The 117,065-nt window shown below is 37.7% G+C and overlaps 10 protein-coding genes and 1 long non-coding RNA gene across 21 annotated transcripts; 9 read left to right on the forward strand and 2 right to left on the reverse strand.

Moving 5' to 3' along the window:
* Positions 1-1,246: 1,246 nt before the first annotated feature.
* Positions 1,247-3,965, forward strand: LOC122299171 (receptor-like serine/threonine-protein kinase SD1-6). Of its 3 annotated transcripts, none has more exons than XM_043109196.1 (7): positions 1,247-1,496; positions 1,663-1,806; positions 1,925-2,105; positions 2,311-2,521; positions 2,878-3,115; positions 3,265-3,352; positions 3,462-3,965. In XM_043109196.1, exons 3-7 carry the CDS (start codon positions 2,040-2,042, stop codon positions 3,768-3,770), a joined length of 912 nt encoding a protein of 303 aa, XP_042965130.1. In that variant the 5' UTR covers positions 1,247-1,496; positions 1,663-1,806; positions 1,925-2,039; the 3' UTR covers positions 3,771-3,965. The 3 variants fall into 3 exon arrangements, with proteins under 3 accessions (XP_042965130.1, XP_042965128.1, XP_042965129.1); XM_043109194.1 differs by having other exon boundaries at positions 1,252-1,496; positions 3,202-3,352; XM_043109195.1 differs by lacking the exon at positions 1,247-1,496 and adding an exon at positions 1,568-1,585 and having other exon boundaries at positions 3,202-3,352.
* A 36,937-nt stretch (positions 3,966-40,902) lies between these two features.
* LOC122299170 (cysteine-rich receptor-like protein kinase 4) lies at positions 40,903-62,576 on the forward strand. 4 transcript variants are annotated; one of them, XM_043109192.1, is made up of 8 exons: positions 40,903-41,870; positions 58,855-59,229; positions 59,941-60,057; positions 60,170-60,351; positions 61,240-61,450; positions 61,611-61,848; positions 61,926-62,076; positions 62,171-62,576. In XM_043109192.1, the coding sequence occupies exons 1-8, from the start codon at positions 41,150-41,152 to the stop codon at positions 62,450-62,452; spliced, it is 2,277 nt and encodes a 758-aa protein (XP_042965126.1). In that variant the 5' UTR covers positions 40,903-41,149; the 3' UTR covers positions 62,453-62,576. The 4 variants fall into 4 exon arrangements, with proteins under 4 accessions (XP_042965126.1, XP_042965127.1, XP_042965125.1 ...); XM_043109193.1 differs by lacking the exons at positions 58,855-59,229; positions 59,941-60,057; positions 60,170-60,351; ... (2 more) ...; positions 61,926-62,076; positions 62,171-62,576 and adding exons at positions 44,397-44,540; positions 44,656-44,837; positions 44,965-45,163; ... (2 more) ...; positions 50,986-51,073; positions 51,183-51,696 and having other exon boundaries at positions 40,920-42,245; XM_043109191.1 differs by lacking the exons at positions 58,855-59,229; positions 59,941-60,057; positions 60,170-60,351; ... (2 more) ...; positions 61,926-62,076; positions 62,171-62,576 and adding exons at positions 44,400-44,540; positions 44,656-44,837; positions 44,965-45,163; ... (2 more) ...; positions 50,923-51,073; positions 51,183-51,696 and having other exon boundaries at positions 40,923-42,245.
* Positions 62,577-68,935: 6,359 nt separating this feature from the next.
* LOC122299776 (class V chitinase CHIT5b-like) lies at positions 68,936-70,721 on the forward strand. The gene is made up of 2 exons (XM_043110211.1): positions 68,936-70,274; positions 70,455-70,721. Exons 1-2 carry the CDS (start codon positions 69,167-69,169, stop codon positions 70,481-70,483), a joined length of 1,137 nt encoding a protein of 378 aa, XP_042966145.1. The 5' UTR covers positions 68,936-69,166; the 3' UTR covers positions 70,484-70,721.
* Positions 70,722-71,869: 1,148 nt separating this feature from the next.
* On the forward strand, positions 71,870-73,685 carry LOC122298361 (beta-amyrin 6-beta-monooxygenase-like). Its single transcript, XM_043108082.1, has 3 exons — positions 71,870-72,839; positions 72,992-73,179; positions 73,304-73,685. The coding sequence occupies exons 1-3, from the start codon at positions 71,882-71,884 to the stop codon at positions 73,607-73,609; spliced, it is 1,452 nt and encodes a 483-aa protein (XP_042964016.1). The 5' UTR covers positions 71,870-71,881; the 3' UTR covers positions 73,610-73,685.
* Positions 73,686-74,443: 758 nt separating this feature from the next.
* Positions 74,444-77,956, forward strand: LOC122298465 (beta-amyrin 6-beta-monooxygenase-like). Of its 3 annotated transcripts, XM_043108215.1 has the most exons (4): positions 75,414-75,553; positions 76,013-76,076; positions 77,257-77,444; positions 77,550-77,956. In XM_043108215.1, the coding sequence occupies exons 2-4, from the start codon at positions 76,061-76,063 to the stop codon at positions 77,850-77,852; spliced, it is 507 nt and encodes a 168-aa protein (XP_042964149.1). In that variant the 5' UTR covers positions 75,414-75,553; positions 76,013-76,060; the 3' UTR covers positions 77,853-77,956. The 3 variants fall into 3 exon arrangements, with proteins under 3 accessions (XP_042964148.1, XP_042964147.1, XP_042964149.1); XM_043108214.1 differs by lacking the exons at positions 77,257-77,444; positions 77,550-77,956 and adding an exon at positions 76,177-76,813 and having other exon boundaries at positions 74,444-75,553; XM_043108213.1 differs by lacking the exon at positions 76,013-76,076 and having other exon boundaries at positions 74,446-75,553.
* Positions 77,957-83,717: 5,761 nt separating this feature from the next.
* Positions 83,718-84,398, forward strand: LOC122298590 (60S ribosomal protein L39-3). Its single transcript, XM_043108411.1, has 3 exons — positions 83,718-83,844; positions 83,928-84,031; positions 84,171-84,398. Exons 1-3 carry the CDS (start codon positions 83,842-83,844, stop codon positions 84,217-84,219), a joined length of 156 nt encoding a protein of 51 aa, XP_042964345.1. The 5' UTR covers positions 83,718-83,841; the 3' UTR covers positions 84,220-84,398.
* Positions 84,399-87,353: 2,955 nt separating this feature from the next.
* LOC122299875 (ATPase 8, plasma membrane-type-like) lies at positions 87,354-92,473 on the forward strand. The gene is made up of 14 exons (XM_043110351.1): positions 87,354-87,752; positions 88,140-88,358; positions 88,452-88,589; positions 88,706-89,020; positions 89,108-89,434; positions 89,539-89,658; positions 89,743-89,865; positions 89,988-90,092; positions 90,189-90,498; positions 90,589-91,103; positions 91,203-91,376; positions 91,476-91,658; positions 91,789-91,964; positions 92,081-92,473. The coding sequence occupies exons 1-14, from the start codon at positions 87,699-87,701 to the stop codon at positions 92,175-92,177; spliced, it is 2,856 nt and encodes a 951-aa protein (XP_042966285.1). The 5' UTR covers positions 87,354-87,698; the 3' UTR covers positions 92,178-92,473.
* A 384-nt stretch (positions 92,474-92,857) lies between these two features.
* Positions 92,858-102,252, forward strand: LOC122299876 (phosphatidylinositol N-acetylglucosaminyltransferase subunit A). Of its 4 annotated transcripts, XM_043110353.1 has the most exons (11): positions 95,659-95,946; positions 96,064-96,136; positions 96,295-96,359; positions 98,098-98,233; positions 98,324-98,896; positions 99,451-99,605; positions 101,161-101,251; positions 101,386-101,502; positions 101,597-101,700; positions 101,820-101,910; positions 102,002-102,252. In XM_043110353.1, the coding sequence occupies exons 4-11, from the start codon at positions 98,114-98,116 to the stop codon at positions 102,107-102,109; spliced, it is 1,359 nt and encodes a 452-aa protein (XP_042966287.1). In that variant the 5' UTR covers positions 95,659-95,946; positions 96,064-96,136; positions 96,295-96,359; positions 98,098-98,113; the 3' UTR covers positions 102,110-102,252. The 4 variants fall into 4 exon arrangements, with proteins under 4 accessions (XP_042966288.1, XP_042966287.1, XP_042966286.1 ...); XM_043110352.1 differs by lacking the exon at positions 96,295-96,359 and having other exon boundaries at positions 95,660-95,946; XM_043110354.1 differs by lacking the exons at positions 95,659-95,946; positions 96,064-96,136; positions 96,295-96,359 and adding an exon at positions 92,858-92,984.
* A 714-nt stretch (positions 102,253-102,966) lies between these two features.
* On the reverse strand, positions 102,967-106,633 carry LOC122299874 (leucine-rich repeat receptor-like protein kinase TDR). Its single transcript, XM_043110350.1, has 2 exons — positions 103,937-106,633; positions 102,967-103,510 (listed from the first exon to the last, which is right to left on the reverse strand). The coding sequence occupies exons 1-2, from the start codon at positions 106,494-106,496 to the stop codon at positions 103,173-103,175; spliced, it is 2,898 nt and encodes a 965-aa protein (XP_042966284.1). The 5' UTR covers positions 106,497-106,633; the 3' UTR covers positions 102,967-103,172.
* Positions 106,634-106,719: 86 nt separating this feature from the next.
* LOC122299878 lies at positions 106,720-109,112 on the forward strand. Its single transcript, XR_006239790.1, has 2 exons — positions 106,720-108,600; positions 108,692-109,112. It is a non-coding gene; the product is annotated as an uncharacterized LOC122299878 (long non-coding RNA).
* A 929-nt stretch (positions 109,113-110,041) lies between these two features.
* On the reverse strand, positions 110,042-112,434 carry LOC122299029 (protein FAR-RED IMPAIRED RESPONSE 1-like). Its single transcript, XM_043108864.1, has 3 exons — positions 112,378-112,434; positions 110,354-112,269; positions 110,042-110,222 (listed from the first exon to the last, which is right to left on the reverse strand). Exons 1-3 carry the CDS (start codon positions 112,432-112,434, stop codon positions 110,042-110,044), a joined length of 2,154 nt encoding a protein of 717 aa, XP_042964798.1.
* Positions 112,435-117,065: the final 4,631 nt, after the last annotated feature.

The following is a 117,065-nucleotide window of genomic DNA, read 5'->3' on the forward strand; positions in this document are numbered from 1 at the left end:
TTTAAATACTTAAAATTAAGTTCTTAGAGCTTGAAAGAAATGCTCTGGCAAGGAGTGGAGGTCAATTTCTTTGACATTCGTTATTCAAAGACCCAGAATAATTTTAAGTTGATGATTTTGATTAGTCTATTTTCTTAATTTATACTCTGAAAAATTATGAATGAGAAAACAAAAAATAATTTTCAGATTATGAATGAGAAAACAAAAAATAATTCTTTTTGATATGAGGTTTTGAAGAAAATGAATTCATAGTCAAAAGATGAATAGCCAAAAGTATATCAGTTCAAAAATAATTCTTGGGGCTTGTGGCACAGTCTTTCTCTATGGGCGTATTTTGGGAGGATGATTTCAGTTTGAGTTATGGTTGCTCGTTTTAACGACTGACAGCTTTTGGGCAAAGATTGGATAGTTTTCGGCAAGTAGAGATGGGATTATTGAGCATTTCTGACAGCTTTTTGATTTTGAGAAAGTAAAAGACAGAAAAAAAAAAAAAAAAGTCACGTGGGCTGTGGGTCAGATAAAAATGATTTGAAATCTGTGTCAAAGGACAAACCGCCGTCAATGCACAAAACAGTAAACAAATTTATGACTTTTATTACCAAGTAATTAATTATATGAAAGAAAATAACTTTTCCCGATCTTCCTCCGAAGATGATGGGTATTTTCTTGACTTTTAAGGGAATAAAAGTAGTACTAAAACCAACGCGTCAACATAAAAATAATAATAATTGTTTATTTTATTATTCTTTTTTAATTGAGTAACAGCTAGGTATATACGTATGACACTTTTTAAATTTCTGGGGCTACAAAAAATTCGGTACGGAATAGTATAAATTAATATTTTTAATTTTTTAGTTATTTTTTAAACCCTTTTAAATATTTTTAAAAATAAAAAATAAAACAATTATTAAAAATACACTTCTATAATTATTAAATAAAACAAAATTATTAAATGAATGACGAGCGCCAACTGCATGCGAGTCATGCGACGACTGCATTGAATTGATATTGACTTCTAAATTAATGGGCAAGATAGAAATTAGGTCATAGAGATCCAAAAAATCTGTGCACAGGACAGACCTTTTGGTTCATGCATGCACCTGCCCTGCTGGGCCCTGGCTATCAATGTCTTGCCGTAGAGTCTCATGCATTGACCGTATGTTGTACGTACCAGTGATGTGGGAGGTTACCGCCGTGGAAAATCAGTGCACTTTCGGTTCATATCACATCAAGTGGATGGAAATTGCCAACACCAAATCAATTATTCCTGCTATGATATCTTCCTTTGTCTGCAATAGACGAATGCATATTTTCACGTTGTTTATGTGTCTGCTTCCATCTTCAGCACACCTAGCTAGCTAATCTCTGCATCTGAGTTCCAAACGACCCTTCCTCAATGCTTTCTAAAACTGTTATCGCCCTCTTCTGTGTTTTCCTATCTCTAGCATTATGCCCTTCGGAAGCACGGACTTGGGTAAAAGGAGGTTACTGGTTTGGTATGTAACTGGTGACATTAATTAAACCATTTATGTTTACCCTGGTTTAATTCCTTTTGCTGATACATCATCAACGACTTCTATAATTGGTAAATGATAAGGTTCAAATTGGTTAATTTTACGATATGCTTCTGCACCTCTGATTTTGAAATGATTTGACCATCAGCTGAGGAGGGTGACCATGAAAATCAGAACCATAAGGGGAGATTGTTAGTGATTGTTTTGGTTTCGAGTGGTGCTACGATTGTTCTCCTCCTAGGCTCGGTGTGGGTGATGTGTTATTTGAGGAAGAGAAAGGTCAAGTTGACAGGTAATTTCTTTTGTCCTAGTTTTAACTCGGACTTCAGATAATACTCTGCTTATTTCCATATGTATTGTAAATTGATATCTTTATACATTTTTTCTCTTATTGTTCTCTTCGGTCACAGGGACGGTACTCAAGGCAAGAAAAGAAAAAGAAGCCAAAGTAAATGGTATAGCAACTGCTGGAAACTTAAACACCAATGTTCCGGATCTTGAGTCTATAGCTATGCTGATATTGAGATGGCTACGAATAAATTTTCATTTGAAAATAAGCTAGGAGAGGGTGGATATGGTCCTGTTTACAAGGTAAAAATTTTTAGTGCTTCGTAACCTATAATTAGACAATGCCAATTTATCAGATGCCAAGCTGCTGCATATATTAATGAGAGCAAGAAAGTTTTTTTTTTTTAATTATTTTTTTTTCTGCCTATGAAGAAATAAGAAAAGAAAAAGTCTTTTTGGTATATGCTGCATGTCATACCCTAAGCATGGATGGGTGTGTATGTTGCAGGGTGTACTAGTAAACAAACAGGAAATAGCAGTGAAAAAACTTTCAAAAGCTTCAACACAGGGGTTTGAGGAGTTCAAGAATGAGGTCACACTAACAGCAAAACTACAACATGTTAATCTTGTGCGAGTTTTGGGATTTTGCATCGAAAGGGATGAACAAATGCTGATCTACGAGTACATGCCAAACAAAAGCTTGGATTTCTACCTCTTTGGTAAGAAACCTATCTGTTCATAATTAGCTAGCGTAATGTAATTTATGTTGCAATTTTTTTCAAATTTTTAGTGTTGAAAGTAGAAACTAATATTCATGCCCCACATGTGCCCCAGTTCAGCGTATATGAAACTGGTGGCAGGCAGTATAAAGAAAAATTTAGTATTGTTGGTGGCTGGTGCCATCCAGAGTTAAGCTTAAATATAAATCAAGGGGAACTTTGCTTTAGCTTAAGCTTTAGAGGGGGTTGACACATATTGTTCTGGTTCTGAAAATACTTGTGAACTCGTTAGCATTTTGCTCCTTTGTTCAAGTCATTACTCTGGAAACGGGTATTTCATTACCGAATTGACGCAGACAGTGCCAGACGATTTCTTTTGGATTGGAAAAAGCGTGTTCATATAATCGAAGGGATTACTCAAGGACTTCTATATCTCCAAGAATACTCAAGATTGACAATAATTCATCGAGACCTGAAAGCTAGCAACATTTTACTTGACAATGAAATGAAGCCTAAGATCTCAGATTTTGGTATGGCAAAGATTTTCAGTAAAGATGAACATGAAGCAAACACCGGCCGGATTGTGGGAACATAGTGAGTATTCTTCCTATTAAAGTTGAATAATTTAAGCATTCTTTTTCATCCTGAGACTAATTTTTGTATACAATTTACCAATGCAGTGGTTATGTTCCGCCGGAATATGTTAAAAAAGGTTTATACTCTACTAAATCCGATGTTTACAGCTTTGGAGTTCTAATCCTACAAATCATAAGTGGCAAGAAGAATGCCTGCTTTTATGGTCTAAATGAAGATTTGAACCTCCTTGAATATGTAAGTTGGTTCTATACTCTCTTCCATAATATATAAGTACGAACAAAAATCAAATTTAGATTATCATGGTCAGTAACATTAATATATGGGGAATTTTCTGTAATTTCAGGCATATGACTCGTGGAAGTCAGGAAAAGGCAAGGAGTTTATGGATCCATCCCTAGATGATACGGTTTCATCATGTAAACTAATCAGATGTCTTCAAATAGGTCTTTTATGCGTTCAGGAAAATGCAGCTGATAGGCCATCCATTTTGGAGGTTTCTTCAATGCTAAAAAGTGAGAGTGCTGCTCTTACAATCCCCAAAATTCCTGCTTTTTCTACAAAAAGAAACGGAGATGAGCGAACTAAATCTCAACTCCAGCTAGAAAATTGTTCCATCAATGATACAACACTCTCCCAAATGGAAGCCCGGTAACCAAGCAAGGAGCCATCTCTCTTCTGAAATATAGTTTCATAATTGGAGAGAAATTTCTGCATATTCTTAAGAGTGAGATATATACATAAAAGTATATGTATGTACTTCTTTCATTGTACCAATTTTGTAAATCACTGCAGAACATACATTTTAGATTCTTATCATAATGTAGTCTTGACCTTTAGATTCTTATCATAACATGGTCCAAATTTGATGAACAAACTTTAGTTGCTTACTCTTGACCTTTTTTTAAAAAAAAAAAAAAAATTTAGGAAGATGACAGTACCCAAATTTTATTAGTTGTCATTACTTATGGTGGAGGAAAACCGTGGTAACAAACAGGATAGTTGGGATTTACAAATATAAGAAAAAAACAATCTCATGCATCAACATAGGCTTTATACCCAAATTTTCTGTCCTCTCTCTTTCAAATTTATATCCTCCATTCCTCACTTCTATCCTAAGATAATGGACTTCAACATAGGCTTTATACTAGCGTTCATTTTACCCCCAACAGCCCCAATAATACCCAAAGAATGAAAATTATAATCGTAGTCAACGTGAAAGATAACAAAATTTTGATATTTACTGGATAAATAGATGAAGAGCAAGACATAAGCAGAAGTAGCAGCAAATTATATACCTGCTCGACTCACTCCTCTAGACTTAATAGCCTCCCCAGTGATTTGCTTTTTGCAAGCTTTCCAGAAACATGGGTCTCCAATTGGTAACCTTCTTCTTTCCTTGGTTCGTGTGACAGTTTATGATTCATCTCCATTGGAGTGTTGACTGGTTTGCATCCAAGCAAACCAGCATCTTCAAGAACTTCTAAGCTATATTTCCTTTAACACAAGTGAATCCCTGAAGTTGATCTTGCAATTTCCTAACCTAATAAATACTTTAGATTTCCAAGGTCCTTTATCTTGAATTGAGAATGGAGATGTACTTTCATACTATCAACAACAAGTATGTTAGAACTTCCAATAATTATATCATCAACATAGACTAACAAGGCTACAAAACCTAACTTGTCATCCTTTGTAAACAATGAGTAATCTACTTTGGACTGTTGGAAACCCTTTGAAAGCAAGAAAGAAGAGAATTTTGAGAACTATTGCCGAGAGGCTTGTTTAAGCCCATAAAGGGACTTGTGTAATTTACAAACTAGTGTCTTATCTTTAGGGTGTGGTGACTCCCCTTAAAATTGATACCCTGGAGGCAAGTCCATATAGATTTTTTCATCCAAATCTCAATAGAGAAAGGAATTGTGCACATCCCATTGATACAAGTGCCACTTGTGAATAGCTACCAATAGTCTAACTGTTGTGAGTTTTGCCACTGGACTAAAGGTTTCTTGATGGTCAAACCCTTCTCTTTGTGTGTAACTCTTGGCAACTAATCTGGCTTTATATCTTTCTAAGGTCCCATTAGATTTTAGTTTACCTTATACACATATTTGCACCCAACAGTTAATTTTCCAAAAGGGAGAGTAGTGAGAGTCCAGGTTCCATTGTTTTCCAAAGCTGCTAATTCTGATCTCATTGCCTCTTGCCAATGTGGAACTTCACAGCCTCTTGGTAACTTCTTGGTTCATGTAGAAGGGATAAGGAAAGAGCAAAGGACCAGTAAGTGGGTGATAATCTTGTGTAGTTTAAATGTTGATGGAGAGAATTAGTAGTTGAGGTAAGATGAGTTGGCAAAGAATCAGAAGTGGTGGTAAGTTGACAGTGATAATCTTGTAGTTAGGTAGGTTGCTTTCTAACTCAACCTAACCTTCTAGGAGGTGTGATGTGAATTGAGTCATTAGGGGAAGGTGATGAAGGGGGGGGGGTTTGAGATGATGGTATATGGGACTGAACATTTGAGGATTCCTCAAGCAATGAGGATTGGTTGTCAAGGGAATTGGGTGATGGTGGTTCTGTATGTGTGTCTGAGTGTAGGACAGGTTGAGGATAAAAGAGAGAGGAGTCTGATAGTGGTGAAGCTAAGACCAAACCAGGTGAAAGAATGGTATGGATGGTGTTGGAACTAAGATCTTGAAAAGGAAAATTGGATTCATAAAAAATGACATCTCTGGAAATGAAGCAGGAATGATTTTCCAAATCATAGAGCTTGTACCCCTTGACACCAGCTAGGTAGTCAAGAAAGATGCATCTCTTGGCTCTAGGACTCAGTTTGGATGTGTTATGCTTGAGGGTAGATGCAAAACAAAGGCATTTGAATACCCTTAAATGTATGTAAGATGGTATTGCTGAGAAGAGGACTTCAAAAGGGGACCTATTGTTCAGTATGGGAGTGGTATTGTGTTAATGAGATGGATGGCTGTTATGATAGCATCCCCCCAAAAATGAAGAGGCAGAGAAGCTTGAAAAATGAGGGTCCTAGCAACACATAAGAGGTGTTGATGTTTTTTTTCAACCACCCCATTCTATTTGGGGGGTGTAAACATGTCTTTTGGTACAAAATTCCATTGGAATTATAGAAAGTGGGCATGTCGAATTCTAGTCCATTATTAGATCTGACTTGTTTTATTTTTATGCTGAATTGGGTGCTAATAATGTGAACAAAGTTCTATAAAAGAGTCATTGTCTCATATTTTAATTTCATCAAATAAACCCAAGTGCCCCGAGAGTGATCATTAATTATAGTCAAGAAATAATGATGACCCTGGATTGATGCTTATGAATAAGGTCCCCAAATATCACAATGAATCAGTTCAAAAGGAGATGAAGTGCAAGAGGTACTTAGATTGAATGATTTCCTTTTCTGTTTAGCCAAATGGCAAATATTACATTGCATATCTTTGTCACTTTTTATATTGGGAACCATTAACAGTGTTGTAGCTAGATGGATTGGAAGTGAAGAAATAAAGGCCATTGTGAACTCTAGCAAGTCCAATCGTCGTCCATGGAGATAGGGCTTGTATGAATCTTTACTTTTATTAAGAACTTGTATCAATCTTTAGATTTTTAACTGAGAAATAGTGGCCTCCTGTGGGTGTCGAAGTCTTTTGTGCCAAATGCTAAAAGTAACATCTTTATGCCTAATTGAGAAGTGTGCTTCATGGGCTATCGGTAACATGTACAAATTACCCCGTTTTCTCTCTCACATCATGACCTACCTTGTCTTCCTGTCAAGAATATTGAAACTAGTATGATCAAATTCACAATTTACTGGGTGAGTAGAGAGTTGGCCAATAGATAATGAAATGCGTTCTAACTCAGGAACAAGGAGAACATTATCTAAATGTATTTTGGAGGAACCAAGTTGTATCGACATATCACCCGGGTGGCTAATAGGCAAAGTATCTCCATTACCAATAAGAAAATGACACTCACAAGTATATGGATGCAAGTTACTGAGGATACCTACATAAGATGTCACATGAGCACTAACATCTAAATCTGTTGTCCATTCTGCATCAAAAACACCATTTTCTATAGTCATGGCAACAATAAACATCAGAAAGATACAATGTTTAAGTAGATAAAATTAGTTACAAATTTTGAGCCCTATGAATGAAAATGATGAAATCTTCTTCTTTTTCTAATATATCACAAATTCATTATTAGTTCAAAATGGCCTATTCTAGAGGTAGTATTATTTCATCAAAATAATGAAATATAAGCGAGTTGATAGCGTGGTCACCAAATTTGAGAGAATTTTATTTTGCTAATTTGTCACTAAAATATTGAATGAAATTGTATTTTTTAATTGGTAGAAGAAAGAAATGAAGCTCACCAAAGTGTAAAAATTGTGTCAATTACACCTTTGAAAGAAACAATGATAGATGAAAGTTTAGGTGTCCTAAACAGAAGACCTAGTTTGGAGTGAAAGGTGAGCTTTTTATCTGTACAAGTTTCGAATCAGATGATCTTATAAATGTTTATACATATTTTTTGAGGTTAAACTCGAGTGTAAATCTTCAAGTTTGAACTTTTTTATCATTTGTATAAGTTTCAAATCAAATCCTATATACATTATACTTATTTTTGGTGGTTACACTCGAGTGCAAATGTTCATATTTTAATTTATTTCAAACTATCATTTATGTTTATTCTATTTTTCTTTCCAATAAAATGTTATTCCTCATGTCCTCATAATACTTTTATTAAAAATATTTTACGCTCATGAGGCATGTACCGAAACCAAAGGAAATATAATTTTTAAAAAATTTTTACAACTTGTGGAGTAGACGTTTGACGCATGATTATAGAAAGTTTTTACAACTTGGGGGCAATGTAGCATCGTCCATTTTAATATGGCTATTTTGCAATGTTTTAGAATTTAAAAGGGTAAATTTGTCTTTAACTTTAGAGGGAAAAGAGATTGCAATTTTTTACTAGTTTAGAATATGGGTCGTTGTAAAACATGATAAAATTTGAGTGGTGATTGATATATAATTAAGTGGTGGGTTTGTTCAATTTTTTTTCTAGAAAAATGCTAAACTCACAACGATTGGGTTTCGAGAGAGTCTACCGACACTTTTCTTTTTTCACTTAATAATTAATTAAGTGTTTTTTTAAATATTTAAGGATATAAAAAAATGTATAAACAAAAGGCATTTAGCCTTCTTAGGAGAATGTATAGGGCTACACCCACGACTCTTTTCCCTAAGGAAAATGCTTCTTTTTCCAATAGTTTTTACCGCTGGTTTCTACCGTTGTGACTTTTTTTATTTATTTTTATTATTTTGTTTACTTAATTATTAAGTAAGTACTTTTTTAATAATGTTGTGAATTTTTTTATTTTTTTAAAAATATTTAAATGTATTAAAAAAACATATGTAAAAAGAAACTAAAATAAAAAAATCTCAAAAGCACAAGCGGGAGCTTCCAGCGGTGGCAGTAGCACCACCCTTTCCCAAACTATATATTATTATTATTCAACAAGTACTATTTGTTATTAACTTATAGGTAGTACTAAACAATATATAAAAGTTCATTAACTGTTCTTTAAGGTCAGTTTCATCTGGAAACATTGAGCAAAACATGTGTTTTAATATTTTAATTTCATATCCCACTTTTGCTTATTTTTCCAAACCAATTTGTGTAGCCTTTAGAAATGGTATTAAAACAAAAAATAAAAATAAAAATAAAAACAATTGATGATGGCCGTTTCAGCCAACTCCAACTAAAACTATTATTAAGGAAATTAAAGTCGTACATTAATATTTAACAGTTTAAATTAAACAAAAGGGCGCTCATCTGCCATGCTCATCCGCTATGCCACTGATAACCAGCTTTTTACACTGGTTTAGGCCTTCTTTGTTTTCGTGAGAGATAAAAGAAGGAAGCAAGACTATTTATTTTCCAAGTGCATGCCATTTCTGTTTTCGGTTAGGGTCCGCCATTATCATGATCAGTCTGAGCTGCGCTCATCTATTCTCAAGTCGACATCTTCTCCATGATCTATCTACATCATCATCTTCCAACTGCCCGCATTCAATCGGCTAGAAATTGCTCTAATGGGTAGATGACTTAGTTTTTATGGCATTAATTATTTAGCCAAAGTCTCCTCATCCTTTTATTCAAGTCTTTTTCCAGTACTCTACTTTTTCTTTGATTCATTTAATTCAACCACATGGTATAAACTACTCCACATAGTTGAATTATTCAACTAAAAATAAAAATAAAAATAGAAGCAATCACAATAATAACCACGCATGGCCAATTTGAAAGTTCTCCAGATTCAAATTGTTAGGATCACTACAACAAAAATCATTTTTTGGGACGAAATTGCTTTGGGACGAATTGGAAATCGTCCCAAAAAGTGAGATTTTGGAACGAAATTTGAATTTCGTTCCAAAATAACGACGGAATGCCAGACCGTTCGAACGCGTTCGAACGCTATTCTTAGGGACGAAATTTTTTGTCCCAAATAAGTTAACCGTTCGACCGTTAATGATTAACCATTCGAACGTTCAATTGTTACCGTTTAAACGTAATATTGGCGCGATAGGCAAAATTATTTTGGAGGGAAATTGACAAACCGTTCGAACGGTAAATTATAAACGTTCGAATGATACATATTCACCGTTCAAACGTTATTTGAAGCGTTCGAACGTGGTACCGTTCGAACGGTAAGTTAATACCGTTCGAACGTATTAACTGAAAATTAATACCCTTCCCTAATTAATCCAAATTCATGATAATAAATGTTATTTAAATGTAATATTCGGTATTAATTATATTAAATATAATAATTAATTCAATTATAATATATTTTAACTGTTAAATATATTAAATGCAATATATTTAATGCGCTTATATATTATTAAACACTATATATTATATTTATAATTTTTTATATATATAGTATATATTATATTATATTTAATTAAAATATATTATACTATTGAATATTATATAGTATATAGTATATAGTATAAGTTATATTATATAGTATAATTAATATAATATAGACTACTATATACATGAAACTATGTTCATGTATTTATATAACATATATATTATATGTGATATTAACTAATATATATATATATAATAGTATATGTATTACATGACTTGTTTAATATATTTTTCATATTATATTGCAGTTATAGGCTAATTAGATGACACTCTCTATTCTAGCACTATAAATGACACTATATATACTCAATTTTAGTTTTTGTATCATTATAATACACTCTAATTGCTAGTAGTATAGATGACACTATATATAATAGTAGATATCCTATTATTAAATAATATTATAATAATAATATAATATAATAAACACTATATATATATGCATGTGATACATATAACCCTATGCTATGATACCATATATATGTTATATATAATAGGTTAATATATGTACTTGACTATAATACTAGATGTAATATGATATTTTATACTATATATGTTACTAAACTATATAATATATGTTTGATTATATATTATATAGTTATATTACTCTATCTCTAAACTATAGTATATTTACAAGTTATTATATTTAAAGGTATAGTGTAAAAAAAATACAATAAGCAACATTTTAATTTGACGTTTGAACGGTTTAAAATAACCGTTCAAACGTATAAGAAAACGTTCGAACGGTAATTTTCACGTTCGAACGGTAATTTTCACGTTCGAACGTGAAAATTAGAGGGGGAAAATTTTCCCGCTAATCTATTTGACGTTCGAACGTTCATTAAATAACCGTTCGAACGTCAATGTTCTACATTTACACGACAGAACCTCACAATCTCGCACTCGTTCCAGTCGACTTCCAATCTCTCTCACGCTCATTTTCTTCCAACCAACGCCATTATTCTTCAATCCAGCCCTCAAATATTACTAACTTCTATCAATCTCTTATATTTTCGGATTAAGAGGTTGTTTTTACCGTTTGGTGAAGAGTATTTAAGTTTTGGGCATTGGGTACGGGTGGATTTTCCGGTTTATCTCTCCAAATCAGGTATTCTCCTTAAATATATTCTCATTTTAGATTTTATATAAGTGTTTTCGTTTGCTATAATGAGTTCGTCATATAGTTTGCTGTCTTTTGATGTAATTTGGACTGTAAATGTTGAGGTTTTCGGAGGTTGAAGACGACTGTAATCTGGAATTAATCCGTTCGAACGGTACTCGTTTGCCGTTCGAACGTATGTCCTTAGATCGAACGGTGACTAGCACCGTTTGAACGTTATGTTGGTCAGTATTAAAATAATTAATACTTTAAATGCAGGAATTGAAATAAAAATTAATTATTTATAATCTACATTTAATAATACTTAAATACTTAAAAGATTAAAGTAATCAAATGAGAATGAATTCAATTACAAATCATCTAAAATTTAATAATACTTAAATATTTAATAGTTGAATTATTCAACTATAGGTTAATACAAATAGTTTTGTTTTAATAACACAAAAATACTTAATCTTTGAATTAATAAAATGAATTTTAAATAAAATACAAATAATCTAGATTTAATAATACTTAAATACTTAAAAGTTAAAAGTGATCAAATGAATTTGAATTAAAATATAAATTCCGAATTATAATTAATAAAATGAATGTTAATTACAATACAAATAGTTATAATTATTAACTAGAATGTTAATTACAATACAAATAGTTATAATTATTAACTAAAATGTTAATTAAAATACAAATAGTTATAATTAATAAAATATTTTGAAAGATATAAAACAACTATCTAATTATTTAATAATATAAATACTTAATTAACATATCTTGCATTGTTTGTTTGATACATGTTCTATTGAAGAATTGGTTGCAAAACAACAAGAGTTAGAGGCTCAATTGGCGAGACAAGGAGACATGGAAATGCGCCTCAAAAAACATGAAGAAGAACAAGCAGAGTTCAGGAGAGATATGCAATTCCAAATGCAACAGTACAGGCCTCCAACCAACTGATGGTTTTTTACGTCTAGCTTATGACATTATCTAATTATGTATGAACAATGCTAATATCATGGTTATTTATTTCTTCGCACTTATTATAAAACTTTTGTGAGTAATTAAACAGTTCCTAATTTATGTTTTTCAAATATTATGGATGTCTATTTAATTTTTTTTTATAATTATTGATTTTAATAAAAATAATATCCGTTCGAACGACCGTGTCACGTTCGAACATTAATGGGTAGGGCGTTCAAACGATAATGTACCGTTCAAACATTAATGACCAAACCGTTCGAACGATACCAGATGCTCAAAAAAACATTCAAACGCAGGTCATTACCATAGCGTTCGAACGTTGATCAGCACCGTTCGAACGTTGATCAGCACCGTTCGATCTGTTCCTTTAACGTTCGAACGTAATTCTATTGATCGTTTGAACGTATCTTGATAACCGTTCAAAAGATACATTAACGTTCGAACGGTAACTGAGAAGCATTCGAACGCCATTCTGGAACGAATTTTAACCGTGACAAAAAAAGTCATCGTTCGAACGGTATCGAACGGTCAATTTCAAAATCGTTCCAAAAGATATATTTTGGGACGAAATTGTAATTTTCGTCCCAATATATCTTCTGGGACAGTGATGTTGGGACGACCTTGGGACGAAATTTTTTCGTCCCAAAAAATCTTTCGGGACGAAATCTATATATTTTGGGACGAAAATTTTCGTCCCAAAAAATATTTTTTGTTGTAGTGGATGTTGTGGTACGGGGCATACAATTACAACTAAAGTAGAAATGAGAAAGAATAAAAGAAATAATAAGGAACTCCAATTGTAGAAGAATTTTACTTATAGCAAAAGGATTACAAGAATTTCTCTCTTGAATAAGGAGAGCACAATTGACAATACCCTCTCTTATAAAAGGAGAAAACTCACTCTTTCTTATAAAAGGAGAGACAATATATAGGAGAAACCTCACTATTTTTCTCTCTAAAACTCTCTCTCTTTCTCTAAATTTTTCTTTCAAAATGGGATAGGTTTTCAAAAGCAAAAACATGTATTTATAGGAGTTAAAGGAGGTGGAAGATGGCGGAAGTAACTGGAAGATGGCGGAAGCAACTGGAAGATGGCGGAAACAAATGTGAACGCAAGCTTGATGTAGGTTGTCAACTAGCCACCATTTTTTACCCATAAAGGTGGCGGTGGAAGATAGCGGAAGCAAGTGGAAGATGGCGGAAGCAACTGGAAGATGGCGGAAGCAAATGTGAATGCAAGCTCAACTAGCCACCATTTTTGACCCATAAAAGTCCATAAAAGTGGCTTTACCGCTACATATCTCCCACTTAAAGTCACTTTTGTAATCCTTCTATCTTTTCTACACTTTCCATCTCCATGCCGCTTACATATCTGCTAGGCCTAAGGAGGATCGACACCAGATAAACTTGTCATTATTAATTGGCTTTGTTAATATATCTGCTAGGTTGTCTTTTGTATGGATTTTTTGTATATCCACACTTCCTTCTTCCACCTTCTCACGAACGAAGTGATACTGAACTCGTATGTGCTTTGTCCTTGAATGAAATGCTGGATTCTTTGCCAAATGCAAAGCGCTCTGACTATCACAAAATAAATCAACCTTCTCTTGTACGTGTCCGAGCTCTTCCAGTAGCATTTGCAACCATATTGCCTCTTTGCTAGCTTGTGTAGCTGCGACATATTCTGCCTCCGTTGTAGAAGTAGCCACGATAGACTGCAATTTTGAAACCCAGCTTACAGCTCCTCCAGCAAGAGTAAACACATAACCTGAGGTGGACTTGCTCTTGTCAAGATCACCTGCATAATCTGAATCAACATAGCCTCTGACAGTAAAGTCTGATCCTTCATAACATAATGCGACATTTGAGGTACCCTTGACATATCTCAGGATCCTCTTTACAGCACTCCAATGCTCTTTACCAGAATTCGCCATGTATCGACTAACCACTCCCACTGATTGTGCAATGTCTGGTCTTGTACAAACCATAGCGAACATTAAGCTACCCACTGCTGATGCATACAGTACTCGAGACATTTCCATCCTCTCTGCTTCATTGCTAGGACTCATACTTGAGGATAACTTGAAATTAATAGGAAGAGGGGTAGAAATTGGCTTACAATCTTGCATGTTGAAGCGTCGCAAGATTTTCTTCAAATAATTTTTTTGAGAAAGCCATATCTTCCTATTATTTCTGTCTTGGTAAATTTGCATCCCTAGAATCTTGTTTGCTGGTCCCAAGTCCTTCATTTCAAACTCCCTAGCCAACTGTGCCTTTAAGTCTGTAATACGATCTTTGTTGGGGCCTGCTACCAACATGTCGTCAACATATAACAACAGAATAATGAAATTACCATCACCAAATCTCTTGTATTAAACACAAGGATCTGAACTATGTCTGTTGTATCCAAGGCTCATGATAAAGGAATCAAATCTCTTATACCAACATCTCGGGGCCTGTTTGAGACCGTATAGAGATTTGTTCAACCTGCAAACCAAGTTCTCTTTTTCTTTTTCTTCAAAACCTTTTGGTTGGAGCATGTAAATTTCTTCTTCAATTTCTCCATGAAGAAATGCAGTTTTCACGTCCAGTTGTTCTAAGTACAAGTCAAATGTAGCACACATCGCAAGGACTGCTCGAACTGTTGAGAGTCGAACAACAGGAGAGAATATTTCGTTGAAGTCTATGCCTTCTTTCTGAGCGAATCCTTTCACCACCAATCTAGCACGATACCGCTCCACTTGATCATTGCCATTTCATTTGATCTTGTAAACCCATTTGTTTCCGATGGCCTTCCTTCCTTGTGGTAGTGGTACAAGATCCCATGTTTTGTTTTTATGGAGAGCTTCAATTTCTTCTTGCATTGCAACCATCCACAGAGAAGCTTCTTGACTATTTGTAGCCTCATGAAAATTTGACGGTTCTCCATCTTCTGTTAGTAGACAGTATGCGACATTTCCCTCCATGATGTACTCTGAGTGCCAAGCTGGTTCTCTTCTCTCCCGAGTTGATCGTCGAACTTGTGGAATTGCACACTCAGCTTGTTCTTGTTCTTCGTGCTCTGATATTGCTTCAGAAGAATCTGGAACTTCTAATTCTTGTCTTTCTTCAACTTGAATTGTAGTAGTCTCTGGTTTCTCTTTTGAAACGCTATCATTTTCTTTTTCTTGTACCTTATCTTCTACAAATACAACATCCTTGCTGATTAGCACCTTGCGGGCAGTGGGATTCCACAGGCGATACCCCTTGACTCCATCAGCATACCCTAAGAAAATACATTTTCTAGATTTTGGATCTAGCTTTGATGTTTCTTAGGTGTAGTACATAACATAAACAGGACTTCCAAATGTATGTAAGTGAGAATAATCAGCTGGCTTATCAGTCCACATCTCCATCGGCATTTTCAGATCAATTGCGGTTGATGGTGACCGATTGATCACATAACAGGCAGTCTTGACTGCTTCTGCCCAAAATGACTTGGCCATTCCCGCAGTTCTCAACATCGCTCTTGTTCGTTCTAACAAGGTTCTGTTCATCCGCTCTGCTACTCTATTTTGTTGTGGAGTGTATGCCACCGTGAGCTGCCTTTTGATACCTTCTTGTTGACAGAAGCTATCAAATTCAATGCCAGTATATTCTCCTCCATTGTCTGTCCTTAAACACTTGATCTTCTTTTCAGATTCAAGCTCAACCCGCGCTTTGAATATTTTGAAAACTGGAAATACATCTGCTTTATTTTTTATTGGATACACCCAACATCTCCTGGAGTAATCGTCAATAAATGACACAAAGTATTTTGCTCCTCCTAGGGACAAAACTGGTGCTTGCCAAACATCAGAATGGATTAGTTCTAAGATAGCTTTACTTCTAGCAGAGGAACTACTGAATTTCAATCTGTGCTGCTTACTAGTAACACAATGCTCACAAAAGGGTAATGAAACCTTTTTGAGCCCTGGAAGAAGCTTTTGTTTAGCAAGAATCTTCAAACCTCGTTCCGACATGTGGCCAAGCTTACGGTGCCACATCATTGTTAATTCTTCTGCCGAACTTGCCAACGCAGTGGATGCTTCTCCTTCTTGTTGTGTTTCTCCTTTAAGCATGTACAAATTTGCAGCTATATTTTCCGCTTTCATCATTACAAGCGCGCCTTTAACTATTTTCATGATCCCATCTTGAATATGGGTTTTACACCCACTATTATCTAATTGTCCTAAAGACAATAGATTTTTCTTCAGGCCTTTCACATGTCGTACCTCCTGAATGGTGCGAACTGTACCGTCACACATCTTCAATTTGATGGTACCAATACCAGCAATCTCCAAGGCATGATCGTCTCCCATGAACACAGATCCTCCTGAGATAGGTTCATATTGATGGAACCATTCTCTCCGGGGAGTCATATGCCATGTTGCTCCTGAGTCAATAAGCCAGACATCAGCGAATCTTCTTCTACCTTCAGTAACTGTTGTTGCCTCACTGTATAAAATTTCACCATCATCTGAGGTGCTTGCTACACAAGCCTGAGCTTTTGACAACTCAGGGCCTTTTCCTTTGGCTTCTTCGTTCTTCTTGAGATGCCAACACTCCCTTTTGTAGTGCCCTTTCTTGCCACAGTGATGACAGTTGACATTCTTCTTACTTCTGGATTTTGATCTACTCTCATTTTGACTCCCACTGGGGCCACGTTCCATTGATCTCCCTCTCGTCATTACCAAAGCTTCGGCTTGTTGTGAACCTCCTGGTCTATCTTCTTTGCTTTTGCGCCGACTTTCTTCTTCAAGAACCACAGCTGCAATATCATCGAAGACTAGAACTTCAATGTTGTTGGTTAAGTTGATGATGAGTTGATCATACGAATCAGGTAGACTTTGAAGTAGAATTTCAGCACGTTCACTCGTCTCTATGTTATGCCTCATTGCTGTGAGCTGTGAAAATAAAGTGTTGAGGGTGTTGATGTGGTCTGTCACCATAGTTGACTCCATCATCCGAAGGGTGTAGAGTTTTCTTCTCAAGAAAATTTTGTTGTATAGTGATTTGGCCTCGTACAATTTTGTCAGAGTATCCCATATCTCTTTTGCTGTCTTTTTCTCCGCCACACTTGACAATACTCCATCAGCTAGTGCTAGGTGCAGATTAGCAATAGCATTGCCATCCATCTCGTTCCACTTGCCGTCGTCAGTGATCTCATCGGGCCTATCTCCAATTGCCGTCAAGCAATTATCTTTCCTCAAAATTGCTTTTATTCTCATTTTCCACAATGAGAAATTACTCCCATTGAACTTCTCTATTTCGTACTTCGTCGCCATTATTGAAGATGCCTCCTTTCCACTAACTGGATCTAACTGTAGCACGAAAACTGGCTATAAACCTGATGCTCTGATACCACTGTTAGGAGGTTGTGGTACGGAGCATACAATTACAACTGAAGTAGAAATGAGAAAGAATAAAAGAAATAATAAGGAACTCCAGTTGTAGAAGAATTTCACTTATAGCAAAAGGATTACAAGAATTTCTCTCTTGAATAAGGAGAGCACAATTGACAATACCCTCTCTTATAAAAGGAGAAAACTCACTCTTTCTTATAAAATGAGAGACAATATATAGGAGAAACCTCACTATTTTTCTCTCTAAAACTCTCTCTCTTTCTCTAAATTTTTCTTTCAAAATGGGATAGGTTTTCAAAAGCAAAAACATGTATTTATAGGAGTTAAAGGAGGTGGAAGATGGCGGAAGTAACTGGAAGATGGCGGAAACAAATGTGAACGCAAGCTTGATGTAGGTTGTCAACTAGCCACCATTTTTTACCCATAAAGGTGGCGGTGGAAGATAGCGGAAGCAAGTGGAAGATGGCGGAAGCAACTGGAAGATGGCGGAAGCAAATGTGAATGCAAGCTCAACTAGCCACCATTTTTGACCCATAAAAGTCCATAAAAGTGGCTTTACCGCTACACAAATTTTCAACCAATCACAATCCATGATTACAAACTGAATATAATATATACTAAAAGCAATAAATAGACACACATATAACACAAGATTTTAGAAACAAAGTGAAAAGATTTTAGAAGAACTCTTCAAAAAAAAAAAAAAACAACCATTTATGCTTAGTCATCATACACTCGACTCACTACAACCAATTTGGAGACCTAAACAGCCTTTGCGTAACTTAAATATGGCTTGGCTTGTAACTTTATCTGTGTGCTATATTCTTCTTCTTCTTCTTTATTTTTATTTATTTTTTATATAGGATAAAGTTAGTGGAGCAAATATTACAAGTAGGTATAACAGTATTAAAAAGTAGGGAGGGGTCTTTTCGACTAGTAATGTAGAAAGGAGGGGGTGTAAATGAACCAGTCTGTATGATTGCTCTCTCAATCCTCACTAGGCTAAACTTGAACCGAGCTCGACTCGTGAAATCAGATACCTGCGCGATTAGTAAATGATACATACTTGATTAAACTCGACTCAACTTGATTAAGGCTCGTTAAGACTCGCTCATTCATGCTCGACTCGGCTTGGCTCAACTCAATTAGAGCTCATTCATAAATCATTGAATATTTATAATTTATTTCTATATATTAGTATTATACACACACACACACACACACACATATATATATATATGCTTCTACACATATTAAATTTAATAACATAAGCACGGTTACCTTTATAATTAAATATGTAGTATATAACCTATGGCACCCCCAACTCCCACGTATGGAAATGCAGGAATCGTAATATCGAGATGATGACAACACGGGTCACACACTCCAAATGACGAGTGCTAAGTGTGTGCACATGCAAAAAGTGTACAATGAAAATCACAGCGGATAAGTAAAAGAAGTCAACTATGTACCAGCATTTTAAATACATGACTATGAAAATAAAAGCATTTCAGAAAATTATACAGTTATCCATGAAAATAAAATAAAAAATTCAAATACATTGACAAAAGGGAAACAAATCCCAAGGTCCAAAAACCGACCACATGTCACTCCTTCGACAGAGCCGATCCCTCAGGCCCAACTTCCTCATCTGCATCAAAATCTATAATTCCATAAAACCGAACTGTAGGGTTCAAATACCACGTAAGATTGTGAATCCCAGTAAGTAATCAACCAAACAACTCACAAGATAAAAACACATTAATGCAACTAACATATATGCGTGCACATGCTGAAACATGCATGAGACCAGAAACCATCATTTTCTCCAAAAATGACCATTATTCCAACGCAAGCCAAAAATCCCATTGGGCTCCAAAACATGCCATTAAATACCATCCGTAATTTTTTTGAAAAATGGCCCCACCATAAGAAAATGGTTCTCGTATCCATTAAATCACAGACCGCCTTTTTCCAGAAAATGGCCCAACATATCAATCACTGTAGGCGGAAATCGCAGGCGGGACTACCACCATTCCTATCGCCTACACTGTAGGTAGGAATCACAGGCGAGATTACCACCATCCCTGCTTACCACCATCCTTACAGCTTGCATTGTAGGCGAGAATCGCAAGCGAGACTACCACCATCCCTACCATATGCATCATAAGCGAAAATTGCAGGCGAGACTCTACCACTGTCCCTATTTACTACCATCCTTACAGTTTTTTTCCTCTCTTTCATTCCCTTCAATGCATTCATTACAACATACCCAAAATCCTTCCTTAACATGAAAATCTAGTTTTTAAACACGACACATGAAAAATGCATGCAAACAATATGTTTGATGTCATGACACAATGCAAGACACATAAAAATACCCAACCATAGCACAACTCCACAAACTCCTTGGACCCAAAGCCCGGCACAACCAAATAGATTGCAGCAAATATGTTAGTATAAAAATACATTTAAATCTCAATAAACTCTTTGGAAAATTTCATACAATGGCGAAGGAAAATCTAGAAGATCAAAGGTGATGCAAAAAGTGGCGGAACAACAGTGAAGCAGTGTTTTACAAAAGTTTGGTCGTGGGTCAAAAATAGAGAAATTCAAAGGGGAGCTACGGGAGGCTTGGGTTGGACATGAAGGAGCTTATGGAGGTCAGTGGAGTTGATGATGGTGGTTGGTGGCTGTGGATGGAGGTGCACGGAGGAGATCAGCCAACTAAAGTGGAGAATGGTCGTGGGAGAGTGACGGACGGTGAGGTCATGGTGGGGCGCGAGGTTGGCTAGGGGTGGTCACTTGTGGAAGGGGAATTTGTTGGTGGTGGTGCGGTGGCCAAGCGACGGCGGCAGAAGGGAAGAAAAACCGTGGGTCTTGGTGGGTTTCGTGGGAGCAAACGGCTGCAAGTTAGGGGCTGAGTTAGGTGGTGGTGGTGGCATCGTTGGACTGCACACGATGGTGCAGAAAAAAAATAACCCAATCAGGCTACACACGACCAGCAGGGAGAGAGAGAGTGCGGGGAAGGGAGGCTGGGGTGGGGGAGGTGATGGGCTGGGTGGTGACAGCCGGTGGTGGTGCATGGCAAGGCTAGGTTGGTTGAAGGGGTGCACGGCTTGAGAGAAAGAGAGGGTGTCACATGCGAGGGAAACAGGGGAGGAGAAATAAAAAGAAAAGAAGAAAAAAGAGGAAAGGGATAAAGAGAAAGGGAAAAAGAAAAAGGTAGGGAAAGAAATAAAGTCCAGACTTTTCAACTCGGGATCTCAAAACTGATCCAACAAAAAGAATTTCAAAACGGCAATTTAAATAAAATAAAATAATTTAGAATAAAGATTAATTTAAATAATGAACAATATTTAATATCAAGAAAACACATTAAATTAAATTTCACAGTTAGAACTTGTAAAATAATACCGCATAAATCATCTAAAATTTAAAACGAGAAAGCCCATAATCTTAATTAATTAAATAATTACTTAATTAAAACACATGTAAATACAGGATATCACATAACCCAATTACTTATGCCTGGGAATATAAATGAGCTGAGCTCGAGCAAGCATGGGATGTGTGAGCTCGGCTCGTTCAAAAGATGAGCGAGCTTAGGCTCGGCTTGTTTTTAAGCCTGGCCTATGCGAAGGCTAGGGCTCAACTTGAGCTCGGTTCTATTAATGAGTTGAGCTCGTTAATAGAATTTTTTTTTTCAAAATAAATAATAAAAAATTAAACTAAATGCATTAGTAAAATAACAAATTAAAGAAAAGTTTACATTATGAAGCCTTCAAGAGTACTATGCCTATGGTACATTAAATGACATTGGCATCCTTATGAAACAAGAGAATCAAAAAATACTTTACAACAAAAAATTATGAAGCTTAGTATCTTAAACTTCAAAACAAAAAATGTGGAGTAAACTTGGTAAAGTCTTTAGTCTTCATAAATGGAACCAGAAATCTTGACACCAACTTGTTGCCCTGCATACACTAATACACTAAAAAATTTTAACTTATTTTTAATCCCTTACTCAAGTACTGTTAACTTAGTAATACTGTCAATGGATGTTTGGTAGGAATGCAAAACTTAATTTACCTCAACAATCAATGTCGTATCTCTTACATAGTTACACAGTACAATTATACAAGCAATCTGAGAAATAAATATGTGAATCAAGGATTCAGATAAACATAGCAACTTAGCATGACAAAAGAAGATAAACCAGCAGGAAGTAGTAGGCAATAGGCATACACTAATACCACATGCAATTACCAAACAAGTTACCAAAATAGCCAGACAACAAAATCAGCCAAATAACAACAGTTACTAAAACAAAATCAGCATGACACAAAAAGATGAACTAGCAGGTAGTAGTAGGCAATATGCATACACAAATACCACATGCAGTTACGAAACAAGTTACCAAAACAGCTAGACAACAAAATTAACTAAACAACTACATTTACCAAAACAAAATCAGCATGACACAAGAAGATAAACTAGTAGGCAATAGGCATACACTAATACCACATGTAGTTACCAAATAAGTTACCAAAACAGCCAGACAACAAAATCAGTCATACGACAGTAGTTGCCAAAACAAAATTAGCATGACACAAGAAGATAAACCAACAGGCAGTAGTAGTCAATAGGCATACACTAATACCACATGCAATTACCAAACAAGTTACCTAAACAGTCAGACAACAAAATCAGCCAAACAACTGCAGTTACCAAAACAAAATCAGCATGTTACAAGTTCACAACAATTTACCAAATTTCAACAAAATCACAATGATAGGAAGTTAGCAAACTTCTACAAAATCTAAAATCACCATGATAGAAATCGGCAAGTTCCCAAACTTGAACAAAATCACCATGACAGCCTGCATACACTGATACACTAAAAAACATTAATATCACTTTTAATTCCTTACATCATTACTTAAGTACTTTTAACTTAGTAACATTGTCAATGGATGTTTGGTAGCAATGCAAAATTTAATTTGCCTTTTAAAAAATTTAAGAAATCTAGATGGTGAGGAGTTAGAACTTAGAAATTACCTAAACTATCATAACTCATATCATCCCAAACAAAATCAGATAGAACAACCAAATTGTCCAAATTTTAATTATTTTAGAATATAATATATGTAACATTTAATATTTACTATATAATAAATAATTATGATATATTATAATATATTAAATAACTAGAGTAGGGTATTTACATGTTTTGAAATAAAACATGTTTGAACAGTTATTTATAAAGTTCGAATGATATTAATTTCATTCCTTTCGTTCGAACGGTGTAACTTACTGTTTGAATGGTATTACACATATAAGTTTTTGAACATGTTCATTTCTACGAATGCTGCCGCACTTACAAACAAACATCTACTATTTTCACCATCGAATGTCGCCATTTAAAGCTGACGTCGTCGCTGTGAACGAACCCACATCTAAGCCTCTTCCTCTAAGTATCGGTACGCTCTTTTCCAAATCAATTTACCGTTTATATTTAGGTTTTTGTTGGATTATTTGTTTGGAATAGGATAGAATGATTTATCTATCAATAGTCATCATAGATTTGTTTAAATCCATTGAAGGAAGGTTTATTTATGATTTTAAGTTTTACTTTGCTTAAAAATGGATTCCATGGGTTTTCATTATTGAGTTGACTCAGTGTCGTCATTGGTGCTGGGCGTTTGAATGGTACATGCCAAACAGGTTTGATTATCGTTTGAACATTGTTTTAGGCGTTCGAACGGAAATAGCCAAATAGGTTGGATAACCATTCGAACACTGTTTTAGTGTTTGAACGGTACAAGCCAAACAGGTTTGATAGCCGTTCGAACACTTTTTCAGCTGTTTGAATGTTGTTTGAATGGTATAATTAAAATTAGTAATATCAGTGAATGTTTATTTTTATCCCATATTGTAGTTCTATCAATCTTCACGAGAATGCACATTATATTATAATTAAATTAATATAGAAATTTATCACATTTTGTTAAATATTAAATTACTGTTACTATTAATACAATTAATATTAAATAATATGATATTATTTTTGTAAAATTTTGTTGTTCACAATGTCTTACTTTATTAAATTGCTATTCATAAATAATTTAGTGAATAGTTATTTATTATATTTTTATTGTTAATGTTACATATATAATTTTTAATTGTAAATTTAAGGTTGATTATAATGTCTTCTTCTAGGCCGGGACGTAAGCGACGCCATCCATGTGAGACAAGCATTACTCCAGGTAGGGAGAGGACTATTTCACTAGAACAACAAGTGAAGATTTTTGACTTCCAGAGTCTTGTCTGGGAGGATCATTCAATACCATTAGTCTTTAGCGATTGTGGTTGCAGACCTATCCTAGATGAGCGGGAAGAAGCATGGGAGATCGTGTCCTATATTGACATTGTTGTTGAGTTCTATAGACAGCTCGGTGATGCCAGCCCAGATGACAGAGGGGCGTACAGGATCTCTATCTTAGGAGTTCCAGTTGTATTTTTACCAGATGGACTTGCTGAACATCTCAGTATTCCTAGGCTACCAGATGCATATCTGAACGTGGTGCCTGGAGAGTCTGATTCTTCAGTTGAGGCAGAGACAACTGAAAGACAAGGCATTAGTTTATATAGATGAGCTCGATGCCCCCACTGATTATAAGATGAGGGATTTGGTTGTTAGCCCAGATGCTCCTCTGTACGATGGGATGAAGAGCATCAAGCAGGCATATATATATATATATATTCTTTCTTCAAGATCTTGAATTTGATTATCGCCAACAATATTGACCCTCGGCAGTACAAGACAAAGATTGGCATTGATCGGATGAAATTTATGATATGAGTCACTTGTGGCATTCCTATCGACCTAGTGGGGTATATATTGGATTGGATTCGATTAGAGTCCCAGTACATTTCAATGGATATACTGCCATTCGGGATACTGATCACTCGATTTCTGCTATAAGGTGGGCGTTCCCTCTAGAGCAGCTTTGACTCGGCACTAATGCCTCCCTTGGGGTAGGCTTTTGTTCATGTGCTTGTTCGACAACCAAAACCATCCTCGAAGAGGGGTGGGAAGTCCTCCATGTCTCCCAAAGCTGTGTCCTCTTCTTCTTCTTCTTCTTCGCCACATAAGGTGGGCGGGTGGTTGCCCTTTAGCAGGTCTGGCCAACTTTTCGATGGCCGAGGTTTCTCAGCCTGAAGGACCTTTTCCAGTTCTTTCAAAGGTTCCTTCCCTATTGGGCAGTGCAAGGGGATCAAGAACCTTTTCCAGGGGGAGGAGTTGCTCTCTTTGAGGTTTTATGGGGTCCTTTTTGACCCTCATACCCTAGTGTCCCAGATAGTGGTCCCATCTCTTGAAATAGACATCGAGATGGTTCCCTTGCAGTGACATAGGAGAGTCCTATTGGGGGCGAGGACTCTCTTGACTGGTTCCATCCCAGAATCTCCCATTGCCTATTCCCCCGAAGTTGAGGTTGTCTCGACCAATGCCATTTCTAAAGGGGGTGGAGGTGACGAAGTTGTGTGTGGGAGGGAAATTGCGAGAGCAGTGTCATGGGCTACCAGAATTTTAGTTGATGCATCCGAAGCTGAGGCCACGATGGTTCCAATTGAGGTCAATAAAGCTTCGTTGTTGTCACCAATGTTGGGGCTATATTGCCCTTCACTTGCACCATCCCAACCTTTGTTTCGGCAGAAGTTAGGGCTAAGCTCCCAACTGTTTGGCTGACGCTAAGGCCTCATTGTCCATTATTGACACCATCCCAGCCTTAATGTTGACAGGAGCTAGTGACGAAGGGGTGATGGAAGGGATGAGGGAGACCGAGGTAGCTCTCCTCGGACCTAATATTAGCACACTGATGGCTGGTGAGACTCTGGTCGTTCCAACTGACACAAGGGCCGGAGAGGATCTTGAGCTTGCCACGACAGATGAAGGTAAAGGTTGAGGAGGTTTGATTACGTCTAAAGAATAATAAGGTAGTTGTAGCACCGCTTTAAAGTGTCGATTCCACAGAAAGACAAATTAAAAAAAAATAGCAAAAGGAGCAAAGAAACTGAAGAAAAGTATTAAATGATTAATAGAGAATAAAGATTAATTTTAAATGTAAATTAATGTGAAGCAAAGTGACTAATGGAAAAAGTACTCAAATTTGATGAACTATAAAGCGTGGGAATGCCTTGCACAAATCTGGTATTTTAATTACTCTTAATTCATTGAATAACACAATTGAGAACTCAATTTTCAAAATTCTGAATCAGAAGGTATAGATTTATAAACCAAAATTAAAATAAATGTAACCCTTTGAAAAATCATTCACCACTTTTAAAATATGTAAATTATTATCACTATTGAGAAAATCCAACGACGACAATATACTCAGGAAGCGATATTATAGCAAATAATTAAATCAATATAGATAAATAATTTATCAAAACATAATCAAAGAACTAATCCATTCAATAGAAAAAGTATGACTGAATCCATAAACAGAATAAATTCTATTATTATTCAGAGAAAAAAAACATCAACAATGAATTGAGAATGATAAAACAAAAGAATTTTAGTAATTGAAAATCAAATACATAAATTAAAAATACCATCTAATGTGCAAGTTCATCCCTAGCCTTACTTGAGAATTTAGTTACCCATAAATATAATGGACAACAAAAATCTCAAGAGAAAAATAAAGTGAACGGCAACCATGGAAATTAAGTTCATCTCTTCATTCTTCAGTCCGTCCTCTCACCACGGCACTGCTGGTTCTTTCCCTAGTTTCCTGCTAATGATACACTTATAAAGGGTATGAAAGAAACCCTAATATATTCATGATTCCCGTATAAAAAAAAAAAAAAAAAAAAAAAAAAAAAAAAAAAAAATTGCCTAAATTTTAGGATTCATCTTGGCAGCCACGTATGTGCTTCATGAGTTTAAATTTAAAAATTGTTATTAGAGACAAATTTATGTCCCTTTAAGATAGCTTTCCAAATCATCAAGAATTGCATCAATCTGATATATAAGTGGAAAGTTATGATTAAAATACTCAAATATGTCTAGGCTGTCTCCTAACGAATTTATGACTTAGACTTCTTGCAGTTTCCTTTTGTGATTTTTTTCCTTTTTTTTTTTTTTATCCAAATTGCTATCAAACCCCATAAAGGTTCTCATTTGAATTTGACTAGACTTTGACTTGCTCTTTCATAAACTCTGAAATTAACAATAAAAATCTGTTTAGGAGTATCTCAAAATAAATAGAAACTCAATTAAAAAATACACATTAATTTATATTATTTCTATTCACATTTTAGCATTTTAATCCAATAAAAGGGTATTTAGAGTACACTTTCGCACACTCATCAAGGTTTATCCTCGGTGGAGTTCGTAGGGGGCGTTGACGTACTAGGTTGCGATGGAACTTTGGTCGAGACTCCCTCTAGGGGAAGGAATCACACTACCTCGAAGTCGGCAGCAAATAGGGCATGCTCTAAATCTATCCAAGAGATGGCCGAGAAGCTCTTGGAGTTCTTTTCCAATGTTGACTATTAACTTGTCGTATTCCTCTTTAAGTCTTCCTGGCATATTTTCTTTTGGCATTAGCTTGAAAACCTTCATGGCAAGGGGTGGAGTAGTTGGCCTTCTTCCTTGTGGGTGATCGGGAGGGGCTGAAAGGTGAGAACCGGGCACTATGATCCTAGGCTCGATTGACCTTGCACCACGTCGAGAGAGAGAGAGAGAGAGAGAGAGAGAGAGAGAGAGAGAGAGAGAGAGAGAGAGAGAGAGAGAGAGAGAGAGAGAGAGAGAGAGCCCTTTTCAAGGTGTAACTCAGTCGTCGGGGAAGACAGAAGAGGATACTTCATGTAACACCCCCATCTCATAGGGGTCAAAGAGTTACTTCCTGTAACTTAAAACTCACATCTCATTAAAATATTTACAGACTCCAAAATTTAAAGTCATCAAAATACAACAAAATCTCTTAATAAAATTCACCAATCTTCAGAAATCTTCTATGAGTAATCCACAATGTTTAAATAATCATCTCACTCCTGCTCCATAATCCTAATCCTTAGCTGAACTATTCCAAAATTATCTGAAAAATATTGCGGAGATAAGGGATAAGTTATCAACAACTCAATAAGCAAAGAACATATTCTAGTGTGTAAACATGAGCATTTATAGAGTTCAGAATGCAAAACAAAATATTTTTACTTTCAGAATGTAGAATCAGAACATGTTATCAAAACTATCAGAGCGAAAGTTTTAGAAAATATTCTTATTCAAAGTTCCTTTGGCATAGCATAATTGACCACCATCATACCAGAACCTCATATCATATCATAGGCCATGTTTAACCCTCGTAGTAGGGTTGTGCAAATCCCAGTAGCTTGCCGAGCAAAAATAGAATGTGAATCTTCCCCTTATTATTTTTGGAGTCCCGAGTATACATACAAGAAAGACCACCAAAAAACTATTTTGTTTTCAAAGTAGGTGCACCAAAAATAGAACGATTGGTGCCAACCCAAATAGAAGCCACTATTAGCACCCGTGATAGGTCAAACAGATCACCATCCACAAATCATATCTCGTTGAGGATGCCAAATTTGCAGATAATGGTTTTCCACAAGAAACGGGTGATATTGCTCACCGTGATTGTTGCTAACACTTCAGCCTCTAAGCATTTGGTGAAATAGTCCATTGCCACCACCATGAATTTTACTCCCCCTTTGCTCAGGGGGAGGGGGCCTACCAAGTCAACCCCCATTGTGCGAACGACCATGGTGAGGTGATTGACGTCAGCTCCTCGGGCGGGCAATGGGGTGTCAAGGAGTATTCTTGACACTTTCTATACTTTCAAACATATTCCTCTGCATCCTAGAGGGAACAAGGCTAGTAGTACCCCGCCCTCATTACTTTGCCCACCAACACCTTTCCTCCGGAGTGCTCACCATAGATCCCCTCATATACCTTTGCCAACACGTACTGGGCTTCTTCGAATGAGATGCACTTTAAAAGAGGTGTGGAGTAACCTCTCTTGTACAAAACCCCATCAAGTAAGGTATAGCGTGCTGCTTTGTTCCAAATTTTTCTAGCTTCCCACCTATTTTCAAGTAGCTCATTGGCGTCCATGTACTTGATTATGTCCAACGCCCACTCTGAGGATCCCTACTTTACTTCCATGACTTTAATTCCTACAGCGAGCACTTCAACAGTCTTGATCACCGTTTGTTCTAGTAAAGGAGAGTTTTCTTCTCCAGATGCCGCTCATGCCAACTTGTCTGCTATTTGGTTATCGGCCCTTGGTACTTGTTGGATCTGAAAATATTTGAAGTGGGCACACTCACCCTCTATCACTATTAAGTATTTCTTCAGTTTTTCACTCTTTATAGTAAACTTCCCCCGCACCTGGTTGACAACCACTTAGGAGTCGGCCCACACCTCTATCTCTTCAGTGCCCAATGATCTGGCGATTACAAACATAGAGAACAGTGCTTCGTACTCAAATTTGTTGTTGGTGCTTTTAAATGCCAACTTAATGGCGTAATTGTGCTCTTCACCTGTGTTCTTAATAGGGGTGAAAACCGACCTCATCGGCACGGTTTTTGGGTAAAATTGATGCCGACCTACGAGGTGAAATATGCTGGAGCAACTAATCTTAACAGGTCGATGGGGAGGAGGAAAACCGTCCGTAACAACTTCGGCAGTTCACGGTCGGTTCTTGGTTCCCCTAGCGGCACTGGTTCTTTGAGAGAGTAGAGAGAGAGAGAGTAGAGAGAGAGAGAGAGAGAGAGAGAGAAATGAACGTGAATCGGGGAAGAATAAGATAAGGAAGAAGAAGATACACACATCTAAATGACACTGTTTGGTTTTAAATCCAACGGCGTCATTCTACTTATTTTTTTTTCTTTTCTCATAGATAAAACGACGCTGTTTGGTTTAATACAAATGACGTCATTTAGATGTGTTTTAAACACAATTGAAGGCATTAAACAACTCCGTTCTACTTAAATTTAAGTGGAACGACGTTGTTTTATATAGGTATAAATTTTTAAAAAAATAAGTATATGTGGTCGGCCGGCCGGTTTAGCAGTTTGAGCCAGCCTCAAACCGCGATCGAACCAACGTCTGTCGGTTTTGTTAAATTTCTACCACCGGTTACGGATTTCGGCGGTCGGTCTGTGTCAGTCACAACCAGCTTGTCGGTTTCTTGTACACCTCTAGTTCTTAATAATATGCACCCCTACTCCCCCTCCACCCTGGCAGGCAAGCCATCAATGTAGACCTACCAGGACTTCATGAGAGGTGCATGTTCAACTTCTTCTGGGAGGCCGGTGAATTCTGGCACAAAATCTATCAACACTTGTCTTTTGATAGAATTTATGGGTTCATATTCAATGTCAAAGTCGCTCAGCTCCACTACCTAGCTTATCAGGCGTCCTAAGGCATTAGGTTGTTGTAAGATTTTCCTCAGTGAGGTTTCGGTCAAGACCTACACTAGGTGAGCTTGAAAATATGGGTGGAGTCATCAAGCAATCACTACTAAGGTGAAGGGTAGCTAGTCCATACGTGGATATCTGGCTTCTTCTCCTCGATAGGAATGGTTGGTGTAATACATAGGCACTTGGATTCTTTCCTCTTCCCTCAGTAAGGCCAAGGAAACTGCATGTGGGGAGACCGACAAGTATAGGGTCAAGGTCTCCATGCACCTAGGTTGGCTGGGTAGTAGAGGGCTGGTAAGGTACTTCTTGAGAGCCTTGAACATTTGGTCACATTCACCATCCCATGATTGTGTCTTCCATAGTACTTTGAAAAATGATAGGCACTTGTTAATGGATTGAGATACGAATCTGTTAGGCACCAAGCCGGTGAGTTTCTACACTTCGTTGATGTTTCGAGGTAGGGCTATGTTGATTATAGCCTCCTCTTTCTCCAGGTTGGCCTCTATTCCCCATTCCAAAACCATGAAGCCTAGGAACTTCCAAAAGCCCACTCCAAAGGTACATCTTGCTGAGTTGAGCTTCACATGGTATTGTCACAACATTGCAAGGGTTTCATGAACATCAATGAGGTGTTGCTCAGGGGCTCCACTCTTGACTAGCAAATCATCCATGTAGACCTCTATATTTCTCCCTATTTGATTTTTAAACATACGATTGACCAGCCACTGATAGGTGGCCTCTACGTTCTTCAATCCAAACGGCATGGCTGAGTAGCAATACAACCCCTATCAATGATGAACGATGCCTTTTCATCATCGTTAGGGTTCATGCGGATTTAGTTGTATCCAGAGTAGGTGTCAATAGAGCTCAACATGTGATGGCCCGTAGTGGAGTTGACAATCAGATTGATGCAAGATAACTGGAAGTTATCCTTTGGACATGCTTAATCCGGGAAGCTATCCTTTGGACAAACAGGTTGACATGCCTTGTTCAAATCGGTGAAGTGGACACACATTCCCCATTTGTCATTTGAGTTTTTCACCAACACAACGTTGGATAGCTAGTCAGGGTAATGTGCTTCCGGTATAAAACCTGCTGCGAGTAATCAGTCAACCTCTACAGCAATGGCAGCTTTCTTCTCACCACTAAAAACCTGACGTTTCTGTCTAACCCCCTTGGCTTCCAGGTCTACACTCAGGTGACGTTGCATAATTTTTGGGTCGATTCTGGGCATATCCTTATGATTCTAGGCGAAGACATCCTCGTATTTTGAGAGGAGTTGTTGTATGGCGTGCCTATTTATGGGTGCGATTCCATTGCCAATTTTGGCTATTGCTTTAGGACGGCTTTGGTCTAGGGGAATTAACTCTAGCAGCTCATTCAACTCTACCTTCCTGAGGGTTTGTTCATCTTGAACTTCTCCATCCATTGTGGTGTGTTCAGGCAGGGGCGTGAGAATGTGGTCACCCTTTGAGTGTTGAACTACATGCACCCTGCCATCTTTTGGATTCAATTCCTGCACGAAACACTCTTTTGCTAGGACTTGCTGATCTCAAATCTCACCTACTCCCTGGGGGGTTCGGAACTTCATCTTTAAGTGACAAGTCGATGTCATTGCCCTCAAGCTACTGAGGGTAGGCCCGCCAAGTATAGTGTTGTACGACCAGTGAGCTTTTACCACTAAGAAGTCAGCCATGGTTGAGGTTGTATAAGAGGCCTTGCCCACTAGGACAGATAGGGTAATGATGCCTATTGGCTAGACCAAATCCCCCGAGAAACCCTTTAATGGCATGGGCGCTGGCCGAAAATGGGTGGAATCAATCCCCATCTGGTGAAAGCTTTCCAGAAAATGATATCAGCGAAGCTGCCATTGTCGACGATGATCCTTTTGGTGGTGAAGTTGGTGACCAGCATAGTTACCGGCAGAGTGTCATTGTAGGGGTAGAGAACCCCTTCTCCTCATCCTCTCTGAAGGAGATGACGGGAGCTAGCTCACCTTTCTTATGCTTAGTGGGACGGTATTCAACTAAATACACTTGTTGGTATCGTACCTGCTTGACGTGTGCTTTTCAGCCCGATGAGGTTGCGCCCCCACTAGTGAAACCTCTTATGATGGTTCTGATTTCGTCCAACGGGGTGCCTCATTGGGGCAGCATTTGGGGGCAACCGTGAGGTGGTCTTCATTGGGCTATCCTTTGTCTCAGACTTTTCTTCCCTCCTTGGCCTGTTGGGCCTTTCCACACTTCTCTCCTGCGACCTCCTTCTCTACCCTTAGTCTAGACTCTGGCTAAAAGGGTACTGGGGTCTCGATCGCTCAATCTCCTCTCTCTCCCCCTTCAAGGAAATGCAATCTTTCGTGTTGTAGGTGGTAGATTGGTGCTAGGTGCAATAATGGTGAATGTTGCTCCTGTAGCCTACTTCTCGGGCGGCAGGACGATCTTCTTTTTGGATAGCAAGTGCTGCCTGATCAAATCGAAACCCCAGGCCTCTTATAGGGGCTTATTCCCTCCTATTGTTGTGTAGTTTCTTCTTCATCTTCTCCCGAGCCTTGCTCTTGCCCAACGCCTTCCCGTTTCTATCTGCTTGCACCAGTTCTTTCTTCCTAGGCTTGATCAAGACCCAGAGTGTGTCCTTGGCGTTGATGAAGTTGTCGGCATGATCCATAAGCTTTCGCAGCATGGTGGGAGTTCTCCTTGCTAATTCTTCCATGAATTGGTACCGAGACCATACTCCCCCTAATAATGCTACCAAAGTTATTTTCTCATACTGGTTATCTGTTGTCATGCGTTCTTTGTTGAACCTAGACTGGTACACTTTTAGGCCCTTATATTCCCCCTGTTTGATGGTTAGGAGATACGCCATGGGGCATCTCCTCCTTTGGCTTGCCATAAACTGTGTGAGGAACAGGCACGCTAGCTCCCCAAAGTTATCTATGGATCCAGCATTAGAGACCTGAACCATACTCTTGCTGGTCACCTCAAAGTTAGCAGGAAGGCCCTGCAGGTTACCTCCCCTAGGAAACCATGTAGATTCAAGTGGGCTTTGACAATCTCCAGGCATTCAAGGGGGTCCATGAGAGGGACTCGAAACTTGGGTGGTAGTAGCACGACCATCACCTCCTTGCTATAGGGTAGGCCACTGTTGGTGAGCAAATTGTCTACTAACGATGATGTACCCATCCTATTCGCCATTTCTTCATAATTTCCTTTGAGGTTATGCAACTCACTCTGCATATTCCTTCTTTCTACATTCGCATCACCTCCTCCTCTTGCATTTCTGGATTTTGCATGTTCGTTGGTACTTGGTTCCACCTCATTTTCTGGTCCATTGATGTCTACTTTGTGTGTCTCATTCTCTTTTTAGAGGGTCACTACTTCGATAGTTAGCTTTCTCACCAGTTGCTCCATTGCAGCAAGCCTTGCCTCCATGTTCGTCGACATCGCTTCTTCTTATCCCCAAGTTGTTGAGAATAGGTTACTGCAAGCATATGAAGGACAAGTAAAGTCTATAAGGATCCCACAGATGGTGTTACTGTTAATGTCGTGTTTTGTACACCTTTGGGCCAGGTTCCTATAACTCAGGTCTGCATCTTTATACCCGCACACTCGAGAAAACAGAGAAAATGGGTGGGGGGACTTGGTGGCGACCAGGGAGCCTCCGATGCTTAAGTCAGTATATCTGCTAAGTGCTTTGTGCTAGACTGCGAGAGCCTAGAGAGAGTTCTTCGTACCTGGTTCAGCTTTTATACGAGATTTTTGGGGGGGACATCCCGTACCTTATTATATGGGGTATATGTCACTTCAGCTATTATTTGGTCAGAATCATTTAATACGGCATGGCTCCTGGGGTGGTGCCATTAATGCGGCATGGAGTCTGGGAAGTGGTGCCATTGATATGACGTGGCTCCCTGCATAGACTTTAGCCTACGGGTGATCATCGTTCAATCTCTCCATACTTTCTATCAAGAGATTGAGGATCCTCCGCATCTCTCGCCCACCTGTCTGTACAGGTTCTCGAATGCTAGGTGTCATTGGGAGATGTTAGAGAGGTGAGTCCTATTTGTCCATACCGTTCATCTTTTCCACGTGGGGATTGCTTCATGGGTTGGTTTTGCTTATGGGCCGAGTACTCCATAGGGACCCATGAATTCGTTAGAGGAGGGTTGTTTGGCTGGGTTGGGCCCCTCGAGCGCCCTCATGGGCTTGTCACATGGGCTCAAAGGAGGGAACATCCCCTTAAAATCAGAGTCAGAGAAGCATAAAGAGCAAGAAGGAGTAGGAGCAGAAAGTCATGTACAAGGATAATTCTAGTACAGTAACAGATGCAGTATCTCATGAGTCTAAGTTTGTGAGCCTAGATGAGCTTCTTGAGATCATAGTGTAGGAGAGGTGTGTGTGGTAGGGAGAGTGGGTCTAGTGCACCCATTCCTATTGTTTTGCAACTAGATCTAAAGCCATCGACCCTTACAATTGCTGTTCGCAGGTCTTCCAAGACTATTAGACCACCGTAATGGTTCTCATCAACCCTGAGTTACATTTTGCTGACTGATGGTTATGAGCCACAAAGGTATGAGGAAACCTTGCAATATCAAAATTCGAGCAAGTAAGGGTTAGCCATGAAGGATGAGATGGATTCTCTGTTAGAGAATCAAACATGAGAGTTGACTAAACTTCCAGCAAAGAAGAATTCTTTGCACAAAAAGTGGGTATACCAATTGAAGACGAAGCACGAAAATAGCAAGAGGTATAAGACTAGACTTGTTATGAAAGTTTTCAACAGAAGAAAGGCATTGACTACTCTTAGGTTTTCTCTCTAGCTGTGAAAATCACAACTATCAGGTTAGTACTAGGAATGGTGGCTAAAGAAGCTTTACATCTTGAGTAGCCAGATGTGAAAACTACATTTTTCCACATCAATTTAGAAGTAGACATCTACATGTATCAGTCTGAGAGGTTCGTAGTACAAGGGAAGGAGTGTGTAGTCAACAAACTAAAGAAGAGCTTGTATGGCCTAAAACAGGCTCCTAGGTAGTGGTACAGGAAATTTGACAACTTCGTGTGTAGTTCAGGGTAGACCAAATGTCAAGAAAACTATTATTGCTACGTTACGTACTTTGACAAGTCTTATATCACTTTATTGCTATGTGTAGATGATATGCACATTGTAGGGTCTAGCATTGAGGAGCTCAACACTCGCTCTTCAGTTTGCTTGAGCGAGGCTCAGATAGAAAATTTGCTCGATGCTTACTTGACACTCGCTAGAGTGAATAATCTGATAATTGACATTGTTTAGGGTTCCGCTGCATACATATAAATATGATGTTTTGTTTCTTTTACGGCCATGAGAAAGATATAAAAATAGAGAGAATAGAACAACCGAGAGAGAGAGAGAGAGAGAGAGAGAGAGAGAGAGAGTGTGTGTGTGTGTGTGTGTGTGCGCGCGCGCGCGAGAAAATGGCATTACATTGCTCCAAAGTGTATTCCCACTTTATCATAATAAAATCCTCGGCAACTCCGTGGATCTAGGCATATTGCCAAACCACATAAATTCTATTTTGTGATTGATTTATGTTTTACTTTATTTTTTCTTATGGTTTTCACAACGTCTTTGTTTGTGTAATTTCCTAATGCCAGGCTTGGTCGGATTCTTCAAAAAATTCAATCAAGTACATATCATTAACATGGGAAGTCTATTTGCTTTCTCATGACATCCCAATTGGCAAATTTGTATCTTCAAAAAAAGAAAAAAGTGACGAGCAAAGAGGATTTGAAAGTCCTAGAGATGGAACTTTGTGTACACAATAAGTTTGAATGCAATGATCTAGTTTGGTTTGACATTGACTATGAGAGAATGGATTATGAGACCCTTTGTGAATAGAGAAATCAAGGGATTGTCTTTTACAAATATTAAAATAAACAATTCAATGTAAAACTTTTTGTCAACTTGCAAAGTCTAGCATTTTGTCTAAGCAGCATCATAAGCTTTACTTCATGATTGATTGAAAATGTCTCCTTTAAAATGGTAAAATCATAAATTATGATATTCATAGATACATTATCCCTTTGCAGTATTACATAGTGGGAGAAGTTGTTGATTTAATATCCATAAGTGAAATATATTTGCTGAAGAAGGAAATAACATGCTGGAGATGCAAACTATATATGAATTAATATTATGCTCCCATGACCAAAAAAGTCAACAAAAGAAACCAGAACTATAGGATCAACACTATCAATGAGACCTTGAAATGTCTGTAAATCTGAACACCAATATTTTTTTTTTTTAAGCAAGCAAATATATCATTCAGCTAAGGAAAATGAGATACATGAGGAGGGGGTAGCATAGTTTTTGGTACCGTACCGTACCGGCCGGTACATTCCACACCGGTCACTAGGCCGGTATAAGTATGGTACCTATTTCGTACCGGCCTTATCGGCCTGTATTTCGGCATGTACCAGCTTGTGTACCGGCCGGTATTTTGGCCATTATCTTTTTTTTTTTTTCATTTTTTTAAGCTATAATCTTATTTTTTGACCCTTAATTCATACCAGACTATTTATAATTTATATATACATATGTATTCATGTATAATTTATTTATATATAGACTATTATTTTGAAATATAATTTATATATATATATATATATAATTTATTTATATATCGACTATCCCGAAACGGTACTAGTACCGAAATATTTCATTCCAGTGCCTTGATCGGTACGACATCCAGTACGGTATTTAAAACATTGGAGGTAGAGTTCCCCAACAAAGACTCCATTACAACAACCACAGTGATTGAGCTGTAATATTGTGATTATTTTACACTTAAATTCGAGTCAATCACACTTTTCTTACTAGTAATTGAATGGATTTGGCGTAAATAAATAAATTCTAACTCAATTGATAACAACCTAATTTTATGGTCTTAATCTCTAATTTATTACATGAAATTGAGGAAGTTAATCGTTGTGCACATGTGCAGGTGAGCTGTGCAGAAATTTCCACACGGAAGACACACGTTTGACAGATTCATATGACTGAAAATGCAGCATAACAAAGGAACTCACGCCATTGCAAATTTAAAAGCATAGTAGGCTTGAAAAAATTCCAAAGCACTACACACGTACAAGCCTCCATGCTTATCTTCAAATTACATGTAACCAATCACATGGAAAAGCAACTTGGACTCACACGGAAAAGTGTTATCTTCAGTTGCACATGCTTTGACTTTTCATCACTAGCATATTATATGCTCTTCAACCTGATAAGCTGATCCCAGCGTCATGGAATGAAACTGGAATGAAGCTAGAATGAAGCTGGACCCCACGGAAAAGCACTTCTACAAGCTGATCCCGCCCATGTAACCAATCTCATGGAAAAGCAAATTAGAGTAAAGTGGACGCATGAGCTGTCTTCAAGTGTACAACCATCACCACATCTTGCAAAGAGCTCTAGATGGGAGTGGACCCCATGGAAAAAGCCACTTTGGACTTACTCTTCAAGCTGATGCTTTCAATCACACGGAAAAGTTGCAACTCACATGGCACGAAGGCTACAAGCAAGTTGGGATGCACTTGCCATTTGACCCACTTGACTCTTCTCCTAAAAGCATAACCATGGAATGGTCCAGGTGGACCCCACGACTGCATCACCACATGAAGACTTCCACTTTGATTCAATGGATTTAACTCCACCCTCACGGAAATTCTGCGCCAAAAGCAAGCACATGAGGCTTATCTTCAATCTCCTAAAGGCATAACACACAAATCACGGAAGACTACAGAGTTAAGGTACTGTTTGGCCACACAAAATTTTCATCTCAAACATAAAATTCTCATCTCATCATTACAACTTTCCCAAATCTCCATATAAAATATAATAAACAATTTAACTTTTTTCCTACTTTTTCAAATCCTAAAATAATAATAATATTAAAATATAATATTTTAATATTTAATCTTAAAACTCAAAATTCTCATATGAGAATTCTCAGTGGCCAAGCAGAACCTAATCATAAAATCACGGAAATCACCTTGAAGACCATGGCCTCCTGCGTCAAAAGCAAACTCATTTCACGTCCAGCCGCATCCTTTGCACCAGATGGATACCAGTTCACGCGAGACGTTGCTACAGCGGAGCTTCTTTCCCTTCTTGGACATACAGCTACTGCCAATAGGAAAGGCAACTCTTTTGTTACCTCAAAGATGGGAGAAAACACAAGAGAGGGGGAGAAAAAACACTTGGTTTTTGTTGGAGAATTTTGGAGACTCCGAAACCCATTTTCCTTTCCATGCTTTCAGTTTTTACATTTCCCTTACTTTGTGTTTGATTCAAGCTTTTATTTACATTTCATCTACATTAATTTGTTCTCATTTAGTTTATTTTCAGTTCAGCCAACACTTCCAGTAACTATTACGTTGAATTCATTTTCGTTCGTATGCAATTTTTTTTTGTAATTTCCATTCATCTTCACGCCACTCTTGCTTGGTTCATGTTGGTTGCTTGGGACTATTTGTACCTACGTTAGATTATCTTCATTTGAGTTGATTATTTTAAGTAGTGTAATTTTTTCTGGTTTAGATTGAACTCTATTGGATGGAAAATAGTGGCTTTTTGGTTGGCATACATGGTGTTTGATAAAATGTCCCTTAGAACGTAAACTTCGTGAACTTCCTTTTATTGCTTGGAAACATTGGATTAGATGACGTTGATGAATGTGATTTAACTTCTTAAGCGAGGATAATCATAATTTAATCAATGCACATTCACGAATCCATTTAATGTATGGAAGCGATTAAAGTAGCGTCATGGTGCATTAGAGCAAAAATTATTACATGCTAGCTAAATATTTCCTACTCTCCACTCGTATTTACACTTTAGTTTACTCATTTTTTTTTTTGCATATTTTTAGCACTCATTCACCATCTCATGCAAAAAGGAAATGAGGGCATTTTTTATAATGTCCACAAAAATATCAATTCTCATTGTGAATATCATCGTTGATAACTTTAGTTAATAATTTTATTTTAATTTTGATAGTGAGTGAATTTGCATTTTAAACTAATCGTTTCTTGAGGAAATGACTTAGGGACTTCTCTATTACTACTTGACAACTTTTATACTTGGGAGTAATTCGAAAACAATTTTTAAATTAAGTCACACGGCAAAAAATTGAAAAAGAAGAAGTTCGTTTTAGGATCAAATACTTGGTCCCCACTCATACCTTGCAAAGAGGGCGCCATCTTAAATTATAGTTTTCTGCAATTCGCACAACTATGCAAATTGTGTAGCCACCGCTGGAGACAGTGGAAGCTGAATGTGCACTACGATTTGTTTTCTTGAGATATTTTTTTAAGAGATCCGTATTCACTTTCACAAGATCATTGATTAGGAAAAGTGAAAACGGATCTTGTGAAAACATAGTTTAAAGAGTGGCATCAAATTGACTGGATTGAGGCGGCCCAAGTTTTTTCACGCGCATATGTGGTGGTGCTTGGAGACCACGCACCAGTGATTGTGAGATGGGGTGGTACATATATGAAAGATTTTGAGGTGGAGAATCTACTAGTGTGACATGTGTAGCCGATAGACACATTATGGCGTGGTAGCGCCTGATGGCCATGAGCGGAACAAGCCAGGCATGAGCGTCATGCGCTAAGATTTTTGCCGTAGTTCCGCTTCGTCCCGGTAGATTAGCAGCTGGGGAGTTGCATGGTGGGGCGCGTGTCAATAGTTAGTCACCGGAGTGTGATGGATCTGACCAAAACCAAACAGGTAGAAATGAGAGATAAAAAACATTAGCATGAAAATATATACATAGGTTAGTATTAGAAAATGAACAAAGAGGAGGAGGGTGGAGCCTTCTCTCTAGTGGAAACATTTAAAAAGAATGAATAGATTTTCTAGAGTGAATGAGAGAATGAGGAGCTTCTCTTTCTAAAAGACAAACGAATGAACTAGCCTTTCAAAGTCTAAAATGCGCTATCTAAACACAATACTTATTCTTCCTAATAATATTTTTAATGAGTGGTGCTAGTATGCTACCCAGCTTTGATATCTCGGCGTGCCTACTTATACAAATTCTACATTTTATTTTTCTTCTATTTTATTTTTCATATTTTTTAAACATCTTGAACTATTTTTAAAAATTAAAAGAATATACCAATATACTAAAAGTCAATTCCTTAATTATTAAGGAAAAAAAATAAAAAAAAATTAAATATAGAAGCCGTCAAAATAAGAAATCACTCACAAAACATACTGACATTTTCTTATTTCCAATATACCAGCCAACTTGATCATAGCTTCCTCTTAAACTTTCTTTTTCTTTTACAGGACAAATGTGCTGAGTACGTCATATTTTTCTTTGCAATAAAGCTAGAATGCCGCTATGATGTACCGCTCCATTTGATCAATTATTTTAAAAAAATTATTTAATAATTAAGAAAATAATTTTACTTATATAGATGCATTTTTTTATTTTTAAAAAATATTTAAATATATAAAAAAATGTGAAAAAAAAAAAGAAAACCAACTAGCGGGGTGACCGGTGATGTCCAATGACATCATCTTATCATGAAGGACTTTGCCATCTTATAAATAGATATATTTAATAAATATATATATATATATATTTTTAATAATTAAAAAAAATACTATTAATGAATTTATATTTTTATTTAATTTTTTTAGTGATTAATAATATTTAAAAAATAATTAATAAAATAGAAAATTCATTTATACTAATATTAATATTTAATAAATATATTTAATAATCACCTTAATATTGTCCTTGTCGTATATATCAATATCACATATAAAAACGATGGCACAAGCTTGTACCGACACGAGCGAAAATTCTGAATTTTTTTTTTTTTTAAGATTCCGTAAGGAATATCATTTTCATACGAAAATTCAAGTCAAAAGTCAGTGTAGAGTATTGGTGAAGGCGTTGCTAAAAACTGAACAGTTCTGTATTTTGGAGCATAAAAACTGAACAGTGCTATTAATCCCCTTCTTTGCTATGTGCAGTACTTTTCTTCTGCAGAATTCTGCTGGAACATCTCTTCCTTCAAGTGCTGGATTTCCCTGCACATGCCTTTGTGTTATATGTGTTGACAACATTCTTCTATGTCGTCCAAACTGGTTACCCTCTTCCTCCTCATCCTCCTATATCTCGCTCTCAAATGCCACTGTTCAACCCCACAATCATGGGTCAAAGCCGGCTACTATTATATGGGTATCGGAAATGTCATTTCCGATATAAATTCTAAGCTTTTCACGCACCTTATATGCGCTTTCACTTACATTAACTCCTCCACCTACCACCTCTCCATCAACTCCTCCACCGAACAACAATTCTCTACCTTCGCCCACACTGTAAAAACCAAGAACCCGTCTGTTACAACGCTTCTGTCGATATGGGTTGGCAGATGGCATGTGTTAAACTTCTTCTCAATGATAAACCAGTCCTCTTATAGAAATTCTTTCGTTCAGTCTTCCATAGAAACAGCTAGGCTTTATGGGTTTCAAGGTTTAGACCTTCGTGGGCTTGTGCCAACAGGAAGTAGCTCGGATATGGCCAACTTCGGTACCCTTTTGGACGAGTGGCGAGTTGCTGTAAAATCTGAGGCAAAAAATTCAAGCAATCCAGAGTTACTCCTGGTCATGGGCGGTAATCGTGTGCCAGCTTTGAGTTCAGTGATTTACCCAATTGATTCCATGAGGAGGAACTTGGATTGGGTACATGTAAAAGCGTACGATTACCATTTGCCTGGAAGGGACAGAGTAACATACTTTCATGCAGCTTTATATGGTCCTTCGAACATGGCTAATACGGATAATGGCATAAATGAGTGGAAGAGAAGAGGTTTTTTGCCGAGCAAGTTGGTCTTGGGGTTGCCTTACCATGGCTATGCTTGGACACTATTGAGCCCCCAAAAGAATCCGGTGGGTGCAGTCTCTACGGGTCCGGCTATCAGAGGGGACGGTTCCGTGGGCTATAAATACTTCAAATGGTTCATTAGAAACTATGCTCATGAAGCAGTTTGCGGGTATAATGCTACCTCAGTGGTGAATTACTGCACGTTTGGGTTAACTTGGATTAATTACGACGATGTGGAGGCTATTAGAGCTAAAGTTTTTTATGCAAAGCAGAAGGGTCTGCTTGGTTACAACGTGTTTCAAGTCCCCAATGACGACAACTGGGTGCTTTCTAGAGCAGCAGGTTGGTTTCGTACTATTTCTCAAGAAAATCTATTTATAAGTCTTATTTTTTTCATATCCAACATAACACTGATGCGGTGAATTCAACGTGATCTGTTTCTTTTATTCCTTTGGATTGATGAACTAAAACGAACATCATCACAATTGGTCAATATTTTTAGCAAAACAGAATCCATGTACTGGTTTCGTTTCTTGTTTAAACCCACCAATGAGCCATCAACCAAGGTGTCACAAATTGTTTTTTTCTCAAATTTTTATTGCAATGGCACATCATTTTCTTTACTTTTATGACCGAGTAATAATCGGAAAGAAAATAATTTTCCTGACTTTATGGGAATAAAAGTAAAACCAACCTGTAAACATATATGAAAATAATATAATGGTTTATTTGGTTACTCTCTTTTAGATAGAGTAACAGGTAGGACACTTTTGCAAAATTCAGGAATTTAGAATGAATGTGCAAAAAGTTGTGGAAATTTCAAAAGTGGATTGGTCGGATATGAATGACTAGCGCCGACTGTATTGAATTGATCTTGACTTGTGAATAAATAGGCAAGATAGACATGTAGCTGCCCCGGTAGCTGTCAATGGCTTGTAGTAGTCTGGTCCATGCACCATGAACGAAAGGGTGGGACTACAATGCGCATACACCACTTCCATTCTGGTCTACTCTATAAACTTCAAATAACGTGTCATACGTCAATTACTTTAGCATAACCATCACCATTAATAAATATCTTAACAGGCATTGACCATATATATGTTGTATGTAACAGCGATTACTGCCGTCAAATGCAGTCATTGTCTGCACTTCGGTTCACATGAGGTGGATGGAAATTACTAACACCTAATCATTCCTGCTTATGATCTATTCCTTTGTCTGCACAGATGCATGCATACTTTCATGTTGCTTATGCGTCTGCTAATTCCATCTTCAGTACACCTTGCTAGCTAATCACTTCCTCAATGCCTTCTAAAACTGTTATCGCCCTCTTCTGTATTTTCCTATTTCTAGCATTTCACCCTTCGGAACGAAAGACTTTGGTAAAAGCCGGTTACTGGTTTTCTGGCACAAATTTCCTGCTTTCTGACATAAACTCCACACTGTTTACCCACCTTTGTTGTGCTTACACGGACACTGTCAAAGATAGAAACCCATCAATCACCATCCTTCTTTCTATTGGAGGTGGAAAGGGAAGATGAGATCTTTTCACTGATGGTAAAAAGTTCTGTGCGTAGAAAGTCCTTCGTGGATTCCTCTATTAAAATAGCAAGACTCTGGGTTTCAGGGCCTAGACCTGAACTGGGTTTCTCCGAGCACAAGCTCTGATGTCACCAACATGGGCAACCTCTTTGAAGAGTGGCGAGTAGCTGCAGAGTCCGAGGCTAAAAATTCTAGCCAACAACAACTGCTCTTGACTGCTGCAGTTCATTACTCGCCAGACTTAGGATTAGTTTTTTTCCCAGTGGATTCAATGAAGAGTAACTTGAATTGGTTAAATATTATGTCTTATGACTACCATCCACCTAAGCGGGATAACGTCAAGGCTGCTCATGCGGCTTTGTATGATCCAGCCAGCCAGGTCAATACACATTATGGTATCCGCACCTGGATCTCTAGGGGCTTATCCGCAGGCAAGTTGGTTTTGGGATTGCCTTTCTATGGCTATGCGTGGAATCTTGTAGATTCCCAGGACAACGCCATAGGTGCACCAGCCACAGATCCAACCATCACAACCGAAGGAGATATGACCTTTAAGGCAATCAAAGATCATATTGGATATATGGGGCTGCTGTAATGTACAATTCCACTTATGTGGAAAATTGTCGGAGCTAAGGTTTCTTACGCCAAGGAAATGAGGTTGCTTGGTTACCATGTCTGGCAAGTACCCAACCATGATGACAATTGGGTGCTTTCTCTAGCTACAGGTAGGAATTAGAATATAGTAGTGTCTCTTCAGAATGTATTCATTCCTGATACATAATTTGTAGATATCATTCTAGTTAACTATGTAACTGGTGACATTAATTAAACCATTTATGTTTACCCTGGTTTAGTTCCTTTTGCTAATACATCATCAACTGCTTTTACAATTGGTTAATTTTACGATATGCTTTTGCATCTCTGATTGTGAAATGATTTGACCATCAGCAGAGGAGCTTGATGATGAAAATCAGAACCAAAAGGGGAGATTGTTAGTGACTGTTTTGGTTTCGAGTAGTGCTACGATTGTTCTCCTCCTAGGCTCAGTGTGGGTGATGTGTTATTTGAGGAAGAGAAAGGTCAAATCTACAGGTAATTTCTTTTGTCCTAGTTATAACTCGGACTTCAGATAATACTCTGCTTAATTCCACATATATTGTAAATTGATACATAACATTTTTTCTCTTATTGTCCTCATTGCTTACAGGGACTGTACTGAAGCCAAGGAAAGGACAAAAAGCCAAACTACATGGTATAGCAACTGCTGGAAACTTAAACACCAATGTTCCGGATCTTCAAGTCTACAGTTATGCTGATATCGAGATGGCTACGAATAAATTTTCATTTGAAAATAAGCTAGGAGAGGGTGGATATGGTCCTGTTTACAAGGTAAACTTTTTTAGTGCTTCGTAATCTATAACTAGATAATGCCTAGTTATAAGATACCGGGCTGCTGCATATATGCTGCACATTCTACCTTTATAACACTAACCATGGATGGGTGTCTATGTTGCAGGGTGTACTAGCAAACAAACAGGAAATAGCAGTGAAAAAACTTTCAAAAGCTTCAACACAGGGGTTTGAGGAGTTCAAGAATGAGGTTACACTAACAGCAAAACTGCAACATGTTAATCTTGTGAGAGTTTTGGGATTTTGCATCGAAAGGGATGAACAAATGCTGATCTACGAGTACATGCCAAACAAAAGCTTGGACTTCTACTGTCAATGTATAACAGTAGTCTACATTATATTTGTAATATTGTATATAGGTAGGCTAGAGGCAGGCTGCACATGGTGCTCCTGAATATCAGGCGTAATCTAAGGAGTCATAGTTAGGTGATCTTCCCGCTCAAAATTACAGTACACAAGCCATGTAAATATGTTCTATATAAGTGGGAATAAATCCTCTGAAGAGGATCATCGAATTCATTTAACATGGTATCAGAGCTTTCTTGAAATTTTTTGTTTCGGTCTATCTCTATTGTTGTGGTCCTACAGAAATTTTTTTTTTACAGAAATTCTCACCGAGCTACCGCTGAAGCTCTTCAGAAATCCAGCTCTTCAGAAAGTTTCGGTCTCTTTTTTTTTCCTTCTCCTCCCGGTTCTCTGTACAAGACCCAACCTATTCTCTCTCTTGCGCGCGCTCTCTGTTCTTCCATAGATTCCAGTTACAGCACCATCAGCTCAACAGGTCTTCCGGCAGTTTTTTTTTCTTCCAACAAGTTTTTTCTTCCATCCGTGTATTTTTTCCTCTCCTCTCGGTTTCGTCGGCGTTGGGTCTCATTATTTTTCGGTCTCAGTCAGTGCTCTGCACCCAAGGTAGCTGTCGGCACAGCTTTCGGTTGGTTTGATTTCGGTACCTCACTTTTATCTTTCACGTGATATTTTTTTATTTCACTTTCGGTACCTCACTTTCACTTTCACGGTACCTCACTTGTATCTCTCACTTTCACGTGATAAAGTAGCCAATTTCACTTTTATCTCTCACTTTCACTTTCCTTTTATTTTATCTCTCACTTTCACTTTCCTTTTATTTTATCTCTACTTTCACTTTCACGTGGCTTGCTTTCCCATGGTTTGACTTCGGCTCTTTTATTTTCACGTGGCTCGGCGTAAGGTTCTTTTATTATTTCTCAGCTCTTTTATTTAGCTCTCGGTACAGTCTAATATTTTTTTTATTCTGTTATTTTTTTTCTCTCTCGAGTTCAATTTTTTTTCTCTCTCGGATTCAATTTTTTTCTATGGATTCTGCACCTGTTTGTACCAAGTTTACGGGCAACAATTATTCTACGTGGGCATTTCAGTTTGAACTTTTTCTTAAGGGAAAAGATCTTTAGGATCATATTGATGAAACTGATTGTGCACTTAATCCTGATAAATCTAAGGATTGGGCTATGCTTGATGCTCGGATTATGTCTTGGCTTCTTAGTTCTGTTGAGCCACATATTGTCACTCACTTACGACCTCATCGCACCGCTCAACTCATGTGGACTTACTTAAAAAAAAGTATATCATCAAGATAATGGTGCTCGTCGTTTTCAGTTAGAGCATACGATTGCCTTGTTTTCTCATGACAGTCGTTCCATTCAAGACTATTATTCGGCCTTTCTGACTCTTTGGAACGAATATTCTGATTTGATTACTGCGGATGTTCCTGTTACCTCTCTTTCCACCATTCAAACTCTTCATGAAACTCGTCGTCGTGATCAGTTTCTTATGAAACTCCGCCCTGAGTATGAATCTGTTCGCTCTTCTCTCCTGAATCGCTCTCCTGTTCCTTCTCTTGATGTTTGTTTTGGTGAGTTACTTCGTGAAAAACAAAGACTTAGTACTCAAGCTTCTCTGGAACACTCTCATGGTAGTTCAGGGTTCACTCCTGTGGCTTATGCTGCTCAACGAAGAGGACCGCCTGTACATTCTAGCACTGATGTGTTTCTTGCTCCTCAACTTTCCACAAATCTTATTTCTGTTGGTCAATTAGTTGATAACAATTGTGCTGTTCATTTTTCTGGTGATGGTTGTGTTGTGCAGGACCAGGTAACGGGGGAGCCGATCGCGAAGGGACCTAAAGTGGGGCGTTTATTTCCACTATTTTTACCTGTTCCAGTACTTTCTTCACTTTCGTCTATAAAGTCTTTTACTTGTCATAATGTTCCCGATCTGAGTATGATGTGGCACCGTCGTTTAGGTCATCCCAATGCTCAGATCTTATCTCATGTATTGCACTCACATTTTCGTGATAATGAAGAACGTTCTTCTTTATCTCTTCAGTGTGATTCTTGTAAACTTGGTAAAAGCAAAACTCTTCCATTTCCTTTGCATGCTAGTAGGGCTTCTCACTGCTTTGATCTTATCCATAGTGATGTTTGGGGACCTTCCCCGGTTAGTTCACATGAAAAATTTAAATATTATGTAACTTTCATTGATGATTATAGCAAATTTACTTGGGTTTATTTTCTTCGCTCTAAATCTGAGGTTTTTCGTACTTTCACCGAGTTTTTCACGTACATTAACAATCAATTCTCTGCAACTATTAAGACATTACGCACAGATTCTGGTGGTGAATATTTGTCTACTGAGTTTCAGGCATTCTTGGCTTCTAGAGGTATTATTCATCAACGTTCATGTCCTGCTACTCCCCAACAAAATGGAGTAGCCGAACGCAAAAATCGTCATCTTCTTGATGTGGTACGTACTCTCTTGTTAGAATCCTCTGTTCCATCAAAGTTCTGGGTCGAGGCTCTGAAAACTGCCACTCACTTGATTAATCGTTTACCCTCCCAAGTTTTACACATGGAGTCTCCCTATTTCCGCTTGTTTGCTAAACAACCTAATTATGATAATTTTCGTATCTTTGGTTGTGTCTGCTTTGTCCATTTACCTCCTCATGAGCGACATAAATTATCTGCTCAATCTGTTAGATGTGCTTTCTTGGGATATAATGTGTGTCAAAAGGGATTTGTTTGCTATGATCCTACTTTACATCGTACACGAATTTCTCGGAATGTTATTTTCTTTGAAAATCAACATTTCTTTCCTGTGTCCTCTATATCTTCTTCTTCTACTGTGGTCCTTCCTTCTTTTGAACAGCAATTCTCAGATCCTCATCCAGTCACCTCTCGTTTTAAACCGGGTGTTGTATATACAAGACGCTCCCGCCCACAGTCTCTTCCGGCGGCTCAACCGATATCTGATTCTACCATGCTCCAGGACCAGTCAATTGCAACATCTTCAGAGCACTTGGTACGTCGCTCTTCTCGAATATCAATACCTCCGGATAGGTATGGGTGGTTTGCTTCTGCTCTTACTGCTACATTATCCAACTTTGATATTCCCACATGTTACTCACATGCTGTCAAGCATGATTGTTGGCGACAAGCTATGCAGGAAGAAATTGCCGCTTTAGAGGCCAATCACACCTGGGACATTGAGTCATGTCCTCCCACCATTGTTCCTCTGGGTTGCAAATGGGTTTATTCAGTCAAAGTTCAATCTGATGGAAGTTTGGAACGTTACAAAGCTCGGCTTGTTGCACTTGGAAATAATCAAGAATATGGTGTCAATTATGAAGAGACCTTTGCTCCGGTGGCTAAGATGACTACTGTTCGTATGATTCTAGCTCTTGCTGCTTCCAGTGATTGGCCACTACATCAAATGGATGTTAAAAATGCTTTCCTTCATGGGGACCTTAAGGAGTGTATTTATATGAAGCCACCCCCGGGATTGTTCGCCTCTCCGACTTCACAAGTGTGTAAGCTTCGTCGCTCCCTTTATGGTCTCAAACAGGCACCGAGGGCCTGGTTTGATAAATTCCGCACAACTTTATTACAATTTTCATTCAAGCAGAGCAAGTATGATACTTCATTGTTTCTTCGGAAATCAGACATGGGTCTTGTTGTTCTTTTGGTTTATGTTGATGATATTGTGATCACTGGTTCCGATTCTGTCTTACTTGGTCAGCTCAAGACTCATCTCTTAGAGTCTTTTCATATGAAAGATCTTGGATCTCTCACATATTTTCTTGGTCTTGAGGTGCATCGTAACTCTTCTGGTATTTCACTCAATCAACATAAGTATGCTAGTGACTTGGTGGCTACAGCTGGTCTACAGGAGGCTACTTCTGTTGATACTCCTATGGAATTAAATGTCAAGCTTCGCAAAGAGGAGGGTGACTTACTTGCTGATCCCAGTTTATATCGAAAATTGGTTGGTAGCCTTGTTTATCTCACTATTACTAGACCAGACATTTCATTTGCTGTACAGCAAGTCAGTCAGTTTCTTCAGACTCCTCGTCATCTTCATTTGGCTGCTGTCCGAAGGATCATACGCTATGTTCAGGGCACTTCTGCCCGTGGTTTATTCTTCCCGGCCAGCAACTCTACTCGTCTTGCTGCTTATAGCGATGCTGATTGGGCTGGTTGTGCGGATACACGTCGCTCCATCACTGGTTGGTGTGTGTTCTTAGGTAATGCATTGATCTCTTGGAAGAGTAAGAAGCAAGACAGAGTGTCTAAATCATCTACAGAATCTGAATACCGAGCAATGTCTTTAGCTTGTTCTGAAATTATTTGGCTTCGGGGTATGCTTGCTGAACTCGATTTTTCTGAGACCGATCCCACACCTCTACATGCCGATAATACGAGTGCTATTCAGATAACGGCCAATCCTGTCTATCATGAGCGCACAAAGCATATTGAAGTCGATTGTCATTCTATCCGTGAAGCATTTGAAGCTCGTGTTATCACTCTTCCACATATTTCCACTGAACTACAAATTGCAGATATCTTCACCAAGGCTCTCACTCGTCATCGACATTGCTTCCTCAGCAGCAAATTGATGCTTATTGATCTACGGGCATCAATTTGAGGGGGGCTGTCAATGTATAACAGTAGTCTACATTATATTTGTAATATTGTATATAGGTAGGCTAGAGGCAGGCTGCACATGGTGCTCCTGAATATCAGGCGTAATCTAAGGAGTCATAGTTAGGTGATCTTCCCGCTCAAAATTACAGTACACAAGCCATGTAAATATGTTCTATATAAGTGGGAATAAATCCTCTGAAGAGGATCATCGAATTCATTTAACATCTACCTCTTTGGTAAGAACCCTTTCTGTTCATAATTAACATAATGTAATTTGTTTTGCAATGTTTCTTAATTTTTTAGTGTTGAAAGTAGAAACAAATATTCATGCCCCACATGTGCCCCAGTTCAGCATTTATGAAAGTGGTGGCAGTTGCAGTATGAGCAAAGAAAAATTTTGTATTCTTGGTGGCTGGTGCCATCTAGAGTTAAGGTGCAGTTTGGATAGTAAAATGAGATGAGATGGTTTTAGATGAAAGTTGAATAAAATATTATTAGAATATTATTTTTTTAATATTATTATTGTTTTAGAATTTGAAAAAGTTGAATTGTTTATTATATTTTGTGGAAATTTGAAAAATTTGTAATGATGAGATGAAATGAGATGAAACACTTTCGCTATCCAAACGGATATAAATCAAGGTGAGCTTAACTTTAGCTTAAGCTTTAGAGGGGGTTGACATATATTGTTCTGGTTCTGAAAATACTTGTGAACTCATTAGCATTTTGCTCCTTTGTTTAAGTCATTGCTCTGAAACTGGTATTTTGTTAACGAATTGATGCAGACAGTGCCAGGCGATTTCTTTTGGATTGGAAAATGAGTGTTCATATAATCGAAGGGATTACTCAAGGACTTCTATATCTCCAAGAATACTCGAGATTTATAATAATTCATCGAGACCTGAAAGCTAGCAACATATTACTTGACAATGAAATGAAGCCTAAGATCTCAGATTTTGGTATGGCAAAGATTTTCAGTAAAGATGAACATGAAGCAAACACTGGCCGAATTGTGGGAACATAGTGAGTATTCTTCCTATTAAAGTTGAATAAAATTTAAGCATTCTTTTCATCCGAGACTAATTATTGTATACAATTTACCAATGCAGTGGTTATGTTTCGCCAGAATATGTTAAAAAAGGTTTATACTCTACTAAATCCGATGTTTACAGCTTTGGAGTTCTAATCCTACAAATCATAAGTGGCAAGAAGAATGCCTGCTTTTATGGTCCAAATGAAAATTTGAACCTCCTCGAATATGTAAGTTGGTTCAACACACTCGTCCATAATATATAAGTACGAACAAAAATCAAATTTAGATTATCATGGTGAGTAATATTAATGTATGGGGAATTTTCTGTAATTTCAGGCATATGACTTGTGGAAGTCAGGAAAAGGCAAGGAGTTTATGGATCCATCTCTAGACGATACAGTTTCATCATGTAAACTAATCAGATGTCTTCAAATAGGTCTTTTATGCGTTCAGGAAAATGCAACTGATAGGCCATCCATTTTGGAGGTTTCTTCAATGCTAAAAAGTGAGAGTGCTACTCTTACAATCCCCAAAATTCCTGCTTTTTCTATAAAAAGAAACGGAGATGAGGGAACTAAATCTCAAATCCAGCTAGAAAATTGTTCCATCAATGATACAACACTCTCTCAAATGGTGGGCCGGTAACTAAGTAGGAGCCCTTTCTCTTCTGAAATATAATTTCGTAATTGGAGAGAAATTTCTGCATATTCTTAAGAGAGACATATATACATAAAAGTATATGTATGTACTTTCATTGTACCAATTTTATAAATCATTGCAGTAGATTCTTATCATAATGTACTGCTTGAAGTTTTCATTGGAATAACATGGTCCAAGTTTCACGAACTAACTTTATTTGCTTCCTTGAGACCTAACAAAAATAAACACTCTATTTCTTGGTTAGATGTCATATGCCGGCATCAACCATAGATGCACTGAGGCTAATTTGTTTGTTTGAATTGTCTGAACAGACAAAAGATGGATAGCAATCATTTTGCCGTGTGCCATATCTTAATTTAGAGGGAAAAATGCAGTTAATTATTTCGCAATTATTGGGTGACACATCATGTAAATAAGACGATAATACTTAAAAAAGATGAAAATAGCATTAGTATATTTACAGCTCTTAAGCACTTTGGTGGGGGAGGAAAAAACAAAAGTTTTGGTCGGGACAAGCATAAACTTACAGCAGTGTGTGGAGAATGCCAGGGAGCATTTACAAGAAGTGTACGCCTTTACAGGAGCAAAGCTCACCTTGATTTTGTAACAGAAGATCAGAACACATCTTAAAATTCAATCCAGTCATGAGAGAGAGGAGCAAAGGTCATCAAAAACTAATCCTTCAAAATCACATGTAAAACGATTGCACTATTTGGTGCTATCATGAAACCAGATGCAAAGAATCAGACCAAAAACTGCATGCTTATTTTCTTTTTAATAACCAAAATGCATGACCACTGAGTAATACTTTACCCATCTTTGATTTTGTTCAGAAAATAATAATTTTATTCATGAAAAAGTAATTCAAAGACGTCTTTGTTTGTGCAATTTCCTGATGCCAAACTTGGTTGGATTCTTCCAAGAAAATTCAACCACCAAGTGCGCATATGTATATCATCAACATGGGAAATCTATATTGCTCTCTCATGACATCCCAATTGGCAAATTTGTATCTTCGAAAAAAGAAGTGACAAGCCACCTGTTAAGAGGAGCTTACCTGGGAAAGTCCCAAAGATGGAAATTTGTGTACAACCTTTTACACATGTTATATGGGGAAATTTAATCACTTTTTTTAAAAGAAAATACACGAAACTTGTACAAGCATATTTTAAAGCTATAAATATCATTTCTCATCATTGAAAGAATAAGTACTTATGTTCAAATTTACAGACATTCAGAGTCTCATGACAGAGTTTAACCTATAATTCTGCTAAGAGGAGCTTATCTGGGAAAGTCCCAAAGATGGACAGTGTAGAAAGAATAAGTACTGGTAGTCTGGTATTTAAATTTACAGACATTTCAAAGTCTCATCGACAGTTTCCACCCTTCGCATACTTCCTTCAAAAGAAATGAGTAAATTGTAAAAATTATTTATATAACAATAAACTCTACATTCTTTAAAAAAAAATATACAAAATTTACATAATTACTCTGATTAGAAAAATAATGGTGGGTAATGATAGACTTTTGATTATTTTACCACTCCTTTATTACTCTACAGTTTATTTAAAATTTTTATTTTTTTATTATTTTCTTTTAAATATCTTTTTATTATCCTTAATTATTAAGAAAAAAATAATAAATATATATATAATTTTATTGATATTTACTTTCTTAACTATTAAGTAGAATTAAAAAATTAAAAAAATAATGAAACGAGTGGTAGGAGAGTAGATTCTTTCTGGATTTGCTAGAGAAATCATCTTCATACGAAAATATAAGCGAAAAGTCGTTGTAGCCTCAAGGGTACTGGTGGAGGTGCTGCCAAAAACTGAACAGTTCTGTATTTTGAAGCATAAAAATGTGCCATTCTCATCATTTGTTAATGCCCTGCTTTGCTGTATGCAGTACTTTTCTTCTGCAGATTCTGCTGGAACATCTCTTTCTTTGAGTGCTGGATTTCCTTAGCTTACATGTGTTGGCAGCATTCTTCTATGTCGTCCAAACTGTCCGCCCACTGCCTCCTCATCCTCCTCTATCTCCCTCTCAAATGCCACTGTACAACCCCACAATCATGGGTCAGAGCCGGCTACTATTATTCGGGTAGCGAAACCGTTATTTCCGATATAAATTCTAAGCTTTTCACGCACCTTATATGCGCTTTCGCTTACGTTAACTCCTCCACCTACCACCTCTCCATCAACTCCTCCACCGAACAACAGTTCTCTACCTTCAACCACACTATAAAAAGCAAGAACCCGTCCGTTACAACGATTTTGTCGATATGGGTCGGCAGAGAGCAAATGTTAATCTTCTTCTCTATGATAAACCAGTCCTTATTGACGACACAATCACCAGCACCAAATCCTCACCATATTTTCAGCAAGTGTTCTTTATTTGTAAATATCAATTATTTCCATACTTAGTCTAATTTCCTTACATTTGGTTATTTCCATACTTAGTCTAGTATTTCCAAACTTAGCTATGCTTCTTGTAATTATTTAAGCCATCCGTGTATCATTGTAATAAGCAAGCTTTCTGAATAAAAGTGATTCTATTTTTCAATTCTTGACATGGTATCAGAGCCAAACCACGATCCCTAACCGAGTCCTACATGGCCTCCTCTTCCTCTTCCCCCTACCTCCTTCATCCTTCCGATTCACCTAGTTTAATCCTTGTTTCTGGCCTTCTTACAGGTGACAACTTCCCAAAATGGCAAAAAGCCATGACCCGTGCACTCAATGCCAAAAACAAACTCAGTTTTGTTGATGGCTCCCTCCCCACCCCTGATCCTAGTTCTCCCGAATACAACCAATGGAATCAAACCAAAGACATGGTTCTTACCTGGCTTTTGAACTCCATCAGTCCATCTCTAGCCAACTCACTCGAATTTCACACAAACCCACGTGATGTTTGGGTTGATCTTCAATCTCGTTTCAGCCACGGCAATAATGCCCGTCTCTATCATCTCAAACGTGCCCTTTCCTCCCTGCACCAAAATACCAACTCCATTCATGAATACTACAACAATATCAAACAACTATGGGATGAATTAAGCCATCTTCAAAACACCACTGACCTCAAGGATATGCAAAAACAAGCTGATGATGAGCGTGTTTTTCAATTCCTCCTTGGCCTAAACGATTCCTTTGCCCAACTCAGAACCCAAATCCTTGCTATGGACCCCCTTCCTTCAATCACCAGAGTTTTTTCTATTTTATTTCAGGAAGAGCAGCAGCGCCTCCTTCAACTCCAACCACTACCGGCGGATTCCATGGCCTTCGCCGCCAACTCCAGCCACTCACGGAGCCACCTCCGTTGCACCGAGTGTGGAAAACAGGGCCACACCCGTGACCGCTGCTGGAGGGTCATCGGCTACCCACCAGGCCGTGACCCACGTAACAAGCCACGTTCCTCCATTCTCGGCAAACCACCATCTGGTTTCACTCCGGCTGCCAATCAAGCCTCCTGCTCCACCGATTCTCCTCCCCTCCTCGGATTGACGCCGGATCTCTACCAGCAACTGTTGGATCTGCTCAAACCGAAACCCACCCCTTCAAACTTTGTTGGTAATGTTGCTTCTTCCCCTTCTTCCTTCGATCGACGCCGGGATTGGATTGTGGACAGTGGGGCCAGCGCCCACATGTGCCACGACCGGCACCTGTTTTCCTCTTTGGAAAACCCCCCCCCCCCTTCCCTTTCGGTGAAGCTGCCGAATGGCCATACCCTTTCTATTAAGGGTATCGGCACTTGCCATTTATCTCCCTCCCTTACCCTTTTAAATGTCTATTATATCCCTGATTTTCATTTTAATCTCTTATCTGTCCCTCAGCTCACCTCTCACATGAATTGTACTGTTTCTTTCTCTTCTAAAAATTTTTTCTTTCAGGACCCACAGTCGACGAGGCTGATTGGAGCGGGTGATTTTTGCAATGGGCTTTATGTGTACCGGCCCAACAATATTCTGGCTTCTTCCGTGCAATCCACTATGAATAAAGACTTATGGCACCGACGCCTAGGTCATCCTTCTCGCCTTATTATTCCCCAATTATTTAATAATTTTCATGTTGTTTCGGATTGTGATGTTTGCGCACGTTCCAAGCACACTCGTTTGCCTTTTTCTTCTACTGATAATAAAAGTACTTTTGCTTTTAATATAATATTTTGTGACATTTGGGGTGGCTACCACACTTCTTCTATTTGTGGCTCTCATTATTTTCTCACTATTGTCGACGATTTTTCACGCACTACTTGGCTCTATCTTATGCGTTTTAAATCTGAGACATATGCCAATCTCATGCATTTCTTTGCTCTTGTCCAAAATCAATTTAATACCACGGTTAAAAAAATTCGCACCGATAATGGACAAGAATTTCTTTCGCACAAATTTCAAACCTACCTTCATACTCACGGCATTATTCATGAGCGTACCTGTGTTGAAACCCCTCAACAAAATGGTGTTGCGGAGCGCAAACACAGGCACCTCTTAAATATTGCTCGTAGCCTTCGCTTCCAAGCACACTTACCCCTCAAATTTTGGGGCGAGTGTGTGCTCACTGCAGCATATCTTATTAATCGTACACCCAGTCGCATTCTTCAAAATAAATCCCCTTTTGAACTTCTTCTCCACACCATTCCCAATTATAATCACCTTCGTGTGTTCGGTTGTCTATGTTATGCCCAAACTCTTCGTGCTCATCGAGATAAATTCTCTCCTCGTGCCTCTAAATGCATTTTTTTGGGCTACCCCAGTAACCACAAAGCTTACAAACTCTACAATCTAGACACACATACCATTTTTTATTCCCGCGATGTCACTTTCCATGAAGACATCTTTCCTTTCCAAGATCTCCCTGATCTTTCTCTCTCACCTTCTTCCATTCTTCCCTTACCTGTTCCCGAACCTCCCTTATTGACCCCATCTCTTCCCCCTCCCACCGATCTCACAACCCCTTCCCCTTCTACCACCATCATGGACTCTTCCTCTCTTCCTCCTCCTTCTCGTCCTCGTCGCACTACCACTCGCCCTGCTTACCTCCAGGATTATGTTTGTCCGACTCTACATACAGAGCCCACGGCATCATCACTCGCTGCGTCAACCTCAGGTACTGCTCACCCTTTATCTGCTTTTCTTTCTTATTCTCATTTTTCACCCTCTCATCTTACATATTTACATGCTCTCACCACTTCTATTGAACCTTCTTGTTATTCTACTGCCATTCGTCATTCCCATTGGCGCGACGCCATGACCAATGAGCTACGTGCCCTTGAAGCAAATTCTACCTGGTCCCTTGAACCTCTCCCTCCTGGTAAAAAACCCATAGGCTGCAAATGGGTTTTTAAAACCAAGCTCAAAGCCGATGGCTCTGTTGAAAGATATAAAGCTCGCCTCGTTGCCAAAGGCTACACTCAAGTTGAAGGGCTCGATTATCATGAGACTTTTGCCCCTGTTGCAAAAATGACTACTGTCCGGTGCTTGTTAGCTGTTGCTGCCACTCAGCAATGGCTCATTCACCAACTTGATGTCAACAATGCCTTTCTTCATGGTGATCTTGATGAAGAAGTATACATGACACCACCTCCCGGATATTGTCCTAAGGGGGAGACCCGTGTTTGCCGTCTACGCAAATCCCTCTACGGTCTCAAACAGGCATCCCGCAACTGGTTTTTTAAACTAACCACTGTGCTTCTTGATGCAGGTTTTATTCAATCTCAAGCAGATCACTCCTTATTTACCTTAGTCACCACCATGAGTATCACCATTGTACTTATCTATGTTGATGATATTCTGGTTGCTGGCAATGATCTCTCCAAAATAGAAGACTTCAAACATGTTCTCTCCACCAATTTCAAAACCAAGGATCTCGGCCCACTCAAATATTTTCTTGGTCTCGAAGTTGCTCGTTCATCAAAAGGCATCTTCCTTAATCAACGAAAATATGCTCTTGATATTTTGACAGACAGTGGCCAACTCGGTGCCCGGAACGCTCCCTTTCCCATGGAACAAAACTTGAAACTCAACAATCAAGATGGCACCCTTCTTCCTGATCCAAGCTCCTATCAACGACTTGTGGGCCGCCTCATCTATCTCACTATCACTCGTCCTGATATTGTCTTCGCCGTAAACATCCTCAGTCAGTTTATGCATGCTCCCCGCCTTCCTCACATGCAAGCCGCCATCCGTGTTCTCCGCTACATCAAAGGCAGCCCAGGTCAAGGCATTTTCTTTCCATCCTCCAATACCTTACATGTTACTGCCTACACTGATTCTGATTGGGCCAGCTGCCCCACTACCCGCCGCTCCACCACTGGTTTCTTCATTCAGCTTGGCACGAGTCCTATTTCCTGGCGTACCAAAAAACAAACGACTGTCGCCCGCTCTTCCACTGAAGCTGAATATCGAGCTATGGCCGTCACCACATGCGAGCTGACATGGTTGAAACAACTCCTCACTGACTTTGGTATCTCTCATCCTGAACCTTTCAGCTTGCATTGTGATAATCAATCTGCTCTGCATATTGCCCATAATCCCGTGTTTCATGAACGCACCAAACATATTGAGATTGATTGCCACATTATTCGAGAAAAGATCCGGTCTGGTCTACTCACTGCAGTCCATACGTCCTCACATGAGCAAATTGCAGATATCTTCACCAAAGCCTTAGGCCGCGAACTCTTCCATCATTTTCTCTGCAAGTTGGGCATTACGGACCTTCATGCGCCAACTTGAGGGGGAGTATTGACGACACAATCACCAGCACCAAATCCTCACCATATTTTCAGCAAGTGTTCTTTATTTGTAAATATCAATTATTTCCATACTTAGTCTAATTTCCTTACATTTGGTTATTTCCATACTTAGTCTAGTATTTCCAAACTTAGCTATGCTTCTTGTAATTATTTAAGCCATCCGTGTATCATTGTAATAAGCAAGCTTTCTGAATAAAAGTGATTCTATTTTTCAATTCTTGACAGTCCTCTTATAGAAATTCTTTCGTTCAGTCTTCCATAGAAACAGCTAGGCTTTATGGGTTTCAAGGTTTAGACCTTTGTGGGGTTTTGCCAACCGGAAGTAGCTCGGACATGGCCAACTTCGGTACCCTTTTGGACGAGTGGCGAGTTGCTGTAAATTCTGAAGCAAAAAATTCAAGCAATCCAGAGTTACTCCTGGTCATGGTCGGTAATCGTGTGCCAGCTTTGGGTTCAGTGATTTACCCAATTGATTCCATGAGGAGGAACTTAGATTGGGTACATGTAACAGCGTACGATTACTATTTGCCTGTAAGGGACAGAGTCACATACTTTCATGCAGCTTTGTTTGGCCCTTCTAATACGGATAATGGCATAAATGAGTGGAAGAGAAGAGGTTTTTTGCCAAGCAAGTTGGTCTTGGGGTTGCCTTTCCACGGCTATGCGTGGACACTTTTGAGCCCGCAAAAGAATCCAATAGGTGCAGCCTCTGGGGGTCCGGCTGTCACCATGGACGGTTCCATGGGCTACAAGTTCTTCAAATCGTTCATTAGAAGCTTTGGTCATGAAGCAGCTTCCGTGTACAATGCTACTTCAGTGGTGAATTACTGCACGGTTGGGTTAACTTGGATTAATTACGACGATGTGGAGGCTATTAGAGCTAAAGTTTCTTATGCAAAGCAAAAGGGTCTGCTTGGTTACAACGTGTTTCAAGTCGGCAATGACGACAATTGGGTGCTTTCTAGAGCAGCAGGTTGGTTACATTTACATATTTACATAGCACTTCTTAGATTCCATGTGGTATGTTTCTTTTATTCCTTTGTATTGAGGAACAAAAACGAATATCGTTACAATTGTTCTTTAGTTTTAGCAGAAGAGATCCATGGTCTGGATTCATTTCTTGTTTAAACCCACCAACGAGCCATCAACAAGGTGTCACAATGATTTTTTTTTCTTCAATTTTTTATTGCAATGGCGCATCATTTTCTTTACCTCATCTAACACTTCTTTCTTCTCCTTAATCGGTTACCATGTATCTGTATTTGAGAGTGGTTAATGAAGTAAAACGATTAAAGCAGACTTTGATTTCGTGGATGTAGGCTAATTGCTCCAACCACTTAAACCTCCTATCTCCTTAATTTTTCTGTTCTCTTGCTCTATTGTTTTACAACACATTGAGCTTGTACTTGCCACATTAGGAGATTGATGCATAAGAACTGAAGTGAAGCCAGTGAAAATGCTGATTCCTCTGTCTTGCCTCCAAACTTAAATTTTGGTTTTAAGCCATAACAAGATTTCTGCTATCTTGGGGGCAGAGGAGCCTGTTTCTGGATTTGGTCAACACTATGTACTCTTAGTTCGTCATTATCTGCTTGTGGTCATTTTCACATATTATGCATGCTTAAAGGAAAGAAACCTAAAGAATCTTGTTGGACATTCTAATATCATCCAACTACCTCTGCAGCTCAAGTGGAAGATGAAGATCAACAGAATAAGAGAACGTCATTGTTGATAATTATCTCTGCTGCTTTTGCCGCTGTGATATTAATGAGCACTATTGCGTGTTACTTTCAGGGGAGAGGTAATTTTTCCTACTCTGAGATCACCATTAACCATGAATGGAACAACATCCACATAGTTATGAGGTGGAATTACTAAACATTTTTGGCCCGTCTTTTTGTTTTTGGTTACAGGTTCTATAGATAGTGTGAAAAGATTCTTGCATAAAGTCAAAAATAATATATCATCTGCTGAAGATTTTAATAGCAACGCATCTAATCTGCAAGTATTCAGCTATAGTTCCATTAGAGCAGCTACAAATGACTTTTCAAGTGAGAATAAGCTTGGAGAAGGTGGATATGGACCTGTTTACAAGGTAACATTTGGCAATACATCAATTGTGTAACGCTTTATATGGATGGAAATTTTTGAAACACAGCGTCAATTGTTATATAATGGAAAACAAAATCTCATCTCAGAGTAACATCAAGCCAAAGACACAGCAACCTTTTAGCTGTAAACCATAGTTCTTTCTTTTTTTTTTTTTTTTTTTTAAGAAGAGGACGGTACCTATAGTTCATTTCAACCTTTTAGAACGATTCTTAGCCTATACCCTTGCCTTCTGCCACTGATTCCTCAATTCTTCTTAATCAGTTTCTCTCTTTTTTTCATCAATTTTCTATCATGATTTATTCAGGTTCCCATTTCCTTTTCTTTAGAAGGCAGGAAAGAATGTGTCTAATTTACCTCTCTTCCACTCTGTTTTCTTAATTCTAAATGGAGTTTTGCTGCAACAATTTTAACGGTGAAAATCAGTAACGCTGATACAGTTGTCCCATGACATTATTTTTCATTCTGTTCATTACCTGGATTGATCTGTTGCTGGGAACAACCATGCATTACTAAACAACCTTTGAAAATCTCTCAACCGTGTAATGTTGATTAGTTTAAGGCCACATACCAGAGAGGCCATTTGTCTGTACAGGACGATGGGATTTTATGAGCTCTTCTTTTAACTATATTTCTCTCTTGATAAACAGGGCTGACATCTGCACAATGAAAATGGAATAGACAGTTGCACATGTTTCTGTTTGTGCGCACTATATTTTAATTGATAGTGATATGGATACTGTTATAAGGGTTAATGAGTACCTTTATATATATATATATACATGTATAGGGGCCAATAATAATCAGCACTATGAGTGGCTCTTTATACTATCTTTGGTGGGTGGTACTAATGAGGAATGTGTGGTTTTCTTAGGGTAACTTACAGAAGGGACGAGAGATAGCAGCAAAGAGACTTTCAAGAACTTCAAACCAAGTCCTTGAAGAGTTCAAAAATGAGGTCATGCTTACCGCAAGACTTCAGCATGTAAATCTAGTTAGAGTTTTGGGATATTGCACTGAGAGGGACGAAAAGATTTTGATTTATGAATACATGCCAAACCAAAGCTTGGATCTATACCTCTTCGGTCAGCAATTTGCTATGCTTCCTATCACAGTTTATGTATACATGCTGAAAAACAAATTTTTGTACTCAAAAGCTTAAATGGGTCTAACCAGGAAGTGTTGTAATTTTCTTGCCCCTGCTCTTTTCAAAAACTAATCAAGTATTAATTTAACTTGTTGCAGATCCAACTAGAAGGTTGCTTTTAGATTGGAGAAAACGTGTTCACATCATTGAAGGTATTGCTCAGGGGCTTCTATACCTCCAGGAATACTCAAATTTTACTATAATCCACCGAGATCTAAAGGCTAGTAACATATTACTGGACAATGACATGAACCCTAAGATATCAGATTTTGGGATGGCTAGAATTTTCAAGAAGGATGAACATGAAGCAAGAACAGGTCGGATCGTTGGAACATAGTAAGTAGCATGCCTTTCCTTGAAATTTGACCTGTTTTTAGTAGTATTCATCCTTTTCACTGTTTCATGCTCTACAGTGGCTGCATACCTCCCGAATATGTGAGAAAAGGTATATACTCAACGAAATACGATGTGTATAGTTTTGGAGTTCTACTTTTGCAAATCATAAGTGGCAAGAGGAATACATGTTATTACGGGACACATGGAAATTTGAACCTCTTAGAATATGTAAGTTACTCGGTGATTGTCCCATGATTTTTTGTGATATCTGCAATTATCATTTAAAGTCCTTTTGACCTGCAAGGATGAGCACTTGTTGCAGGCATATCAGCTGTGGAAAGAGGGAGAAGCGTTCGAGTTTGTTGATCCATCACTGGATGATACATCTTCTTCTTGCAAACTCCTAAAATGCATGCAAGTGGCTCTTTTATGCGTCCAGGAAAAGCCTGTTGATAGACCTACCATGTTAGAGGTTTCTTCAATGCTCAAGAATGACGCTGGAACCATCGGTAGTCCTAAAAAGCCTGCCTTTTCAATTCAAAGAGATGAAAATAGGAAGGAAATTGTCTTTTGCAGGAGAACTTGTGTTCAGTCAATGAAGTGACAATTTCCCATATAGTACCCCGATGAAAATCATTGTATTGTTTTGATTTTGGGACTTTTTGTTTGCTGAAATTAAAAAATCTGGTAATATTAGAGTCGTCTCTGTACGCGTACAAAACAACAAAGGCACCGCTCTTTTGGAAAAAAAAATGTTTCAGACAATATCGTATCATAAGCTTGAATACTTTTTAAATAGGAATTGGGCTAACAATCATGGTTAACTAGCTTATCAGTATCCACTCTAACTATCACTACATCAAGTTTTTCTTTAGCATTCCATTTCCAAATTTGAGTCATGGATTGATAGAGTTAGTTTGTGGTTTCAGCGAAGGCCAGATCTCTTCTTGAACTCGTGGTTGGAGGGGAGTGTAGTGGTTGAATCTAATTCTCGGGAAGTTGTGAATTGGTTATAAGGAACTGGTTGTGTTCATTGGGAAGTAGTTGATGTATGAGACGATATTCTTGCACTCTACTACAAGTGCCGCCCGCTTTGTTAAAAAGGAAGAAGAAAGAAATGATATTCTTGTAAAGATTTCAGAGTTAAATGTCCAGTTCTGTCATGTTTATAGGGAAGTGAATCAAATTGTAGACTGTTTATTTTGACATGTTGTATAGAGGTATTTGTTCATGAGAGTAAATTATATGAAAGATTTCCTTTTGTTTTTTCTTTTTTAATTTAGAGGTAGACTGATCTATATACGGGCAAGTGAGGGCTAAGCTCACATTAATAACTTGAGCTATGGTGTCGTATTAAACCAGTTACGTGCCTAACATGTCTCTGAATGTGCCAAGAAAAAGAGGGGCTTGCGCAGAGCAATCTTGGCCCTTGTTTTCTTATACGTTGAGTTGTGCTATAGGATGTTAATGTGAGTTTCAATTGAGAGCATGAAAATCTCATCAAGTCACCAACCCTTTTTGGTTTCTTTCGTGGTATTTGGAATAAAGGGTTGTATATGCTGTACTGCTAATGGAAATCGTGCTTATTTTCTTCCATTGCTGAGCCAGCAGCTTTATCTTTTAGTGTAGATGGCTTACCTTAGTTTTAGACAAGGAACAAGTTCCATCATTCCTAGTCCATGTCTTACTCTCTTTTTTTTTTTCTTTCCAGCTACAGGAGAAATTGGAATTTAGATTATAAAACCTAAATCCATAGAATGTATACAAATTGATCAGGCATAGACTGGGAAGTTTCCCCTGCCAATTTGTTATTGGCAGGTGTTCCTCATGTTATGAGGTCATATCATTTCCCTATCTATATCACCCATTTGTCTCTTGGTATCTTCTTAGACGGGCTAAAAATTAATCCATGACAAAAAAAAAAAACTCTCTTTCTCTCTCTATTATTCAAGAGGCAATTGGCTATTAAAGTATTGAGTCAAGCAGATACTGCCATAGGAATGAAGCCAAAAGCCTACAGCTGAGAAAACTGTTTCATCAATTTGTCACCAAACCGATCCTAGATTACCCCCAACATTTATATTCATTTACGATTAGCCCCCAACAACAAATGCAAGTTATGGCAAGCATCTTTTGGCCGTCGGTAATTAGGAAGATGACAAGTGATCTGTAACACCCGGGTTCAGTATCAAGTTGTTTAAAAAAAAAAAAAATTAATTTTTATGTGCGAAAAATTCATTTGAGTTTTTAAATATATTTTTAATATAGGTTATAAGCCTAAAATCTCTCTTTTGGTGAATTACTTTTTTTTTTTTTTTTGGTTTGATATTTAGATTAAAAATCTTTTTATAGGCCGAGACAATTTTTTTGAACAAATTGAATTTTTTTTAGATTAAGTCGATATCCAAAATTTAAGAAAGAGCCATTTTATAAATTTTCTATATTATCCAAACCATGGGTCCAAATGTTTTTGAAATGGGTCCTACCCAATCACCCAAAAGCCCAAGCCCGTGAGTGTTAGACTTCAATCAGTATTACCAAATGTTTTTTTTTTAGCGGTTTGCCTTAGGCAGTTATTTTGGTATGTCAAGTTATGAGATATTCGGGTCTTTGTGAATTTGTTATTCTATTTTATTGAAGGTTATATCAGTACTTATGTGGAGGAACATGAATATTTTGGTTGAAAAAATGAATTAATTTGTTATGAGTTTTTTCAAATTTTATAGTTGTGAGATTAGAGTTGATATTTAGTAATAAAAATTAACTCTCCAGAGCTCTGGACCAGGGTGTTACGTGATATCAATTAGGTGATCTTGGGGTTTGATGGCTAATTGCAACATAATTCTTCACCTTATGATAAATATGCAGAGTCAAATCAATTAATATTATATTAAAAAACCGAAAAAGAAAATGCTAGGCATTTTAATTCGTTTGTTGACTTGGATGAAGTTCTTTACAATCATAAAACAGAAAGGAAAATGGACAGGGACCTGAGGTGGCAGTAAGATGAGGGAGGAGATAATCAAAAATATCAAAGCCTCCTGGGACCGGCAGCTAACCGTGTCATCCATCATAACTTGGATTTCTTTCTTACGTACGTATCAAAATTTTCGTTCAGGATTTTGGATGATATTATGTGGTAATCCGAAGTTCATAGTAGGAATAGCAATTTGATGACTGGCCATTTTCAATAACCTTAAATGAGAGTTCTTTCATACCAGAAGTATTAGAACTCTGCACCTGACAAAGAGCTTCGAAGTAACTCAAGTATCCACGCCACTATTTTCACCCAAGTTGAAGAATTCCCTCTTGTTATGCTTAAATAAGTTGGAGGTTGACCCTTTTATAGCTTAAGTTTGGTTTGGAGGCACTAAATTTCAGAAATTGAGTAAGACCTTGCTTGGCGACACCTGTTTGGTAAAAGTATTATAAATGCATCTTCTAATTTTCTCATTGCAGTGCTTAAAAAGTTAATATGTGTGTGCGCGCGCAAACATTTTTTTTTTTTTAATTTCTGAACTGTAATGACAGCTCAAGACGAAGAAAATGGTCATGGAAGCAAGCAAAAGTTATTGTTAATAATTCTCCTTCCAATTGCTTTGATCGTTATCCTTGTAGTCTTCATGATGTGCTGTGTAAAAGGCAGAGTATTGAAGTCAAAAGGTTAGTGCCATCAACAATCGAGTTTGCCATTAATATCAATGGAAAGGAGAGATACCCTTTTATTAGAATGACATAAAGAGTTCAACAATTTCTTTCCTCTTTTTCTTTTTTTTTTTTTTTTTTTGCCGTCTTTGGTTATAGGCATAATTCTTTTTGACAAACGAGGTCTATCTGGACCCATAACAAATCCATCAGCTGCTGAAAATCTTGATAGCTTTTCTACAAGTGTTCAGCTTTTCTACCATCACAGCCATTACAAATAAATTTTCAAGCGCAAACAAGCTTGGTGAGGGTGGTTTTGGCCCTGTCTACAAGGTAACGCGTCACTTCCATGCTTATTCTTTTATCTGAAGGATTAGGAATATTGGCAAAAAATTGATTTTGGGTTTAGATAGTAAAATGTATCTTGTAAGCTGATGATGCAATGGCTAGTACTTATAAGTCTAGCTTTGCAGACAAGCTAACCATTAGTTCAATGTTGCTGGGGTGAGTTACCAAGTGGGCAAGAAATAGCAGTGAAGAGACTTTCAAAAACTTCCACTCAAGGACATGAAGAGTTCACAAATGAGGTTACTCTTACCGCCAGACTACATGTAAATCTAGTTAGACTTCTAGGATTTTGCGTAGAGAATGAAGAAAAGATGCTGATCTACAAGTACATGCCAAACAAAAGCTTGGATTTCTACCTCTTAGGTATGCCATATTGAAATTTTATGCCAGTATTAGTGTCACTCTTGAAAACCTAAAGAATTGAGAAATTTAAATTTATAGGATCATGAAAAGCCATGATTTTTTGCTTGAGTGGTACTCTCCTTTTTTGTGTTTGGCTAGACTTATTATGGGTAACGACTAATTGCTGACATTTTTAATTTCCTGCAGATCCCATCAAAAGGCATATCTTAGATTGAAGAAAACGTGTTCACATCATTGAAGGGGTTACTGAAGGGCTTCTATATCTGCAAGAATACTCAAATTTTACGATAATTCACAGAGATATCAAAGGTAGCAACATTTCACTAGACAAGGATATGCATCCAAAGATATCGGATTTTGGAACATAGTAAGTCCTCAACTCGTGTATGGTTCTTGCAAATGTTTATCTTGTTAAATTCTCCGAATCTATGTTGACATATGCAATGCGCGCAGTGGCTATGTTCCTGTAGAATATGTTAGGAAAGGTGTATACTCCATGAAGTATGATGTCTATATATAGCTCTGGAGTTCTGCTTCTGCAAATCATAAGTGGCAAGAGGAATTCATGTTATTATGGACCAAACGAATCATTGAGTCTTCTAGACTATGTCAGTAACTTCATTAAGCTTATTTCATATGATTTCAAGATTTTGCTTTTGATATATATATAAAGATGAGGAACATGCATGGGATTATTGAAGGCGTATGAGTTGTGGAAAGAAGATAAGGGCATGTATTTTATTGATCTATCACTTGATGAATCCTCTTCATCTTTCAAACTCATGAGATGTTTGCAAGTAGCACTCTTATGTGTCCAAGAAAATCCAATTGATAGACCAACAATGTTGGAAGTTTATTCAATGCTTAAAAATGAAGTTGTTCCTACTCATACACCTAAAAAGCCAGCTTTTTCAATAAAAGCAGATGAAATTGTGGGGAGCAGTTCTCAATCACAGCAAGGAAGTTATTAGGCTAGCAGTTCGCAAATTTTCCAAGTAATACCAAGATGAACAGACCGGCTTTTGTTGGAGATCATGATTTACCCTTTTTGTTTGTAAATTTCAAAAAATTTGGCAAGTTTTCCCTTTTTCAAATTCTTATCAAGTATACATCAGTACTCCCAGCAATGTTGTGTACGCTGAGATGGTAGCTGTGCGCGCAAGAGGCAGGCATTGCTAGGCAAGTCATTTGCAAGGCAAGTGTCATGATGTTATCACGGTATTCCTCCGTATAAGTGAGGGCTTATTAATAAAATTGAGACGGGACTGTTATGTGGATGGCTACCGGATCTTCTTAAAAAAAAAAATTCAATGTTGTAGACTTGTTTTGTACTCCAAGAAAAGATGATCTCCAACAACCTACAATTAAAAAGATAAGTGGAACTTGTGGTACGCAAAGATATCTCCGATGTCTAAGTCAATGAGTATTGAGTTCACGGAATACTTAGACATTTGATATGTCTCTCTCAACCACAACGAGCCCCACTTTTCTTTTTTATTACAAGTTGTCAGAGACCATTTGTAGGAATACGAAACACATCCACAACATTCAGCATATATAAATAGTACTAGTACTGCAACCAATATCTGGTTGTTGCATGCATGCTAATGCATGTGTTAATTTCTATATCTATTCTCTCTAACACACTATTTATAGAGGAAATTCCTTTAATTCTCACATGCAACATATAAGAAAATTTTATGAAATTAAAAATATTTATCTGTTTAACATTTCATGTTAATCTTAAACTCATCTTTGAAAAAAAAAAAATAAAAGAGGATGGGAACAAACAGACTAGAACTTGCTTTTATTGAATCTTTCAAAGGCATTTCATATATATATATATATATATATATATATTATATACAACCTTGAATTATGGAGTCGATGGAAATAATCATATATAAACAATCATTGACTTCTTTTTTATTTTTTTAAATACGACTTACTGCCTAATCACAATTAGACTTTTATATGAAATCTGACCGGTATGATCAGCCAATGGGGAACTCAGTCAATTAAGGTTGTCCATTTTATATACATAGCATGTGTACTGCTCAAAATATGGCTTTGCATTTATATATAGAAGCTTCCACTTGGGGTTTTCTGGCCTCCATTGTTAGTGCATGATGCCAGCAGCTTCCACTTGTCCATCTCATGTTGATCTTCATCCAAGCAAGCATATTTTCTCAGAAAGCATACATTAATTCAGGACAACCAAAAACTTCCACCCACTAAAAGTTTGCCATCTTTTCATGTATACCTACATGATTAGTGTTACTATTTTAGAATTATGCTACGTATAATTATTTTTGTATATTTTTTATATATTCCACTAATATAATTGATTAAAACAGTTATTTTATATTAAAAAAAATTGACACAGTCAATTACATTAATAGAATACGTAAAAGTAACTGCACATATAATCTTTTCTCATTTTATATGTTTCTCCGACTTGATCTATCTGTTCTTTATAACAATTTCCATATTAAATCACGCATGAATATTAGACAAAATTAAATGTCAAAATTACTAAAGAAATTGAGTAAGAATATAATTATAAAGATTTATTATTATATATACATAATTGGCCAAACCAACAAGGCCAATATTAGTTTAATTATTACCTGCAAATTATATATATATATATATATATATATATATATATATATATATATATCTCTTTTATATCCTCGAAATCAGGTCAAAGATTGGTTTCTAGACAAATTATCATCCTATCTGATGAACTCCAAGAACAATTCAAAACATGATGATCACTACTAGAATCTCTCTACCTTTCGTGCGTACTACACATAAATACTGTTCTTTAATTTCTGGTAGGACCTTCCATAAACGCATCCATCCAAACTTCTGAAAACTGAATGTTTTCTATATAATATTCTACCGCCGGCCTCCTCTTTATAACGGATCCACAACTTAAATCAGATCCTTCAAAATTATGGCAAGCCTCTACTTTGTGAACTTCCTTCCTATTCTATTCTCCTTGCTCATGATCGCTGCCGGAGGTGCCACGGCCTTGTCGATGCCGGTGGTCAAAGCAGGTTACTATCCTTCATGGGTTTTGGATAGTTTGCCACCTTCAGCCATAAACACATCATTGCTTACCCATGTCTTTTATGCTTTTCTTGTGCCTAACAATGTCACCTTTGAAATTGACATCTCGGATTCAACGGCCACGATCCTCTTAAACATCACCACCACACTCCATCACAAGAATCCCAGCGTGAAGGCTCTTTACTCCATTGGTGGAGGAGGTCTCGATCCAGATCCTTTTGCTACCATTGCCTCCAATGCCTCCTCTCGTGAAACTTTCATCCATGCAACTATAGAGGTTGCACGTAAATATGGGTTTGATGGGATTGACCTTGACTGGGAATTCCCTCAATGCACACAAGAAATGAATGATTTTGGCCAATTACTAAAAGAGTGGAGGCATGCAATCCGAAAGGAGGCTGAGATCACAAACAGGCTTCCTCTATTGCTGACCGCCGCCGTGTACTATTCAGCAGACTTAACAGATGGCAGCAGCCGCTCTTACCCGGCGGCGGCGATTAAGGATAACTTGGATTGGGTCAATGTGATGTGTTACGATTATCATGGATCATGGAACACTTCAGCCACGGGAGCCCATGCGGCATTGTTTGATCCACAAACTAATCTGAGTTCAGTTTATGGGTTAAAGTCATGGATTCGGGCTGGGGTACCGGGAAATAAACTGGTTATGGGCTTGGCGCTTTATGGTAAAACATGGAAGCTCAAAGACCCAAACTCACATGGAGTCGGAGCACCAGCCATTAGCGTGGGTCCGGGAGATATGGGTGTGCTGACTTTCTCACAAGTGATGCATTTCAATAACAGGACCAAAGCCACCGTGGCATATGACGTGGACACAGTTTCGGTCTATTCTTATACGGGGACAACGTGGGTAGGGTATGATGATGCCCTAACGACAACAGGGAAGATTTTGTTTGCTGAGGCACTTGGGCTTCGAGGGTATTTCTTTTGGGCTCTCAGCTATGACAAGGAATGGACAATAACCGCACAAGGTACGTATCTTCTTCTTTTTTCATATCGTATAGTGCCAATTTTTTTTTCATTTTCATAAGCAAATTGGTATTCCATGAACCATTCAATGAGTCATCATGTACGTACGTAAAATAATATTCATGATCATTAAAGGGTATTTAACATTTCTTTTCTTTTCTTTTGAACTTCTTGGCATGTAGCTTCAAGGTCATGGATCCTTGACGAATGATATTGGAGCTTTGTTATTTGGCATGTTGTCTATTGGAGATCATCATCATCATCAAGTCCTCACGGAGAAAAACTAGATAAAAAACATTGGTGCAGGCATGCATATTGCCATGGATGACCTTCAATCGATCTGCTTGTTATTAAAGTAGAACCTGCATTAATTTCCAGTACTGGTTTTCGATTTGTTTAGTAGTTTTGTACTAGCAATTAAATTAAAGTCAACCTAATCCAAATTCCAATGCATGATCTTATATATTAATATGTTGTGTGCCTGCTGATCGAATTGTTCTAATTAAAATGAGATCAGTTATTAATTAATTAGCGCGCATGCAGCTAGCTAGCTAGCTTTCAACAAACGTCTCTCCGTTCGAAAGATTCTTTCATGGCTTCTCCCTCAATAAACAGCGCCCAACAATCTGTCAATAAAATCACTACAATCAATTAATGCACGAGGATTTCAAGGTTGTCATGTTAAAGTAGTACTACTACATGATGATGATCACAGTCGAGCATCCAACTTGAAACATATTATATGCTGCATGCATTGTTATCTGATGATCTTATGATCTGTCACATTGTTCTAACATCACTTTCAATTAAACGATCGATATGTTCGGTGTATGAGCCTAGCTTGTAATAATTAACTTCTAGTTATCAAATTTCCGTCGTACTAATTAGTTTAAACAAGTTCATTTTTGTTCCAATGCGGCGACTAAAGGATCCTTAATTCACGGAAAATCTATTTTTTTCACCAAAAATGGCGGAAAAAGGGAAGAAAAACCAATATATATATATATATATATATTAAACAAAGATGATTAATATCTATATATATATACACACCACTATTTCTATATATATTCCAATATTTTTTTTTCCACAATTCTAGTAGCTAGTTCTAATAATAGAGTTAATTATTATTGATACATGTTCATGATCTTTTGCTTAAATTAATAAATAAAAAAAATGAAACTATACGATCACTATCAGTTATAAATTTGAGGATGTCAAGATTAGTTTAATCGTTGTTAAAATATAAAATAAATAATAAAATCTATATTTTCTTATCAGTTTAAACTTTTGAGATAAATAATAATTTCATAGTCATATGTTAGCCAAAGATTATTTTAATTAAATTCAATATCATACTGATCATCTACCACATATAATGGTTAATTTGTTAGGAGGGATCGATGAACGTCGGCAGATATGGATGAAAGTAGAAAACTTCTTATGAAATGGAAAGATTCTTTTATTTTTACTGGCATGCAAAGCCCGACCGGCTAGATCGATCATTCTCTTCTATGCCTATATATATCCACCAAGTCTGCTTTGCTTGTAGTCACCCAATACCACTGTTAACTTCATTGTTTTTTTGGTGTTAAAAACTAAGAGAGATATGGATATCTTGGTCTCGTATCTACTTCAGATTGTTGTCTTGTGCATCTCTCTTCTTCTCATCTTCATGAGAATCTACCGAAACAAACCCACCTCCCCCAGGCTTCCACCGGGCAGAAAAGGATGGCCTTTCGTGGGTGAAACTTTGGAATTCGGCAGGGCCTGCGTAAGTGGTGATCCAGAGAAGTTCATAACTGATAGAATGAGCAAATACTCCCCAGATGTCTTCCAATCCTCCTTGTTTGGAGAAAACTTTGCTGTATTCTGCGGTGCTTCTGGGAACAAGTTCTTGTTTTCAACTGCAAACGAGAGTGTCAACACATGGTGGCCCCGCTCGCTGCTTGAAAGTCTGAATTTTCCTTTCGACGTGGAAGGGTTTAAGGACGAGCTCGACGAATTGCGAGCAATGCTCCCTGAATTTCTGAAACCGGCCGCTCTGCAACGCTACGTACCTGTAATGGATTCCATGGCAAAAGAACACATGGAGATAGATTGGTCTCCTTCTAAAGAAGTGAAGGCTCTCCCACTGGCAAGGAAGTACACCTTTGCAATTGCATGTAGGCTGTTAATAAACGTAACAGATACAGAGCGTGTAAACAGATTTACTAATCTCTTGAATCTCGTTGGAGCTGGCCTCATATCAGCTCCGATCAAACTTCCATTTACAGCTTTTAATCGTGCAGTTAAAGCTGGCAAACTCTTCCATGAGGAGCTCTTCGCCATCATTAGACAGAGAAAGGTGGAGTTCTTAGAGAAGAAAGGGCAAGAAAATGTACTAGACGTGTTGACTCGCATGCTCCTTATTATAGAAGAGAATGGCAGAGAAATTAGTGAGAAAGCGGTTGCAGCTAGCATTACTGGTTTATTCATTGGCAGCTACGATACAACAAGTTCGACAATTACATCAACTTTGAGGTATCTTGCAGAGTCACCCCATGCCTACAACGAGGTTCTAAAAGGTAACATGATTCTTTGACATGTTAAATGGATATTAATGCAAGCCAAAGGCTATCGTTTTTTTATGCAGCTCTTCAAACACAAGAAACTAAACATATATATGTACGGGTACTTTAATCTGATATGAAACTGGCTCGTTTGTTGTAATTAACAGAACAAATGGAGATAGCAAAGTCCAAAGGTCCAGGCGAGTTGCTGAATTGGGATGACATTCAGAAGATGAGGTATTCTTGGAATGTGGCATGTGAAGCAATGAGGCTAGCACCACCTGGTCAAGGAGCTTTCAGAGAGGTCACATCTGAACTCACTTATGCGGGTTCGACAGTTCCAAAAGGATGGAAGGTATGTATAACAATTATGCCTATATATATATATATACAACCTGTATGTCAACCTGCGAAGGCATGGATGCAAAAATTTGGATCAGAATGCCTATATATATACATCTCAATCTGCTTTATTGTAGGCTTACTGGACAGTAGCTTCAACACACAAAAACCCCAAGTATTTTCCTGATCCAGAAAAGTTCGATCCATCAAGATTTGAAGGGCATGGGCCTACACCATATACTTTTGTACCATTTGGAGGAGGACCTCGAATGTGCCCTGGGAAGGAATATGCACGATTAGAGATACTCACTTTCATTTATAATATGGTGACCAAATTCAAATGGGAGAAACTAAATCCCAACGAAAAGATTATATTCAGTCCAGCACCTACCCCAGTTAATGGTCTTCCGCTTCGCCTTAATCCTCTTAAGAACAGTACTTAGTATAAAAAAAATGGGTCAACAAATTAAGCTTCTTGTAACAGTTGTTGTCACAGCCAATAAGACTTTGCACGTTCAGAGATATCAATCTATCACGATCTGTAGCTAGCACAACTTTGGTGCTTTTTTTTTAGTGAAAGCTAGATATAGTTTTAAGTTGAATAAGTACGACTCGTAATAAAATAGTAGATTTTTTTGTGGGTTCCAAGTCATGTACGCCACATTTTTTTTTTCAAAAGAAAATTTCTGAATTGAGGTCTTAATCGCGATTAATTGTAAACGAAGTTATAATTAAAATACTGACAAGTGCATAATATTACCCTAATCGGATGAATGTTTATCGGTTATTGTCATAGTTGTGCTTACCTACCTTACCGCGAAGTAGTCCAACGCTCTGAATTTCAATATACGACGGCAAAGACTATAACTTAATTAAAAGCCACGACTTTCGGAAACCTATCATGTGGGAGTGATACCATCACAAGTTTCTTCAACATATCAAGCAAAGACTTTTAAATTATCAGTTTATTATAAGCCATGACTTTCGGAAACACATGCACCATGTGGCCGGATGGATACCACCACAGTCTAGATCTCTTGATCAACATATTACGCAAAGACTATCAAGTTCGTAGCAAGCAATCACGTATTATAAGCTATGATATGAATTAGGTTGATATCCATATCATAACTTAATTAAAAGCCATGATTTTTGGAAACCCATCATGTGGGATGGATATGATCTATCTATTCATAATTAATGGTGGAACATTAATGATCAACAGTTGGCCTTGATTTCAGAAACGACTTTTCTTTTTGTATATAAAATGCATCACGTTTTGGCAAACGATGCAGTTTCTTGGTGGTGATGAGTCCAACACGATCTCTTCTATGCCTACTTACATATAACAAATCTGTTGGCAGGTACGCAGTAGACCGAAGGCCAGTAGTATTACTGTTATAATTTCTAGCTTGTAGAAGGAGAAAGAGACATGGATCTCTTCTTTTCGTATCTACTACAGCTTGCAATCCTCTGCATCTCTCTCCTTTACATCTTCTTCACCATTTACATAAAAAAATACACATCTCCAAAACTCCCTCCCGGCAGGAGAGGATGGCCCATCATTGGCGAAACTTTGGAATTCGGAAAGGCCTGCAAAAACGGTGACGTAGAGAAGTTCATAACTCAAAGAATGACCAAATACTCACCAGAACTGTTCCGAACCTCCTTGTTTCAAGAAAACTTTGCTGTGTTCTGCGGTGCTTCTGGGAACAAGTTCTTGTTTTCAACTGCGAACAAGTATGTCACCCCATGGTGGCCACGCTTCATCGTCGAAGCTCTGAATTTTCCTACTGAAATGGAATGTTTTAAAGATGAGCTCACCAAATTACGAGCAATGGTGCTTGAATTTCTTAAACCAGAGGCTCTACAGCGCTACGTACCTATAATGGATTCCATGGCCAAAGAACATTTGGAGATAGGTTGGTCTCCATATAAACAAGTGAAGGTTCTCCCACTGACAAAGGAGTACACCATTGCTGTTGCTTGTCGGGTGTTCATTGATATAGAAGATCCGGAGCGTTTAAACAGATTTGCCAATCTCTTTCATCAGATTACAACGGGCCTTTTATCCCTTCCTATTAAACTTCCAGGTACGGCTTTTAGTCGTGCAATTAGACAAGGCAAGCTCCTCCTTGAGGAGATCCTTGGCATCATTAGAGAGAGAAAGATGGAATTGTTAGAGACGAAAGGGCCAGCAAAAGAAGACATGTTGACTCGATTGCTCCTAATAATAGATGAGAATGGGCAAGGAATGAACGAGAAGTCGATCGCTTGTCAGATTGCAGGTATGCTCATCGGCAGCTACGATACAACAAGTTCAACAATTACATCCGTACTGAGATATCTTGTAGAGTTTCCGCATGTCTACAACGAGGTCTTAAAAGGTAACATTAATCTTGACATGATCTCGATCTGATGCATATTGCGAGCCCAAGTAGTCATTCCTATTTTTATGAAGCTAGCCCTTCAAACATAACAAATTAAAAATCTATACTACTTGCAATACACCGATGAACCCACCAGATCCCAGGAACAAATTAATAAGAAAATCAACAAGCTGGAGATCATACTCCGTGTACGGAGAGATAAAACTATTTGACTTTAAGCTCAATATCCCACGAAGGGTTTTCTCTCACAAGAATTCTAAAAATTTGCTGCAGTCCTTAAAAAAATCATGGATTACCATAATGCTTATATAGGTCAGGTTAAAATCGATTAATTAAGATTTAGAAATAACTCGATGCTAGTTGTTGGGCCTTTTTGTGTGAAGTCTGATTTTGTTTTGTGGTGGCCTAAATGATGACCTGACCCGATAAAGATATTGTTGATGCCGTGTTTTGTAGCCTGGACAACTCAACAATTCCTACCTTTGACCTGCAAGACCCAAGGAGATGAGCGCTCGGGGTGGTAAGAAACACATCCGATACTTAAGTCAAAATTATCTCTTTATTTTAGAATGGAAGGAGAAAGTGTTTAGAAAGCTCTACCTGCATGTTTATATATCCAGTCATGGTGGTCCCCACCCCTGCCAGCAAATCTTGCAATGGATATGGGACACTGTATGTACTGGTGGCAGGTTTCCCCATGTCATGTTAGTCGTCACCATGCTGTATTATGTGTGGGCCTACAGTCTGTCCCTTGCGATAGGAAAGGGGTAAGAGGCGTGTGCACTATCTCGACCGCAGAGAAGAACGAACGTCTGGCTCTGTCGTTGTGTATTAGTTTCCTAGATCATTTAATGTGGCGTGCTTATTGTCCAGTGGTGTAGGCAATGGTCTAAGCAAGTGACGTGACCAATCACCATATATAACGAACCTTCTCGGGCTCAGCCCAGTTCTCTTTCCTTCATTGGTTTTGTATTGGACTATCTACTGGCTGGTTTGGGCCCTGAAGGGAACCAAACTCCACGCGGCCCAAGTGGGAAAGTAAATCCCTTTTCTCATATCTATTACAATTTTATGGTGGTTTCTAAATAAGGCTTGGGCCATTTAGCAGGGAGGCTTGGGCTAATAGAGTTTTTTGACCCTTGATCCAACTCGACTCGCTTATTAGGATTTTCTAGTATATTGTACAATATTAAATGGCCACTGCGTTGTTTCTTTGATTGCCATCTAAAATAAAATCCTCTACTCGTTTCATAGACATAGATATATTGTTCAACCACTTATAAAACCTTGTGCATGTGGTGTGTTAATTATTCCACTCTTATTTTTCTTTTCTTCTCTTATCATTCCTAACACTAGTTCACATGACAAAGTCTCACGCATGCCAAGTAAAAGTATTGCACAACTTTTTGCTTGAACAGATGCCGCATGTAGAAGTGTGGTGCAAACTTTCTAGATGAGGTTCACTTGATGAGCCAATGTTCAACAAATATCGAACGAACTTTTAGAATGAATCTTGATCGAGTGTGAGTGGTTTGGAACTTTAGTGAAATTACTATTACATGACTTTTTGTTGGAAGTTTGAATCAGACTCAACCCAAATCAATTAAAACTCAATTGGACTCAGTTTTATTATTAGAAAATGCTAGCACATGATTAAGTTTTGTACTAACGCATATAAAAGTGGTTTGTTTGTATAACAGAGCAAGTGGAGATAGCAAAGTCCAAAGGTCCAGATGAGTTGTTGAGTTGGAATGACATTCAAAAGATGAAGTATACTTGGAATGTGGCATGTGAAGCAATGAGGTTATCACCACCTAGTCAAGGAGCTTTCAGAGAAGTCACGACTGAACTCATCTACTTAGGAGTTACAATTCCAAAAGGATGGAAGGTATATATGTAAGACTCTCTTTGCATATAAAAGCCAATCGGGGACATGATATAATTGTGATGCATGTTGATTTATGTTTATCTCAACTTATTGTTCTTATACTAGGCCTACTGGACAGTAGCTTCAACACACAAAAATCCCAAATATTTTCCAGATCCAGAAAAGTTTGATCCTTCAAGATTTGAAGGAAGTGGACCTGCACCATACACTTTTGTACCATTTGGAGGAGGACCTCGAATGTGTCCTGGGAAGGAATATGCACGATTAGAGATACTCACTTTCATTCATAATGTGGTAACTAAATTCAAATGGGAGAAAGTAAATCCCAACGAAAAGATTTTATTCAATCTAGCACCAACTCCACAGAATGGTTTCCCGATTCACCTTGAACCTCTCAAGAAGAATTAATATAAAAAAATTGTTGACTCATTCATCATGTATTTTTGAAAACTCATAAGCTACTTATATTTGTTTCTGTTAAGAGTATACCTTAAGCGAGAATTTATGATCTATTGATATCCTAGCTACTTAATAATTAGGTATTTATCGTTTTATAAATTCTATATCATGAATTTGGAAAATATATGCAAAGAAGTATTGTGTATTAAAGTGGAGGAGTCATTTATATTTATATCTGTCTTAAATATTCTTCCATAAATCAAAGTATTTTGGAGAGAATCTAGCTGTATTATTTTCTACTTTCACATATAATATTCTATTCAATTAAATATAATGAGGCAAAAAAAAAAAAAAAAAAAAACCCAATGCTTGTTTTGGAGAGGTTACCTAGAGGCGATGCGAGATCGGCATGGTCATCTTCTGGAAGCCCATGTGGTGGTGCCGAATCATGAGGTTGCAATGTTGGCAAGGGCAAACACACGAGTTCAGAAGGGAAAGAGATGAAAATGTTAGGGCACGCAGGCGATGCGTGAGAATGAGGGACGGGCTGGGTTGATGTTTGGATTATCACGGGCTGAAGTGGAGTTTGGGCTTTTGAGGTCCAAACAAAGATAAGCATTTTGGGTTTGGGTATAGCCAATAAAGAGACAAGGAGTGGATTTGGACTGTATTTTGTGGGTGTTGTAAGGCCTTGTAAGAGAATAACAGAGAGATCCAAACCTTTTAAGTTTTAAATAATTTGGTTTTTGGCCAAATAGGATCTCAAATGGCAATTTATTATTTAGGAGAGGAGTTGGTTGCTGATTGATGAGATACGTGGCAATCGAAAGGCATGGGGCCAATAGGAGAGAGGTAAGGAAGCATCAGAAAGTAATGTAAGACCAATTTCAATAAGATGATGATGACGACATTTTGAAACACCATTTTGTTGTGGTGTATGAGGGGTAATTGTGTAGTAACTAATGCCATGAAGAGCCAAAAAGGGTTTGAGAGTGATGAATTCACCACCATTGTCAGAGTAAAATGTTTTGATTTTGGCTTGAAAATAGGTTTCAACAAATTTTTTGAATTGGGAAAAAATAGTTGACACACCTGATTTTGTAGCCATGGGGTAAAACCACATGTATTTCGTGTAGTGATCCACAAAAATGAGATAATAGCGTGAACCATTGAGACCAGTAGAATGTGCAGGCCCCCAAATAATTTCAAGGGGACCATTACTTGGAATACTAATGATACTAAACGGTTGTTTATGAGCTTTATTGATAGAACAAGAGCTACATAGCATGGACAATTTATTCGTGGTGGTAGGAAGAGAAAAAGTGGTAAAAAGATTTTGAACAACTTTGTAGGAGGGATGTCCAAGATGCTTGTGTCACCCGTCAAGTGATGTTCATTCATGCACATTCGCAACCATTTTGGAATGATTTCCCACTAGTGATTCCGAAAAGATGTAGACGCCGTTCTCACATAAACTTCTTTGTAGGATTGCACCTGTGGTCGGTTCCTTCACAAGAAAATATGAGGGGAGAAATTCAACATAGACATTCTTTTGAGTGGTAAAATGATGAATTGAAATCAAGTTTTTTTTAAGAGTAGGAACACAAAGTGTATTATACAAAATAAATGTTCATTTGTGTGAGTGTATAGCTAAAGAACCAACATGTGAAACAGCCAAACTTGAACCATCACCCAGAACCACTTCATCAATGCCATCATATTTAGAATGAATAGACAGATTTTGAAGATCACCAGTGATAGGATGTGAGGCAGTGGAATCTAGAAGCCATTTTTGCTCTTTTGTTGTTGAAGTGGTTGCACTGTTTGCTGTGATTTGATTGGGTTGCAGCTGAGGACAATTTTTGACCGTATGACCCAACTCATCACAGAACTGACATTTGGGCTTGTATGGCCGTTGGTTATTATCGGGCCGACTAGACCCATTTGAGTGGCGTCCATCTCGGTTTTCATTTCGGGCTTGACCTTGCCCAAATTGAGATTATGGCCCAGAATGCTTGTTGAAGTTCCTTTGTTGGCCTCTCGAAGAACCAGACTTTCTGGTTGTGTAGTTTGCAGCAGCGACCAACTGCTGAGTTGCAGTTTCAAGACGGCACAAGTAGTTCTCATGGCCAACGAGTAGGTCGTGAAGCTCCTCAAAAGCAAGGGACCTTTCCCTTGCTCTAATCGGCGCGAAAATCTCGTGAAACTCATAACCTAAACCATTTAAAACTTAAAGGGTTAGGTCATCATCAGAGATGGGGTGGTCTATAATGGCAATCTCATCTGCCAAAGCTTTCATAGCATGCAAATAATCGGAGATGGACCGATTTCCATGCTGGATTAAGGTGAGTTCCTCTTTTAATTGCATGGCTCTTGTGCGTGATTGGCTAGCATACAAAGTGTTCAATTTTTTCCATGCCTCATGAGACGTTTTTGCATTGGCAATGAGTGGAGTGATGGTTGAGGAGGTGGAGGCAAGGATTGCACTAAGTATGAGTTTATCTTGCCTAACCCAATGGGTTTTGTGTAAGGCAGATATGGACGGGTTACTCAAAGAGGGGCATTGGGAGATGTCAGTGACATAGTCGAACAAATCATAGCCTATGAGTAAGGCTTCAAATTGAGCACACCATTGAGGAAAAGTAAAAGGAGTCAATTTATCATTGATCTAAGCAATGATATTGAGAGCAATAAGGGTGTTTTCGATGGATGAAATTGGGTGATTATTTACGTGAATTTGGGGCTATTCTGAAGAGGAAGACATTGGAGAGTTGAGAAGGATAGGCCCGTTGGAGACTGGCTCTACTGATACCATATAAGAGAATACATTACACAATTTGAATGAAAATACTCCACCTTGATTTTCATTGACTAATCAGTATGTGTATTTATACACGATCACTACATAACTATTTTAGGAAATAATTACAAAAGCTACAAGGCAAAAATCTTGGCTAGTAACTATACTATTAACATACTAGAGAAATATTCACAAGGCTTAATTTGGGGCTAGAATCATGAACTGTTGTCTTGAGCTTGATTGTGGCAATCTTCCTTAATATGGCTTTCGATTTATATTTATCTCGATCTATGGTTCTTATAGGCCTATTAGATGATATTTTTAACACACAAAAATCTTAAATATTTTCCAAATTCAAAAAAATTTGATCCTTCAAGATTTAAAGAGAATGGGCCTGCGCCATATACTTTTGTACCATTTGGAGGAGGACCTCGTGAAGCGTGCCCCGAGAAAGAATATGCACGATTAGAGATACTCACTCTCATTTATATAATGTGGTGATGAAATTTAAAAGGGAGAAAGTAAATCCGAATGAAAAGATTATATACAATCCAACACCTACTCTGGTGGATGGCCCTTTTGGTTCGCATAGAAACTTTTGGAGAGGTTTGGGGGTAGAGAAGAGAGTTTAAAATATTATTTTTAGTATTATAATTATTTTGAGATTTGAAAAGGTTGTATTGGAATTTGAAAAAATTGAATTATTTATTATATTTTATGTGAAAATTTAAAAAAATTATAAAGATAAAATAAAAATTTTAAATTTGAGATGAGAAATCTCATTTACCAAAGACAAATGTATGGTTACTGATCCATGTTTAACAAATTATATATATATAAGCTGCTTATAATAACAGCTGCATGATGTGATAGCGAATAATTAAGATACACCTTCAGCAATAATTAATTGAATGATATATTGATGATCTGCATGTAGCCCTTGGACTTTCAGTTCTTTTCGTGCATGTTTTGTATATTAATTTGAGGTATCCTACTGGTACGGACAGAGACAAGAGTAAAAGAGCCACCGTAAGTATTATTTCGAAAACAAAAATTATATGTAATCACTTTTACGTATTTTTTATACATTTTATTGATATAATTAATTTTATTATTTTTTTAATATAAAATAACTGTTCTGACTAATTACATTAATAAAATATATAAAGAGTATATAAAAAATGACTGTATATAACAAAATTTAACATGCATGCACTTGGATTTAATCCAACAAGAAAACACGATAAACTATAGTACTTAACTGCCCAAATGAACAAAGCCAAACCAATTTCTGATCCAAACTCTCATATATATTTCATTAACCATCAGATCGATTGTTAAGATTGGAGTGTATAATATAATACTTACAACTGTTAGATAATCTAAATAATTTACTTATTCCAATCAATTACCAATTTTCATATTGATTTCTTTAATTTGTATAACGTCTTTACATGCCATTCAATTGACATTCATATAGTGGTAGGCCCCACGTACGTCAATCACTACAAGATAAGTGAGTATATGCGACAAATTATTTACGAAAAAAATAATTATTTGTAATAAAAATAGACTCATTTTAATACAAGATAATTATTATTTTTGTAGCAAAGTTAATAACCAATAACAAATAAATATTTTTATTGAAAAAATTTATATTTATCATCCCTTACAATACCATACACCAATATATATAGAATTTGTCATTTTTGTCATTTTATTTAAATACATCATATGCATATTGATCTATAAATATATAGCTAGCAATCAACCCACAAATTCCACAGCTTATTAGTCATTTACTTTTTTTTTTCTAATCATTATTTATTATTTACTTGATCATTCATTGAAACGTCAAAACAACTATAATTAATTAGATCCTATGATATGATATTAAATTATTAGAAACCATTTATCATATACCAATTGTTGGAGAATCATTTCATGTCAAATTAAAAGAAAATAAGAGAATGATAATAGAAAGAGTGTTACTACTCGACCATTTTAAATGTATTGCTCAAAGTCACTACAAGAAAAATTATCTTTTGCGATTAATTTATAGCAACGAAAAGACTATTAACAACTAATTTAGTTATTAATAGTCTTTTCGTTGCTATAAATTAGTTGTAAAATGTCATTTTTTTTGTAGTGAGTTACAACTAACATATTTGTTTCTTTTTTAAAATAAATGCACCGTCCAAAGTTATTATTAGTGTATTTGTTTTTCCTTTTTTAAATATTAAAAAATACATAAATGCATTAGCGGTAACTTTAAGCAACACATTTGGAAGGGGGCAACGTGGTATTTTCTTAATAAAAATAGTAATAAATAATTTTTTGTTTTAGTGTGATACACATGTATATAGAGCGTAGATTTCCCGTATCTAAAATGTGTATATCTCCACTTTTTGGGTGTCTCTTGGGACTTTTTATGGGCCCATTACTTAATAGAGCAATTAGGAGTGTAAAAATAAATTGAAAAACTAAAAAATTGGCCTGGACTGAAATGGACCGATTGGTTCGGTTTGAAATCGGTTTCTTCATTTTAAAAACTGGTCAAAATCGATTCAGAATCAATTTTACGTCTTCCAACACTGAACTAAACCGGTTCACATATTATATATATATATATATATTTATTAATTTTTAATATTATATATAATATACTTTATATATAATTATGTAAGAAATAATATATTATAATTTATAATGTAACCTTAAACATGAATATTTATTTGATCATATATTTTAAATATAAAATATATTTTATTACCTAATAAATTTTTAATATATTTTCTTAATAAATAAATTAATAATATTAATATATTTAATATATTAAAACTAAAAAATAGAACCGAATCGATAATAATAAATTTATCAATTTAAAAAAGTAACATATGGATAATCAATTATAAAAAATATAAAATTAATACATACTAATTCAGACTTAAATTTTATCCAAAACGATATGGGATCGAATTGGATTGATTACATCTCTAAGCAAAATACTTATCTTGGGCCTACATTTCAAACAAAAGACAGTCAAAAGCCCACTATTTATAATCCAAGAAAAAAAGAAAGTCCTTAGAAAGAGAGCACGTTGCTATAAATAAAAGTGCGGGGTTAGGGCTTTCTCCAGTCCCGCTAGGGTTTCCGTCTTCAGCTTTTTCGTTTAGGCCCCGACCTCCCGCAGCGAAAATGGTGAATAAGTTCTTCGTCCAGATATCTCCCTCAACCTCTATATCTCTTATCTTTCTCGCTAATATATTTTGGTTTCTCTGTAGCCGTCGCACAAGACCTTCATGATCAAGAAGAAGCTGGCCAAGAAGATGAGGCAGAACCGACCCATTCCCCACTGGATCCGTATGCGGACCGACAACACAATCAGGTTCCGTATATCTTACCATTTTCTTTAGTTCCCTTGTTTTTTTTTTTTTTTTTTTTTTTTTTGTTGTAATTTTGAATTATGGGTAGGTAAAACTTCAATTTTTGCCTGATACGGTGTCTGCATTTTTGGTTCTGTTCAGGTACAACGCAAAGCGCAGGCACTGGCGCCGCACCAAGCTCGGGTTCTAAGGTGGATGAGCCTGGCCTATTTTAAGCATTTTAGTTTACTTAGATAGACTTCAAAAAGAACATTTTTGGATTTATCTGTTGTATAACTCCGGATGAAATTTTGATTGAGATCGGTTGTTTGATTCGGTATCTCAAGCACTGGGCAAGACTTAAATTTGATTCAATCCGATATTTTATCATGGCTCTCTTGTTTTTCCACTTTTTTTAGTGGGTTTCCGCTATTTAGTCTCAATCGTGTGAATTTCCATTTGATTATTTTGCTGATTGTGCTAATGATTTCTTTTTTGGGTTCTCTTGAGGTGGGTTGCCAAAATAAGCTTAAATTTTGGCAACCCAATTGGTGTTTAAGCATCTCTGCTTTTTATAAAAACTAAACTTATATTTAGATAGTTCTTACATCTGAAGGACAATAGGTGTTTCTGACAGGCGTATGGTTGCAAGTCTTTATGGATCTGTTCCTAGCTCTGTTGCATTTCATAGAAAAGCTAGTGCGTGTTCAGTAGTTTCTCGATACGAAGTATGGAGGAAATATAAAAGCTGATGCTGTCTGCAATTTTCAGCCTTCCCATTGCTTAGCACATAATCAGAAATGTTTGATTGGCCTCTAAATGCTTGGTTGGAGTCCTAGTAGTTTTCGGATAATTTACTTTGGAAATTCATGTAGTTAATCTTGGAGTGATCCAGGAGAGATGAAAAGAAAGGTCATGATTGATCTTTGTGACATACAGAGAGTGATTTATGGGGTGTTGATATAGTATTAAGGCGGGCCTAATCCATTGGTTATACTGCTTTGCAAGGATGAGTCAATTCTTCCTTTCCCAAGAAAAAAAAGAATGGCAGGCATGATTCATAATTTAGATTGGAAGAGAAATGATTCCTGGGATGGATGTAATAGTTATTTAGAAATTGAAGTTCTTCCAATCTCTTTTTATTTATTACCATTCATTAGTTTTGGTCTTTACGTGTTAAAAATTTTGCAAGCGGTTAATTTTAGTTAATTGGTTTTATGTTTTATCCTTCTATTTACGAGTTGTTTAACGCATGGATGCAGCCCCTTACCCATGTCGCAGCGAGAGGGGGCATGTGTCTCAACTAATTTTGGGGTGCACGTCTTCCAGGGTTTTTGAGTCAGGACGTACTTGAATGCATAACACAAAACGTTCTAAACATTATAGGCATACAACCTCAATGAAGACTAAACCAAAAGATGTTCTCTATTTATAATCAAACGTCACGCCTTGAAAAGGAGACAGAAAATAATGATCGAACATTAAGAGTGTCTCTCTCTCCGTAGTTGGCGTCCCCAATCGATACTTTCATTCTGATCCTTATTCGTATGGAGACGACAGCTTGACTCCATTGAGTTTCTAGTAACCTTAATAGGTCAAACTGTTTCAAGTTGGCTTCTTTTGATTTTCCTCTACTTAGAAAGAAAGAAAGGGTTAGGATAGGACGGATGTGGCTCGTTACTTTTTAATATATATTCACTAGGACATTTATTATGAATTTTCTGAACAGTATTTTAGAAATATAACCAAGTAAATGATGGATTATGATCTATCTTTGATCATACTCGTGTCATTAATACCAAATTATACAAGTTTGTGTATATGTATCTTTTTCAGAGTAGTTACTCTCTTTTATTTATCCTGGAGAAACACCGTATTAAAAAGAAAATGTCTGCGGGTTATAAAAATTCTCCGCCTAAATATTAACATCTACACGTACAAAACAAAAACATATTGTATTAATTAATAACGGACATTATAAGCTAACTACAACATTAATAGCTCACCAGTATACAACTGTGACTGACATGGTCTAGTTCATGATGCAAACCTCTACAAAGTACCGTCTGAGAGATAGCACAACTCTGTCCAAGGCAAAGTTAACAAACCCCACTTTCTGTCTAAGACGGAGTAGAGGATACACTCTATGGACAAACGTCCAAGTGACTGTGTTTTTTTTTTTTTTTTTCCTAAAACAAAAGACATAATAGAAATTAAAGATACATGGAAAAAAATGAATTATATCTTAGAAAAACATAGATCTACATTTTCAACCTTAGAGAAAAATTACAAACAAAGTGACTGTGATGGCGCGTAACCCTGGGAGTATGGTAATCAATCAAGTTTGAAGTAACCGGTGACCCTGGAACCAAAAAAGAGACACGTGGCAGCAAAGGAGCACCCTTAGTGATGGCGTGTGGATTTCACACCCCCACTTTAGACCGTGTGTGTGGCTCAAGTGCAATGTCATTGGGTGAAATGCTTTGCCCGTTTAAAGAATTGGTGTTTTGGGAAACCTATGGTAGGGCACATGGTGGTCGCCAAATGCCGTACTTAGCCCTGAAAAAACAACTAAAAAAAGAAAAAGGAAAGAAGAAAACTAGAGAGGAGAGGGAGGAGGGAGGTTTTGATTTTGTAGTGGTTTCTAGAGAGAATGAGGAGTCTCTCTCTCTCTAAAACTAGGGCCAGCGAGGAAGTTCTATGCATTGCGAAAACAAAGGCAACCCAAGGCATCTAATTTAGAGTCTCTCTCTAGAACTAGGGCCAGCGAGGAAGTTCTATGCATTGCGAAAACAAACGCAACCCAAGGCATCTAATTTAAACAAGTGTTGAGACAACTGTGATACAGAGACAAGTGAGTCAATATATGTATGTATAACAACTGGAGTTTAAACCAAAAATGACCGTGGAGATTGGTGAGCCACGAAAGGTCACACCAACAAAGCTGTTCCGAGGATTAATCCCAAGTGATACGCCTGATACGTAACATACAGGTCAACTTCATCGTTTAAATTTCAATCTCAATTTAGGGAACTAATTTAAAACTTTTTTTATTTTCTTATTCAAATGCATGCATAGTTTTTCCTTTTTACCAATATCATTTACATACTGTTCCTTTATGATTTTTCTATTATTTTTTTAATAATTTTTTTTATTATTATTTAATCTTATGTCTATTTAAACTCCTTTAATTCTTGTTTAATATAAAATTCTTCATTGGGATGTACGCAAAATCTAAATATAGGGAATGTACGTGTAGAGAATATGTTTGGGAGTTTTCAGGTATTTTATCTAAATATAGGGAAGAGAATGGGAATGATCGAGCTGGTAACTGCTGAGAGTGGTCTAACCCTTTATATATATATGCAACTTCCTTCCCTCGCTTTTACCTCTTCAACGTTCATTATAAGGCAAATGCTCCCATTGAACCTTAGTTGTTACTCGTCTCTCTTGCAACAAGTCTTTCTCATTCACCCTGTTTCTGTCAGATCTCTTGCTTTTCTCCTTTCTCTATCTTTCTCTCCCTCCCAACTCTTTGTTTGGTTGGAGCACGAGGAGGCTATGTCTCTCTAGAGAAAGTAGAGAGCAGGGATACTTCCTTGAAAAGAAAATAAGAAAGGAGGGATCACCATCGAGATCTTTCTTGAACAACCAATAGTGATCTTCTTGGTTCTTTAGCTAGCTTTCACAATGGCCTCCGGAAACATCTCCTTGGAAGATGTGAAGAACGAGAACGTTGATCTTGTAAGCAAAATAATCTTTTCTTCTCTCATTACTATTGGTCTTTTCCTTTGAATATGGTCGATCTCTTTTTGGTTGGATATTGTTTCATGTATGAATAATGAAAAACTCTGTCGCTTAAATGTGTCAAATGAATGGTTTTTGTTTTTAATGTTTTATCAGCCACCGACAGTTTTCATACATTCGAACGTGTAAATTTTTTGTTGCTCATCAATGGTTCTATTAGCTTTTTTTTTTTTTTTTCCCTCTCTACTTTTACGTTCTTTTTTATTTTTATGAAAAGACTTTTGGACGAGATGAACTTGGAAAATTTGGGAGAATATGTTAATGTTTTTTAAGTTAATGATATTAATAAGTTGTTAATTTCATGGATTTTGTGTGTGTGTGTAGGAGCGAATCCCGGTTGAAGAAGTTTTCGAGCAGCTAAAATGTACAAGAGAGGGTTTGACAACAGAAGAAGGCCAGAAGAGGGTCCAAATCTTTGGCCCAAACAAGCTTGAAGAGAAAAAAGAGAGTAAGCTTCTCAAGTTCTTAGGCTTCATGTGGAACCCCCTATCATGGGTCATGGAGTCTGCTGCTATCATGGCCATAGCTTTGGCCAATGGAGGGGTAATACTCACGAATCTCTCTCTCTCTCTCTCTCTCTCTCTCTCTCTCTCTCTCTCTCTCTCATAATCATGGACAATACTTTGAACAATTCAGGGAAAGCCACCGGATTGGCAAGACTTTGTTGGTATTGTTGTGTTGCTTATTATCAACTCAACTATCAGCTTCATTGAAGAAAACAATGCAGGAAATGCCGCAGCTGCTCTTATGGCAGGCCTTGCTCCCAAAACCAAGGTACATATACATGTTCATCCATAGATATACATCCCCACTACTTGCTGCTTCATTTAATGTTAAGATGATATGGAAACGATTCTTTTGTGTTTATTTACAAACTACTCAATTTATAGGTGTTGAGAGATGGAATGTGGACTGAGCAAGATGCAGCAATGCTAGTACCAGGAGATCTTATTAGCATCAAGTTGGGAGATATCGTCCCAGCTGATGCCCGTCTCTTGGAGGGTGATCCGCTCAAAATAGACCAGTCTTCTCTAACTGGTGAATCCCTACCGGTAACCAAGAACCCAGGAGATGAGGTTTTCTCAGGTTCTACCTGCAAACAAGGTGAGATTGAGGCTATTGTTATTGCCACCGGCGTCCATACCTTCTTTGGCAAGGCCGCCCACCTTGTGGACAGCACCAACCAAGTTGGTCACTTCCAAAAGGTATACTAGCTAATAGTAATGCACAAATAATTTTTGAAATATTTTTCTTTTTTAGTTGATATTTTGGGTGTTTGTTTATTTGATCAGGTGTTGACAGCCATTGGTAATTTCTGTATTTGCTCCATTGCGGTCGGCATGGTGATTGAGATTGTAGTGATATACTTGATCCAACACAGGCCATACAGAGAGGGTATTGACAACCTGTTGGTGCTACTCATTGGAGGGATTCCAATTGCCATGCCAACAGTCTTGTCCGTGACCATGGCTATTGGGTCTCATCGCCTGTCACAACAAGGTGCCATCACTAAGAGGATGACGGCCATTGAGGAGATGGCAGGGATGGATGTCCTCTGCAGTGACAAGACAGGGACTCTCACTCTCAACAAGCTCACTGTTGACAAGAGCCTGATTGAGGTTAGTGACTTGAAAAGGCCGAAAAGTATCATTTACCAATTGAAGGAATAGTATTCGACATGCTTTAATCGTATTGCTTAACATTGGTATGTTTCTAACCACAGGTGTTTCCAAAAGACGTAGATAAGGATACTTTAGTCTTACTTGCAGCTAGGGCTTCCAGGGTTGAAAACCAAGATGCCATTGATGCTTCGATTGTTGGGATGTTGGGCGACCCTAAGGAGGTACAAGATTCTATCCTCATTTTGGCGGATGTATTTGATGCTGATTTAATTCCTATTCGTTTATATCTACCATGGGCTTTGCAGGCAAGAGCAGGAATCACTGAGGTGCATTTCTTGCCTTTCAATCCTGTGGACAAGCGCACTGCAATCACCTATATTGACCATAATGGAAAGTGGCACCGATGCAGCAAAGGTGCTCCTGAGCAAGTAAGAGAACCCCACCTTGAACCATTATAGCATTTCAATTCAAATATTCAATAAAACTCCGGTAGATTATCTATTTCTTCCAAGTTAAAGTATGATTTTTTACTACTCTACTTGTGTACCAGATTATTGAGCTTTGTGAGCTAAAAGCAGATGTGAAGAAGGAGGCACATGACGTCATTGACAATTTTGCTAATCGAGGTCTTCGTTCTTTGGGAGTTGCTCGACAGGTAGATTAATTAGAAGTATCCAACTTTTTGGATTTTGACTTGCATGAGTAAAATATCTTAGCTGAATTGAATTGGGCTATGCCCTCTCCATTTCAGACTATTCCGGAGAAGACCAAGGAGAGCGCTGGAGGTCCTTGGGAGTTCTTGGGTCTCTTGCCCCTCTTTGACCCTCCAAGGCATGATAGTGCAGAGACTATCCGCCGGGCTCTTGAGCTTGGTGTCAACGTTAAGATGATCACTGGTGACCAGCTTGCGATCGGAAAAGAGACTGGCCGAAGGCTTGGCATGGGCACCAACATGTATCCATCTTCCTCTCTTCTTGGCCAAAGCAAGGATGAGTCGATTGCCTCTATTCCTATTGATGAGCTCATTGAAAAGGCTGATGGGTTTGCCGGTGTCTTCCCTGGTAATAAAATCATTCTTTAACCTTTCTAGAGAATAATAGAGATATTTTATTGCATCCTACTATTAACCAATTCAAATTTGGGGCATACAGAGCACAAGTATGAGATTGTTAAGAAGCTTCAGGAAAGGAAGCACATTTGTGGGATGACTGGAGATGGTGTCAATGATGCCCCAGCACTCAAGAAGGCAGACATTGGTATTGCAGTGGCTGATGCTACTGATGCAGCCAGGAGTGCATCAGACATTGTCTTGACAGAGCCAGGTTTGAGTGTGATCGTGAGTGCTGTATTGACAAGCAGGGCCATCTTCCAAAGGATGAAGAACTACACAATCTATGCTGTTTCTATCACAATACGTATCGTATTGGGATTCATGCTTGTTGCTCTCATTTGGGAATTTGACTTCTCTCCTTTTATGGTTCTCATCATTGCAATCTTGAACGATGGAACTATCATGACCATATCTAAGGACAGGGTAAAGCCATCTCCTGTGCCTGACTCATGGAAGCTCAAGGAAATCTTTGCCACTGGAATTATTCTCGGGACCTACATGGCCATCATGACTGTGGTGTTTTTTCATCTAGCACATGACACTGACTTCTTCCCAGTAAGTGGATCACACTAAATTCTTTGGAGAGTGAAAAATTACTTTTATATCAATATGATTGTATATGGAAAATGGATGCTAAGAATTTAACCATTGTAGAAAACTTTTGGTGTGAGGCATATTGCTGATAGCATGGAAGAGCTTAACTCAGCCATCTACCTTCAAGTGAGCATTATTAGTCAAGCACTCATTTTTGTAACTCGATCAAGGAGCTGGTCCTTTGTTGAACGCCCTGGCTTCTTACTTGTTGCTGCCTTCATTGCAGCACAGTTGGTTAGTACTTTTATTTGTTACCGTGTGGAATCTACTCTTATCATTTTCTTGTGCATGATTACTCTATCTTGTCCTAATTTTCCCACCTGTTCAAATTAGGTGGCCACTGCCATCGCTGTGTATGCACATTGGGGCTTTGCTAGGATCCATGGCATTGGATGGGGATGGGCAGGAGCGATCTGGATCTACAGCATCATTACATATATCCCGCTTGATATCCTCAAGTTCATCATCCGTTATGGATTGGCCGGAAAGGCATGGAATAACATGCTCCAAAACAAGGTTCTTAACTACTCAACTCTATACTACTACGAAAGTCTACATATTCTGCCAATGAATAGTATTTAGTTTAGTTGTTTTTCATGATCTAGAAAATAATTGCAATTTCTTTGTTTATGTATATGATGGAAAGACTGCTTTCACAACCAAAAAGGATTATGGAAAGGGTGAGAGGGAGGCACAATGGGCAACTGCTCAACGTACACTTCATGGACTCCAACCTCCTGAACAACTTTTCAATGACAAGAGCAGCTACAGGGAATTGTCCGAGATTGCTGAGCAGGCCAAGAGACGAGCTGAAGTTTCCAGGTAATTTGCAAAACCAGCACCACTTTTAAGTCTTCCCTGAATACATACGTGAACTTGTACTTAAGAAGTCGAAACCCCCATGCCTAAACTACAAGAAACACTGTCTTAATCTACAGGCTCAGGGAGCTACACACTCTTAAGGGGCACGTTGATTCCGTTGTGAAGCTGAAAGGCCTAGACATTGAAACGATCCAACAACACTACACGGTTTAAAAACACATTGTTAAAGATTGAACAAGCCCGACTTGTTGAGGAAGTCGTGTGTGTGAGCTATAAAGGAAGATGGAGACCGATGGTGAAAGAAGCTGTTTGTGATCATCTTCTTTCTTTTTCTTTTTTCCATTCCATTTCCTATGAAAAGAAGCTATTTATGATCTTCTTTCATTTTTTTTTTTATTGATCTATTTGCCATTTCTCATCAAAGGATTTTTAGGCTCTAGGCTTACAAAATATAACAATCCAGCTTTGTAGTCAATATGAAAATATAGAAAGATTGTGGTTTTTTTTTTTTTTTTAATCTTTTTCATTTTCTTTTGGTGTTATTATACCCCCTTTATGTTGGAGAAAAATGTATTGTCCTCTGCATCTTGTGGGTATATCATCCACAAAACAAACCGTTTCCTGAAATAAGCAACAGAATATGTTGCTCCCCATAATAACCATCAATTATCTATCTATATCATGTATGATGGAATCCTAAATGGTCTATTTGAAGGCTTCAATCATGACGAGGACTCTCACAGAGTACAAATAAACCGGCTGGCCGCCCCGCCCCTTTTTTCGACCCGAACCGAAATATCTACCGGTTTATAGGCAGAATCGGAAACGGGTTATATCGTAACCGTTTCCATTTTATCGGGTAATACCCGTAACCCGTTTTCCACCCAAAATGTGCAGTGCAGCTCGCGTTGCTCGGTTCGACATTTCCATAGTTGTGAATCTGTGATTCCCTCCATCGGCGTTGCTCTGAGTCAGAAGGTCTCCCTCAAATCTACACCTGATTTTCGGAATAATCTGTAGGTATTACTCTCTTTCTCTCTCTCTCTCTCTCGTTTTGTTATTGTGATTTTCGTACGTGTATTTTCGCTTTGTTAGGATGCTTTTCTTTGAGTTATGTTTACTGCACTAGGCTATCTTGGGTCAAGATGGGATCTGGTTTTCATGGGAAGGCAGCTAACTCATTGGGTTTCATGGGTTCTGGGTTTCATGCGTTACTGACTGACTTCTATCGGGAAAGTCCTGCATTAGGAAACACTAGAATTTCCTGCATTATGGGTTTCATGGGAAAGTCCTGCATTATGACTTCAATCCGGGTTTCATGCGTTATTTCCTTTCCATCCTTTTAATCTCCTGCATATTAGTTTTCTTTTTAAATCGAAGTTACTCATTGGTGACTGCTTTTTGTTGATTGATTATTACGTCTTCGTGTTTTCTGTTATGACCCAAAATAAACTGTGTTTCATTTCTCATCATTTCCTTTCTATATGTAACTCTGTTTTCCTATTTGACCTTTCCTATTTTCCTTTTGACGTTTTGTAACCCTTAGTTATTTGCTTTTCAATATATGTTGGTTGCTGTTACGTTGTGTTGAGTTACATGGGATGGAAGGCACTTCGTATTATTCAATGCCTCAGTGTGTTTCTTCCCTTGAAGAACGCTATCAGTGAGCTCGACTGCGGTGGATATTGAAAACTGATGTAAAGAGTTGGGTGGCTGTTATACTGGTGACATTAAGTTATTAAATTGACATTACCTTGTTTCTCTGAATTTTATGCTCATCTATATGTGTTCTTTATCATTTGAAAAATACTAGAGTGTGTTAAGAAATATTGAAAGTGTACAATTATATCTTCAATCTGTGTCAAGTGCAGTGGCTCAAATCTTGACAAAACCTACTGCTACTCGTATCCAAAGGGCGTGAAAACCTTTGGATTTAGAATGGTTCTGTGAAGTTTAAGGGAACTGATATTTCAGCATTTTCTTTTAAAAATGTTTTCATACTGCTTTTACATGATGGGAACTCTAGATTTCGGACTAGAGTTTTAAATGATGTGCTATTTTTTCATTTCTAACTAGTTCAGTTTGGTTCATGAATGCTTGGGTGATTTCTATGTTGCTGGGTTGCTTTGACTAATTATGAGTTGCTGGGTTGCTTTGATTTCTGATTTGGGATTGTTTTTAATTATGAGTTGCAATAATTTGGTTGAAGACAAAAACACTAGAAAGTCCTATAAATACCAGCCTGGCATGACCTTTGAGACAATATATGAAAAATACTTTAGCTTTTCATTAATGAGTGTGAAAGAGAATCCAAACAGAAGTTAGAGGCATGACTCTTGGTAATTATCAAAAACAGTAGAAGAACATCTTAAAAAAGTCCTGCATTATGACTTCAATCTGGGTTCATGATCACTAGCCTGTAGATAATAATACCAACTGTATGAACAAATTGTAATAACCTGCTTCTAAATAACTCTATCAACTCTGAGAAGAAAAAAAATAGGCTTCCTTTCATTTTCACCCTTTTGAATGTTTTCATAGGCAGATTCATTTTGGTAGTCATATCTTATTTTTCTGGTCAAAATAATCAAATAAAGAAAGGCTTCAGGTTCAAGATTTAGCTTGGATTGTGTCCATGAATTACAATAATAGATTATATATGGTCGTTCAAATGATTATCTAGAACAATGCCAATTTGAACTTTCTGGGCAAAAGATTATAAAAGATTATATATCTAGGTTTGTCCTACTATTTATATATATATTTATATTTGATTGCAGTCAAAAGGTGCTCAAATTTGAATAAAAAAAAAAAAAAAGGGGTCGGAACTAATTCCGAATTTTCTCTTGGATCAGTATCGGGTATCGGCTAATCGGTATGCTCTTGTTATCGGGTCGGGTCGGCACACTTGTTATCGGGCCGGCAAACAGGCCTACTCACAGTAGTTCTTTCTGAGTCCCATCACTTATTTACTTGGAAGCTGTCTATGAGAGAATTGCAAAATGTTTCTGCCAACTCTTTTAGTGCTGCCAACTCTTTTAAAACTTTATAAAAGAGGCCAGCCAAGGTTAATTCATGTCAGATGAATTGCAGAAATGTACAAAAAAGGCATACAGATCTAAAAAAAGAAAAGGGAAAATTGGGATTGTTCTTGTTCATTCTATTCTATGAATGAAGTTCACAAGGATATCGAAATGGGGATGGTCAGTTGGAGGCAAAAATGCTCTGAAAAGGAGGCATTGGCAAAATGCAAATGTGGTGAAGGGAATGCAAAGGGTGGTGAAGGCATCGGAGAGGGAAAAAGATACAGGGAATGAAGTTCATGTCATTCTTGGGATATATATTATATACAAAAAAATATTAGATAAATTTGTAAGTATGGACTCGGTGTTCTCATCCTATCACAAGAAGCCATGGCATTAAAATCACTTTTATAAAATATTAAACCCGACCCAAACTCAAGAAGATGGGCCTCGTCCATTATCAGTATTAAAACGTAAAAAAAGGATCTGGAATGCGTAGTTAGTCGAAATATAATAAATAATTTAATTTAATTTTTTTAAATCTGGATTCGATTTTTTTAAATTTTAAAATAATAATAATAATAATATTAAAAACTTTCTTCTTGTCCGATTGTCGCCAGATGACACCCACCCAATATATAATAAGAATTAACAAAATAGCCTAATGCACGGCCCGATCAATAACTCGAAGCTCGTCTTGCCTTTATTACCTCTCCCGTACCACTTGCGCCTTAACGCTGAAGTCTTCTAAGTTCTACCTGTAGTACTTCATCTCCGTTGCACGTGACACCTCCGCCATCACTCTCGCGTTCTCTCTGCCACTCTCTCCCCTTCGAATTCTCTCTCTCTCTCTCTCTCTCTCTCTCTCTCTCTCTCTCTGTTGATCTCCCCGTTCCGGTATTAGTTTCCTGGGTGACGAATGAAGGCTGCTGAAGCCAGCACGCCGCGCCGCCACCAAGGTAATGCCTTAGCCTCTCTCTCTCTCTCTCTCTCTCTCTCTCTCTCTCTCTCTCTCTCTCCCCGTGTGGTCCCTGACCATCTTGAACTCGGTTTTAACCTCTTTTTCAATGCCACAGGGAAACTCGAACGTCCCTAGACTCGACCTCGCTCCTGAATTCGACGGATCCACTGCAACGAGTTTTGGTTAAGGTACCCTCGAGCGTTAATCTTGTTATCGCACTGTAATTTCCATGAATTGTACGTTTGGTGCCGACTGGAATTTGGGTTGTCTCTGTTTGTATGCTGGAAATTGCAGATTGAATGATTTCATGGTTGCTTGGTGTTCGGAGAGTCCCCTGTTTGTGCAGTTGTGAGTGGATGAGGGGATGGACGTAAAATGTGGGTTCGCATTCTGATATATCGGGACTTGGGAGTAAGATTGCAAATGTTACTTTACGTTGTGATGAATTTTAAGCGAATTCAAGGAATCTGGGCTACTCTATTGGTGGAGTAGCGAGGTTTGGGCATTGTGCCCGGGTCATTATAAACCCGAGGCACCATGTTGGACTATTTTGGTTGATGGGCTGTTTATGGGCTCATATTGAGCTATAGTCGGACTTTAGAATGGCGTTTTGTTGGTGTGAGTTACTAATATATTAACTTATCCCAAAAAAAAAAAAAAAAAAGAGTTACTAATATATTAGTGGTATTTTATGGATTAGGTCATGACACTGCTACTATTCGAGCTCAAAAATGAGTTACTAATATATTAGTGGTATTTTGTCGGTATGAGTTACTAAAAGTCAAGTAAGCAATGCTCCTATGCTAGATTTTTCCGAAAATTGATTGAGGTTGATTTTGTGAAAAACCTGCATATTTCGTTATGAAAACAGTCTCAGTTATTTTATGTGCTAGTCTCTGTATTTGAACTTGGAAATCTGACATTTTATCATGCTGGTGTAAACATGAGCAATTTTTGTACCATGTTCCTCTACTGCATAAAATGTAAATAATGAAATCTGAAGTTTTTTTCTGTTTATATAATATTTATATGCTTAGTACTATATTATGATATGAAATTGCATCTAAAAATTCTTAGGCATACGAATTTGTTCTACCATGGTTACGGGCATTGCCACGGGTGATAATAGTGACCTTTGATTTCTGACCTTGCCATGGGTGTAAAATGGTGGCCTTTGATGTTTGAGCTCGCTAAGGGTGTAAAATGGTGGCCTCTGTTCTGCATGCAATCACTTTGGTGATAAAGTGATTTATGTTCTTCTTCACTATCAACAGAATGCAAAACCCTACCGCGGGGGTAAACGTAGCCTCTGTTTTGAGTGCAATTACTTTGGTGACAAAGTGATTAATGTTCTGCTTGGCTATCTACGGAATGCACAACCCTGACATGGGGGTAAACATGGCCTCTGTTCTAAGTGCAATCACTTTGGTAACACGGTGATTTATGTTCTTCTTAGTTATCCGCAGAATGCACAACCCTATCACAAGGGTAAACATGGCCTCTATATTTGTTTTTAATGTTGTTCCAGTACGCTTGTGCCTAAGGTCTTTTGTATACGTTATTATTGTAATGAAATGCTTCTAAAAATACCACTGCCATATTTTTTAGAACTATTTGTTTTTGCATTCTGTAATTGGCTCATGCTTACACATTAGTATAGGTTTGTTGCTTATTGAGTTGGTGGAAGTATTGCTTTATCTCCACCATTTTTAGATGATTGATGGTTGTGACAATTGGAATAGATGGCACGTGACAAGGTTATAAGAGAAAGATGAGATAAGTGCCAAGTGGCAAAAGTGGATTTGTATGACTGAAAAGAAAGTTTGCCAATGTTTAGTTTATTTTACTTGGAAGAGTTTTTAGACATTTGATATTGGAGGACTTTTTGTATTTAAGTTTTTATTATTGTGGATTTCGGGTTTAAGGGTTCACCCCCAGGTACTGGGTGTGACACTACGTGCCCAAATTCCAAAAGTACCCAATACTTATTCCTTATCTAGAGCCTTGGGATAATAAATGCTCATACTAATTTTGTTAGACATATCTTGGATATGATATAACTTCGTGTATTGTCTACTGGTAGTATACCTCCTCATTTTATGCTTGAACCGAATGCCATATCACAAATAAAAGGTTATCATTATTGCAGGCAAATCGAATCCTAAATGGGGGAACCAAAAAGGCACAGAATACTCATGGTCTCTGATTTTTTCTATCCCAACTTTGGTGGTGTGGAGAATCACATATACTATCTATCACAATGCCTACTGAAGCTTGGCCACAAGGTCAGGGAGTGTCATTTTATTTGTTGGCTCTACTCCTTCCTAGTCCCTTGGCTATTGATGACAAAGACTTTCTTTTACCCTGTTGTGCAGGTGGTAGTTATGACTCACGCCTATGGAAATCGTTCTGGGGTGAGATATATGACTGGTGGCCTGAAAGTATACTATGTACCATGGAAACCATTTCTTATGCAGAATACATTACCGACCTTCTATGGGACACTTCCAATTATAAGGACTATCCTTATTCGAGAAAAAATATCGCTAGTTCATGGACATCAAGCCTTTTCAACACTTTGTCATGAAGCTTTGATGCATTCTCGCACCATGGGCTGCAGGGTTGTATTTACTGATCATTCACTCTATGGTTTTGGTGATGTTGGAAGTATCCACATGAACAAGGTATTGCAGTTTACTTTAGCAGATGTAAGTCAGGCCATTTGTGTTTCTCATACAAGCAAAGAAAACACTGTGCTACGATCAGGTCTACCACCAGAAAAGGTCTTTGTTATATCTAATGCTGTTGACACTGCTATGTTCAAGCCTGCCCTGGAGCGGCCTAGTGATAACGAAATTGTTATAGTTGTGATTAGCAGATTGGTTTATCGGAAGGGTGCTGATTTGCTTGTTGAAGTCATTCCAGAAGTTTGCCGTTTATATCCTAATGTGAGTTACCTGGCGTTTGTCATTGGAATTCAAATTAGATTTGTTGGTTGTTATACTTGGTTTCATTTTATTCCTTGATATCAGAATTGCATGAACTATGCACTGATTCCACGCCCACTGTAAGTATTGGGTTCTTGCTTCTCTATTAGCAATTTCTAAAGTCAAAAAGAGATTGTAGAGTCAGTATCACTTGATTGGGTGAAATATGACTGCTCAAATTCTTCACTCATGCCCCTGAGCTGGATATTTCCATGCACCATAGCTCTGTAAATTAGCAATGCTGTGTAGGAAAAATGCCTAACAACTTTTTGATAGCAAGTTTCAAAGGCCATACCTTGGATTCATTAAATCAACATATATATAATGTCCCCAATCTATAACTAGTTTGTATACATTATTTTATCCTCACTGATCTCATTGAGAGATATATATATTAAGGGTCCACCCTATATTGGGTTGGGGGTGTTCATTTTACAAGATTAGGGATTTTATTCAATTGTTGGGTTATTTGAAAAGGAGATTGCCCTTTGTTGAAATTTGAATTCTATATTAAGGTCCGTTTCATTGTTGGAGGAGATGGACCCAAAAGGGTGCGGTTAGAACAGATGAGAGAGAAGCATTCTCTTCAAGATCGAGTTGAAATGCTGGGTGCTGTACCCCATGCTCGAGTACGGTCTGTCTTAATTTCTGGCCATATATTCTTAAACAGGTAGTTATTCTTAGAAGTTCTTCCCATATTAATTTATTTTTACATTAAGAAGTATACTCTATTTTGATATCTACTCGTTCTATAGTTGGATACAATGATTGCAAATTTTTTAAATTAATTTTTCTAATAAAACTTAACAATTGTAGAAAGTGAGAATTAAGAGCATCTCTGACCCTGCACAAATATGAGTATGATAACATTGTTACTGAATTTGTAACAGGTAAATCTGTTGCATGCTATTTTTAATTTGTTGCCCAGGTTTCCCTTCGAAGTTCCCCGTATACTTTTCAGAATGTTAAAATGGTGATCTCTTTCAAATGAACAATGTATGGGGATGATAATCTGTTTTAGGCTCAAACTCCTTGATCATAAGTACATTTCAATCTTATGTTTTTAGTATTTCTTAGCCAACCATTCATCAATGAGACCATGCCATGTTGCATTTGGAATTGTGGACACTTGTGCTGGAGTAGAAAAAGGTAGCATAAAATCTGCTGTTGCAATTAGTCAGAAAAAGCAAGTTTTTATTATACATAGCAGTTAAAGATAGATGAGCCATCCATCTTCCCATGTCAAAGGAAAAAAATAGTGCATGAGCCAACACTCCCATTTAGAGGTATGTGATGCTGATCCTTATAGCAAGGTGATTTTTTTTGGGTCGTGGTGGCTGCTTCATACCTGATGGAATCCTAAATGGCCTTTTTTGGTTGCCTCAGTCATGATGAAGACTCTCAGAGTTGTTCTTTCAGAGTCCCATCATTTATTTACTTGGAAGCTGTCTAGAGAGAATTTCCAAATGTCTGCCAACTCTTTTAGTGCCAGCTCTTTAAAAGTTTGTAAAAGAGGCCATAAAAGGTTAATTCATGTCAGATAAATTGCAGAAATGTACAAAAAATAAATGATATAGTTAATTCCTTGCTAAAAATTAAAGGAACAGTGATTCAAGGTGAACCTTTATCTCTACTTGATTTGCTTGATAGACTAATGAGGCTTCCCCTTTCATTTTCCCCGAGGTTCAACTTTAAGTTGTTTATGAACCACCAAATCTTAAGATGAGCCACAAAAATCATTAAAAACGTCTTGGAGAATGGATGATACTTTTCCTCTGTTTAGCTCTGTATATGATACACGTATAACCATTGACTGGATGTTCTAGTGTTTAGATACCAAGAATATTTGGAAATATTTGAGAATCATGAGAATTTGTTTGAGATTAGTAGGTTTTGGGAAATGAGAGAAAAAGTTGAGTAAAAATATTTTTTTAAATTAAGTATTGTATTGGAGTTTGTGAAAATGAATAGATGAAGAATATAATTTTTTAATATAATTTTTGTTTTGTAGTTTGTAAAAGTTGTATTGAGTTTTGTGTTTGAGTAATGATTAGGTAATGATTATTTCCTTTAAAATTTGAAATAGAAAAGTATTTTGTGTTTGAGTGATGTTTAGGAATGAAGTTATGAGAATTTTTGGAAATTTTGGTGTTACCCAAACATGCAATTTTTGCAAATAGAACACATTGTCTATTTGTCTGGTCTGATTTTTGCCCTTTTTGCAGTTCTTTAACAGAAGCTTTTTGCATAGCCATATTAGAAGCTGCTAGTTGTGGATTATTAACAGTTAGCACACGTGTTGGAGGGGTCCCAGAGGCACGTATAATGAGATGCTTCTCCTGTGCTTGGTTGATATTATAAATACTTCACTCTCTTGTAAACAACGTCTTTATTAGAATAGTTGAGTTCCTGCACATTTTAATTTAGCTTAAACCCTTCTGTCTTCATAGGTTCTACCAGATGACATGGTTGTGCTTGCAGAGCCAGATCCTAGTGATATGGTCCTAGCAATCAACAAGGCGATATCTATACTTCCCACGATTGACCCACAAGTAATGCACGATCGTGTGAGTGCATCATTTAAATACTCTTTGGTCCCTCTGAAAAACTTTACTTGTACAGTGGCCAATTTGTTCATTTTGCTTCTTCATTTGCTTATAGATGAAGAAGCTCTATAATTGGCATGATGTTGCGAAACGGACTGAGATTGTCTATGATCGTGCTTTGAAATGCTCAAATCAAAGTCTTCTAGAACGGCTCTCACGGTATGATGTTAACAGTATTTCATTTGAATGGATGCTGAAGTGTTCTGCTAAAGCAACTAGTCTGTTAAAACACATCGGGTAATTTCTGTGGTAGTTGATGGCCTTAATTTGTTTACTAGGTACCTCTCATGTGGAGCTTGGGCAGGCAAGCTGTTTTGCTTGGTTGTGGTGATTGATTTTTTATTATTCCGATTACTGCAATTATGGCAGGTAAGTAGCATATGTTTCTTCATGCATTCTTTCCCTTGCTTCATTATCTTCCTTTGCATACTGTATTCATCTCCCATTCTTATTCCATAAGCCTGCGGAGGATATCGAGGTGGTACCTGATATTCTTCTGTCCCAAGGTGAAGATAAGAGGGATGCTGACAAACTTCGAGTCTTCAACGGCGACCAGTGCTTGAAATGATTTTATTTTGAGATGTTTGGTTGTTTTGCATTCCTGTACTGATACGGTGATTTGGTATCGAAGTATAAACTCCATCCTGCATGTAATTAATACTAACCCAGATTTTTAATGACCAAGTTGAAAAGATGATTGTATTTTTATCATATTATTTTGCAGTAGAGATTGATATTGACCTAGTTGGATAAGAGGGTCGTGATTGGAAGTTGTACAATCAGTTTGGATATTATTTGATCTTGGTAGAGTTTTGCTTGTTGGGATTCGGATAAGGAATTCAGATGGTTTGGTTTTTTCAACTAGGGTCCGAGTCATGTTCAAGAGAATGTAGAGATTCCAAACCGTAACTGGAAGACATGGCAATAAGAAGTCAGTGGATCGAGTCGAATATTTCTCACAAAGTCTAATATTTCTAGCACTTACAGGGGGTTTTCAACTGTACTGCTATCAGGATCAGAGCTTTTTGTGCCATTCTTTTCATGTAGACCTTTTGTTGTTTTGCTCAAAGCTTATTAAGTATCCCTATCAGCCTAAAAAGTTTGATGAATAGTCTAATTTGCTTGTTTGTCCACTCCTGGGAATAATGTTATTTTCATCCCGACTCTCGAAATGAACCTCCAGCAATAACTTCAACCTCTGATGTATGGCCTACAGTTTAATCCTTTTATCAGTTGAACGGAATGCAACCTGAACTGAGATTTCCATGGGAATTTGAAAAGATGAATGAATCATTATGAAGAGACAAGTCTCCTTGGAGTTTAATTGAAAGTAAGTTGTTTGGGAGTGGAAAATGATATGTTCGTTCCTTTGAAACTAACCTGGTATATAATGAGAAAGTAAAAACATTCATTGAAAATAAAAAATAAATAAAGTACGTACCCCCAACTCCAAGAGGATTGCTGAAGGGTACCAACCTTTATAGGCCACTATTATACAGCAAAACAGTTCTAATATTTATGACAAAAAGGCAAGCTATATAGAGACCAAATACCTACTCACAGACACTCTTCTCAGCTAACTATTTGCATTATTAGTAATTTTGATTTAATATGGTAATATGTAACAGAGATCATAGCCTCCCTGATTTTGAGGTGATTTTATTGTCTTGTGGCTTCAACCCTGACAACATCTTCAGTGCATCTTCCATGGATGGCCGATCACATGTCCTGCTCCTTGTACAGAGAAAAGCAACTTCAAGAACCAATTTGATCTCCTCTTGCACAGTGATGTTGGAATAAACTTCATTCTCATTGTAAATTTCTCTCAAAAGAACCTCCCTTGGCTTGTTGTGGAAGCTTGTTCCTGTATTTGTCGACTTGCCATTGGTTAAAATTTCCAGAATGATATCTCCGAAGTTGTAAACGTCCATGTAAAGCTCCTCTTTAATGGCTGCACTATGGAACTCACCTGTCAAAACATAAGTAAACATACGGCCTTAAGGTTAATTTCTAGCTACCGTTAAGAGCCTATGAGAGTATTGTAAATGAAGCAAACAAAGGCCAAGAGACAGATATATCAGACTGTGGAATGAATCTCTTCCACATGCCTTTATTGTCTCTGTAGGCAAAAATAGATGGTTTTGATGTTATATTCGAAGATGGTACAGTAATTTGCTATTCTCGATTGTATTCTGTGATTGCCAAGGAATAATATTCTTGGCACTCCACTTAGATGTATATAAAGCATATATACAGGTCGGTCAGATTCTCCGTAATCTTGGAATGTTTGGCGAAAGCTCTAATTTGTTTGTTTGACATAAAGGACTACGCTGTTTGTAGGCAAGAATCCTCAGGTCTGCCTACATGATGTACTACATGAAAGAACAATGCGTACCTGTTTCCTTGTTGGAGACTGCTGGAGAGGAACCTTTATTCAACTGTAGCAGATATTTGAACCCAAATTCTGCCAGATGGGGTTCCGAGTTTTCGTCAAACACTATGCTACTCGACTTCAAGTCTCCATGAGGAATTGATGGATAACAGTCATGATGAAGGAAGCAAAGTCCCTTTCCAATCCCAACTATAATTTTGTACTTGGCTGTCCAGTCTCTTTTCATTCTTATTTTCTCAGCTAAATTCCCATTTGGCAAGTAATCATACAATACATAAGCCAAATGCTTATTATAGCAAAATCCCAGCAATCTAATCAAATTCTTGTGCCTCGCATTTCCCATTCGTGTTATGAGCTCTGACATTTCCCTCATTCTCTTAGCTTCCCATTCGATTTTCCTCACCAGAACCGTTATACCTGTAGGCAGGACTGCCTTGCATGCTGAAGCTGAAGGTGCTTGCACTGTTTCTTTGGATTCTGTAGAACTGAAGCTCCTCAAAACATCGTTTGCTGTGAATCGAGGGAGTCCAGGAAACGAGACAATCTTCCATTGGCCTTTAAATCCTCGCTGGAGATAAACTATACCAAGAGCTGATGCTGCAATGAATATAACCACCCCTGCACACAGTAGCAAGACCCAAATAATCTTACCCGTGCCTTTAGTTCCCAAAATTGCCATTGAACCAGCACATGGTCGGAGGGGTGCTCCACAGAGCTGTGGATTTCCAGCAAATGCACTGCTACCCATTGATCTAAATAGCTTTTCGGAGGGAATGGAACCAGAGATTTCATTGAAGGACACATTCAGAAGTAGCAAGCTTGAAGAACTGCCGAACTTTACAGGTATTGGGCCATTGAGACTATTGTGTGATAGGTCTAGGACACCAAGAGCAGGAAGACTTGCAAGCTCTTCAGGTATCTGGCCTGAAAAATTATTGTTTCCTAAATCCATTCTCTCCATGGCCCGGCAATTAGAAATACTTTTCGGGACATTTCCTGATAAATTGTTCATGTTCAGTTCGACAACAGAAATGGATTTGCAAGCGTGGAATGCAGGAAGATTGCCTGAGATACCACAAGAAGACGCTGAAAAGTTTTGAAGATGTTGCAAAGACCACAATTGTGGGGGGATTACGCCTCCCAATTCTGGGTTGTTGGAAATATTGAGATATTGAAGCTTGGAAGCTTGGGATATATCTGCGGGAATCCCTCCTGTAAACTTGTTCATCGACAAGTCCACATAAGTGATATCGGAAAGATAGCTGAATCTTAGAGGGATCTCACCTGAGAACGAATTATCTTCAAGTCGAAGACGAACAAGTGAAGAACAATTGGAAAGTGGTTGTGAGAGACTGCCAGTAAATTTATTTGAAAACAAGATCAACTTCGACAGCATGTCTCCTGAACATATATCAGGAGGAACACTACCTAAGAAATTGTTTGTGGAAACATCCACCCATTTGAGTTTGGAGTGTCTGCCCAGGCTCTGTGGAAGTGACCCAGAGAAGAAATTGTTCCATATAAGAAGAGTCTCGAGTGATGGGAGTTCTGCAATGCCTTCAGGGACAGTGTCATTCATCATGTTGTACATAAGACTGAGCAGTTTCAGGTTCTTCAACTCCGCAAAGCTACCTGGTATAGGCCCAGAAATTTGGTTATCGGAAAGATCCAAGCTTGTGAGAGGCATGATTCTGCTGAACTCCCATGGTATCAGTCCAGTTAGCTGGTTTCGGAAGAGAAAAAGTGAATGCAGCTTGGTGAGATTGGAGAGTTGGTTTGGTATTGGGCCAGAGAGGTTTGCACCGGCAATATCAAGATACCGAAGCTCGCTCATGTTGCCCAATTGCCATGGAATACTTCCTTCGTACGTGTTGTAGCCAATCTCCATATGGGTCACTGTTTTGAGTTTACCCAGTTCTGGTGGTATATTACCACTGAGAAAATTTCCTGCCAGGTGAATAAACTCAAGGCTCTTGAAAGAACCATATTCTGATGGGATTGGCCCCTTAAAATAACTTCCAGCTAAATTAAGAACCTTGAGATAGTCAAGCTGCGAAATTTCAACAGGCAATGGCCCTGAAAAGCTGTTGCTGAAGGCATCAAAAACAGCCAAGTTCCGGAGCCCAGATATTCCACCAGGAAAGTGGCCAGAAAAGTTGTTTCTCCTGATATCTAAGCTTCTTAGGCTGGTGAGGTTGAAAATTTCTTCAGGAAACTGCCCAGAGAAAGAGTTGTGGCTGAGGTTGAGATCAACAAGCTCAGTGAAGACATCAAGATGCTTCCCTGACATCACACCAGCAAGATTCTTCATAGACAGGTCTAGACCAATAATAAAGGTATTGTTCTTGTTGCAAGTGATGCCAGACCAAGAACATGCAGATATTTCTCCAGGTACTGAGTTCCCCCCAGACGGCAAAAGCCAGTCATTCAAACTGTGATAGTCATCTACGAGTTCAGATTTTAAACTCAGAAGGGCCTCCGAGTAGGGATCAATGCCTGAGACCACTACGATGAACATGAAAGCAAGGAAAAGATTGCAAGACAAGCACTGGAAAATCTCCATTGGAACTCGCAGTGCATGAGGAGGGACAATTGTAAACCTACCAGATAAGAAAATTATGTCAGTTTATAATAAGATAACTCATATTTGTTTTATCGGAAAAAAAAAATATACATTGGGACTAGAGAAAGTAAGTTCAACTGTGCATAAAAAGAGGAGGGAGAATCAGTGATATGAGAATCTTATTGCCATTGGATTGCTTTTAGGGGCAAGAGGGGACCTGTGTGTGTTTGTTTATTCGGATGGTGTTGGGCCGGGTGTTGGCCATTAGCAAATATAATAAATCTTAGCGTCAGCCACTATTTGGCTTCAGCCGAGTACACCTGACGTGGTGAGGAGTAAAATGACAATTCTCTCCCTGAATATAGAAGGTTCCCTCAGATTATTTTCACTCATTTCAAACTTCCCCCTCCTCCTCTCCTCTCCTCTCCGAATCCTCCCCACCCACCCCTCACCCCCCACAAGCAAATCCCTCTTCCCCCCCATCCCATCCCTCTCCCCCACCGTCACCCCTAACCCCCGCGTCGTCCAGAAAATCCTCTCCCTCACTCGAATCTGAATCTTTCCTGCAAAATACATTCTCATTCTCCTCCTCTCCGAATCATCCCCAACCCCCCACGAGCAAATCCTCTTCCCCCCCATCCCATCCCTCTCCCCCACCCCCACCCCCACCCCTAACCCACGCATCGCCCAGAAAACCCACCCCCATTCGAATCTGTCCTGCAAAATACATTCTAGTTCGTCTCGTCGCATCACCTTCCGCTGTCGTCCTGGTTCGTCGCATCGCATCACCTTCCTCTGTCGTTTTGGTTCGTTGCGTCGCATCACCTTCCTTTGTCCGGCGAGAGAAGTTCATCCATCCGACCAGCCTTTGTTTCACCGGCGCTTGCTCAGTCGCATAGGTAAATGTGGTACCTAGTTTTCCTTTCAAATGATTATCAAATTAGTTTACTGAGAAATTTGTTTTTTGAGTATATACCAATTGGGTTTTGAAAGACCTAGGGCTCGGTTTCACAAACACTATCCATTTACATTTTGAAGTCGAACAAAAGAGGGATAATTGTTCTGGTACTCTGCCTTTTCCTTAAGACTCTTTTTTATGAGATGATTCTAACAAATCGATATGCTAGTGCTATGTTATAATTTTTCCATCATTATTAGTTTGATCTGGGTAGTGGAAAAAAATACCAAAATAAATTAGCCTTCCCTATAGTGTTGGTTCTGCATAAAACAAAATAAAACCGAAAAATAATGTGATGAATCATGGAAAAACTTTGCTAATAATTTGCTAGATCACACCTGCTGCATGTGATGAATCATGCAAATGTTCTAAACCCTTCTAAATATTTATAATACATGAAAGTGGTACTCATTAAATGTGCATAGCTTTATCAAATATGTTTATATCAAATGTGTATTGGGTGTTTGCATTTAGTTAGTTTATCTCTTTTCAACCTGATGTTGTTGGTTAATTTTACTTGATAAGGAAAATATCAAACATATTACACATAGGCCTGTAGATCTTGGCATGCCAAGTGGTGCGTATTCTAATGGACATGCAAACTGTTTTGCTGTACATCGCTTGCTGCAGAGTGCTTCTTCTGCTTTACAGGAACAAAAGTAGAAACAGCTTGATTAACATCACTATCTAAACAATCTATCTAAGATAAATGGCCATAAGCAAGAGTAGAAACAGCTTGTTAAAGTTATTATAGGTCCTGGTTCCTTGTTTGTAATAGTTGTAACATGCAGCTGTCTTAATTTTGAGCATTGTTCAAGAAGAATGAACTGGATAGACTGTATTTGTGCAGGTCGTTCAAGTCTGTTTATTTGGTTTTACCAGTGACATGTTGCATCTTTCTTCAGCAGTCATTCATTAGGCTTTATTACCGTGTACTGGATTATTACAATTAGATAGACTCTTGTGTTTGTACTTGTCATTCGATTTTTTGAAGGTGGCATGGCATCATCCCAATCATCATCTTCATTTGGTGATTTTGTGTTGGAATCACCAATTTGTTGGTGTGGCTTGAAAACACAACTAAAGACATCCCACACTAAGTCTAATCCGTTCAGAAAATTTTTTGCTTGCCCAAAATATGATACGGTAAAGCAGCTAAGCCTTAGTCATAATTACAGCTAATATTCATGCTTTCAGCCTATTCGTGTTAATAACTGGGAGTTTGAACTTTGTGCAGGGCGATGCACGGTGTGAATTCTTCGTGTGGACGGATATATACCTGTTGCTAGATCAAAACATTCGGACTAGAGAGACTAAAGTTTGGACTATGTGGGATGAGGTCTTGCTGCGAGAGTGCCAAGTGCAGAAAAGGGAGGAGAAAGTAAATGAGAGAGAGAGAAGCCTGAAAAAAGCAAATAGAAATTTGTTGTGTTTGTATTGGGTTCTCACAGCTGTAATAATTTTAGTTTGGTTTGGATAAATTAATATACACTGTCATGTAGTATCCTTTTCATTTTGATGCATCGTTCCCCACTTGTAATTAGAGAAACTTTAACTGTTTTGGTTATGATGTACAACCAAGGGGAATTTCCAGCCACCTTGTATAATTACCCGTGAGCCTAATTAATGAAAATATGTATCAATTATGTATCCATTCAGATTCTGTTATTGAGTAGCATTCACTATTAAGTTTGTGTAAGTTTCCAGCCACGTAACCTGATGCATGAAATCAGTGTCCCTTTGTGTAAGTTTGGACAGTTTATGTATTTCTTGAATTTGAAGAAGAATACCAATGGGAATAACAGGAACCGTGACTTGCATACAATTCATACAAAATTATGGTATTACATTCGAAATCATACGTTCCAGCCAACTCCCTGTTAACACCGACATATTTACTGTCTAAATTGTTCTATTAAATTCATAAGCATCACGTAGATGGGTGTATGTGTGTTTGCCATATCCTTTTCTTGTCCTACTCTTCTGCTATGGAAATCGATGCATGATCCAGAAAGTTAACCATTTGCATGTTGCCGTGCATCTTCTAGCCTTCCAGCCAAGATCAAAAATGGTCTCCCTCCTGAGTTGAAAATCAAGTCAATCATCCCTCTTGCCTTCTAAAATATACAAAGCTAAAATTAGAAATTGTATAAGCACTTGGTAAGCCGAAATAGAAGTAAGACCCAAAAATTCTGATTAGTATAAATAATGTTGCTCAATGTAAAAAAAAGCCTATTGTATAGAGAACTCACACCTGTTACATATCTCCAAGTGGTTATTCCACCATCAGCACCTTTTCATACCACCCCACTGCACTCTAAATTATTTTTTCCTCACAAGTGGTTAATAGAAATTATCCAAAAACTCCCTCCATAATTACACATATATTTTCCACTTGGTCATGCATCTGAAAAATCCCCACAACAGTCACCCATACAAAATAGAGCACATATATTATCCAAACTTCCTCCAGCCTTAGACCACATCAAAAATGGTCACCCATCTGGAAAAAAAAAATATTTCTTAATATACACTATCAACTCGACCTTTCAATAAATATACAATGCATCAAAAATTTTTATGGGTGTTACGAGAAAAATGCATTTAACCACAAGATCAAGAGGTAGAACAATGTGTATAACACCTCCTCATTCCCCAATGGCAGCCCTTGTGTGAGAACACTGTTTTGTGTTCCAGCATCACCAACTCCCTCATCACGTTGAGATCCCGGGCTGTCCAAGGTTGTCGTTTCATTCTCAAATATCAGCCTGCAAGTCTAACCATTCATAAAAAATTTCTTAATAAAAATTTTTGGGTTTTAAATTAGTTAAAGTTAAACACATCAAAATTTTAATATGTTAAAATATTTACCGTTTTCTTTTTTCTCTTTGTTGCCAACTTCTCGACCGGCGAAACCTTTCTCTTAATTGGGGGTCTCCCTTTCCCTCGGACCACATGGGGGCTTAATAGCTTCTTTCCGTTATCCGCGACTACGTTGTGGCCGACCATCGTTGATTCAGAATTGTTGCATCGACGTACATCGTCATTATCACATTTCGAATCAAACTCATCGACGTACAGCAGGAAAGCATTCACACGCTCGGAACTTGGGGATATTTTTGTTGCTAGTTTCATGCATCGTTTAACCACCATCTCATACCTCCGTGCATCTCCGCTAGCCCGACAGTCATCATAACTACTTGGGATCAATGTATATCTCCTTTTCTTGTCCTTTCTCCATCGATCCAAGAAATATCTTTCTGGCAACACACTAATCCTCTTAAACTGACAAACTCTAAGTGCATGCCTACATAGAATTCCCCTCATCTCAAATAGAGCACATGTGCATTTCAATTCACACTCCTCTTCATTATAATAAACTGTGTAGTGGACAATTTTTGTGCAATCATCAAAAGCTATTTCATCCAAAATATCGAAAGTTGAAATGCACCCCTGCTGGGAGACTAGTGTGCAATTACAACACATTAGCCCCATCAACTCTTTCTGGAACTCTTTAAACTTTGTTGCCGTGTATACTTTCTGAAACTGCTTCTCAAAGTTGAAAGGGGACACACAAGGGATCGTTTGGTTAATAGAGTTGAAATCAGCCGTGGTCTCCACCTCTACCTTTTTTCTGAGAGCATTATCGAATTGGTCGACAAATTCCTTCAAGGTCGTTCCAGAATGGACATACTCGTCGAAAAAAGCATTCATGCTTTCTGAACGTTGGGTCGTGCTCATACCAGCCCAAAATACGTCTTTCAAATAAACTGGAACCCAAAAAGTCCTTTCCTCGTATAAAGACTGGAGCCAATTATTCTCTCTTAAATCATACGTATCAAGTAGTTGACCCCACCTCTCCTCAAATTCCGTGGAGGTACGTGAATCATACAAAGCAGCCTGAATGGAGGATTTCAACCCTGTGCTGAAATGGGAGTGAGACCCTAACTTCTCTGGAAGTTTGCGCATTATATGCCATAGACAATATCTATAGCGGGTTCCCGGAAATACAAGGGCAATTGCGTTCTTCATTGCCCGGTCTTGGTCAGTTATGATCGCCTTCGGCGCTCGACCATTCATGCACTCCAACCACATGCTAAACAACCAAATGAAGGTGTGTGTGTCCTCACTTGACAACAAGCCTGCCCCTAGTAATATGGATTGCCCATGATGATTAACACCGACAAATGGAGCAAAGGGCATTCCGTATCGATTTGTTAGGTACGTTGTGTCGAATGTCACAACGTCCCCAAAACCCTCATAAGATGCTCGACAACGTGCATCGGCCCAAAAAACATTTCTTAGCCTTCCCTCATCGTCAACGTCGATGTCATAAACGAAACCATCATTCTTCTGTCTCATTCTTTGGAAATAAACCCTAAGTGCTTCGCCACCTCCTTTTCCCAACCTTAAATGTCTAGACTTATCAATGAAATTCCGACAATCTTTCTCTTGAAATTCTAGGTTTTCAAACCCCCCAGCATCAACTACCAGCGAATAATAATTCTTATTCATTCGGATACCGGCTCTGTCATTTAGCTCAAGGATTCTTTGACTATATTCATCTAGAACCTTGTGTGATCTTAACAGTCTTGTCTTCTTGGGGCTCACAGTAATATGGTTGTGTGTATTCTCAACAGTGGTGAGAAGCCATTTTTCATTTTGTTTCAAAGTGGCATTTACCTTCGCCTTGCAATCCGTTTTAGTCGTTGGCCGTGGCTTAGATATATTATTGTGCTTCGGTTGGTATTTTCCTCCACGAGCACAACCAACCGTGACATACACAGGCCGACCATCATCATCTCGCTTCGTCCTCTATGTCCTTACACCGAATCCCTCTTGCTTCGCATATTTCTTATAGTACGCCAAAAGCTCTTTTACACCCTCGAATTCCATCCCAGATCTTGGTGCTTCAACCGTTACCTCATCATCCGGGACAACGGTGGTACCCTCTAAGTCTTCATCTATGTCGAAGTACATTTCTAAAGATGAAAACAAAGTAAATGGATTAGCATGAATTCAATGAGAGTGTCATTAAAGTATGATTTTCATACAACAGTTAAATACCTCAGCAGCATCGTCAAATGTACAATCAACATTTTTTGAGAAATCTGGGCGCCCAGAAAATTCTTGCCTTAATGCATCTAGATTGCTCAACGAAGGGTACTGCATATTTTAGCATCATAAAAAATTGTTCTGGGCGTTAGTTTGGAATAATGATTGCAAAACAGATTAACATGTTAACTTGTTGGATACTAGCTAAAAATTTAGGAGAAGTAATACTTGGAATGGCTCTTCAACTGGCCTCAAGTCATCCGGATTACTCGGTTGAGGGTAGGACATATTTACATCAACTTCATGCTGTAATTATGGAAATAGTTAGATTCATGACCACGTCAAATTTTGCTTTTTTTTTTAAATTAATATACACTGAAACAAGATATATGCTATTCCCTTTAGGGAATGCAAGTAAAAAGAAATGATGCTATTCCCTTTGTAACTTGCAGGTTACACATGTTCAGTGTGTGTTTGTTAGTTTAAATTATAACTATATTCCTAATTTAAACTAACAACAGTGCATTCATTCTCATTTCTAAGCATCACCAACTAGTTTTTAAACTTTGAATCATCAGTGCATGCTTTAGTCCAACCAAATCGAGGTAATCACTACTTTTCCAATGCACCAAAAGGAAGGCAACAGGCAATGTGTTAATATATACTAAAGTTACGGCTCCTAGACAAAAATTTAAAACTAAAGTTTCACTCCAGTAGAATAAAAAAGATGGCTTTCAAAACTTTAATGAAAACAGAGGTCATCAAAAGCTCCAGACCAAACTTTCAGACCAAGCTCCAATCTAAGCATCATGGTTAGTTTTTAAGATAGTATCATCAGTGCAAGCTTTGGGACATGCATGCTCCAGTCCATCCCACCATCTCGTTAATCACTACTTTTCCAATGCACCAAATGGAAGGCAACAGACAATCTGTTAATATATACTAAAGTTACGGCTCCTAGACTTAGATTTCAAACTAAAGTTTCACTCCAGTAGGATAAAAAAGATGGCTTTCAAAACTTTAATGAAAACAGAGGTCATCAAAAGCATAAAGTTTGGTTCTTTCTCCATGCCCTAACACATTCGAAACCCATCTCACAAAACCCTTTTATTGCACCTCTCTCCGTAAACAATAACAACATAATCATATGGAAGGAAAAACGGTACAAGATTTACCGTTGACCAGGGACGGCGGAGAAACAGAGGAACGTCGGAGGCGGACGTCCTCGGGTTGTTACTTTGATTTGCTAAATTAGAGGAGCACTCAGTGCGTGGCGGCGCTGTCCAGACAGAGGAAGATCGCTTGGTGTCACTGGACGTATAGACAGCGTCGCCGGCCGGCGCTGGGCGTCGTGGAATCTGATACGACTCGGGGGGGCAACGGAGGAGCTCTTTCGCAGGACAAATTTGAACGGGGGAAGCAAAATGACAAAAAGCAAATCCAATCCAACCGAATTACAAAACATACAAAACGCACCGTTTTGTTTAAAAAAAAAAAAAAAAAAAAAAAGAAAAAAAAAAAAGGCAGCCACGTAGGGTGTGCGTGTGCAGTGCTACAGTAGCTGCTCTATAGTACTACTCTAGGAAATAAAGCTTTCATATCTTGGGGCGGCCGCGGCATCTGTTTTCTTTCTTTTTCACCGGAGAGAATCCAATAAACTAGCAGCAGTGACTCATTTTGAATTGGTATTTGAACACTGTGGGGCATGAATTAGAATCATCTATATCTTTGTTTTATCTTTTACGAAGTAAAAATATTAAAGCTGTCTTGTGTGGTCATTGTCCATTGAACAGACTGAAGGAAATTGCTGAAAGTAAGTTGGAGCATTAAGGCATATCGGAAACTGAAAATGGATACAGTTGTCTATTTGGGATATTGCCATTGGCTTGATCTTTGACCTTTTATTAAATAAAAAAATTTACCATTTCTTTTCCATGGTAATTATTTCTGACATCATAATCCATAATGCATGGGGATCATAAAGCTGAACGTGAAAGGAATATTATGACATGATTATGTTGCCACTAAAAAAGGTTTGAGCATAGTCATGTGGAGTGCAAACCTGCCCAATTAGGGCTTAATGTAAAGGTATTAGGGGTTAGAATTCTAAACCGAACATCAACCCTCTTTATGGAACTAGTAGCTAAGGACCATAGAGCATTTTGTGTATTTCCTACTATTTTCCTTATAGTTTCCTACTATTTTCGTAAAAAATTAATTTAAATTATTAAAAATGACTTTACAATCTGAAAAATTACCTTAAGATATATTAGTTTGTATGATTATTTTTATGTAAATATTATTTATGATTAGAATATTTCTCTATATATATTGTTACTGTTTATGCATGCAATGTCGATTACTGTGTGCATGATCACGTGGAATATAATGCATGCATGCATGGGGATAAATTAAAGAACGTGAAAGCTGGAATAATGTTATTGCATGATTGTGTTACCACCGATAAGACTACTTGCCTTGGGGCAATTGAACATCGATCGTATAGCTAGCGGAGGACAGGCGTGCATGCCATTGCCATCTAAACGGCTACAAAAATCATCCTGCTTTTGCAGTAAGTACTGCTGTAAAGGGCTAATCCCATGCATGCATCTTGCTTGCTTTAATTATTGTTTTAACTTAAAGTAGCATTTATCCCCAGATCAGCTAGCTATGACTTCAAATTTTAACTGAAGTATAAGTGGTGCTGATGATTTTAACACATGCAATACCAAAATAGTGATCATATATCATGATGAGTATGTTTTTAAAAATTAAATTAAATATTTCATTTGTTGAATTCATTTTTTATTAAAATAAAAAAAATATCATCAAACCCTTCTTATTCATATTATTTGTCTTTAATATATGGTGATTATATTTGTCTTTAATATTATTCAATTCCATATATACACTGTAAGATGGTTGATATTTTTAAAGGAAAAAGCTATTTTGTTGCCTGGGGTTGACCGCCCGGGTTGGCTGTTGGGTAAAAAAAAAAATTATTTTTTTATATTTAATGATTAAAAAAATAATTTTAAATGTATTGATGTATTTTTTTTATTTAATGATTAAAAAAGTAATTAAAAAAATATAAAAAAAAAATTATACTAAGCAATCCAGCGGTAAGGGTGAGCGGCAGAGTAGGCTCACCCTATTTCCAAAACTAATTGTACTGCATGTAAATTATAACAAAGATTTCATGTCCTATATACAGTAAAAATATAGTTGCAAATGAATGAAGATCAACAGAAAAAATAAAGGAAAAAGAAAAAAAAAAGAGGACAGGGCGGCATTTAATATATGTCAGCATATATAGACAAGGCATAGTCAGGATGTAAGCTTTTGAGGTGACAGTAAGAGGTGCAGGGAAGGACGTGTGTTGGGATAAAAGCAGTCCCCTTTTCCTTGATCTATGAAGAGCAACTCTTTTGTGTCCTTGAACGACATAAAAAAAGGTTAACACCCTTCTTGACATGTGTGAACTTTGGCAGACTCTAGGCTGCCACAAAATTCCAGATATATATTATTTCTTTGATTTCAACAAAATGATCCAGAAATTTAAGATGATGAGATATTGGTTTTAATTTTTCGAGAATTTTTAAAAAAATATTTCTGAGACTTATTCTACGGTGTTTCTGTTAAAAGTTGGTAATAAAATGACATATTTGCAGAAATTAATGATCCCTAGTCCTTTAACTTTCATGTAGCTGTATTGGCATCATTATTTAAACTTTAGGTGAGAAATTTATCATTGAATATTACACACGTGAGACTGTAGGGAACCTTAGTTATTATTGTGTTCAAGGGCGGCCATGGAAAGCAAAGAAAGAAAGGGGTATGGGTCGTCAAAAGAACATATTAATCACATCAGAGTCGATATATCTTTTAAAAAAAACCCATATATTAAGTGCGGTACATAGAATTCATAATTGATTTGTTAAAGTTTCACTTTTTTTTAATTTATTTTATTATAAATAAGTATATTTATTAAATGTGAATCAGGGTATAAAATATCGAGACTCAACGGTCATCCTATAATAGTTAAAACAGTGCAGAAGATGTCAATATTGATTGCTTTTGATGTGAAGATATCAACAAAAGGAAATATAAAATATAGAGATATGAAGAGATCAGATATTTTAACGGTCAGTCCCTTGACTCCGGAGTCCTAAATCAATACATGGAAGTATATATGTAATCTGGATCCTCAAAAGCATAGAAAATGGATAGGTTGAATCGGAGAAACTCATGATGTTTTATGTGAGAAGTAGGAGAGATACCAATTCTTCATAATGACAGTACTGGCCAAAATGGTGAAGGGAGAACGACATATAATTAGTGTGGAGGCAAGAAGCTTGTTCCTGTAATTCAATACTCAACAATATTTTCGTGCTTTGCTTTCATTTAAAGTGTGAAAGTTTGGACCATCATGCACCTATATATCTATATATGCATGTCTTCATATAGGAGAAAACAAAATGCAATATTCAATTTGTTTGTTTCTGATCATCAGTCATCACGAGAGCTATGGGACCTGCAAATTCTTCACATTGCTC

Source organism: Carya illinoinensis, chromosome 16 (assembly GCF_018687715.1).
Source record: "Carya illinoinensis cultivar Pawnee chromosome 16, C.illinoinensisPawnee_v1, whole genome shotgun sequence".
Taxonomy (NCBI): domain Eukaryota; kingdom Viridiplantae; phylum Streptophyta; class Magnoliopsida; order Fagales; family Juglandaceae; genus Carya; species Carya illinoinensis.

Bases quoted from the DNA above. Each gene is read 5' to 3' on its own strand.
- LOC122299876 (XM_043110354.1), top strand. From the start codon at position 98,114: ATGGGGGAACCAAAAAGGCACAGAATACTCATGGTCTCTGATTTTTTC. The intron at 101,252-101,385 runs GCACGTATAATG...CTGTCTTCATAG, and splicing joins GTGTTGGAGGGGTCCCAGAG to GTTCTACCAGATGACATGGT. The intron at 101,701-101,819 runs GTATGATGTTAA...TTTGTTTACTAG, and splicing joins CTTCTAGAACGGCTCTCACG to GTACCTCTCATGTGGAGCTT.
- LOC122299171 (XM_043109194.1), top strand. From the start codon at position 2,040: ATGGCTACGAATAAATTTTCATTTGAAAATAAGCTAGGAGAGGGTGGA. The intron at 2,106-2,310 runs GTAAAAATTTTT...TGTATGTTGCAG, and splicing joins GATATGGTCCTGTTTACAAG to GGTGTACTAGTAAACAAACA. The intron at 2,522-2,877 runs GTAAGAAACCTA...GAATTGACGCAG, and splicing joins CTTGGATTTCTACCTCTTTG to ACAGTGCCAGACGATTTCTT.
- LOC122299874 (XM_043110350.1), bottom strand. From the start codon at position 106,496: ATGGAGATTTTCCAGTGCTTGTCTTGCAATCTTTTCCTTGCTTTCATG. The intron at 103,511-103,936 runs GTACGCATTGTT...ATGTTTTGACAG, and splicing joins AGTCTCCAACAAGGAAACAG to GTGAGTTCCATAGTGCAGCC.
- LOC122299170 (XM_043109190.1), top strand. From the start codon at position 41,150: ATGTCGTCCAAACTGGTTACCCTCTTCCTCCTCATCCTCCTATATCTC. The intron at 50,837-50,922 runs GTGAGTATTCTT...TTACCAATGCAG, and splicing joins GGCCGAATTGTGGGAACATA to TGGTTATGTTTCGCCAGAAT. The intron at 51,074-51,182 runs GTAAGTTGGTTC...CTGTAATTTCAG, and splicing joins ATTTGAACCTCCTCGAATAT to GCATATGACTTGTGGAAGTC.
- LOC122299029 (XM_043108864.1), bottom strand. From the start codon at position 112,434: ATGTACTTCGACATAGATGAAGACTTAGAGGGTACCACCGTTGTCCCG. The intron at 112,270-112,377 runs GTAACGGTTGAA...GTAAGGACATAG, and splicing joins CCGTTGTCCCGGATGATGAG to AGGACGAAGCGAGATGATGA. The intron at 110,223-110,353 runs GTTGGCAACAAA...TTAGACTTGCAG, and splicing joins AAGGTTTCGCCGGTCGAGAA to GCTGATATTTGAGAATGAAA.
- LOC122299875 (XM_043110351.1), top strand. From the start codon at position 87,699: ATGGCCTCCGGAAACATCTCCTTGGAAGATGTGAAGAACGAGAACGTT. The intron at 87,753-88,139 runs GTAAGCAAAATA...GTGTGTGTGTAG, and splicing joins AGAACGAGAACGTTGATCTT to GAGCGAATCCCGGTTGAAGA. The intron at 90,093-90,188 runs GTAGATTAATTA...TCTCCATTTCAG, and splicing joins CTTTGGGAGTTGCTCGACAG to ACTATTCCGGAGAAGACCAA.
- LOC122298590 (XM_043108411.1), top strand. The intron at 84,032-84,170 runs GTTCCGTATATC...GGTTCTGTTCAG, and splicing joins CGGACCGACAACACAATCAG to GTACAACGCAAAGCGCAGGC.
- LOC122298361 (XM_043108082.1), top strand. From the start codon at position 71,882: ATGGATATCTTGGTCTCGTATCTACTTCAGATTGTTGTCTTGTGCATC. The intron at 72,840-72,991 runs GTAACATGATTC...TGTAATTAACAG, and splicing joins CTACAACGAGGTTCTAAAAG to AACAAATGGAGATAGCAAAG. The intron at 73,180-73,303 runs GTATGTATAACA...GCTTTATTGTAG, and splicing joins CAGTTCCAAAAGGATGGAAG to GCTTACTGGACAGTAGCTTC.
- LOC122298465 (XM_043108213.1), top strand. From the start codon at position 74,599: ATGGATCTCTTCTTTTCGTATCTACTACAGCTTGCAATCCTCTGCATC. The intron at 75,554-77,256 runs GTAACATTAATC...TTTGTATAACAG, and splicing joins CTACAACGAGGTCTTAAAAG to AGCAAGTGGAGATAGCAAAG. The intron at 77,445-77,549 runs GTATATATGTAA...TTCTTATACTAG, and splicing joins CAATTCCAAAAGGATGGAAG to GCCTACTGGACAGTAGCTTC.
- LOC122299776 (XM_043110211.1), top strand. From the start codon at position 69,167: ATGGCAAGCCTCTACTTTGTGAACTTCCTTCCTATTCTATTCTCCTTG. The intron at 70,275-70,454 runs GTACGTATCTTC...CTTGGCATGTAG, and splicing joins ATGGACAATAACCGCACAAG to CTTCAAGGTCATGGATCCTT.